Source organism: Rousettus aegyptiacus, unplaced genomic scaffold (assembly GCF_014176215.1).
Source record: "Rousettus aegyptiacus isolate mRouAeg1 unplaced genomic scaffold, mRouAeg1.p scaffold_m13_p_12, whole genome shotgun sequence".
NCBI lineage: Eukaryota > Metazoa > Chordata > Mammalia > Chiroptera > Pteropodidae > Rousettus > Rousettus aegyptiacus.
In genome coordinates, this window is record NW_023416287.1 from 39,448,684 (window position 1) to 39,592,862 (window position 144,179).

General features: G+C 41.9%; 1 protein-coding gene and 2 pseudogenes across 3 annotated transcripts; 2 read left to right on the forward strand and 1 right to left on the reverse strand.

Annotated features, from left to right (window-relative positions):
* Positions 1 to 7,053: 7,053 nt before the first annotated feature.
* Positions 7,054 to 82,668, reverse strand: ALDH1L1 (aldehyde dehydrogenase 1 family member L1). 3 transcript variants are annotated; one of them, XM_016160544.2, is made up of 23 exons: positions 82,457 to 82,668; positions 62,763 to 62,914; positions 60,649 to 60,883; positions 59,611 to 59,776; positions 57,058 to 57,159; positions 56,124 to 56,213; positions 55,096 to 55,233; positions 52,882 to 53,007; positions 51,150 to 51,241; positions 38,661 to 38,808; positions 37,243 to 37,362; positions 35,897 to 36,024; positions 31,908 to 32,058; positions 30,811 to 30,881; positions 26,856 to 26,961; positions 25,059 to 25,146; positions 19,681 to 19,774; positions 17,255 to 17,354; positions 15,779 to 15,877; positions 13,168 to 13,333; positions 10,455 to 10,560; positions 9,209 to 9,408; positions 7,054 to 7,351 (listed from the first exon to the last, which is right to left on the reverse strand). In XM_016160544.2, the coding sequence occupies exons 2-23, from the start codon at positions 62,887 to 62,889 to the stop codon at positions 7,296 to 7,298; spliced, it is 2,709 nt and encodes a 902-aa protein (XP_016016030.2). In that variant the 5' UTR covers positions 62,890 to 62,914; positions 82,457 to 82,668; the 3' UTR covers positions 7,054 to 7,295. The 3 variants fall into 3 exon arrangements, with proteins under 3 accessions (XP_016016030.2, XP_016016029.2, XP_016016032.2); XM_016160543.2 differs by lacking the exon at positions 82,457 to 82,668 and adding an exon at positions 76,990 to 77,361; XM_016160546.2 differs by lacking the exon at positions 82,457 to 82,668 and adding an exon at positions 76,436 to 76,940.
* Positions 82,669 to 99,689: 17,021 nt separating this feature from the next.
* LOC118609945 lies at positions 99,690 to 100,554 on the forward strand (annotated as a pseudogene).
* A 13,690-nt stretch (positions 100,555 to 114,244) lies between these two features.
* Positions 114,245 to 115,037, forward strand: LOC107518661 (annotated as a pseudogene).
* The last annotated feature ends 29,142 nt before the right edge of the window (positions 115,038 to 144,179 follow it).

Here is a 144,179-nt window from a genome sequence, read left to right on the forward strand (position 1 = left end):
ATTCCCACACACGTTTCAAAGTCTTCTTCCTTTTATTATGTGGAGCAAGCCTGTGATCATAGTTTGGTTCTAAAATCCTCAGCAGCTCTTTTTTAATACATTAGAAAATTTCTTCTGAATAAATGAAAGGCTTTCCTTGAAAAAACTTCTAGTTCCATTTCCTTGGATTCATCAAGTCAGATCAACAGAGCTACAGTTTGGACCATAGCAGTCTGTCCACCTGCACACTTCTACTTCTACTGTAGTTGGAATAGTATATACTCCAACTCTATTACAAGTACAGTTGCTTGTACTAGTTGTGGTTTAATGTGTGCTCAGCCAACTTTGGGGCAGGTCAGAAAAAACAGCTGTCTGCAACTTACTACCCTACTAAAAAAAAATGTATAAAACAGTAATCATCACATTATACTTTTTTTTTTTTAGGAGGACTCATAAGGTGAATTTCTCTACTCCAGAAAAAACTGGTTCATTTCTGTCCAAGGTTACCATGGATTAAACAAGCGTTCCTTGCATTTTAGTAGCTAGAAACTCTGAGCTAACTTGTGGTCCAACTTTAGAAGGGTATATTTCATAATACACAGCTTAAATATCAACCACACACATGGTTTTATCTTTCTACTGCATTCTTCTTTGTCCCAATTTGCTCATGCATACTTTTATTTTATTTATTATATTTCTACACTGCCTCAACTATTCTGTTAATATGGTGAGAAATCAATACATTTAAAAATTACAAAAACAGAAGAATAGAATTTTATGTTTTCCATGTAATAGTCTGCTGGCAAGTGGCCTTGGTTAACATGCGCCTCCATAATGTTGGGGTTTTAGACTTCTTCCATCATGTGCTGCTTCATCCTTCCCCCCACCTCAGGTGCTGCCATATCCACATGGTTGGAAAATGGTCACATCATGCACACTGGGTCTGCCTCTAGCCAGCTCAAGGAGAGGAAAAGAGAGAGAAAGTGACAACTAACCCTTCTCTTAGAGGGCATGTCTGGAAGTGGCACATATTATTTTCACTTGAATTCTGTTAATATAACTGGGTTTCATGACCATTGGCTAGGTGCAAAGGGGACTTGGAATTCTCTCTTTCTTTCAGGCAGGCTTGTGCTTAAACATTCACCGGTGTAAAATTTGTGGGTTCTATGACTTATGAAATGAGACAAAGAAAAGGAAATGGGAAATAACTATCAGTCTTACATCCTTACTGTGGGATAATAGAAAATATATATTAGTCTCTTCCCTTGGTTTCTGGCACACAGCTCCTAAAACCCTCGCAATTCCCTAAGTGATATGAGCACTAGGAGCATCTTTTGTTATAATGAAGTGATCCTGAATGGGCTCTCAGATGGCTCCTGGATGAAGGCTGATCACCAGAAAGACCAAGCCATGATTGGAAGCTTGGAATTTTCAGCTCTCAGATTCCCATTTCCTCAGAGAGGGGAGAGAGGCTGGAAATTTAGTTAATAATTGATTGTGCCTACATGAGAAAGCCTTCATAAAATCCCAACAATATGAGGTTAAGAGAAGAACAAATCTGCACCCAGAGGATGACACACCCCAATTCCACAGGGACAGAAATTCCCGTACTTTGGACCCTCCCAAATCTCACCCTATGTATTTCTTCATCTTGCTGTTCATTCGTGTCCTTTATCATATCCATTATTATATAATAAACTGGTAAATGTTAGTAAATATTTTCCTGAGTTCTGTGAGCTGCTCTAGCAAATTAATCGAACTTAAAGAAGGGGTTGTGGGAACCTCCCAATTTGTAGTTAAATTGAATAGAAGTTGGAGGTAACCTGGGGACCTACTACTTGTGATTAGTATTTGAAGTGGGGTAGCAGCAGTCTTGTGAGACTGAGCCTTTGACCAGTAGTAGGCTCTGACAATATCTCCAGGTAGACAATGTCAGAATTGAGTTAAATCGTAGGACACTCAGCTGTTGTTGCAAAGAATTGCTTTGTGTGGGGAAAAATCCACACTCTTTTGGTGACCAGAAGTGTCAGAAGTAAAGTATTCTATGTAAAACAATTTTTCAACCTGTGGATATTGCAACATCTTGGGTCAGTGGAGGGATGAAGTAGCACACACAGGTGAGAAATACATAGGAGGGGAAAACTAGGTGATTTTTCTTATATGTTTACCTTATAGTTTCAAGATAATTCTTGAAGTGGAGGAAGACTAGGAGCCCAGTCTCACAGATCTAAACCAGAGGTCTTAAGTAGAACTGTAGTGGGTGCCCTGCCAGCTCTAGGTGTGTTCGAAGAGAGGAGAAAGTGTTTCTTGGCTTAATTTGGGTTTGCATAATCTCAAGGCATAGCCTGCTCTTCTGCTGTGAAGGGCTGTTTACAGGGAAGCCAGAGCTGACCCCTTCCTGGAAGAACCTCAGCAACTTTTAAGACTGATAATGAAATAAATCATGTTAATCCAAAAAAAAAAAAAAGAAGAAGAAGAAGAAGAAGAAGAGGAAGAGGAAGAGGAAGAAGAGGAGGAAGAGGAGGAAGAGGAAGAGGAAGAGGAGGAAGAGGAAGAGGAAGAAGAAGAAGAAGAGACGACGACGACTTGAGGCCAGGCTCTTCGGGAGCATTCTACAGGTGGGGATGAGTTGGCCCTGCATGGGCTGATAGGTAAGAAATGGACAAAGAAGTGCCCTCAGTGGGGCCTGGCTGGGTTTTGGGCTATGAGTCACTTCATGCAGTAGGAGTTATTAATTTTTCCTGACCTTCTAAGAAGGTCTTGTAAGAAGTTGCAGTCTGGTGGCAGTGGTAATTGTGGTGTCAAGAGGAGGGTCCATTTCATATTTGGGGTGTAGTAGACATATGGGAAGTAAAGGCCCAAAGCTGGAACAGTGCCAACGAGGTAGATGCTCCCCCAGACCACTGTAGCTAAGGCCTGATAGAAAGGGAAGTCCCAAGTGGGCCTGGCCCCCAGCTCTGGAAAGATCTAGGGACTCAATACCGGGGGCTGAAGGAAGGACGAGTTACTCTGCAGGCAGAGGGGGCTTGAGAGTCCTCACCAGCAATTTCAATTAGCTGTGTGACCTTGGGCAATTGAACTTCTCTGCTTTAATTTTTTCGTATATAAATGGGGATAAAAGTAGTTGAGCCAATGGAAGGATTAAATGAGAAAAATATATAGAAAAAGTCTGGGACCCCACCAGGCAACTAGTTAGTACTCAATGAACTATCATTTGTCACTAGCTATTATTATCCCTCACAAAACCCTCTGTAAGACTATACCCTGAATGGAAGAGAAGAGATAGTGGAGTAATGGAGGAAGGCCAGACTTGGGACTGGGGAGGAGACAGGAGAGATTTCATGGGTCCCTGAAGAACAGAGTCTGCTAAGAGGACTGAAGAGGCTCCCAGACAAGGAAAGGTTGAGCCAGGACTCCCATCACAACCAGAGGACCCATGGAGAGAGAAGGAGGCTGTTGGGGGCTGTGGATACCAGAGGAGCAGAGGCAGGTAGGGGTGGGGTTGACATGTGAGGTAAACTGAGGCAATAGCAGGTAAGTGAGGTTATAGCATGTTGGACTTAGGGAAAAGAGTGCAGAGCGGAGGGTCAAGGCTCCTGCAGGGTGAGAGGGTAACATGGAAGAGAGGAGAAAGTACAGGGGGAAGGCCACTGGACCAAAGGAATTCATAGAGAGACACAGAAGATAACCAGATAGGGTAAAAAAGTGACTTTTTACTTCTTCATTCCCAATTTGAATGTCTTTTTGTTTTCTTTCTCTTGTCTGATTACTCTGGCTAAAACATACAGTATTTCGCTGAAAAACAGAAGTGAGAGGGAGCATCCTTATCTTGACCTTGATCTTAGAGGAAAAGCTTTCAGTTTTTTACCATGGCGTATGATATTAGCTGAGGGTTTGACATATATGGCCTCTATTATGTTGAGATACTTTCCTTCTATACTCATTTTATTGAGTGTTTTAATCATAAATGGATGTTGTATCTTGTCAGATGTTTTTTTCTGCATCTACTGATTTGATTTTTATTCTTTATTTTGTTAATGTAGTGTATCACATTGAGCAATTTGCACACGTTGAACCATCCTTATGCCCCTAGAGTAAACCCCACTTTATTCTTTATAAAGAAGATCTTAAAGACTTCACCAAAAAGTATTATAAATAATAAATACAATAAAGTTGTAGGATATGAAATCAATGTACAAAAATTCATTGCATTCCTATATACTAATAAGAAAATTTTAGAAAAAGAAATGGAAAAAATATTCCATTTGCAACTGCAACAAAAAGAATAAAATACCTAGGAATAAACTTAACAAAGTATGTGAAGGACTACTACACTGAAAACAAGAAATTATTAAAAGAAATTGAAGAAGACACAAAGAAATGTAAAGATAGTCCTTGTTCTTGGATTAAAAGAATCAACATAGCTTAAATGGTCATATTACCAAAGCAATATATGGATTTAACCCACTTCGCATTTGACCCGAGAATACTTGTTGGCAGCCCTTGCAGCTGCAGTGTTTATCCTGAAATAGCTCGCAGATTACAGTCCTAACCTCACCTCCAAAAGTTTGCCATGAAATAACCTCGCTTTTATTATTATTTTCGCACTGCTCTAGTATATAGCTAATCTTTGGAAATGAATGACACCATTTAATTTATAGCACTCTGTTTTTAGTAGTGGAATTTCCCTTTACAACATATAGTAATTCCGGATCGCTGAAAATGTAAAATCTTAGAAAAATGTAGCATTCTTACATGTGATGTTAACATCATTCTTGAACAATTGGTAGCCAGGTTAATTTGATGAATCCGATTTATGTATACATTTCTGTTACATTAGGATTAGAGACAAGTTCTGTCTAAAAATAACTCTAAGAACAGTTTTTATATTTTATTTTCACATTGAAAAGCAGTTAGATTTTCTTCAACCTCAAAAAGCGTGTTTATGTAAAATTAAATTAATGCTGGTAGTGAGCTGCACTTTTTTTTCTAAATGGGAAATGGGTTAATATAAGTCTCATCAAAATCCCATTGACATTTTTAAAAGAAATAGAACCAAAAAAAAAATCATCATATTTGTATGGAACCACAAAAGACCCCAAATAGCCAAAGCACTTTTGAGAAAAAAGAACAAAGCCAGAGATATCATACTCCTGACTTCAAATTATACTGTAAAGCATATATTGTAAAACAATAATTTTTTTAAAAGCATGGTATTGATAGAAAAACAGACACACAGACCAATGGAATAGAATTGAGAACTCATAAATAAACACATATATGTATATATATATATATGGGCAAATAATTTTGAAAGGAGCCAAAACATGCAACGGAGAAAAGAAAGCCTCTTCAATAATTGGTGCTGGGAAAAATGGAAAGCTACATGCAAAAGAATTAAACTAGACTGCTATTTGTCACCATACACCAAAATTAGTTCGAAATAGATCAAAGACACAAATATAAGACCAGAAAAACTAAAATACATAGAAGAAAACATAGGTACTAAACTTATGGACCTTGGCATTAGGGAGGATTTTATGAATTTAACCTTAAAGGCAAGGGAAGTAAAAGCAGAAATAAGTGAATGGGACTATATCAAATTAAAAAGCTTCTGCACAGAGAAAGAAACTATTGACAAAACAAAAAGGCAACCAATCAAATGGGAGAAGATATTTGCAAACAATACCTCTGATAAGGGGCTAATATCCACAATATATAAAGAACTCATACAATCCAACAACAACAAAAAACCAAACAATCCAATTAAAAAATGGACAGAGGACCTGAACACATACTCCTCCCAAGAAGACATACAAATGGCCAACAAACATATGAAATGTTGGTCATCATTGCTAGCTATTAGGGAAATGCAAATCAAAACCACAATGAGGTACCTACCATCTCACACCTGTTAGAATGGTTATGATTAACAAGAAATAACAAATGTTGGAGAGGTTGTAGAGAAAAAGGAACTCTTGTATACTGCTGTTGGGAATGTAAATTGGTATAGCCACTACAGAAAACAGTAGGGAGGTTCCTCAAAAAATTAAAAATAGAGTTACCATATGACCCAGCAATCCCTCTTCTGGGTATCTAACCACCAAATTAAAAAACATTTATCCATAAAGATATATATATACCCCTAAGTTCATTGCACTATTTTCAAGATAGCTAAGATGTGGAAACAACCAAAGTGTCCTTTGATAGATGACTGGATAAAGAAGATATGGTATATATATACAATGGAATACTACTAAGTCATAAGAACTGATGAAATACTGCCATTTGTGACAACATGGATAGATCTTGAGAATATCATGCTAAGTGAAATAAGTCAGACAAAAAGTCAAGAACAATGATTTCACTCATATGGGGAATACAAAACAGAAAGCAACAACTGAACAAAAACTTATAGACAAAGACAACAGTATGATGGTTACCAGAGGGAAAAGGGGATGGAGGGGAGAAGAAGCAGGTAAGGGGGTTTAAATATATGATGATGGAAGGAGACTTCAATATACAGGTGATATATTATTGAATTATACACTTAAAACTTATATAATCTTATTAACCAATGTCACCCCAATAAATTTAATAAAATTTAAAAAAAAGATAGGGTGAAAGATGAAGTACCACACAGGTCTGAAATGCTAGCCTGGGGCAATGACCCCTCAGTGGTTTAGTGATGGCGCTGCAGTATCTTCAGATCAGAGGTCTGCTGAGGCCTTTTTACCCTGGAAAAGCTCCCACAACAGGCTGTATCTGCTAAGGGAGCTGGGCTGTGTCACAGTTTGAACTTCCTTGGCCCTTCTTGTTTTCTCTCCTAGGTGTCTAGGGTGGGTGGGGAATTACCCCCACAAACTTCTTGAACATCTAACTCCACCTTATCACCTGCTTTCTGAGGCCAGAGCTGCCATGCATCCATTTTTCACTTCTATGCCTCTCTCCAGGGCTCCTGGCTCTTCTAGGCCCTGCAACCTTACGCATGTGCCAGGACTTGCAGGGCCACCCAGGGCCACCCAGGGCACATCCAGAAAGCAGAAAGAAGCACATACACAGGGTGCCAGCAGGTGCCAATCAGAACATTTATTTGCCCTTGGACCACTTTCTCATCCAGCCAAATGTCACTCTGATTGGATTGAATTTGGGGAGCGAGTCCCGGACAGGGATGGGGGTGCAGAAGGCTTTCACCAGGCAGTTCAGATGGAGGTGCTGTACATTGGGAGAGGGCAAGAAGGGCAACTGAATTGCTAGGGGATGTGGGTCATGTTGTGGAGGTTAGGATGAAGGCTTTCTTCTTGCAGGACCTTTCTTTAGTACTCGACAGTAATCGTTTTGACCCGCAGGTATTCATTCAGGGCCGCCTCTCCTATAAGACAGCACATGCCATTGGAACCATCATCATCATAGGGATTCAGCATGCATATTATGTCATGGATCCCTGCAGCAACCAAGTGGGGTCAACCCTGGATCAGCCCCAGTTAAAAATGAGAAACTCAGGCCCAGAAAAGGTCAGCTGACATTGAGTAGGGGACCAGGATTCCAACAGGCATTGGAATACAGAACCAATTTGAGGCCACCATTCCAGGGACTTTCCAGCTCTGACTACCTCCTCTCACGGGAGGGTAGCCCCATCAGCTTCAGGGCAGCCAAAAGTATCTCCTGTTGCCTTCCTATCACCCAGATGTGCCAGCTTCTCTCCCCTGCTGCCTCTCAGTTAATTCCGGGTCAAGTTGTGACTAGGAAAAGGGGTGCCTCACAAGGTCTCTGGGAACTCTGGAATTGGCTGTGCTATGTGGCTGGTACTTTTTGGTCTCACAACTAGCACAAGGGGCCTGTGGCTGCCTAACAACTCCCCCGCTCACTAAAGCTAGCTTCAGGAGCCATGATTTTCCAGCTGCTGCCAATGCTGTTCTTACCACCAGCTGGGGCCCACTGAAATCTCCGGGTCCATCCCAGATGGGTGATTTGGAGGACCTGGTTTGTGGGCACAGGACACAGGAGACAGGAGGGGCGGGGCTGGGGAAACTGGGGGGCAAAATCACAAGGAACAGAAATTATATTCTGGGGATTTGGCACATGTGGCTTCCCTGGATGACAATGGTCCTTGTGGATTTCTGTGGAGGACACCAGGAAGGTAGCCCAGGAGAGGCAAGAACAGAAGAGCAGGAGTTTCCAGCATGTGCATGTGTACATGTGCAAGAGTGTGTGTATGTGCGTGTGCATGCATGTGTGTGTGTGTGTGCGCGCACGCGCGCATAAGAGGCCTCGCTCTGCATGTATAACGTTTGTGCAGTATTATACTTTGGGGGGTGTTGTTGGGTTCCTTTCACAAGCAGTTTGGGTTCCTTGCAGTTTTCCACAGGGTTTGAAAGATGGAAGGAAGGAGAAATAAAACAGTGATTGCTCTTTGGCTCCAGCCTCAGCCTGAACCTCCCTGAGTACCCTGAGCTGGGCAGGGAGTGCCTAGAGAGGTGAAGGTGTCTAAGAGACAATGTACTGCTCTTTCAAACATTTTGGTCCTTGACAAGTTTGGCATCAGAGCTGTGATCCTCAACTGGAGCTAGTCTCCAATTCCTGGCTTCCAGAATGGCAGAATAAGGAAGAGTGGGACTTACCTTATGTCACACAGCAGCCCAGGAAAAGAGGAGTGCCAGGGCAGAACTCCATTTCTCCCAGAAGGTCAAGCTGGGCTTGCATTTAGCTCCCTGCCTAGGTGACCTTGTCTTTACACATGGACTCTATGGCTTTCCCTCTCCCTGAGGATGAATCTTGAGGACTGACTGTGTCTCCTGGGCCCCTTGATCTGACCCCTAACCACCTCTTGGATCTGCTCTCTTCTTGTCCTCCCCACCCTGGGCTGACACCAGTCTCTCTCTGAAGCGCCAGGTCCAAAGCTAGTTCTCTCAGGACCTGCCAGCCCCTCTGCTAGGAACACACACCCTCCTCCCACCACTGGGGTCTCAGGGCAGGTGCCATCTCAGATAGGCCCTCCCTGGTAGCTGGCTAAAGTTGCCCTCCCAGTCTCCTTGTCTAGAACACTTTGTCTTGTCTATTTCCCAGCACTCTTAACTTTCTAGAAGTATCTTGTCCACTGCTTTAATTATCACTTGTCTCCTTCCAGTAAGAAGTAAGCAAAAACAGCCACCTTGTCAATGCTACACCCTGGCTGCTGGGACAGGCTTGGCACCAAGTGGCTTTCAATAAATGTTTAGGATTACATTACCCAGGTCTTTGCCAAATCCAGACTGCTTGAACCCTCCAAAGGGAGCAGCCACGTCGGTCTTATTGTATGTGTTGATGAACACAGTGCCTGCCTCTAGCTTGTCACTGACGTACAGGGCTTTGCTGATGTCCCTGGTGAAGATGCCAGAGGCTAGACCAAATTCCGTGGCATTGGCCCGAGACAGCACGGTGTCCACGTCACTGTAGGGAAAATCCAGGAAGAACTTGGTAAAGGGGGGTTGCGGGACAGTCCTAGACATGGGATTCAGAGACCCCCCCTCTCCCAAAAAAGAGCCCGATCCCTTCCAAGCTCCTTACCACTCAGGACCTCCTGAGGAGAAATGTTTTAGACCTACAGCAAGAGTGGAGGGGACAGGGAAGCAAAGAGGACAGAGTTAAAGAAAGGAGGAAGAACATAGTTGGTTTATCCACAGTCAGCCACAGGAACCCTCTGGGTCATCAGGGGTGACCCTCACTTTACAGACAGAGAAACAGGAGCCCAAAGGGAGGCAAGTGGAGCCCCCACCACACTTGGACAAACACGTACATTGGGTATTCCCCAGGGAGCCACTTTGTGGGCATCCCCACTTCAGACATTATGGGCTTGAAGACTTAATATAATATTTGCTTGGTAGATGGCAGAAAGTATCTTATCAGCATGTGATAATAATTTTGATAATTCTTTGACAGTGGAAATATAATGTATTAGGATGAAGTGTCATTTTGTAATTTGTTCAAAGACTCTACTGTGAGAAATAATAGTCCATAAAAAAAAACTTGTGGTAGATCAAATATGGCCACAGAGTCCAATCCTTCTCTTTTTAAACCCAGGCTGGTTTTGGTGACTTGTTGAACCAATATAACATGATGAAAGTTAGGTTCTGGGCTTTCTGAGGCTTATCAGTGGACCTTGAGGAACCTTGAAGCTTCTACCCAGCCTCTGTGAGGGAGCCAGGTGCAGAGCAGAAGACTGAGGCTACCATGGGGGGAGAGAGCCTGCAAGGAGGCCCAGAGCCTACTTGAAGACAGCTACTCAGGTGCCCTAGTTGTGGCCCCGACATGGCACAGAGCAGAGGTAGGCTAGTGCTATCAAACCTTAACCAAATGGCAGGTTCATGAGTAAAATAAATAACTATTGCTATTCTAAGCCACTGAGCTTTGGGTGGTTTATTACACATTGCTAGATAATTAGGACAGAGCCCAACACGTCATGAGAGACATCCAGAGACATAAACAGGATTCCCTACCCATTGGCAAACCGAGAGATAATCATGATGGGCCCAAATGACTCCTCCTTGGCTATGAACATGTGGTCTTCCACATCCGTGAAAACAGTTGGCTCGAAAAAGAAACCTGTGGGGAGACAGAGGCCCATGGCATTCAGAAAGGCTCCAGTAGTCCAGCCTCTCTCTGTCTAGGCTGGGTCCTGACAGCCATGTTGCACACATCTCACTCCAGTAATGCAATTTGCAACACCTGTGTAGTGACTGCCACAATCTGTGGGTGGCTTTCCTACCCTGGGCATATAAACTCATGTGAGCCTCACAACCCTTTCAACCAAGTGTTGACATTTGGATCCAAGTCTGTCCAAGGCCAGTGCCAAAGCTCAAGATCATGACAAAGACATGGGTTTTTCTAGTGACATTTAGTTGGAAAATACATCTGGATTCTTTGGCTAGTGCAGCCTCCCAGATGGCTCTCCATCAGACCCTGTGGCATGGTGGTGGGGAGGGGCTTTGGACAGGCCCTCCCAGGACAGCCTCCTTTCTTGACATCACAGTGTGGACACAGATACCCCAGGTGCAGAGGTAAGTGCTCTTGGGCAGGACACAGCCTCCTACTCTCCTGTCAGCGTGGATCCACCAACTATTCCCACCCAAACTGCCGTCCCTACAGCTCCTGGTTGCCCAGACAGAATCATTTCTGATGGTAGAAATGCTTTCTTTGGCTATTTCTCCTTTGAGACCCTACTGGACTAAAATTCACTTTGGCCTGACTTAGGGAAGATCAAGAGACTTGAAATTTTCTCTCTCTGGTTTTTAGAGAAGCAAAAAAATAAAAATTATTTTTTTGCTTTAAAAGTAATTTAATTAATAAAATATTTCATATTTTATACATTTATATAAATATATTTTCACATTACTATTTTTAAAATGTGAGTTATATATGAATAAATGTTCATATATAACTGTGGCATATCCTGTATTCACTCAGGCTGCCCATAAAGTGCTGGGAACTAGAGGCTGGCCAGTCCCTGTTCCCCTCCCATCCCTTCTCCACCCTGGTCAGGGCATGTCCAAACTCCATTGTCCTCTGACTTCGAGTTGGGTTTGGCCACTAGGAGGAAGCCCCTGTCCCACAGCTGTGCCCCTCACTAGGTCCCAGGAATTCTCCTCCCTCCACTTGCTCCTCAGCTCAGGTGGTGTTGGTGGTGATGGTTCCTCATCATTCCTGGTTTCTGCTCTTTGGACAATGCCATAATTTCACACTCTCTCATCAGGCCTTGAACTTTGGCCTCATGGAACTCCAGTCAAGCGGGGGTGGGGAAAGGAGTAGGCAGACAGTGGCAGTATAGTGGTCATAAAACTCTGTTGAGGTATGAGGTGCCTAGGAGCATCTGTGACATAGCAATGGCCTGTGCCTAGCTGTCATTTGAGCTGGATGATGAATTCACCAGGTGGGGAAACCGGGGAGGTTTCACTAAGCAGAGGAGCAGCAAATGCACAGAGAGCAAGAAAACAAGAGTTGTGTTCAGAGGGAGAGTTAAGCATGGCCAAAGTATGGGTCAAGGGCAAGCAAGTTAGACACGGATCATGAAAGACCCTTGGTGAGAAGTGAAGGAGTTTGAGGTTGTTGCTACAGGAGGATAGGTCACTGTGGAAGTGTTCCAACACTGGGGGGAAACATCACCAGACCTCTGGCAATCGCATAAGTAAAAGATTAGCAGGGTTCAAGAGGTCCCACAGGAAGCCACCATGATAGTTCAGGCAAGGTGAGATTTGGAAAGTTTGCCTGATGATGGCATGGATACAGGAGAAATAAGAAAGATTTCTAGATTTAAGAGCATCAAGCAATTAAGTAAAAATAGGGGGTCAAGAAAAGAGAGGAGTCTAGAATTCATCCTTTCCTTCCCTCCTTCATTTCACCAAATTAATTCAGGCCCTTGGTGTGAGTCTTGGTGCTGGCATGAAGGACCTAATGATATAGAGGAGCTACACGGCTCCTGTCCCCTGGAGAAGGCAGTCTAATGGGGAAGCAGTCAAACAGTCAAAACCTGCAGCTCCTGCTCCTCTGGCTCTGCTGACTTGATCAAATGGAAGATTCTACAGAGGCAGGTATGTATATCTGGGGCTGGACTGAGTCTGGAGATACTGTGATGATGTAATGGATTTGGTACCCTTTGAGTTTGAAGGGCCTGAGGGACATGCAGGTGGAGGTGTCTAGGTGATCAGGAGTTTTGAGGGAGGAAGAGCCTGGAGACAGATATTTGGGAGGGTCTGAGCCATTGCATAGGGTTAGAGCCTCCAGGGAAAGTGTTTAACATGAGAAGTGCTCCAAACTCAGAACAGACTTGGGGATATACTTACATTTAAGGGACAGGTGGAGAGGGAGTTTCCAGCAGAGAGCAACTGCTAAGTAATGGTCAAAGAAAAGAAAACCATGGAATCTAGGGCCATGGAACCCATGAGAAGAAAGAATGTCATGGATGCAGTGATGTTAGTGGCAAGTCAACTTTGATACGGATTAACCTAACACTGACAACACTTTAGCACTAGTGCCTTCACCTTGCCAGTCCCACACCTGGTCTGGCAGGTGTCCAAAGAGTCTAATGTCCCAGGTGGGGCTTGAGGCCTGAGAGCCTGACTCTCCAGGTACCTGGCCTTCAGATACCTCCAGTTAGAGCTGGCCATGCTACTTGTTGCCTGTTTACCCAAATGAGTCAAGAGTGCTCTGACTGACCTGGCAGAGGGACTTGATTCCCACCACAGACCAGCGTGGCCCCTTCCTTCACACCACGCTGGCAATACTCTATCAGCTTCTGGAGGTGGGCTTGGTGATTCTGAGGCCCATGGTTGGTGTCCCGGTCTAGAGGGTTGCCAATCTTCATCTTGCTCACTTCTTCTACCTGTGGAAAGTCCTTCCAGTCAGGTTTCACTCAGGCACCACTGTTACTGACATTGCTCATCACCTGATCCCCCTCCCACATCTGCACTTTTGGTGACCAACTACTGGCCCTTGCCAATCCATATGCCAGTTTCTGGTACTCTGGGAGTTCCATGTCACGGTTCCCAACCTGCCTTTCAGGCTGCAACCCAAATGTATGCTACGTGCAAGGAGACCTGAGCCTAGTCTCAGATGGGCAGTTGTGAAGGGGTATGGGTGAGTGAAAAAAAGAGGCAAGTGTGTATGTGAGTGGAAGTGGTGGGGAGCGGAGCGTGGTGGAAAGAACAGGATGTATCTTTACATAAGTTCTGCACCCAGCTTCAAAGTCTAAGAAGTTGAAGGAAGTCTTGTCCAGGGACTCCAGGATATGGAATGGGGATAGGGTGGGGAAACACCAGTCCTGCTGCAATGCCTTATGACAGGGCGTGACAGACACTGAATGGAGTGGAGATGGGCCTTGAGTCCACTCACTCACCCTTGCCCCGACTTCTGCCTGTTTCAGAACCCAGCTTAAAGGCCCCCTCCTTCAGGAAGGCTTTCCCATTGCCGTGGCCAACATACAAAGTAGGTCTAGGTTTTGCTGCCTAGAGTTGACTTGGGTCTCTTCAAGGAATGTGCCAAATGTTATCTAACAATGCTGGGGCTGGGATGGAGAGAGTCAGAAAAGACCCAGGTATGGCATGCTGTGCTAGAATGAGGAACCAGTTAGGTGAACATAACCAGTATTGGGTGGATGCCAGATATTTAGAGCTCAAGGCTAGAGCCAGCCCCTCCCATTTTTGTCAACTCTCCCCTGGGCTCCTTCCTTGTTTTCCTAAGACCAAACAAAGCCATCTCTGCTCTCACCGTAGCTGCATCGAGGTCAGGACTGACTGGCCTCCTTCTCCTGTGCAGACTCCACATACCCAGCCAGGCCTAATAAGATGCAGGAGGGGCTCAAGCCTTGCCCCCCGGAACCACCCTCTGCCTTACCACCAAGGGCCCCTTAGGTCCTTTGACTGTCCCGAAGGTCCCAAAACTGGTAATTGAGCCTCTGCTTCACTCCCCTCTCTGCTTCTGCGTGGCCACCCAACTGCTCCCCCGTCTCCTTGGGACACCAAAAGCAACTTTTCTGAGTCTCCTGGATGCGCAGTTTACTCCCTGTATTTGGGATTTCGAGCCCTGCCTGTCCCTGGCAGAGTTGAGTGAGCTCCAATAGGCCTCTAAACTTCTATTCTCACTCTTCTGGACAAGCCATCCAGTGCAACCACCAAGTATCCCAGGTGACCTGGCAACTCACTGCAGACATGTGAGCAAGCTCAGGTGAATGTGGGCTGGTGCTCACATTGCCAACCCACAGGATTGTGGGCTGCGTGAACAGTTGTTATCCCAAGTCACTAGTTTTGGGAGTAGATTGTTACACGGCAAAAGCTTTTACATCCTTTTTAGAAAATCTGTTCCTTTCCTCACTGCCTTTCATATTTTTACACATCATTCAAGATCTTCTCCAGAAACTCCTTCCTAACAGCCACCCCACCCTATCCCCAGACCGACTCTCTCATGTTTCCTGGCTTTCTAAATATAGTTCGTTTAAACATGCTTGTGGAGGTTGTGTCCCCAGCATCCCTTCTCATATCCGCTGGGATTAGATTTTGTTTTCCATAACATGAGGAGGAGAGGGGTTCTTTTCTGAAGCTAAACCAACCAGAACTCCTCAAATCCTGCTTTCCCTGAATGGGTCAGGGATAGACAAGAGACCCGGTCACACCAACCCACAACCTTCCCTACAGCCATTTCCACCAGAGTTGGTGGAGAAAGAGTGATTCCCCTTTCTGGATCTGGTGTAAAAATGTGGGAAATGCTGTCAGCACCCTGCCCAATCCCCTTTACCTATCAGTACTGTGAGAGGTGGCTGCTGACGGGTCCCAGGAGCTGACAGAAGCCACGCTTCTCCAGCTGGTAGATAGGCCATAGTCAATAACAAATAACAGGAGACAAAAGCCTGGCTCCTTGACTCCAGGGCTGTACCTGAATGGTGTCATTCATGTTCCAGAGCTCCTGTCTGTGGATCAGGCCAAGGCTGGACATCACTAGAGATTATATCCTCAGTCGCTATTCTCTCCTGGTCCTTTACATCTTCCAGGCCTCACCTGAGAGCTTACCCTTAGTAAGCCACATGAATTCCTGGCTCAGGCTCCACTGCTCAGGACCTGATCTAAGATAAGCTGGTTTTTGTTATGTCAGTTTGAGTTGCAGCATTGCTATTTCTTGCTGAAATAATCAAAACCAGTAAAGACTTAATGCAGCTCCTCCTGAAGGTTCCCTGCCCCAGGCAAATAGTGCCCAACTTCACCTGGCCCAACTCCTCTGCAACCCAGGTGACAGTCCCTGTGCACCAGCAGCTCTGAGACCCCGTGGCAGAACTTACCACTTTCTGCAAAAACTGATCATGGATTGAGTCCTCTATGAAGAGCCGGCCTGCTGCAATGCAGTTCTCGCCTTTGTTGAAGAAGACAGAGCTCATTGCCTTTGGCAGATGGACAAGAATACTGGATTACAGCTACTCCCAGGGGCACTAGCGCCCCATTCCCACTGGGCCCTGGTACTCTCTTCTTATAGGAAAGAGGAGGAATGACCTCCTAAGGTGGTCAGGCCCAGCCAGTCCCGAGTACACATACTCCACTCATTCCTTAGTCACCTCAAGAGGAGAGGCAAAGGGTGCCTGCCCCGGGGGAACAAGAACTGTGTCCATCCATGTTGCAGAAAGTGAAGAAAGAGAGGGAGTGAAGCAGAGTGGAGACCCCATACACTGGGCGGGCTCCTTGTGGTGACCCAAGAGGGGTCAGAGACCACACCCTTGGAGCTGAGCCTAGAAAGTCTATTAGTGTGAAACAGGCAACAGAGGGTGGTCAGCTAGCGCCTGTCTTGGAAGGGATGGGGTTCCAGCCCAGGCCTGAGGAAACTGGCAAGAGTTCAGAGTAAACATGCTCAGAGGCCAAAAGGAGCCTGCTTTTTGGACCTGGGGAGCCCCATGTGGGGGCCAAGGGAGGAGAGAGAACCTGACTGCCGTGGGTCAAGCTTGGCTTTCTTGGAAGAAGAGACTGTATTGCCCAAACAGCATGGCCTGGGCCTCTGGCCCAGCAGTGTCAGGCTCAGCACCAAAACCAAGACCCTTGGGTTGACAGACTGACCTCTTTTGCTTTCCCCATCTAGTGAGACTGAACTCCCTTTCATGTCTATGCTGGGTATTCACATCATCCTCCAAGGCACAGCAGGACTTAGATGGGGAAGGGACATATCTGGGCACCTGGATGAAAAGGGCCTTACTGGTTTGGTCTCACAGGAGCGGATGGTGTACTGAAGCATAACAATAATACTAATGTAAGAACAACCGATACAGGGCACCTGCCACGTGCAGCCACCATTGTAAGTCCTTTATATATAGTAGCTGTGTAATCCCCATAACAACCACAGAAGTAGGTAACTTGAGCAAGATCAAATAACTTGCCCAAGACTGTCCAGTGAGTAGGTAGAAGATCTGGGCAAGTGTGGACATGGCCCAAGGTTGGGGAGATTCGCTGTCACCAGGGTCGTGCCCAAGTCTCTAGGGTTCTGCTTCACTTTTCTAGGATAGGAAAAGTTGCTGTGATGATTTTAGAATGTTTCTCAATCCATGAACCTGGTTCCAGTCATTCTTACAGTTATGAAACTTCTTGAGAAGTTGGTTTTGAAGGACATGTCATTCCTTGTCCCTAAGGCCCCTTCCTGCCACAATCTATGTTTGCAGTGACACTATAGTCTAGGTTAAATGTGTAAGTTTAACTGTAGGATAAGAGAAAGCTTCCAATCCCCCCACCCCAATTTACCTCCTCCTCCTACCCCCCTCCCCCCAGCTATCCCTCACCATCTGCACAGCCTTGCTGAGATCACAGTCAGCAAAGATGATGAGGGGTGACTTCCCGCCCAGCTCCAGGGACACCTTCTTCACATTACTCAGGGCACAGCTGGAAGGAAGAGTGTTGGTGAGGTTGGGTTCATGGGAGATGGGGACATAGGTCTCTAAGTAGAGGGGTCCAAGGGCTTGAAAGAGCAAGCAGAGGTTTGGAGGGAGACTAGGTCCCACACCTTCTCGCCACACTGCACTCACCAACTACTCCCTCCCTACTCTTTGCTCTCTGGATTCCCAAAGCGCCTTCCTCTTCTTTCAACAGCCAAACCTATGCCTACCTCAGGGACTTGCTCTCACTGTCCCCTTCTGGCTACTCCCTCTTCAGATATACCTACAGCTCATTCCTCACTTCCTCAGGCCTCTGCTCCCATACACCATGGTGCATTTGTTTGACCCCATCCACCAAAGCTGAAGCCCGACCAGGGTGATCAAGCATTTATCGGGTCATGAAGCCAGTGTTCGACAAATTTCAAACCAATAAATTGAGCACAGAACCATCCCCTAGTTGGAGCAGCTGCAGTGCCATAGGAGCTTTGTACCCCAGATTTTTAATGATGGGTGCAAACAGAGAGTAGCTGAGGGTCCTGCGCACACTGCATCAGTGGACACAAAATGGACTTACTGATACTGACCCCAGAGGGATACTTAGTGAACTGGGTCAACAAAATGAGGCACGATACAGGGTGGGGGGCTCTTTGCTCAGGACTGACTGCAGGAGGAGGACTCCCCTGTTTTAGGCACCAGCCACAGGGGCTTGGGAAAGATCCTGGGAAGATAGCTACAGAGCCATGGAATGCTGTCCACGCAAACCCTCCTTTCCTGGAGTTCTTAGAGTAGACATTTCCTGAGTCTTCCTTCTGGACTGTGTACACACACATTGGATGTGACTCTCACCTACACACCACAGAGAAGACTGATCGATCAGCTTTTGAATTAGAAGAGGTAAATAAGCTGCAGTGACTACTTGCAGTTGTCTCTCCTGCTCTGTCATCTGTTTATACATTCATCAGTTCATTGCTCTCTCCACTCTCCTTCTCTTCAGTACCAAGGCTTTCTCTACTGCATTCAAAATAAATCAGAGCAGCCCTGCCTGGTACACTTACAGGCTGTGACATAAGCCTCTATGATCCTAAAGACATACTCTATCAGCCACATTGGCTGTGGCTGCTGACCCAAAAGTGGGTATCAATGAAACTGCTGTAATTAGCACAAGCCTGGTGCCCATTTGGGAAGGGGGACACAGCTGGTTCACAGAGGGCATGTAAGGGGCTGAGGGGTATGAACCCTACCTTGTGTGCCACAGAAGTGTCCCAGGGAGAAAGAACATTGCTCTGTATTAGGAGCTACAATAAGGAAATAATGTTTTAATATGAGAAGCCTTTCTCCCTGTGGAATTATCATGCTGTAGCTGGACTCCCTACATACGTGACACTACAAGCAAAGACAGAAATGGGTGGTCATGTGTCCTTAGAGATCCTGCTAGGCAGTGGTTCTCAGAAGAACCTTTAGCTGCTCTCTATTTTCACCCATCACTCAAAGAGCAGATACCCAAAACCCACTCCAAAAATTCAGGTGGGGTTTAGGCATCCAGTGGTTGTTTTGAGGCAGTCCGAGCTGTGAGCTGCTGCTCTGGGATCAGACCCTGTCTACCTCCCTAAGCTTGTCAGCTATGCAGACCAGAATCACTAAACCTGGAAACTACCTTTGTTGAACTGGTGGGAAACTAAGGCCTAGAAATGTCAGTGGTTGGCCAAGGTCATATTGTGAATTAATGACAGAGCCTGGAACGTAACCTCTGTTGGTTTGAGGCCAAACTCCAAGAAACAAGAGATTAAAGGATGTCCTAGACCAGTGTCCTCACTAGAATAGAATGAAAGCGTTAATACTAGCTACATATGTAATGGCTGTTTTTTAGTAGGCACATTAAAAAAAAAAAAAAAACTAAAAAGAAACTGGTGAAATTAATTTTAATGTATTTAATTTAACCCAATTAATCAAAAAATATTATCATTTCAATTTGCAATCAATATAAAAATTATTAATGAAATGCTTTACTTTGTGTGCTAGGTTTGAAATTCTAGTGTGTATTTTACACTCACAGCATGTCTCAATAGAGAGCAGCTCTATTCCAAGAGATCAACAGCCACGTGTGGCTCCAGCACCTCACTGGTCCAAGTGAGCTCCACAGAGCAGCCACCTCTGGCCTTACCAAGGGCTTGGAATCAGAACCTGCATTAATCCGGCCTCCAGGAACTGCCGCACACAGAGGCTTGAGAAGAAGGATTGAGCTCACTCACAGCACTGTCTATGTCCAGACACTGTGATGAGAGCCACAGCTTCTTTGGCAATGGTGGCCTCTCTCATACACCTCAACCACCTACCTTTTCATGATGTGCTTTCCCACCTCTGTAGAGCCTGTGAACCCAATTTTCCGCACATCGGGATGGTCCGAGAGTCTCTGACCGATCAGTGAACCTGTGGATGGGAGCAGGTAGGAGAGTGAGGGTAGCCTCAGTGCTGGAGTGGGGAAGCATGAGCCCCGTTACCCCTCACATGTCCACCCTGAGGCTCTGGGCTGTGTCCTGCTTTCTTAGTATCCCCCTTAGCTCCTGGGGCTCACTGGGCCTTGCTCCTTGATAAGGACAGAATTGCATCCCCTCAAAATCCACATAGTACAGATGTAGATATAAACCAAACTCACTCTATTTCTGCATCCTCGATTTCATTTAATTTTTGTTTCAAGCTCTTTGTTTCATGATCTTTGACCAACCTCATTGTATTTAGTAAATATATCAAAGCTTGCTAGTTGGTGATTATCTGTGTTCCCTAAAATGTAGCCATAGATACTTTCGTTAGTAAGAGCTGAAGACAATGACAACCGAGATAAATATCAAACTGGTAATAATATCGATGATAAACAATCATCTATCACAAGCCCAACAAAAGGTATGGCCCCTGGTGTTACTGCATTCTTTGTCCCTTTCTCCTGTCAGTCATTAGTATATAAGTTATACCATAAAAAAAGAACTATAACAGGGGTCTGAGAGTGGAGAATTATATGCACAGAATTGCTAGGTTGTGTCTTCCACTCTGATCCAATCTTCCCATAAATAAATTACGCTATAATAAATTCTGTTATATTCTATGGAGTTGCCTTCTTCGTCTTCCAGTCTTAGGATACCTTCTCATTATGGTGGCCGTTACACCTTTGTTTCACTGTTGAACATATATGTTGAAGCCCTGACCTCCAGTACCTCATATATGACTGTATTTGGAGAGGTTTTTAAAGAGGTAATTAAGGTAAAATAAAAGCATTATCCAATCCAGTTAATGTCATTATTTCTAATCTAATCTGATTGTTGTCCTTATAAGATGAGCATATTAGACAGACAGATGTAGAGGAAATATTCTGTGAGGGCACAGAGAGAAGATGGCCATCTGCAAACAGGGAGAAAGGCATCAGAAGGAAACACATTTTGAGCGTGGACTTATGGCCTTCAGAACTGTGGAAAATAAATGTCTATTGTTTAAGTCCTCCACCCCCGACTCTGTGGTACTTTGTTATGATAGCTCAAGCAAACTAGTAAAGTCTGCATGTGACTTTCAGCCTATCAAGGCAGACACAAAGGATGCAGGCACTCAGACATCCAGCTTTTCCAGGGTCTCCAGCAGAGACCCAAGGACTTCCTGAACTGGCTATGGGGGTGGTGGTCGCCAAGCATCACAGACTCCAACAAGCCTTTCTTGGGGATGCAGCCTGAAGAGGAAGGCCCCAGTCATGAAGGGCCCAGGTGTGGAGGACCCAGTCATGCAGAGCGCAGGCATTCACTTCTTCACTTGTTTGGAATGCTTGTACCCAGCCCAACCTTTACTTCATGGCCTTCTCACTTCACTGCAAGTCCTGCACACATTCTGCCCCCTAGTGTGGCTAATTCTTTTTCACCCCTATGATCTCCTTTTCAATGAAGCTTCATGGTCACCTTTCCCAAAACTCAAAGTCATTTCTTACTGCTTAAGTGTCTTTCCCCTTTTGGCTTTGGACTCTCTATTCTTCTAATTTGCCTCTTTCTTCTCTGCTCCCTTCCCTTCTCCTTTGCTCTTCTTCTACCCAACCTTAAAATACCCAGTGCCTCTGGTTCCATCCTGAGACTTCTTCTGTTCTTCTTGATTCACACCATTTCAGCTGAGTCTTCTTGTACGCTTTTCAATTCACGCCCTGACTCACTTCTTCAAATGCCATCTCAGCCACATCATCGTCTCAATATGTATCTCCAAGCCAAGCTCCCCTGGGATACAGATCCATTTATCGCTCCTCTGCATGCTCAGCACCTGCATTTGGATGTCTCACACCCTCTCAAATTCAATATATTTGAAACAGAACTCTTAATCTTCCCCTAGACCTGCTCTTCCTCTGGGTTGTTTATTTCAGTAAATAACCTTTCCTTATAGCCAGTTATTTAAGCCAAGAACCTGAGAGTTGTTCTTGGCACATCCCTTCCTCAACCCATTAGTTGCCCAGTCCTGTGCTCCTTCATCTACCTGGTTCCTCCTTCTTCACTGCTCCCCTGCCTCTGAGCTTGTAAAACTGTGTGTGCTAAGATGCACCCATGAAGGTTCCAGTTTAGATGATTTGGAGTGAAATACTTGCATCCTCTCTTTACTTATATTTAAAGCTCTACAAGTAATTTTGATACTAATTCCATTCCACCAATCCTTGTTTAAAAAAATCTCTGTTTTGCGAAGAAAATATTTGAAAAGACACATCTGATAAAGGACTGGTATTCAAAATACAGAAAGAACCCTTAGAACTCAACAATAAGTCTACGGCCTGCCACCCTGAACAAGCCTGATCCCGTCTGATCAAGGTTGGGCCTGGTTACTACTTGGATGGGAGACCACCTAAGAAGACCAGGTGCTGTAGGTATAAAAAATAAAAAATAAGAGATTGTAAGCTGACAAGGTCCTTTCAATGTGTGAGGTCAACCAAGGGTTGCCTCACCTAAAAAGATTAAAACAAAAAAAAGAACTCAACAATAAGAAAACAACTTCTAGAAGAAAACATAGGCAGTAAACTCTCTGATATTGCTAACAGTAATTTCTTTTTGGACATATCTCCTTGGCAAGCGAAACAAAAGAAAAAATAAACAAATGGGACTACATCAAACTAAAAACGTTTTGTGCAGCAAAAGAAACCATCAACAAAACAAAAAGACAACTGACTGAATGGGAGAAGATATTCACTTATGATACATCTGATAATAGGTTAATATTCAAAATATATAAATAATTCATACAACTCAACAACAAAAACAAACAATCCAATTAGAAAATGGGCAGAAGTTCTGAACAGATATTTCTCCAAAGAGGAAGTACAGATGGCCAATAGACATATGAAAAGATGCTCAAGGTCACTAATCATCAGAGACATGCAAATTAAAACCACAATTAGCTATCTCACACCTGTCATCAATAAATCAAAGAACAAGTGTTGGCAGGGATATGGAGAAGAGGAAACTCATACGCTGTTGGTGGGTTCGCAAATTGGTACAGCCACTATGGAAAACAATCTGGAGGTTTCTCAAAAAATTAAAAATGGACATATCTTTTGACCCAACAATTGCACTTCTGGGTATTTATTCAAAGAAAACCAACACAATAATTCGTAAAGATCTATGCACTCCGATATTCATGGCAGCACAATTTACAGTAGCCAAGATATGAAAGCAACCTAAATGCCTATCAACAGACGACTGAATAAAGAAGTAATGGTTCATGTATACAATGGAGTATTGCTCAGCTATTAAAGAAAACAAAATCCTACCATTTGCAACAACATGGATAGACCTAGAGGTTATTATGCTGAGTGCAATAAGTCAGACAGAAAAAGATTAATACCATATGATTTTACTTACACGCAAAATCTAAGGCACAAAAAGAACAAAATGTTCAAAAGCAGACTCACAAATATAGGTGACAATCTGGGGATGGCCAGAAGGGAGGGAGGTTGAGGTGCTGGGAGAATGAGGTGAAGGGTCAAAGAAGTACAAATTAGTAGTTGATAGATGGTCATGGGGATGGGGAGCACGGCATAGGGAATGCAGTCAGCATTAATGTAATGGCTAGGTGGAGAGCCAGAGAAAAGAAAGAGCAATTAGGGGGATCATTTTATAAACTATATAAATGTCTAACCAATATACTTGAAACTAATAAAATAAAAATTAAAAAAAAAAAAGAATATATACGGTTGGCAAATAACCATATGAAAAGATGCTCCACACCATATGTCATCAAGGAAATGCAAATTAAAACAATTAGGTACCACTTACACAGGTATGAGAATGGCTAAAATCCAAAACACTGACGATAGTAAATACTAACAAGAGTGTGGAACAAAAAGAACTCTCATTTACTGTTGGTGAGAATGCAAAATAGAATAATCACTATGGAATAAAGTTTGGCAGTTTTTTACAAAACCAAGACACTCAACATACAGTTCAGCAACCATGCACCTTGGTATTTAACCAAATGATCTGAAAAGTTGTGTCTACATAAAACCCTGTATACAGATGTTTTTAGCAGTTTTATTTGTAATTGCCAAAACTTGGAAGCAACCAAGATGATCTTCAGTACGTGAATGGATAAACAAACTGTAATACATCCAGACAATGAAATATTATTCAGCACTAAAAAGAAATGAGCTATCAAGCCGAGAGAGAGAGAGAGAGAGAGAGAGAGAGAGAGAGAGAGAGAGAGAGAGAGAGAAACTTAAATGCTTATTACTAAGTGAAAGAGGCCAGTCTGAAAAGGCTACATATTGTATGATTCCAACTATATCATATTCTGGAAAAGGCAAAACTGGGAGACAGTGAGAAGATCAGTGGTTGCCAGGAGTTTGGGAAGGGGGAAGGGAGAAATGACTAAATGAAGCAGAGAGTTTTTAGGGCACTGAAACTATTCTGTATGATACGACACAGGAAAAAATGCCATGTAAAGATCAAGGTAAACATCAAGGTGATGCTTCTATAAGCTAGAAAAAGGCAAGGGAAGGATTCTTCTCCAGAGTGACACCTTAATCTCAGATTTCTAGTCTCTAGAACTATGAGACTGCATTTCTATTGTTAAGTCACTTAATTTGTGGTATTTTGTTATGGTAGCCCCAGCAAGTTAATACACAGGTGATATTATCTGATTATAACATAATAAAACCAGAAGTATATGAACTTGAGGATAGAGATAATGCAATCTAAAGAAGAGAGAGAAAAAAGAATGAAAATATAAATAAAGAGAGCCTCAGAGAAAAGGAGAATACCATTATACACAGCAACATATTTATAATGGGGGTATCAGAAGGAGAAGAGAAAGAAATGTAGCAGAAAAAAATATTAAAACAAATGATGGCTGAAAACTTCCCAAATTTGATTTAATCTATATATCCATGAAGTGTAATGAATTCTATGTAAAATAAATGTAGAGATATACATCCAGATAATCATAATAAAAATGTTGAAAGATAAGGAGAAAAATGTGATAGCAGCAAAATAAAAATGAATCATCATATATAAGATTAACTGTCAACTTCTCATCAGAAACCATAGAATGACCTTCTCTGCCACCATCAGGCTGCCATCCCACTGGCTCTGCATTGGCTTGCTCCACTTTCCAGGGCACGTCTTGCAGTAGGCCCTGTTCTGACCAAGTACACCTCTGGCTTGCAGCCCTGGCTTCCCCAGATGCCCATGTTCCTGTCCATAAACCTTACCAGATCCTGGAAGGATGTTAATCACACCCTTAGGAATGCCAGCCTTCAATGTCAGCTCTGCAAACTTCAAAGCTGTAAGTGGGGTCACCTAAGGAGGCAGGAAAGAAGACTGAGTTGGAAGGGATTGGGAAGTGGAGCTCTGTCATCTTCTCCCAGCAGCCTAGGTAGCAAGCAGGGAGAGGCAGCCAAGGCAGGAAGACCTCGGGGAAGCCATCTTCATGCCTCACTATAGAGGGTACCACCAAGCCAGCCAACTTCCCCCACAGCTCCAACTGGAAGCCAAGAATAAAAGGACATGCTAACCTCAGGTACCTTTCTAGCACCTTTTCCTGGCAGAGTTCCAACCCCTCAGCCAGGCCTGGGCCCCTTTCTGCACATTCATTCCTTCTTCGCTGTTTACACTGAGCCCTTGGGGAGTGCAGTCTGAGGACTGCCCCGTAGGGCCTCATACTCAGAAGGCTGCAAGGCACATTTATTCCCTGACCCCTCAGAGAAACTAGCCTCCTCCTCTGGTTGTGGTGCTGCCTTAGCTGTCCATCTATTAGACTCTGGCAGCATCTTAGCCCAGGGAGGGCCTAGTACTTTAGGTTCTAGCTGTGATGATAATGCCTCAGGATCCAGCCCCACTGCTAGAGGCCGTGCCCTGCCCTTGATCAGCTAGCAACTGGCCTCTTCTGGAGGAAGAGAGAATAAATTTCTGGCCCAGGTAACTTTCCTTGACAAGGAAGGTTGTGCCTCACCCACTGTCAGGCCTCAAGCTAAGGGGCCCAATCCATGGGACCCTGGCCCTGAGAGTAAGGTCTGGGTGTTCCTAAGGGCAATGGGCTAGTGGAGGGACAATTGCCTTGACCTGTCAGTAACTCCCCCATGAAAAAAGGGATGTTAGGATCACCTCAGGGCATCGTTGTGATGCTTAAATAAGCAAATATATGTAAATTACTATTAATTTGTTATGTATGTTAAAATGTTCAAGAAACTCCTGACTCTAGGCACTATAACTCTAGTCTATCATAATTGTTAGTTTTGTTTTTTTTTTTAATTACTGTGTTAATACCCTCAGGGTGAAATTGCCCCAAAGAAACTGGGGCGTGGGAAACCTCCTGGGCACACTGTCAGAGCCACGTGCTATAGCATCTCACCTTCAGTTCCTAACTTGCCTGGAGGCAGGCTAGGGAGGAGCTGTTATTGTCACTGCACAGAAGAAGTTCAGGAGAGGGGATGTGCTCACTCCTGGGGGACCCTCCCTGCTCACGATCTCCCGGCCTGGATGAGCAGGCCCGATGTCCCATCTCTATGCCTCCTCTGTGAGGGGCTGGGGTGGCAGATGCTCAGATCTCACTGCTCACTTCACTTCCCTTTAGGACTTTGATCTCTGAAGCCAAACAGGAGACCATGGCACCAGCTTTAAACAGACCATTGTAGGCTGTCTCAGAGCTCAGGCCTTGGGCTACAGGCACCAAGAAGAGTTTCCTTTCCCCGAAATCTGTCGGGAGTGTTGGCATCTGTGGAGAAATCCCTAACTCTGTTCACCAGGCAGCTAGAAACACAAATACAGTTATCCTAACTCAGCTAAGAAAGAACACAAAGTCTGCTTATGAGTGTCACTGGCCCTACTGCACGCTACCTCTGCCCGCTGTGAGCAGGCCCACAGCAGCCTATCCCTCATCAGCAGTACCTTTCCTCTCTTGAGGAGAAACCAGGACCCATGTGGGTGAAGGGGTCATGGGCCACCTGCCTCTTCCTTTACAGGGTGCTTCTCCATACCCTCTATAGCCCACAGGTCCTGCTCAAACCCACCTGGGCAGGCTTGATCACCACTGTGTTCCCAGCAGCCAGGCAGGCAGCTGTCTTCCAGGAGAGCATCATCAGAGGGTAGTTCCAGGGGATGATAATGCCACAGACCCTGCCATACAAAAGAAGCAGGCCCTCATCTCTCTACTCAGCCTGGGTACCCACAGGGGACCTACCAGCTTGTTTTCTCTCTCCCAAGCCTGCTATCCATTCCAGAGCCAGGCTTCCAGGTATGGCACCAAAGCTACTGCTTAAGGCAGCTCCTGCCTGCCTTTCTAGGCCCTGACAGGGCAGTGTATCCAGTTTAGCAGGAACCTCTCTTCCAGGAAGAGCATGATGGCATGGGACACTGGACAGTTTCTGATGGGAGCTATGAGACCAGTATAGGGACACAGTTTGGTAGGGTGTGGCATAAGACAATGGGGGAGGTGACAGCAGGAAGACATAGGTAAGAACCTGGCAGCTGGCATGGCCTAGGAGAAGGCCTGGGGTCACATAGCAGGCTGGGGAGACGTGGGGTAGGGATGAGTGGGCCAGGAAAGTGTGGGAGAGGGTCCTATGGGTGTGAGGACAGGGCTCAGACCTGTGAAGAGGAAAAGCAGGGAGTCAGCCTGGGAGGCCTGATAAGATTTGCCTGCTTTGCATTAAGAAATGGTATCCAGTGTTGTACCACCCCTCAGCTGAGAAGAAAGCTTCTGTCTAGGCAGTGTCTTCATGGAGGGGAGGCTGCCCCACAGTCCCAGGGGACCTAATGATGACACTTGTGGTCCCATGGTCATGTGGCCTTACCTTTCTCTGTCCACTGTAAAATGGAGTGATAACAGCACCTCTCAGATAATTAGAGGAGCTAATACATGCAAGAGCCCCACATTGACTACTTGACTGTTGTTTTCATTATCACCAATATCCTCTTCATGACCACCATCACAAACAGAGAATACTTCCTAAAAGGTAACTGCTTAGCCTGGGTAGTGGAAGAGTGTGTACAAAGGCTGAGAGGGAAGGACAAGTAGTGAGGAGCCACAGAAGCACAGGCAGGCAGAGTGGGAATGAGGTGGGGTCTGGGAGGGCACAGAAGCCAGCTTAGGGAACCCTCATGCCATCCTGGGTCATACTGAGGGGTCAGGAAAGTCACTTCCCCATTCCATGTACGCCCAGTAGACTCAAAGGGATAAGACAGTTAGAGGGACTAGAGTGAGTGGTCCCAGGGAAGTGGTGAGGTCACCAGGGAGAGAGAGGGCTGGGTTGTGGGGGGCTCCGAAGAAGAAAAGACTTCAGAGAAGTAAGTCCCATTGCCATAGGCTGATTTGTGCCCCCCAAATTCATATGCTAAAGTCCTAATTCCAGAACCTCAGATGTAATTTTATTTGGAAATAAAGTCATAGCAGATATAATTAGTTAAGATCAGGTCTTATTGAGGTAGGGTGGGTGCCTAACCTAATATGACTGCTCTGCTTATGAAGAGAATGCCATGTAAAGAAACAGACACAAACATATAGGGAGAACTCCATACGAACATGAAGACAGAGTCAGGCAACACCAAAGATTGCCAGAGAACCACCAGAAACTAGGGGAGAGGCCTGAAGCAGATTCTTCCTTATGGCCTTAGAAGATACCTTGATCTAGGACTTCTATCCCCAGAATGCTAAGACAACAAGTGTGTTATTTGAGCCTCCAAGTTTTTTGTTACTGCAGCCTGAGCAAACTCCTACACTTGCCAATATAGGGGAAAGGTAGTAGCTCCTGGGACTGGGGGTCTGTAGAGCAGGCCTGGCATGAGGTCAAAGCCAGCAGGGGCATGGGACACAGGTACAGAATGAGTACATCCCTGGCCAAGCTGCCATGAGAACGCTCTTTCATCAAACCCTGTGCCTAGTCTATTCCTGATGGTCTTTCTTATTGGAAACCTCATGGGTTTGGCTCCTCCACCAGCTACTGCCTTGTTGTGCTCCACTTTTCTGGGTTCTGCAATGAGGTGACTCCTGCCAGCCCAAAGCTTTTGTCAAGTGTGCCTGAATGATGGCACTTGCTAAAGAGGGCCCACTGGTCCTAGGGGAGGTTGGGCCAGTGTGCACCTGGGGGAGGGGTGAGGTGGCTCTGGCTTCACTCCAGCGGTCACTGGGGCACTGGTTAGGGGAGTTAGTTGGTGAACGTTGGTTGAAGCCACTCCCTTTTCCTTCTGCAGACATTTTTGGAATGTTCTGTGTATGCCCTGGGAGTACAGCACATCAGTTTAGATGGCATGCATCACACAGAGAATAACACGAGACTACAGACTAGAGAGTAGGCCAACTAGGTACACTGACGTTGAGGAGGAGGTAACAGCTGACACCTGGATGACCAGCAGCTGAGGGGTTGGAGACAAGGGAGGGGTCAGTGCGAATACTCAGAGAGTAGCATGTAGAGGGTCCAAGGTCCATGAGGAGGCCAGCATGGATAAAGGCAGTGAGGGGGTGGGGTCAGGGGCATCAGCACTCATCGAGCATTCAGCCAAAGTCAGGAGTTTAATTTCATTTCAGGTACACTGGAAGCCATTGGAGGATGCTGCACTTTGCTTTTTCTCAGTACCAGGTAGGCAATTCTCTTCTCCCCATAGCTTAAGCAGCCTGGCCTGGCCTGGCCTGGCCTGGCCTGTTCTGAAGTCTATGTCACCTCTGCTTAGCCTCACCCCACCTTGTGGCCTAAAGGAGAAATTTTCCTGTATCTACAACCCACTCTCCTCCACAGCCCACTCTCACAAGAGGAACCTCCCTTTCCAGCAGACCAGTCCTTCAGGACCATCTGTACTCATTTTTATTGACCCAAGTGACATTTCAGCACATTCTCTTTAAGAAACATTCCAATATTCCCAATGAAGCTGAGGGCCTTTGACTACCATCCACGGGGATGTGAGGTCTCTGCTGGTGGACCACAGAGTCCCCAATCTGTTGGGGGTATAGAGCAGGTAGAAATGACCAGAGTGCTGACCAAGGTGGGGCCTCTATCCCAGGTGACTCTCCTCCCTCCTGAAGTCACGCCTGGCCAGACCATTCCCTGTGTACCCACGCACATGCCTAGTGAAGACAGACCACAGGACAGGACAGTGTGGGGCGTTTTTGGACGCCATTCCTCAGCTTGTTTTCCTCATGTAACAACGGCTTCTCCAGGAGCTGTTTGTGTGTTGTGCCTATAGTGCCGCTGCACTTCCGACACAGCCACACAATGCCGGTCCCTATTGGGGGCAGCACAGAGCACAGCATTGGCTGTGCTGTCAGGTTCCCCGTACAGCTGCTGTTAGCACTCTTGGGCTGTCCTTGTGTGCCTGTGTCAGTGAGTCACCACAGTTGCGCTTTGGGGGGGTGAGGACATGTGGGTACTGAATGGTCACTGCCAAGTTGTCTTTCACAGAGGTGGACCCAGCCCCCGTCCCCCACCTGCCATCTTCTCATTCTGGGCCTCTGGGCCATCTGATAGAGAGGCAGAGGCCCTTGCTGCTGGGCTTAAATCATTTCCCCAGTTGCTAGTTTTGTCTATGCTGACTGGACACTCGTCTTCCTCCTTCCACTGAGCAATTGTTTCTCTGTCGGTTTTTCTTTTCCTTGAGACTGTAGGAGTCCTTAATTTTTATGCCCATTGGTTATTATACTCTTTTCAGATAAAAATTTTTAGTTCATACTCTGTTTCACACCATAACCTGGACTGATATAGGGTTATTGTGGGATTACATAAAATTATATTTATAAAGTCGTTAAAACAGTGCCTGGCACAGAAAAGGTACTGTGAAAGAGGAAGCTGTTTTATCTTCAGAATAGGAATTTTCATTGGTTTTGATCATTGTTGTATCTTCAAACCCTGAAATGTCTGACACACAGCAGTTGACAAATGAATAGTTATTCAATAAATACATAAAATGTGATGAAACAGCATGTTGTGTGAACAATGCCTAGTGTGTGGCCTCTCTCCACCCTGTGCTGTGACTCACCCAATTGGCTCCTTCCTGGTCAAGGTTAGGTTTCGGTTAGGTCTGGCCTGGTTGATGGGGATGGTGGAGCCCTGGAAGAAGCATGGGGAGTGTCAGTAGCAGAGGCTCCAGTTCTTTACCCCTTCCCTCTGGGCAGCCAGGCTGCCCCTGAGATTTAGGAAAGAGCTGGATCTTATCTGCATCCTGATGCCCCCACTACCCAGCTGGGTAGGAGACCCAAAGCTCCCAGATTATGTATAACAAGGACGTCTGAGTTCAGATACAGGTGGAATGGGCAGCTTTCCTCCCTCATTGCCTATAGCCCCATGGAGAGGACAGAAGGTTCAGAGCCCATGCACTGTGAGCCTCATAGCCATGGGTCTCTCTGGAGAAGGAGTGACCCATCACTGCCTATAGCAGGCAAACCTCTGATAATGGCCCCAAAGATGATGCCCTGATCCCTGGGACCTGGCATATGGCTAGCTGTCCCTCCTGCGATGATGAAGCATGGCATTGCTGACCTTAGGATGGTAATATATGAGGCCTAGCATAACCACAGGGCCCCATAAAAGCAAAGAGTTTTCTCCAGTTAGTGGCAGAAGAGAGTCAGAGGGGTGGGGGAATGGAAGGTGGAGGAGAGACCTCTCCAGAGAGATGTCTGCAGGAGCTGAGAGCAGTCCTGGCCAGCAGTCAGCAAGGACTGAGGCCCTCAGTCCTGCCACCACAAGAACTGAACTTGCCAAAACCTGAATGGGCTCAGAAGTAGTTTCTCTCCCAGAGCTTCCAGATAAGGTCCAGCTTGGCCACACCCTGATATTGAGCTTGTAAGGCCCTGGCATAGAACCCGGTGGAGCTCACCCAGACTTCTCGCCTACAGAACTGGGAGCTAATAAACGGTGTTGTCTTAGGCACTTAGTTGTGGCATCTCACCTCCTCATTGTCTTCACTCCTCTGCCTCATGGAGAGGAGATGAGGCATGGAGCCTAGACCTTATGGAGACACTGGACGCCTGCAACCATGTTACACAGCATTCAGAGTAATGTGCTGCCCTCGGTTTCCTGCAAGCCCTGGCCTGCCTGTTTGAGCTCTCATGAAGTAGGCAAGAGCCCAGGCCCCACCTGGATCTTGTCGCACCATCCAGCAAAGTAGCGGAAAGTCTGGATGGACATGCCCACATGGGTCTTCAGGGCCAGTGTGTAGGTGGCACCCGCATCCAGAGCCTCAATGGTGGCCAGCTCCTCCTGATGTTGTTCCATGAGATCTGCCAACCTGGCCAAGGCATGGGGGAAGAAAGGGAGATGGGCTCAGGCCTGGTACAGCCTGGCCTGCTTTTTTAAGGTCCTTCTTCAAGGAGTCGTGGGCCCTGTTCTGCACACTCAGATGTGCTGACCTCAGTTTCCTCTCCTGTGAGATGGAATAGTAACATTTACTTTAGTGTGGTGAGTGTGAGGATTGATGCCCTCTGTCCCTTTCTCCATCTCTCTCTCCATTTCTTTCTTCCATGAAATATGGGTGGATTGACTACTCTATAATAACCCTCATACATGATCCTGCAGAGGAGGCTGCCTGCCTCTGTAACGAGGCCACCATCACAGAGGCCACCCTCTCTGTGTCTAGACAGCCTCCACCATTTGGGAAACCTGTCCAGCTTTGAGCACCAGCCAGTCCAGTGGAAGATGCTTCTGGGGCTGACATCTCCAGGGATGGAGAGGGAAGGATGATGGGAGATATTCAAGGGAAGGCATCTCTACACAGAACCTCCTGGAGTCTGAGCACTCCATCAGCCTATTGTCCTCCCATGAGTCTGCTGTGGGCAGCCTGAAAGTTAGAACAGTACCCCCTCCATGATGTGAGGGTTTCATGCACCCAGGAGGCAGGGTGGACAGGGGAAGGCGGAGACCACTGATTGAAAGCAGCCTTCAGTCTTGTACATGGGGAAGCTTCAGCCCAGAGACAAACATGCTGATCTGTTCCCACTCTGCTCTTTTCTGCATATGACCACCAGCAAGGCCCTAATACTCCCAAGTCTGCTTCAGTCCTCCTGCATACACCTCTAGTTCCCTAGTGGCTGCCCACCACAATCAGGATGCCTGATCGACCAGATCCTGTGCCTGAATGGCCAGATCCAAGGCCCTGCTCATTTTCTCCTGGGGCCATGGTGCCTACTGCCTCCTCCTCCCTACATTGGCCTCCTTCAGGTGCTCAGGTAAGTCATACCTCCTGTCTGGGACGTGTGGGAGCCGCGTTGCATGCATGGGCTTGGAATGCTCTTCCTGTACTCCGGTTTCCTCTCTCAATCTTTTGCACTTCTTTCAGACCTTCTGGGAAGCCGACCATAATCCCACCCACTCCAAAGCAATCTCATCTCCCTGCAGTGTTCTGAACAACATCCTTGACTTTTTTCAAACCTCACCCAACTGTCACCGATATTCACATAGATGAGTATTTCAGTATTATTGCCTCTCATGTGAGGGCAGGGACAGTATATGGTCTCCTGTTCCCCAATGGACACATTGGCAGCATGACATGAAAGGTTGGTGAATGAAACTGTGAACTAAACAAGTATAACAAATCAGTGGCAGAGCCACATTGTCACCTCAGAAACAGTGGTGAAGTCATTCTCTAGGTAAAAAGAGCAAAGGTTTAAATCACTTTTTGAGAAAAATTATAGACAAATATTGAAAACACTATGTTGAGGCATTTCAAGGACTAGGGTTCTATCCACTACAAGAACAGATGGGCCAAAGATATAAATCTATATTACAAATTAGCCAAAGATAGCATCTGTGTATTGGCCTAGCATTTAGGTTATTTATGTCTTCACTGTAGGCTGAGACCTGTTAGCTTGAAAGCCCACTGGGGCCGATTTTTTGTATATCCAATTATTTTAAAAATGGCCCAAACCAGTATATTTTAGCCATTTATAGCCTGCCTACTTTGTATCCCTGCAGAACCTCACTGACTGCTGTTAACACTGCTGAGATGGGCTGTGCAGTTATAGCCCTGACTTCTGGAGCCCTCTGACCCAGACTCCCATTGTGTTACTGAGCGACATCACCTGGACATGGCAGCCTCTTCTCTGATCTTCCCTGTTCCTCCAGAGTTCCCTTGCTCCTCCCCATTCTGAGTAGTGACACACCCCCTGGAGGGTCTGGAGTCTCTGGAGGGTCTCCTGCTTTGGAGACTTCCCCACCCACAATCCCAATAAAGTTTGTTGTGAGTTTCTGCCTCTCATGGACATTACTTTTTACTGGATAATCCCCAAATCCCTCCAACCCCTAAAATTCCTAGATGATGTCATATGTGAAGTGAATGAGTCATAAATCCAATACTCAGTACACACTTACTAAAGGAACTGTCACCTGAGCACACTGGTTGGGAGATACGCAGGGTTGTTCTACTGTCAACTTGATGATGCTACACCTATGCCTCCCAGAGTCCCAACCTCTGACCAATAGCAGCCCAGGCTACCACCAGACCCTTGGCAGTGGACCTGAGCACAGGGTGGCAGCTTCCCATATATATTTTCACTGGGTCTTTGTGGTCCTACCCTGGCAACTAGGTATGGTTTATTGCCCAGATTCCCAAACAGGCTCTATCTTGTCCGCCAGGGGTTTGGAAGGGGTGGCTAATGACTTTCTCTAACTCTTCCTTCTGGATCTGTCTTCTCAGCTTCTCCCACAATTGCATGTGTCATTCCTGTAATGTATTCTATATTCCATAATGTCCATGGTGGTCCCGCTTGCCTGATTGAACCAGGGATGCTCTGTGGCCATTTCTCTAGGAAATTCTATCCTGCTCCCTCTTGGGGTAGCCATTGGCACGCTGCCTCTGTAGGTACTGGGAGGCTACTTGGGGCAGGGACCGCATCACTAGGAGTTCTCAGGCCTTGAGATGTCTGTCCACCCAGTCTGGGTCTCCACTTAGAGCTGTGCAGGGCACCACCCCTTACTATCTCTGTGGTTAGTAGGTTATTACATGTGCCACCAGATGGAAGGAAAGCACCTCGAAGGAAGGACAGTTTCTTCTGGGTCAGTGCTGTCTACCACAGGGGTCTCTATTTCAGGGCCAGTGGCTCACCACCATCAGCCTGGACATGTACATTTCACAGCTCTGACTGATCTTCAGAGGCTCTTGGTCAATGGCTTCCTAAAACTGCTGGGTTCTCCAAGGAGGCTTGAAACTAAAGATAGGGCAGGCTGGGCATACCCAACCTTTAAAACTCTTCCCTGTCTGAAACGTTGCCATCTCTATTCCATTTTGCAAACCATTCAGACTCTCTCTCTGCTTTCTTTCTGTGGGGGTTTCCCTGGTGTTTCTGACCTCTGCAATAGAAACTAAGGGCATTCTGACTGCATGGCCATGGTGGGAGCTCTTTTGCTGGATGACAAGCATGCTTGGACTGCATTATCACCAGGCTCTGAGCTTGAGAGCTTTCCTAGAACCTGGAGCATCAAAGCCAGGTTCCTGGAACTGCCTCACCAGGCTTTTGGCTACTGTTTGGTTCATCTGCTCAGCACCTTCCCTTTTGTTGGAAACATCATCTCATTTCTTTGGGAGTGGCTGCTCTGACCCCACTGGGACCACCTGATTCTGGAAGAGTAGCTTGCCTCTTCTGGGCCTCACTTCCACTCTCTGGTCATAAGCTGAAGTGATCCCAAGTCCTTCCCTAAGACTTGTGATTGGAGCTAAGAAGAGAGGGCCCCTTTTGCCCTGACTTAAAAAAAAAAGTGAAAAAAGGAAAATGTGAGAATGGAGAATGGGCCCCAACCCTTCTTTGGGCTTAGGTCAGTCCAGTTAAGCACCGTGCCTCTCTGGGTCTTCCAGGACCAGTTATTAGCTTTGCCAGTTTGTGGCTCTCCCTCACTTTTATACCTCCACATCTTTGTTTGCATTCCCTCTCCACCAGTATACCTTTCCTCTAAGGCCACCTGTGTCTGGTAAGATCCCTCCTGTCTCTCGAGTCACTTCCTCTGAGTAACCTTTTCTGAGCCTCAGGCCTCCGTGACCTCTCTAGGACCCCAACTCCTCTTGAAAAGACCTGGGCATCCAGCCCCATCCTGAGCTGAAGGTGGTTGTGGTTGACAGGTGGGTGTGGGGCTCTCACCTATATAGGAGTCGGCCCCGGTCCCGTGCGCTGATTTTCCCCCACAATCCATTCTCAAAGGCATCCTTAGCAGCAGCTACTGCCTTGTCAACGTCACTGATCTGGGCCAGGGACACCTGGCAGATGACCTGTGGTGGAGCAAAACTGTGAAGCCCTCCCTGTGCTTTGTGGACACAGACACACTGCCTGCCCACTCCCCTGGTCACCTGGATGGGCTCAGAGGGGATCGTCTTCCAATGGAAGAGCACTGGGAGGATGCAATGAGAAGAAAATGAGGCCTGGGAAAGGTCTATTTGTGTTTCTACATACCAAGGACCTTCTCTTTTCCTTCCCACTGAACTCACGTAAAGCAATTTACTCAAGATGAACCTACAAAGCTGAGGGTCAGCTTACCATTTTCAGGCCAAGAGCAGAGACCCATTAATTTAGTAAGTCCCTGGCAGAAGGTTTATTTCTTAAGTGGAATGGGCTAGACATTGGAGTGGACTAGATCTGTCCCCTCTCCTCGTTGCATGCCTTGAGGGTACCTATTTGCACTATAACACAGGCCTGAGTGCAGGTGGGAGAGGGAGATGAGAGGGGTGAGGACTACGGTTCTTTGCTGGTCATCACGAATAGCATCTGCTGGGTAGCCCTGACCACACAGCCTTTCTCCCAAGACTCGCAAAACTGGCTTCAAGGTGGTAACATCTGATGTTCCTGCCTGAGGGCACTGCACATTGTCTGCATCTCCACACTTTGTCTATCCTTTTGTGGAGCACTTTCCTTAAACTCCCATCAAATGAACCATTTTGAGTGTGTTATCTGTTTTCTGAGGGATTGGAGCAATGCGATAAGATGAGACAGGACAGAAAATGATCAATACATACCTGTAAGAGTAAGTTTTGTCCCAGGTATGTATATGTGTGAGAATGCACGTGTATATGGGTCATGATGCAAGAGGGTCACAGTCAAGAAAGTCTGACAAACAGGATTCAAGAAAGAATTTCCTGATATTGGGCTGTACAAATATTTGAGAAGGTGAGGCCAACACTGGGATCATTGTTGAAGTGTAGAGTGGGAGGAAATGATCTTTTCTTCCTTGAGTGATTTTAATTCTATTCCTAGACTCTGAAGCAGGCTCAAGAACTTTTAGATTTCTCTTGTCTCCCCTCTAATCCCTTCTCATCATGTCTCCCTCTATGCCTTCTTATAGGGAGGACTGGAGACTGATTGCAACCCTTTTGTGTCTAAGCACAGGCATCCTGGGCCAGAACCCTTAGAGGCCAGATGGAGGGAATTGGGGGAGTAGATAGGAGAACAGGCCATGGGTGGAGGAGAGAAGAGGGTGCTTGGCCTGCACTCACACTTCCATCTGTTGGGTTGATGGTCCCATAGGTTTTGGCATCCTCAGCATCCACAAACATTCCCCCAATGAAGAGCTGGTGGGGCATCTGGAGGATCAGCTTATTTATTGCCTTTTCCACCTGGGAAGGAAGGTATCACAGGCTTTAGACATAATGTGGACACTTCAAAAATGGGCATCGGTGACTGGTTCAAACTCACATAGAGACAAAGAAAACACAGATGGATAGACAACCACTGGCATGCACGCACACACACACACACACACACACACACACACACACACACACCCAAGGAGGCTATTATTTGTGCAGTCTGAGGAGCTGAGTGGTAAGAAGAAATGAAGAGCATAGACTCTGAGGTCAGACTACCTGGGTTGGAGTCCCAGTTCTGCCACTTATCCTCTATGTGACCTCAGGCTGGTTGCTTTGCTTCCATGTATGGGAAGTAGGTGGACAGGCCCTTGTAAGCTGTCATGTAGACATAACACAAGCCTCATCACTCACTTCCCTTGCAGACCTGCAACTCCGCACTGAATGCAAGAGCCTCTGAGATGCCACCCCCATCCTGAAACCCCATTCATCAGTCATTTGTCCACAAACACAAGGCCAACCTGAGATCTATCCTGATTATCTATATTTTCTTCACTTATTTCAAACTATCAGCCAATAAAACTACCCCAAAGCTAATTCCTTGGGAGTTGGTAGCCTACCAAGATAACCTGGGGATATTTTAAAAGAGTTTCTTTAAAAAACAGAGTTGTAATTACTTCATCACCCTTCCATAATTCAAGTTGAACGTATGGGAACATTTTTTTCCTTATTGGGAAAACATTCCAATTCCTTTTTCTCTTGCATTTCAACAAAAATAACTTAATGCAGATAATAGGTTACATAGGTGATGGAAGAGCTGAGAAGCCATGACTCAACCTAGAGATCAGCAACAGCAGGAAGCCACTGCCATCACTAAATTATAAGGACAAATGGAGGAGGTGTTGCTACTGTAACTAGGGTCTACGGCTACTCAAAGGAACCAAAGTCCCAGCAGGGTTATCTGGCAGGGGCTGGAGGCACAGGAGACATGCAGCCACTGCTGGAAAAATCCACCAAAGGAAAAAGAGGGAGAGAAGTGCTCTGAAAAAAATCCTCTTTCTAATACCCTGGTCTCACGTCTTGGGACTCAGAACCTGTCCCATGTATTGAGTCTTAGCAATTTTCTCTTTTGAATTTGCCCTACTGCCCTGGCACCCACAGGCTATCTAGAGTTGCCAGGAAAAGTTTGGGACACTAGAGGGTGGGCTCTTGGGCGTCCGGCCTTCCTGTACATCCATGTTTTGCTCTATGTGTTATGTTTGATCCATAGATGTGGAGGCATGAGGTGTGCGTAGGGCCATGCTCACATGGAGGGGCCCAGAACTCACATAGTCGATGATGCATTCGCTTTTTCTGTCATCCCCTCGCAGCTTTCTTACTAACAGTTGGATAAAGTCCATGAAGGTGGTTGCCATGTAAATGTCTTCATTTTCTAATTCCAGTCCATCACATAGCTCCTTCATTTCCTCCACCAGTCTGGAGGAAAAGAGATAGAAAAGTGAGAGCATGGGAAGAGGCTTGGCAGACCCCTACATTGTTCTACTGACAGAGGTGGTGGTGCCAAACACATTTATCCAGAAGAGATCTTCATCCTAGCACCCAAACTATGAATGTTAGTCTAGAATTGGGGTTAAGCTACCAATCCATGGACTCAGAGGGCCCTAGTTTCAAGTTCTGGTCCACCACTTAATAACTTGTGACCCTGGGCAAGTGACTAACTCCTCTGAGTCTTAGTTTCATCACGTGTAAAATGGGAATAATAATATCTTCACTACTATTTTGTGATAAGAAATGAGATAAACCAACTATTAATAATAATAGTTAATAGGAAATTAATAATAACCTTCAAAAGATACTGTTTAAAAATGAAAAGACATAGATTGGGAGAAATATTTCCAAATTATGAACCTGATAAAGAACTTTTGTTCAGATTCTATAAAGAATTCTCAAAAGTCAACACTAAGAAAAAAAAACAATCTGAGTAAAAATGATCAAAAGATGGAACAGATGTTTCACCAAAGAAGAAATATGGATGGCAAATGAGCATATGAAAAGATGCTCAACGACATCACTAGTCATTAGGGAAATGCAAATTAAAACCACAAGATATGGCTACATACTCATTAGAATATTTAAAATTAAAAAGCCTGACCATACCAATTACTGGTAAAGATGTAAAGTACTGAACACTCATACACTGCAGGTGGGATTGTAAAATGGTACTTTGGACACCACTTTGTAAAGTAGTTTGGCAGTTTCTTAAAAATTAAACATATACTTCCCATTTCACTCTTAGGTATTTAACCAAGAGAAACAGAAGCTTATTTATAGACAAGACGACAGAGTAGAAATCTCCAAAAATCCATCCCTCCACTGAAATAACTAATGAACTGGTAGGAACTGTAATTAAATGCTTTGGAACTCCAGAGTTAGTGGAACATTTGTAGTATCCAGGGGAGAGCATGATGAAGAGGCTGGTAAATGTCAGTACATTTCAGTGAATTTCAGCCTTTCAGTGAGGTATTGGCTGCCATCTCTTATCCCTCTTTCTGTGGCAGGAAGTAGTTGGAGGCAGCAGGCTACATTCTTGGTTGCAGCTTGCTGGAGCCAGGGTGGGCAATAATGACTTTGTCCTTTGTAAATCAGGACTATGTGTTCTAAGTGCTGATGCTGCTTTTGATCACCAAGGAGCTAGCACAAAGTCTGGCAGCCATTGTTTTAACCCTCACAGACTGAAGCAGTTTCTAGGAGATTTAAAGAAGCAGTACTTTTTTTCTCTTTTGGGAGTCAGACATTTAAGAAAATCCTTGTTAGGCCACTGGCTGACCACAGAGATAACAGAAGAGAAACGTCAAATACTACATACAACAAGAAATACGTATTTTGTAAAAAAAAAAAAAAAAGTTTATAAAAGTCACAAATAGATGGCTCTAGCCCTCAGAAAGCAATATTTTGCAAACTCTCAGGAGAGAGAATTAGATTTTCAGAAGTTCCATAATATAACATTCCAAATGTCCAGTTTTAAACAAAAAAAATTCAGGAAAGTATAGACCATTCATGGGGGAATTTGAAAAAAATCATCCCTGAGGAAGAACGGATATTGAAATTGTTGGTCAAAGATGTTAAATCAGCTGTCTTAAATATGTTCAATGAAATATGTTCAATAAGGTGGCAGAAAAAAGAACGAGTGAACTTAAAATTATCCAGTATGAGGAACCAAAAGAAAAAAGAATGAATAAAAATGAATAGAGCCTGAGGGACTTGCAGGAATACCATAAAACACATTGACTTATGCATTATTGAAAGCTCCAGAGGAGAAAAGAGATAGAGAGTGGCAGAAAAAAATATTTTAAGAAGTAATGGTTAAAAACTTCCCAAATCTGAGAAAACATATGAATATACATATTCAAGAAGCTCAATGACTTCCAAGCAGGATAAACTCAGAGAGAATCACACTGAAATACCTTATACATCAACTCAATGAAATGCAAAGAAAAAAATTGGGAAAACATCAAGAAAGAAGAGACTCATCACATACAATAATTCAATAAGATTAAAAGCTAATTTCTCCTCAAGTAACAGAAGGTAGTGGGATAGAAAGTCCTGAAAGAAAAAAAAATCCCTCAAGAATTAATGGAGACATTAAGACATTTCTAGATAAACAAAAAGAGAGGGAGTTCATTACTTGTGGATCTGCAGTACAAGAAATGTTAAGGAAAGTCTTTCAGGCTAAAATGAAGAACACTAAAGAGTAACTCAAAACCATAAGAAAAAATAAAGAATACTGGTCAAAGTAACTACGTAGGCAAATATGAAAGTTAGTAATATTATAATTTTGGTATAGTATATAAGTTCTCTCTTTTTCTTATGTGTTATAATAGGCAAATGCATAAAACAATAAGTTAATCTCTATATTAATGGGTATACAATGTGTAAAGATATAACCTGTGACAATAACAATATAAAGGGGCGGGGGGGAGAACAGAGATGTTTAGAATTTGTGTTTGTACATTATTGAAACTAAGTTGGTGTTATTGAAACTAGATTATTATAGGTTTAATATGTTAATTATAATCTCTAAGGTAATAATTAAGAAATAACTAAAAGGAAATAAGAAGGAAATCAAAGTTGTATACTATCAAAAGAAGAAGCAGTAATAGATAAATTGAAGGATAAAAAGTATGTAAGACACACAAGAACCAAATAGATAAGTGGCAGAAGTAAATCCTTCTTTATTAGTAATCTAGGTAAATGAAAGTAGATAAAACTTTCCTATTAAAAACATAGATTGAAAGAATGAATTAAAAATGGCATCGATCCATACACTACAAGAGATTTACTTTAAACATAATTACATTAAAAGGTTGAAAGTACAAAAATGGAAAAGCTATTCCATGAAAATAACAACCAAAAAAGAGTTGAGGTGGTTACATGAATGTCAGACAAAATAAACTTTAAATGAACATACGTGCACCTAAAAATACAGCCCCATAATAAATAAAGCAAAAATGGACAGAATTAAAGAGAGAAATATGCATTATACAATAATAGTTAGATATGTAAATACCCAACTTTCAATAATAAATAGGACCATAAAGAAGGTAAATAAGGAAATACAGGGCTTGAAAAGCACTACAAACCTATTGCATATATAGAGAGCACTCCACCCAAAAAGAGCAGAATTCACATTCTTCTGAAGTGCGCTTGAGACATTCTTCAGGGTAAACCATTTATTAGCTATACAATAAGTCTTAATGAGTTTTAAAACATTAAAATATTATATAGTATCTTTTGATCACAAAAGATTTCTGCTCTAGAAATCAAGAGCAGCAGGAAAATTGAAGAAAAAAATCACAAATATGTGCAAATTAAATAGCACATTCTTAAATAATCAGTGGGAGAAAGAAAAAATCACATGGAAACTAGAAAATACTATTAGTCAAAGGAAAACAAAAACACAACATAAGAAAACTTATGGATCACAATAAAAGTAGTGCGGAGAGAAAAATTTATAACTCTAAATGCATACATTACAAAAGAAGAAAGATTTCGAATCAATATCCTAACTGTATGCCATGTAATTAGAAAAAGAAAATAAGTTTAGCAACCTAAACCTAAAGCTAGCAGAAAGAAAAACATAAAGATTAGAGCAGAAATAAAATAGACCTGTAATTTTCTTTTTTTCCCTTTCTTTTCTTGTTTTCAAGTGTCTTTGGTTTTGGTATCAGAGTACGCTAGCTTTGTAGAATGAAGTTAGAAGTATTCCTTGTCTCTTCAATTTTTTGGTATTAATTCTTTAAATGTTAGACAGCATTCACCTATGAAGTTATCTGGTCCTGAACTTTTGTTTTTTGGGGAGTTTTGATTTTTATTACTGATTTAATTTCATTGCTAGTAATCAGTCTGTTTAGATTTTCTGTTTCTTCCTTGTTCAGTCTTGGAAAGTTGCATGTTTCTAGAAACTTATCCATTTCTTCTACTCTATCCAATTTGTTGGCATATAATTGTTCATAGTATTCTTTAATGACCCTTTGCATGTCTGTGGTGTTGGTTGTAATGTCTTCTCTTTAATTTTTGATTTTATTTATTTGGATCCTCTCTCTCTCTCTCTTTTTTCTTGATGAGTCTGGCTCATCAAGAAAATTCTCAACAAAATATTGACAAACTGAATTCAAAAATACATTAAAAAAATTATGCACCATTATTAAGTGGGCTTTATCCCAGAGGTGCAAGGATGGTTCAGTATCCACAGATCAATGTGATACACCACAACCATCAACAAAACCAAGGATAAAAATCATATTATCATCTCAGGAGATGCAGAAAAAGCATTTGACAAAATCCAATAGTTATTTGTGATAACAACTCTCAACAAAGTGGGTATGGGGGAACGTACCTTAACATAATAAAGGCTATATATGACAAACCCACAGCTAACATCATACTCAATGGTGAAAAGCTAAAAGCTTTTCCTCTAAAGTACGGAACAAGACAAGGATGCCTATCTTTCAAAACTATTATTCAGTATAGTATTGGAAGTCCTAGTCATGGTAATCAGATGAGAAAGAAAGAAAGAAAGAAAGAAAGAAAGAAAGAAAGATAGTGAGAGAGAGAGATGAGGAGAGAAGAGAGATAGAGAGAGAGAGAGAGAGAAAGAAAGAAAGAACGAAAGAAAGAAAGGAAGAAAAAGAGAAGAAAGAAAGCTAAGGAAGAACTAAAGACAGACAGCACAAGAAGAGGGAGGGCGGAAGGAGGGCGGAGGGAGGGAGGGAGGGAGGGAGGGAGGGAGGGAGGAAGGGCATCCAAATTGGAAAGAAGTAAAATTGTCACTATTTGCAGATGACATAATACTATATATAGAAAACCTTAAAAACTCCACAAAAAAAAAACTATTAGAACTGATAAATGAATTCAGTAAAGTTGCAGGATACAAAATTCACATACAGAAATCCATTGTTTCTATACACTAATAACAAATGATGAAAGGAAAAATTAACAAAACAATAACATTTACAATTGCATCAAAAAGAATAAAATATCTAGGAATGTATTTAACCAAGCAGGTGAAAGGCCTGTACTCTGAAAACTACAAGACACTGAAGAAAGAAATTGAAGAGGACACCAATAAATGGAAGCACAGATTGTGCTCATGGGATGGAAGGATTAATATCATTAAAATGTTCATATTGTCCAAAGAAATCTACAAATTCAATGTAATCCCTATCAAAATACCGATGCTATTCTTCTCAGAACTAGAACAAATAATCCTAAAATTTATATGGAACTTCAAATGACCCCAAATAGCCAAAGCAATCTTCAGCAAAAAGAACAAAGTTGAAGGTATCACACTCATTGATTTCAAACTATAATAATCAAAACAGTATGTATGGTATTGTCACAAAGACATACACATAGATCAATGGAACAGAAAAGAGAGTCCAGAAATAAATCCTCTCTTATATGGTCAATTAATCAAAGGAGGAAAGAATATACAATGGAGAAATGACAGTCTCTTCAATAACTGGTGTTGCGAAAACTGGATAGCCATATGTGAAAGAATAAAGCTAGGCCACTCTCTTACACCATATACAAACGAACAAACAAACAAGCAAACAATAACAACAACAAAAAAACCTTCGAAATGGAGTAAAACTTAAATGTCAGACCTGAAACCATAAAACTCCTAGGAGAAAACATAGGTAGTAAACCCTTTGACATAGGTCATAGCAATATCTTTTTGGATAAGTCTCCTTGAGTAAAGGGAAAAAATAAACAAATGGGACTACATCAAACTAAAAAACTTCTCCACAGTGAAGAAAACCATCAACAACAACAACAAAAAAGACAACGGAATGGGAGGAGATATTCTAAAATGATATACTGATAAGGGGTTAATATCCAAAAATGTAAGGAAATTATAAAAATCAACATAAAAAAATCTGGTTAAAAAATGAGCAGAAGACATGAAGAAACATTTCTCAAAAGAAGAGATACAGAAGACATGTGAAAAGATGTTCAGCATCACTAATCATCAGGGAAATGCAACTCAAAACTGCAATGAAATTCTACCTCACACCTGCCACAATGACTTATATAAAGTCAACAAATAAGAAGTGTTGGTGAGGATATAGAGAAAAAGAAACTCGTGCACTGTTGGTGGGATTATAAATTGACTCGGCCACTGTATAAAACAACATTAAAATCCCTCGAAAAATTAAAAATAGTACTACCATACAACCCAGTAATTCCACTCTTGGTATTTATCCAAAGAAAACAAAAACACTAACTCAAAAAGATATATGTACTTCTATGTTCATAGCAGCATTATTTATAATAGCCAAGATATGGAAGCCACTTAGGTGTCAATCAATAAATGAATAAAGAAAATTTGGTGTATATACACAATGGAATATTGCTTAGCAATAAAAAAGAATGAAATCTTGACATTTGTGATGACACAGATGGACCAAAAAGTGAATAAGTCAGACAGATAAAGACAGATAATGTATGATTCCATTAATATGTGGACTCTGGGGTGGGGTAGGGGGGAACAAGACAAATGAACAAACAAAACAAAAACAGACTCATAGAAACAAAACAAACCAAAGATTCCCAGAGGGAAGAGGGATGGGAGGATGGGTGAAAAAGGTGAGAGTGATTAATAGGTACAAAAATCCAGCTGTAAAATAAATAAGCCATGGCGATGTAGTGTATAGCTCAGGGAATATAGTCAATAATATTGTAATAATTTTGCACAGTGACAGTTATTATAGACTTAGTGTGATGATCACATGCAAGGTACATAAAGGTCAAATCACTATGTTGTGCACCTGAAACTAATATAATATTGTATGCCAACTATATTTTAATAAAAATTAAACTAATAAATGAAGTAGTGAATTACAAAATAATAGAGAAAATCTGTGAAACCAAAATTTGGTTTCATGAAAATATTAACGAAACTGACAAACCTTTAGCTGACTGACCAAGAAAAAAAAAAACCAGAAAACTTGTTACAATTATAAATGAAACAGGACAACAAATGTGATAACCTAGATGAAATAGACAAATTGCTAGAAATATACAATTTACAAAAACTGACTTATTGAGAAATAGGAAATCTGAACAAACCAGTTATCAGTAAAGAGGCAGAATCAGTAATCAAAAATCTCCCAGCAAATTAAAAACCAGGATCAGAGAGTTTTCTTGGTGAATTCAACCAAACATTTTAAAAAGAATTAATGCCAATTCTTCTCACACTCTTCCAAAAATTTGATAATGAGGAAATACCCCCCAAACTCATTTTGTGAGACTAGCATTACCCTAAAACCTAAGCCAAATAAGAACATCACAAGAAAACTATAGACCAATATCCCTGATGAATACAGATGCAAAAATTATTTAAAAAATGCTCGCAAACAAAATTCGAAAGCACATTACAAGGATCATGTACTATGGTCAAGTAGGAGTTATCCCTGTATGCAAGGATGGTTTAATATATGCAAATCAATAAATGATACACCAAATTAATGGAATTAATTATAAAAGTCACATAATCATCTCAATAGATGCAGAAAAAACTTTAGGCGAGATTCGACACCTTTCATAATAAGAACACTCAACAAATTAGAAATAGAAGAAAATTATGTTAACATTATAAAGGCTATATATGCCAAGCCCACAGCTAACATCATAGTGGTGAAAGACTTAAAGCTTTTCCTCTACAATCAGGAAAAAGACAAGGATGCCCACCCTAGCCAATTCTACTCAGCATAGTACTGAAAGTCCTACCCCATGCAATTAGCTAAGAGAAAGAAATAAAGGGCATCTAAACTGGAAAGGAAGAAGTGAAATGAGCTCTGTTCATAGATGATATGATCATAATCTTATATGTAGAAAACCATAAAAATTCCACCAAAATACTGTTAGAATTAGTAAACAAATTCAGTAAAGTCGCAGGAGACAAAATCAACATACGAAAATCAGTTGCATTTCTGTACACTAAAAATGTGCAATCCAAAATGGAAATGAGAGAAGACTCTCATTTACGATAGCATTGAAAAGAATAAAATGCTTGGTAATAAACTTAACCAAAGGGGTAAGAGACCTGTACACTGAAAAGTATAAAATATTGCTAAAAGAAATTAAAGAAGACATACTATGTTCATGGATTTGAAGAGTTAATATTGTTAAAATGGTCATATTACCCAAAGCAATCTACAGATTCAATGCAATTTTTAACAAAAGCCCAACCTCATTTTTACAGAAATAGAAAAAAGCAGTTCTAAAATTAATATAAAACCACCAAGGCCCCTGTTAGCCAAACCAGTCTTGAAAATAACAAAGCTGGAGGCCTCATACTTCCTGGTTTCAAAACATATTACAAAGCTATAGTAATCAAAGCAGTATGGTGTTGGCGTAAAGACAGACATATAAAACAACAGAATAGAGATCCCAGAAATAAACCCAACTAATCTTCAAGAATGTGCCAAGAATATATAATGAGAGAAAAATAATATCTTCAATAAATTGTGTTGGAAAACTAAATATCCATGTGCAAAAGACTAAAATTGGACCTTTATTTAAACCACATACAGACATTGTATAGATGGGGGTATGAACAAAACCATTTCCATCTTTGTGTCTTATCATGCTGTGACCTTTGACCAACCTCAGTAAGCAACTCAAAGCTTGCTAGTTGATGATTATCTGTGTTCCTTAAAATGTAGCCATAAATATTTTTGTTAGTTATAGCCAGAATGGCATTGCAACTGAAATAAATATCAAACTGGTAATAGTATCAGTAGTGGCCCCTGGTGCTACTGCATTCCTTTTGTCTTGTTAATCATTAGTACCCAAGTTATACTAACAGAAGTCTGATAGTGGAGAATAATTTGCACAAAACTTCTGGGCTGTCTGTCCACTCTGGCCCAATCTTCCCATAAGTAAATTACCCTATAATACATTGTTATATATATGGAGTTGCCTCCTTCGTCTTTCAGTCTGAAGATACTTTGTTGTTATAGTAGCCATTACATCTTTGTCAGACAGACATCAATTCAAGATGAATTAAAGACTTAAATGTAAACTCCTAGAAGAAAACATGGAGAAAAATCTTCTTCACATTGGTCTTGACAATGATTTCTTGGATATGATACCAAAATCAAGGGCAAAAGCCAAAATAGACAAGTGGGACGACATTAAACTAAAATATTTCTGCACTGCAAAGAAAATAACCAGCAGGGTGAGAAGGCAGCTTACGGGATGGGAGAAGATATTTGCAAACCATGTTATCCAAAATATAAGGAACTCCCACAACTTTACAGCAAAAATCTACAAATAACCCAATTTAAAAATGGGCAAAAGACTTGAATAGATATTTCTCTAAAGAAGACATACAAATGGACAACAGGTATATGAAAAGATGTTCAACATCATCAGGGAAATACAAGTTAAATCAGCAATGAGATATTCCCTCACACTTGTTAGGATGACCATTATCAAACAAAACAAAACAAACAAACAAAAACAGAAAAAAACAAGCACTGGTAATGAGGTGGGCAAACTGGAACCCTTGTGTACTGTTGGTGGGAATATAAAATGGTGCAGCCACTACAAAGAACAGTATGGGGGTTGTTCAAAACGTTAAACGGAGAACTACATATAATCCAGCAATCTCATTTCTGGGTATTTATCCAAAAGAATTGAAATCAGGACCTCAAAGAGATATCTGCACTCCCTTGTTCATTGTTCACTATAGCCAAAGGGTGGAAATAACCTAAATGTCCACCAACAAATAAATGGATAAAGAAAACATGGCATATACATACAATGGAATATTATTCAACTTTAAAAAATAAGAAAATCTAGTCATACACTACAACGTGGTAAACCTGGAGGACATTCTACTAAGTGAAATAAGATAGTCACAGAAGGACAAATACTGCATGATTCCACTTATATGAGACATCTAAAGTAATTGAACTAATTGAAGCAGAAAGTAGAATGGTAGTTGCCAGGAGCTGAGGAGGAGGGGGAAATGGGAAGTTGCTCTTCAGTGGGTATAAATTTCAGTCATGAAAGATGAAAAGTTCTAGAGATCTGCTCTGCACCATTGTGCTTATAGTTATTAAGACTGTAATGTAATGATCATATTATATTTTTTACCATAATAAAAATAAAAGGATATATGCTCTTAACAATTTACAAAACAAAAAATGAATCAGTTTTCTCTGCATTCTCCACCAACCTCAGCTCACGTCTGGCTTGGTCTCTGAACATCGTTCTCCCAGGTGTCTAAAATTCTTTTACCTAGCATTATTTTTTAACAAAGCATTTATCGTACACTTTATACTGACAACACAAATAAGTCAGATAAAGATATAACAGACCCACAGATTTCTAAGCACAGAAGCCTAATTCAGTCCTTTTGTATGTTTTGCAAAATGGGCCACAATGCTTCACTCCTTCTGTCATCCTACCCTTGGGATGTGACTGCCCTCAGGAAGTGAAGTCCATTTCCCCATGACCTGAAGCTGGACTGGCCATGTGCCTTGCTCTGGCCAACAGAATGCAGTGGATATGATGTATTCATTCTGCTCTCCCTTCTAGGACCCTGACACCACCACAAGAACAAGCTTGGGTGGTCTCGCTGAAGGGGCTAACCTAGACGAGTCAGCCCCCGGCTGGCCTGGCAGCTGACTGCAGACACTAAAGTGAGCCCAGGTGAAGTACAAGAAATCTCCCCACATGTGGCAGGCACCTTTGTTTCTGCCTTCTCAGCACCCACTTTCCCTGCTTCTGGGAACAATATTGACATTTTACTAAGGAACAACCTTCTCCCTCTTTCCAGAAATGTAGGTTGAATGTAGTTGACTCTGCCCTTGGCTCAGAGGTGGGCACATGTCCAAGCCTTGGCCATTCAGAGCATGCCTCCCCTGGCCAGTGACTGGTTCATGATGCCACCAGGGCCAGTAAAATACAAGTCAAGGACTTATGTGAAAACTGCTGGTGATGCACCTCCCTTTCAATGAGAATGTTAAAAAGACAAAAATTTAGACCAGAGCTACTATGCAGCCAACTTGTCATTATGAGGAGAAATCCTGCCCCAGATTGAAGCAACGGATGGTGACAATATTAATGACATAATTTGAGCCTTTGGAGTAGTCAGCTATGCCTAAAGTAAGCTATGGTGGACTTCTGGACTTTAATTTTTAGGTTTTTTTTTTTTTTTTTTTTTTTTTTTTTTTTTTTTTTTTTTTTGCTTAAACCAGATTGAATTATTACTATTGCTTATTAGCAAAGATGTTCTAATACATTCCACATCCTTTCCTTTATGCCCTGTTAAATGGCAAGCAGGACAATATATATGAAGTTGAAGAACAAGTAAAATAATCTGTGATGATAGATTGTCCATGGGGCATGGAGCCACTGACTAGAAAGGGCAGGAGGGAAACTCCTGGGGTGATGCTGGTGTCTATCTTGATTAAGATATAACCTGTATTACATATGACATAGATAACATAATCTATATATTATATATGATACAATTTGTGTGAGTTACACAAGTTAAATCAAAGCTTACCGAGCAGTTCTCTTAAGATCTATGCATTTCACTGTATATAGTTATACATCAATTTTCAAAATATTATAATCATGATTCCTTTACTCCCCAATACATGCCTGATGGGGCCACTAGTAAGGTTAGATTCATCTGCTCAGGCCTTATCTGCCTGTTACTTTTCACCCCACACATCTTGGCTTTCACTGGGGGTGTTGAGACTTATGGCAGTTTTAAAATAGAGCCATACACTAGTTGAGGGTGGGTCTCAGCTCCGCCAGCCCTGCCCTTGAATCTGGATAGGCTTGTGACTGTTGAGTCTAATCAAGTCAGTGACAGCAATGTGATGAGACTTTCTAGGCTGGATGATGAAAGGCGTTACCACACCTGCCTTGTTTGCTGGCATTCTCACTCTCAGCATCGTGAGCTGCTACAGAGAAAAGTCCAAGTCCCCAAGCCTCTGTATGCAGGTGCCTGGTCAGTAGTGCCAGCAAAGCAGCTGCCCGCCTTCTTGGCCCAGGCACCAGCCATGGTAGTAAGAAACCAGCTAGCAGTATTGGAACCCTATCCAGCTGTCCCAGCTCCCGCCAGTCCACTGACCTATAGCCACACTGCACTTGAGAACCCTTTCTGGATCCCTGATCTGAATAATCCATGAGCATAACAAATGGTGGTGATTTCCTGCCATTTAGTTTTGGTATGATGTGTGACACAGCCTCAGACACCTGTGATGGGACCCATACACTCCTGGCCTTACCTCACAACGTCCACTGATGCAGCCCCTGACTTGAAGAAATCAGTGGAGTCTTCCACCTCCAGGACATTGGGGAGGATTCGCTTCCAGGCTTTCTGAAAAATAGGGTTGTTGGGAGCAGCTGTCAGCCTAATGAGAGCGGCCCCTGACATGTGGATGGACAGCCTGGCATCAGGCTGGGCTCTTGGTCCACTCCGAGGTATAGCTGCTTAGAGGAGCCTAAAGGTCCTAGAGTGACCAGCTCCAGGAAAGGAGAAGATGCTACAGCCCAGGGTCACTTGTTTGCTATCCTTGCATCCACCTCATCTCAACCCCCAGCTTCCCTGGGGTCCCCGTGGCAGTCCACGGGTGGCAGAAAGACAAACATGCAGGAGCTGAGGTGTGGCTTGGGACTGAGACAGCAAGACCCAGCTCCTTCTGAGCCTCCCTCACTCCTGGCCTTATTGGTGTTATTGTCTAGGTTTGAATATCCTCAGTGTGACACTGATGTGTGGGTGTTGCAATTTGAACAGAAGAGCAAAATTGGGGGGTAGTTCTGTGGGTGAAAACAAAGTACACAGGTGAGGCTCAGGATGCCTGGGTCTTGTCCTTACTGAGTGGCTAGCTGGTTCTGTATCTTCCATCTCCAGACCTGTGGAGGGCAATGGTGCCTGCCGGCTGGCCTTGCGCATGAGCATGAAAAGGGTAATGCAACTGAGTGGGCAGCACCCAACCAATCTCCTAAGAAGGCTTTCTGGTAGTCAAAATGGAATGACTGTTCTCTGGGCAAGCTCCCAGACAGACCTGTCGGGACAGGAGCTGGGAAGGGCCTCAGGCTCCAGGCCATGGCCTGTTGCTGAATGTGGGGTTGGCAGGCCCAACTATGACCAGCCTCTCATGACCTCTAGCCCAGCCTTCACCTGGACCCCTCTTTTTTCTTAGAAAGGTGTCATGGATCTACCCTTTCCATTCTCAATCAGCAGACATAGTGAACCACTCCCTACCCTCACACGATTGCTGCCTGCCCTCCACACCTCTGCCCAGGCAACACTCTTCCCTGAATCCCCAGCTCACAATTAAATCCTGGGCATCCTTAAGGGGTAATTTCCATGTCGCCAGTGACCTCGTTCCTATCATCTTGTTATTTCGGACAATTCACCCGACATCATCCATTCAATAAGCCTAAGTATCATTATTACCATGCCTTCTAGGGAGAGGGCGATGGGTGGGGGAAGCAGTGAGGCCAGGAAGAATTTTGGGAAGTGACCACATACGGGACTCAGGTGGAAGAGACTGAGTCTGAGAGAGAGAAACACTGCCCAGCATCATTAAGGGGGAACTGGATTGGAGTCTGGGTCTTCCTGACTATGACACTTGTGCTGGTCATAATATAAGGTGCTCCTTCTTGGGAAGCCTTTCTGGAAGTGCACATGTTCTATCATGAGACCATGAGCTTGGCACCTGACTCAGTTATTCCAGGGGCTTCTGTTTCATTTGCCCATTCATTGTTGACGATGAATCCCTAGGAGAGTCAGACCCAGCTAGCCAACTCTCAGGGTCCCAGTGGTAGCAGGAGAAGGGGCAAGAGAACATATAAAGCCCCAAGACAGAATAGACCAACACTATGCCCGGCTAGGGCCAGCACATACATCAACAGAAAGTGTGCACAGCCTGACTCCAGTGAGTATGATTCACAAAACACATGTGCAGTGCAGGACCTGCTCAACCAGACAGTAGCCTTGAAGTGGTCTCTTACCCGCACAGCCTCCCTGGTGACCAGCTCTGCCTCTGTCAGCTCTAGGGTATCATTGTCTTCTCTCCCGAAGAACTTCGAGGCTGGGATCATCTTGCCATCCTCCAACTGGATGTTCTTTACCAGCAGCTGCACAAGGAAGGATTTTACAGTGCCTATGTTTGCCCTTATGGTAGGGAGGAGAGCAATTCCACAGAGAGCACTGTACTTCATCTTTAACTCTCATCGTAAGGAAGGCACAGGGAGTCTCAGATGAATGATGAGGAGAGGAGTTAAGACTGGGGAGGCTGCTGAGATCATGCTTACTTTTCCTATCACTCACCCCACCATGCTCTTGCTTTCTTTTTAAGTGTAATGACCTTATTATGTCTATAAAACTGTTGCTCACTCATTAGACAAAATAACTCAAGCACTACTTTAAAAGCCAACTGAGAAAACAACTAATCACCTAGTAGCCCAATTCCTGAAACCCCATGGGAACATCTAGTGAAGGTCACAGATGCACCTCTCAGGGGCAGGGATGGGAAGAGGAGCAGATGTATTCATGGATAGAGGAGAACAACTCTGTTTGATAAGAGGTCTATAAGAATGGCATATTCTATACATGTCCTAGCAGAACTGGAGCCAGGTTCCCTGCCTGACCCCCATACTGCTGCCTTTTGAAGATGGCCTAGAGTTTTCCGTGGGCTAAAACCCAGCCTGACTCAGCTGGGAGTTCCCAAAAAATGCTTCAGCTAAGGGTGTCCACCAAGGCTGCCTCTTTTGCTTTGCTGTTGCTGTGAATATCACAGAGGATGCAGTCAGTGTCCCCCACCAGGGCCCTTCCCAGCTGGAACCTCCATCCTCCAGCTGCTGCAAGGGTGAGCTCTTGTGGCCTACTTCTGCACCCCCACTCCAATGTTGGCAGATAAGCATGGCTGTGCACAGAGAGACCCAGGGGCTATGCCTCATTGTCCCCCTCCCTACTCTAGGGGAGCAGAAACTGAAGACTGAGTGACATAAGGAACCCTTATCTTCACTTAGCATTGTCCATTGTCCTAGCCTGCTTCTGAGTGGTATGTGAATTTCCAGAGTGCTCCCTTTATAAATCATGTGCACAAGATCTCCCATCTCAGGAGCTTCTCTTAGGGAATCTGACCCCAGACAGCTCTGGTCTTCCATTTGCATTTATCAGTCATAAATACCTAAAACACCCAATCGCTGTAAATCACAGACGTTTATGGTAGCCTCAGGGCCTCTGAAAATGGAGCACGGAAAAGTGGGCACCCAGAGCGAGCTCACAGCATTCCCAACCAAAGCCATGCCACACAATATTTGGCGTCTACACACTGATTCAGCCAAGGGTTCAACAACCACAGGGTTTGTTGAAATTTCCTAAAGTGCTTAGAGTCCCCTGCCTGTCCTCCCTCTTCTCTGCCCTTGGTATCTTAAGGCCTAGCTCTGCTCAATGACTGCACAGAATAAGTATTAATAGTGGAGTGCTATGGACAACTGGTGGGGCCCAGAGACAGAATTTTAGGGTTTGAAACCCAGATCTTTCACAAATGAGCTTGGGTGACCTTGAGTGAGTTATTTAAATCTCTGTGCTTCAGTTTTCTCCCCTGAAAAATGGGCATAATATTAATACATATCTCAAAGGGTTATTGGGAGAATTAAATTCAATACATATAAATAGTTTTCAAACTTCCTGGCACACAGAAAGTGCTCCATAAATATTAGCTGTTGTTCTGAGTTACAGAGTCTGCTAATATGAATCAGAGGACAGACAGGGGACTCCAAGCACTTTGGAAATTTCAACAAACCCTGTGCTATGTATCTGGCATGGCTCCAAGAGTTCTTAAAAGAGAAGGAAACTGAGGCACGGAGGTTAAATGACCACGCCCAGTGGTCCTTGGCCACTCTGCAGGACTAATATGAGGCCCCAAGTTCCAGGCTCCCTGGAGAGGGCTTCTTCCTGGTTCTGACACTTCCACAGGACACTCAGCCCTGGGTGGGGCACCTGGTCAGGAAGAGCAAGAGGCTAGCCTTCCTGGAACAGGGAAGTGGGCAGACCCAGTGGTTGGGGGCAAGTATAGACCTTTGGAGCCAGCCATTTTATTTTTTCCTGTTCTCTCCAGAGCAGCCAGGGGTCTAACTGTGGGGCCAGAACCCTTGGTCAGGAGTGTGTGTAACCTTGAGCCTACTGTATGGACATGTAACCCGCAGCAGCATCATTACCATTCTGTCATCATTCCCAAAGAGGATCAGTCCCTCTTTCGTGACTACTCCGGGCCGATGGGCTTCCGGGATGGGCAAAGCTTCTCCCTCAGGCACCAGGCCTGCAGTGTTCAATGTTGAGTTGAAAAATGTCAGCTTCTGTTTGGAAACAGGAAAGGAAAACCAGAAGGTAGTGGATGAGAAGAGGCCCCCTCTGCTGGCAGCCTAGGCAGGGCTGAGCAGGACTAGGAAGATTGAGGTAGGGGCCAGGGACAATGCAACATGAGAGCCACAGCTCTAAGGACTCTGCCTCCTGAAGGAGGCTTGAAGGCTTTGGGAGCCCTCAAGCCCTGTGTGCCCCTGTGGCCCATGGTCTCAGACCTCAGGTGGACAGACATTGAGAGAAAATCTGCTGAAGGTATCACAGAGTGAAGGCACCTGCCCTGAGGATGAGGGCAATCACCGGTCAATTTGCAAAGGCTCTTGTGGGTGCAAGGGCAGCAGAAGGACTCCTAGACACAGTTTTGGCAGTTGGAAAGTGGTCAGGGGTTTGGGCAGTCCAGAACTTTGTGGAGGACAAGACAACCCTTCATGGGGCACCTAAATCCCCGCTCAGGTCCTGTTATCCCCTGATACCTCAAGAGAATCTGTGAGCCTCAGAGCTCCCTGTTTTCAGCATCTGGGTTGCCTACTGCCCAGCCCCTGGCTGAGCATGCTGCCTCTACCCATTAGGGCCAAGTCAGAGCTGAATTGGGGTCTCTTTGAGCCCAGGGGTAAGAGTTAAAATATTTTACAACCAATACAGTTCAACTCCAGAGTTGCTGCAGGGCCTGGAGGCCTTGAGCTGTCCTGTACCTTTACCTTTTCGTTACCAGATGATAAGTAGGTCTCATGGTCTTGGGGAGAGGCTGAAGTGGTTGGGAGCACTTGGATGGGGCTGGGGGTAAGGGCAGTGGCTATTTGCCAACCAGTTCAAACATATTTTGAGATTTACAGTCAGTGGGGCACACCAGTACATCCAGCCCAATCCCAGCCACGCATAAACACACCTGCCCACAAGCCTCTGTCCAAGCGCCTGGCACCTTGTCGTTCCCACGGATCCAGTTATGAATTGCCTCTGCTGGCTGCTCCCAGTTGATCTGTAGGGTAGGACATATCTGTTCAGCCAGTCTATCTCCACTCCCTGATCATCTGGGTAACACCTCTGCTCTCCCCTCTGGCCCCGATGCCCCCGATAGTGGGTGAAGTTCAGAGGAGGAAGCTGGGAAGTCCAGTTTTATCTCAAACACTAGTTCAAGTCCTGGAGCTGGGTGGGGTCTCTCTCTGGCACCCATGCTCTAGGTGCTTTCTGACCCTCAGTTTTTCATGGATTGAATAAATATAAATTGATGGTTTGGGGAAGATAATGTTCTGTTGTTAAGATGGTCAAGACTTTACACAGAGCCCCCAGGACAAAGTGCAGGCCTGTCTCATAGTGCCCTGTCAACAGCTTTTCCCAGCTCACAGGATTCGCAAAGATCCCCATACAGCATCCCATAAGCAGAGATACAGCCCATAGGCTCCCAGACTCTCCAGCTTGTGACAGCTTTGAGGAACTGAATTATCTGTTGTTCCTCATCTTAGAGACTTCTGGAACTACCACTGATATTTTACACACACACACACACACACACACACACACGGGGGGGGATGGGGAGAGAGAGAAAGAGAGAGAATGTGAGAGATCTTTTCCCTAGGGGTCTGCCTGCCCATTCTTCCTGAAGAGCAACAGGGAAGAACTCGAAATGGACCCTCATCCCTACCTGTCTTGGAGCCTCATGCCTTCCCCCATCTACAGCTTTGTTTATGCTGTCCCTGCTTGAGCAGCCCTGTCTTCTAGCTTTAAACAATTAAAACCTGGCTGCCCATCCTAAACCCCAGCTTCCCCAGGATGCCCTCTGTACTCCAGCCTGTGCTCAGAGTGGGCAGAGCCCTGGCACTCACCTTAGCTGTTTCCTTCTTCTGAATGCCTTCATAGGTGGCTCCTTTCTCAGGCTGAGGGAGTCTGGGGGCTTTGCCTTCAGCAATCAGCCTTACAGCTTGCACCTGGGGAGGCCCAGGTCGTTAGCATCCCCAGACTTAGAATCCTCCCTTTACTCTTATCCCCTGGGTTCACACTGAGTCTGGACCCTGCCCCACACTAACCATACATGTCTGGCACACAACACCACCAAAGAAATATCTCCTGTATGAAGAGATGGAGCTAGTCTGAATCCAGTTCCAATTTGTACAATGGGCACAAAACCCCGCCCTCTCTATGACACAAAATTTTAAAAGATTAAAATCTTAGATTACACAAAATATAAAGTTCTAATAAGTGTAACACACACACAGGTTTCCATGTTTTTATCTCAACTCTCCCTGCCTGGTATGGAGAATGGACTGTGAGCCCCACGATGGATTTGGAAGTCTGAGATAAGTAGGAAGCAGTTTCTCTGTTACAAGAAAGAGGAAGGTTGTGGAAGTAGAAATCAAGGCAGAGGAAAAGGACAGCCAAGGAGTGTAGGCTCATTGTGAGGGAGAGCCTGGTGGGAGAGCCCTCAGATACCAAGATTGAAAAGTGATGGGAGTGTCAGAAACACCTAAAGCAGGACTGCCCAGTGGAATGTTCTCTGGCAATAGACATGTTCTACATCTGCACTCTCCAATACAGTGGTCATCAGCCATGTATAGTCCCTAGTGAGTCCCATGTAGCTAGTGAGACTGAGGAGCTCAATTTTTAATTAGAATTCATTTAAATTAATTTAATTGCTGTATGTGACTAGTGGCTGCCTTATTAGACAGTGCAGCCTTAAAGGATATTTTTAGTTGTTTCTGTGAGATGTACAAAGTAACCCCTTTCTCGGTCTCTCATATCAAATCTCCAGCAGAGTCTACTTTGAGTGGGAGAGAATACAAAGAGCCTTCTTGTTTAACACACCTGAAAAATAAAAGGTGGCAGCAGACCAGACTGGTTGAGGGCAAGGGGATAGATGACATCTAGGCAACAGTGAGCACTTTAATGTCATTGTTATGTTTATTGCTATTTGCAAACAGTAAATGATCTCTTCCCGGAGACCTCCTCCTGTCTGACTTCTGCCTGCTGATGGAATTGGTGAGAATCAGGAATGTGTATGCCTTTAGCCATCACTGGCTGGACTCCTCCTGGACCACCAACAGCCCTGCAAACACATCAACCCATTTAGGGTCAGGTCGTACCAGGCCTGCCTGCTGTGTCAAGCTTCATTGTCTCTAATATCAGCCATTCTTGTGTCTTCCTCTGATGACAGAAGCCTCTCTCCTATGGAGAATTCAGTCCCAAAGACTACAACTGGCCCAGCCTTGCTTCCCAAACTGACCACAGCAGGAAGCATGTGACTGAGGCTAGCCCACTGGCCATCATCCTGGCCAGTGATTGGCTCAGAGTGATCACATGACCCCAAAATTGGCTAATTGCAGTCTTTTCTGATTTTTCATTAACCCATTTTCTGTTTAGGAAAAAAAGGGCAGCTTATTGCTAGTATTAATTTAACTTTACATAACCATACTCTTTGAGGCTGAAGTAAATCGGACTGATTTTCAATATGAAAATAAAATATAAAAACTGTTCTTGGAGTTATTTCTAAACAGAATTTATCTCTAATCCTAATGTAACAGAAATGTATATGATGATCAGTATTTAATAATTTTTTTGTGTGATAAATTTCAAAGCACAGAACAACATCATGCATAGGAATACTACATTTTCTAGGATTTGACATTTTCAGTGATCCAGAATTACTATATTTTGTAAATGGAAATACCACTACTAAATACAGAATGTAATAAATAAGAATGATGTTATTTGTTTCCAAAAATTATCAATACACTAGAGCGATGCAAAAGTAATAATAAAAGCAAGATATTTCGTGACAAACTTTGGGGGCAAGGTTAGGACTATAATCCACGAGTTATCTTGGGTAAGCGCTGAAGCTGCAAGTGCCGCAGGCGAGTACTCTTGAGGGAAACGGGAAATGGGTTAATGGAGTCTAGGAGAAAGAGGGTTTCTCTTCTTTTGTAATCCAGAGGTACAGGACTTGAGCTACCAGTGACTATCTTTCCTCGCATTTGAAGGCAGGAACCTGAGAATGAAACTAAACAAACAGAAAAGTAGAATCACGAAGAAGAAGAGAGAAATTGAATCCTAATGATATGGTTTAAGCTTCTGGATTAAGCCATGCCTGACACCACCTTCGCCTTTAGTCTTCACTATTAAATGAGTCAAAAACGTCCTCTTTTTCACTAAAGCTTTTTGAGTTGAGTTTTCTCATTGTAAACAAGAGTTCTGCCTAATACATTCCATTACATGTCCTAACCCTGCCTCTTTAAAACCCTGAAATGAGAGTTCTCCCTCCAGAATCCTGGAATTATGGGAACAAATTTCCGGCCAGCTCCGGGCAGCAGGCTTGGCCTAGAGAGGGTGTCTGGGATGGAGAATCTCTGCAGGCACATGTGGTACGGCCAGCTCCTAATGCTTACCATTCCTTTGATGCCTTCGGGGAAGAGGAAGCGGTTGTACAGAGTGCTCACGGTGTCATCTGGAAGGATCTCACACTCCTTCTGGAGCAGAAGGTCCCCAGTGTCCAGGCCATCATCTGCCCAGAAGATAGTAAACCCCCCCTTTTTATCTCCATGGATGAGGGTCCTAGAGAGCAGAAAGTGAAACTCTGAGTCTAGTAGGAAGGACCACAGAGAAAGATGTCCTGAGGGCAGCCCACAAGGCCCCCACCATCCTCCAGTATACCCCTTTATCCCCCTCACCCCTTGGGAGGATTGATTCCCACCTGTCAAGAGTGGGATGGACAAGGAAAATGTTATTTATTGATTCCAACCATGTGCCAGGCATTGTGGTAAAATCCCTATGTGCCTCATGTAACTTAATCTTCCCAACTGGTGTAACAGGCGTTGCATGCCCCTTTTGATAAGGAAACTGAGGCCCAGAGAAGTGAAGAGATATGGCCAGAGATCTGGGATTCCAACCAGCCCAGTCTGACTGCAAACCATTTTTTCCTGGCTCAGATGTCTCCCCACCCTGACTATTCATCTAAACTGCCCCACCCACCAGACATAGCACTCCATTTATTGTCTTTTTAGTACTTCTCATAATCCATCATTATCTCTTTCCAAATAAGGTGCTACTAGGAGTATGGTTGTGGTTGGAGGTTACAGCAGGTTTCTGGGTACATCAGCTGAGTTGGTGGCACTGGTGGCCTCCTGGGTGAGGCCTCAGGTGAGCCCTTTAACCTACTCTGTCCCCAAGACCCCCACCGCAAGATGCGAACACCAACTGCTTACTTTGCAATTTACCGTGGGTCTGCAGAGTGCTTAGTGATGCCTATCCCCAGTTCTCTTGCACATTCTTGCTGACTAATAACACTTCACTAATCTGGTGTGTGTATGTCATCTGGCCACACAGCACAGGTACGTGCTTGATGCCTGTTTCACGGTTCCAGAGAAAAGATCCAGGCTAAGGGAGGACAATGATGCAGGCAGATGGGGGTGTTTTTGCCATCTTACCAGTTGATGGCTGAGGCCCCTCGGTGCCGGGGGAGCAGACTCGGATGGTAGATGATGGAGCCATGGTAGGGGGCACCGATGACCTCCATAGGGATAAACTGGCTACAGAAGGGCAGGACGTTGAGCTCAGCACCCAAAGCCCGGTATTTTGCCACCACATCAGGCAGAGCCTGCCCTCTTGCCCTCCAGCGGGTAAACTTGAACACTGGCACTCCATCCTTCTCAGCCTCCAGGCCTGTGGAACAAGGAGTAAGAACCAGCCTCTCCTTGCACCCACCCACATATGGCCACCTCTGCCTTCCCAGCCAAGTGACTCCTGTACCTTCTCTCCAGGACTGTCCTTTAAACCCTTCCTACTGCCTAGCCAGGCTCCATTGGGCAGCACAGGGGGGATAGCAGAAGCCAAGGGTGAAGTTTCAGGGACTGCTTTGCCTAGACTGACTTCTGCTGACCACAAGATGTCCAAGTGCCTTCCTCTCCCAGATTCCTGCCTGACTCCCAGTGGCTGACCTCTTGCCCTCTGCTGCTCCCATAGCCTCGCCATACCCATCACCAAGTTACTGTTTCTCCACCCCTCTCCTCTCTCTGGGGTGGGGTTTGAGACCCTGCAAACTGCATAAGCACTGTCAAGAAGGAGTGCTGGAGGGACACTAACAGGCTGGAGGGGGAGAAAGAAGAGAAGAGTGCAGAAGGGGCTTGCTTATTTCTGTGAGTTTCTGTTCTGTGAATATGCCCTAGCCTCACTACTTCACTCCAGAGCAGTAGTTGACTCAGTCTGCAGTCTTCCCAGTATCTGCAGAAATAGCCTCAGTGCACGCAACCCTTTCCACTGGTGTCTGCACTCCAAGGTCCAGGTTCCAGCCTTCATGTTCCTTCTCCTGCTCTGTTACCAGCACCCATGGCAAGCATGCTCTCCTCACAGGTCTGAATTACAGGCTTCCAAACTACAAAGTTTTAGAAGGTATAGCTTTCCCCCTCAACTTTCCCAGCCTTAGAGTTGGCAGCTGCCTCCTGCAGTCACTATCCTGGTTCCTTCAAGTTCTCTTTTGCTTGCCCCACTTTAGAACCTACCAGATACTTCCTTGTTCTTGGCTCTCTGTTAGCACACCCAGTGTCTGGCTCCTGACTGGCTCAACACACCCTCTAGCCCTCTCTGCCTTTGTACCTTGGTATCCGGGGGTGTTGAGGGAGAGTTGGATCAGTGTGAGCAGACTGGACTATGCTTGCAAAAGCTGTTCCCACTGTGACCAAGGGAATACTTCTGCAAAATGTCTGAGGTAAGGTCAAGTAGCAGCCCCAGCCAGGGTAGGTGTGGGTCTAGGCTTAGATGCCGGTACCAGTGGTCACTTGGTGGCTGAGGGCTGGGCTCAGTCTATGTCATTGGTCACACTGGAGTCAGATCTAGGAATGAGGCCTGGCTGACATCAGGGTGGTGCTAAAGCTGAGTCCAAGGTCAGCCTGCATTGATGTCTGGGGAGACTCACAACTCCTTATGAACCAAGGCCTTATGTCTGCCGTAAGGCCTCTTTTCTAAGCCTGGCCCCATAGTATGTGTCCATTAGGAGTGTCTCCACATCTACCGTGATGCTGAGGTTCTCAGCTCAGCCAATGATTCCCAAACTGTGCTTCTCCTAGAGCCAGAGGCATCAGCATCGCCTGGGAACTTGTTAGAAATACAAATTCTCAGACCCCATTCCATTACTCTGAACAGAAACTCCCAAGGTGGGGCCCAGCACTCTGTGTACCAGGTTCTCCCACTGGTGGAGACATAGTGAATACTGCTTGGCATCCCTTTCAGGGCCTAGGTGGGAGGATCAGAGAAACTTGGAGTTGTCGGATAATAGGGCCTTGGGTGTAGACTAAGCTTTTCCATGGCCCTTTTCCAGGAAGTAAACTCCACTCCATGATCAGGTGGGGAGGAGATCTCCACTTTGTTTCAGAAAAGTCAGGCAGCCAATTGGTACCTGAGCAGGATTCAGAGTGAACCATGTATGGTTGCCTTTGGTCAGGAATATCCACAACCTCGCAACTTGATCCTACAGACTTCTTCTCCCATCCATTGCTACCCACATTCCTAGACATGCCCTCTCCCTGTTCCTAGACTACCCACTCACCTAGGGGATCCGCCTTCCCATTCTTGTCTGGGACAGTGAACACCCCTACGATCTCATGACCCTCCTTCTTCAGGTGACAGTAAACTTCCTGGCCGAACAGGCCCTGACCAATCACTGCAATCTTCATGGCAGCAAGGCTGGGTCAGAAGGACCTGGGGAAGGAATAAGGTTGTAGCATTAGGCAGGGCTCGATGACCTCAAGGACACTGGCCTGGTCTAAGTTGGGCGGTTGCATAGTGCCTTGCCTGCCTGCCCCTGCCCGACCCCTCTCAGTCCCCTTCTGGGGCTCCCTAGTGGCAGGCAACTGCAGAGAGGCTGCCACCATGAAAGGACCAGAGGAAAAGGTTCCACAAAGGAGGGATTTTAGATACCATAGGAGGTGAGTCACATGGAGACTGCAGAATTAGGGATTTCTCCTTAAAACCCTCCAAATTGGCATGGAACGCCAGATGTCAAGTTCTGTAGGTGTATTTGAGTATATTTCTGTAACTAACCAGTCTATGACCTCGGTCAAGTCACATCAAGCCTCAGTTTCCTCATTTGTCAATGAGAAAGATTTCACTTGCCTCACATGGTTTTCAGCCTACAAGTGAGGTGTATTCCCCTAAGCCAGAAGGTAGCAAGGGGGCCTGGTCCAGAGTGCCTATCTACCTCAGCCTTATAGAAAAGGATGCCTGATGGACATGGCCTGAGGACTGAAGGTAGGAGTGGGAACTGGGAATGTGGGGACGGGGTGCCACTGGGCTGGCCGAGAAGAGAAAAGATATGTGGAATGATGTGTGGCTAGATCATGCAGGTTTCTCCAATGTTTTCTCATTCATCCACCGTGCTCACATCTGTAAAACCTATTTGCCTGATACATTTCTTTGAATTGCCCATTTACAAAAATATACATATTTTTTGTAAAATTTTGTTGAAGTTACATGCCTCAAACATACAGAAAAATGTACAAATCATAGGTATGTAGCTCAATAAATTTTTACCAACTGAACACATCTTTATAATCAGCATTCAGATAAAGAATTACTTCAGAAGTCCCCTTGAGCCTATTCCGGTAACTGTACTCCATTAAGAGTAACTGGACTTTTAATGTTTTGCCTGTTTTTAGAATATATATATTCTATTTACATAAATGCAATCATGCATTGTAACATTCTGTGGATATCCCCCCTCAACATTATCTATATTGTACTATGATCATTCTCCTTGCTGCATAGTATTTCGTTGTGTGAAAAAAAAAAAACACATTTATTTATCCACTCTATTGTTGATTGGCATTCGGGAAGTTTCCAGTTTGAGGCTATTACCAATATGGATCTTATAAAGAATCTGGGGCATGGTACTTACTGCATATAAGTACACTTTTCTGTAGGGTATGTACCTAGGAGTGGAATTCCTGGGTCACAGGTGTGAAAATGTTCAGCCTTAGCAGATTCTGCCAGTTTTCCAAAGTGATTGTACCAATTACCATTTCTACGTGTTCTGCATCATGGCCTTTTCATTTCAGCTATTTTGCTAACATAAAATATAGCTGCATCATCAAGGTTTTAATTTGTAATTCCCTGATGACTACTAAAGCTGAACACCTTTTTCTATGTATATTGGCCATTTGTATATCTTTTTGTGGATATTGACTCTTCGAGTCTTTTTTGTCTATTATTTTCGTTGGGTGGTCTTTTCCTTACAATTTGCAAGAAGTTATTTTTTAAAAAATAGTCTTGACTATAAGTCCTTTGTGTGTTGTGCTAGGCCAGGCCCCAGAGGACTGGGAGTCTTTCCCATCCCACCCCACCTGGTCTACCTCACCTCCCAGGAGCCAGAGGTCCCAGGACTGAGCCCTACCTGGGGTTCATGGACAGGAGTTCTGGTCCTCCTCCCAGCACACCCACTCTGAACTGGGCTGGGAGCTGGGCAGAGCTGGGATATCTGGGGTTGGGGAAGGGGCTGGCCCCAGGATCTCCCCAGGACCACTAAGACACAGGCTCCAGGAGGGGCCTATGCCTCACAATAAAGCACAGATGATGTTTACCTCGGTGGTGGTGGTGGTGGTGGGGAATATATATATATATATATACCTTCTCCAATTTTGTGCCCTGCTTTTTCACTCTCTTATGGTGTGTTTTGATGAATAGACATCCTAAACTTAACATAGTATATTTTCTAAAAAATTTCCTTAATGGTTAGTTATTTTTGTATCCTATTTAAGAAATTTTTGCTCACTCCAAGTTTATGAAAATGTTCTCTTTGTCTTCTAAAATCTTTTTTGTATGTCAAAGAAGCAAATTCTATACAAAGGAGCAAAGATAGTTTTTTTCAATAAGTGGTGTTGTAACAACTGAAGGTCTAAATGAAAAAAAATGAATCTAGACTTTATACTTTTCACAAACATTAACTCGAAACCCATCACAGATCTAAATGTAAAGCATTAAACTAGAAAACTAGAAGATAACACAGGAAAAAACCTAGATGACCTTGGGTATGCAGTGATTTTTAAGATACAAAAGGGATGATTCATAAAAGAGAAAATTGATGTTAGACATCATTGACATCAAAAACTTCTGTTCTGCAAGAAGCATGGTCAAGAGAATGAGAAGAAAAGCCACAAACTGGGAGAAAAGATTTGTAAAAGACATATCTGGTAAAGGACTGGTATCCAAAATATACAAAGAACTCTTAAAACTCAATAAGAAATAAACAACCTGGTTAAAAAATGGGCCAAAGACCTTAACGGGCACATTATCAAAAAAGATATATAGATGGCAAGTAAGCATATAAAAATACGCTCCACATCATATGTCATCAGGGAAATGCAAATTAAAACAACAATGGGATACCACTACCCATCTATTAGAATGGCCAAAATATGAAACACTGACAACATCAAATGCTGGTGAGGATGTGGAGCAATAGGAACTCTCAATCATTGCTGGTGGGAATGCAAAATGATACAGTCACTTTGAAAGACAGTCTAGCAGTTTCTTACAAAACTAAACATATTTGTAATATATAATCCAGTAATCGTGTTTCTTCAATTCCAAAGGAATTAAAAACTTACATTCACATAAAAACCTGCACGCAGATGTTTATAGCTGCTTTATTTATAATTACCAAAACTTGGAAGCAACCAAGATGTCATTCAGTAAGTGAACAGATAGATAAACTATGGTCCATCCAGGCAATGGAATACTGTTCAGCGATAAAAAGAAATGAGCTATCAGGCTACGAAAAGACATGGAGGAAACTTAAGTGCATATTATTAAGTGAAAGAAGCTGATCCAAAAAGGCTACTTACAGTAGGATTCTAATTATATGACATTTTGGAAAAGGCAACACAATAGAGACAATAAAAACATCAGTGATTATCAGGAATTGAAGGAGGAGAAGGGATGAATAGGCGGAGCACAGGATTTTTAAGGCACTGAAAATAAAATACTCTATGATATTATAAAAATGGATACATGTCATAACACATTTATCCAAACTCACACAATGTACAATATCTATTGTGTCAATGCGGGTTCATTAATTGCAACAAATATACCACTCTTGTGGGGGATGTTGATAATGGGAGAAGCAATGCATGTGTTGTGGGAGAGGATATATGGGAAGTCTCTGTACCTTCCCCTTAATTTTGCTTAAAATTGCTTAAAAATAAAGCCTAATTTAATTGTTTATTGAGGTAACATTGCTTTATATCACTATATGTTTAAGAGGTGCAACGTTGTAACTCAACATCTGCATATACTTCATTGTGCTCACCACCAAAAGTCTAGTTACCATCAATCACCATACAATTGACTTTCTTTACCATTTTTGTCTTCTTTCCACCACTCTTCTCCTCTCGTTTCCACTGATCTGTTGCCTGCCTCTGTGAGTTTTTGTTTTTGTTTGTTCATTTCTTTTGTTTATGTTCTTTATATTCCACTTAAGTGAAATCATACACTGTTTGTATTTTTTGTCTACTTATTCCACTTAGCATAATAACTTCAAGATGCAACTTTCCTATATATGTTGATTTTCATAGTGGCTGTACTAACTTGCATTCCCACCAACAGTGTACAAGGGTCCCCTTTTCTCCACATCCTTTCCAACACTTTTTGTTTCTTGTCTTTTTGATGATAGCCATGTTAACAGGAGTGAGATAATAGCTCACTGTGGTTTTGATATGACCTTGCCTAATAATTAATGATGCTGAATATCTTTTCATATGCCTGTCGTTGAGTTGTATGAGTTTGTAAATATTAACCCCTTATCGGAGGTATGATTCAAAAATATCTTTTCCCATTTGGTTGGCTGCTTTTCCATTTTGTTAATGGTTTCCTTTGCTGTGCAGAAGTTTTTCAGTTCAGTGTTGTCCCATTTGCTTTTGTTTTCCTTGCTATTGGAGTTGAATTCACAGAAATATTGCTAAGACCGATGTCAAGGAGCTTCTGCTTGTATTTTCTATTTTATGGTTTTAGGCCATACAGTCAAGTCTTTAATTCATTTAGAGTTCATTTTTGTGTATGGTGTAAAACAGTGGTCTAGTTTCATCCCTTTGCATGTGTCTGTCCAGTTTTCCTAAAACCATTTATTGAAGAGACTTTCCTTTCTCCCCTATTTTTGGCTCCTTTGTTGTAAATTAGTTGTTCATATATATGTGAGTTTGTTTCTGAGCTTTCAATTCTGTTCCATTTCTGTGTTTATTTATTCTGTCCCAGTTATCTGTCTATTTTTCTGCCAATACCATACTGTTTGGGTTAATATAGCTTTGTAATGTAGGTTGAAATCAGGAAATGTGATACCTTTGGTTTCGTTCTTTTTTCTCAGGATGGTTTTGGTTATTTGGGGGTCTTTCATAGTTCCATACAAATTTTAGAAGTTTTTATTCTATTTCTGTGAAAAATGTTATTGAGATTTTGATTGGGATTGCATTGTATCTGTATGTTGCTTTAATAAAATGTTATTGAGATTTTGATTGGGATTGCATTGTATCTGTATGTTGCTTTAATAAAATGTTATTGAGATTTTGATTGGGATTGCATTGTATCTGTATGTTGCTTTTAATAATATTAACAATGTTAATTCTTCCAAAGCATCAGCATAGACTATCTTTCCAATTCTTTGTGTCTTCTTTAATTTCTTTCAACAATTTCTTATAGTTTTCAGTATGCAGGTCTTCCACCTCCTTGGTTGAACTTCTTCCTAAGTATTTCATTTTTTTGATGTGATTGTAAATGGGATTCTTTTCTTAATTTCTCTTTATGATTTTTTCATTGTTAGTATATAGAAATGCAACAGATTTTTGTATGTTGATTTTATACCCTGCAACATAACTGTATTTATTTATTGTTTCTAATGGCTTTTTAGTGGAATCTTTAAAATTTTCCATATATAAAATCATAACATCCACAAAAAGTCTCATCTTTACTTTCTCCTTTCCAATTTGGATGCCTTTTATTTATTTATTTATTTTTATTGTCTGATTGCCCTAGCTAGGAATTTCAATACAACATTGACTGATAGTGGCAAGAGTAGACACCTTGTCTTGTTCCTGATCTTGGAGGAAAGGCTTTCTGTTGAGTATAATACTAGTTATGGGTTTGTCATATGTGGTCTTTATTTGTCGAGCAACTTTCGTTCTATGCCCATTTTATCGTGAGGTTTTTTTTAAAATCATAAATGCACGTTCAATTTTGTCAAATGCTTTTTGGCATCTATTAAGATGACCATCAATCATATGGTTTTTAGCTTTTATTTTATTAATGTAGTGGATTGCATTGATTGATTTGCAGATGTTGAGTGATCCTTGCATCCCCAGAATAAATCCCACGTGATCATGGTGTATGATCTTTTTAATGTATTGTATTCAGTTTGCAAATATTTTGTTGATAATTTTTTACATCTATGTTCACCAGGAATATTGATCTGTAATTTTCTTTTTTGTGTGTTGTCTTTGTCTGATTTTGGCACCAGGGTAATGTTGGCTTCATAAAATTAGTTTGGCAGTCTTCCCTCCCTCTCCAGTTTTTTGGAAGAGTTTGAGAGAACTTTTTATTAAATCTTCTTTGAATATTTGGTAGAATTAACCAGTGAAGCTGTCTGATCTTGGACTTTTGTTTTTTGGGAGTTTTTTGATTACTGCTTCTATATCCTTACTAGAGATCAGTCTCTTCAGATTTTCTATTTCTTTATGGTTCAGTCTGGGAAGGTTATATAATTCTAAGAATTTATCCATTTTCTCTAGCTTTTCTAATTCATTAGCATATTGTTTATAATAGTTTTTTAGGATGCTTTGTATTTCTGTGGTACCTGTTGTAACTTCCCTTTTGTTTCTGATTTTGGTTATTTGAGCCTTCTCTCTTTTTTCTTAATGAGTCTAGTTAAAGGTTTGTCAACTTTATTATCTTTTCAGAAATCCAACTCTTAGTTTCACTGATCTTTTCTGTTGTCTTTTAAATTTCTATTCCATTTATTTCTGCTCTGATTATTCATTATTTCCATCTTTCTATTGACTTTGGACTTTGTTGTTCTTCTTTATCTAGTTCCTTTGGATATAAAGTTAGATTGTTTATTTGAGATTTTTCTTTTTTCTTGAAGTAAGCCTGTGTTGCTATAAACTTCTCTCTTAGTATAACTTTTTTTCATCCGATAGATTTTGTTAGGTCATATTTTCATTTTCATGTGTCTGCATTTTTATATTTCTTCTTTAATTACTTCATTGACCCAATAGTTGTTCAGTAGCATGTTGTTTAATATTCACATATTTGTGATTTTTCCATTTTTTGTAGTCAATTTACAATTTCATACCATGTAGTTAGAAAAGATGCTAAGAGAGAAGAAATTGAATTATATAATATATTCAGTTAAAACCAGAGAAGTCAGAAAGTAAATAACAGACCAAAAAGAAAAAAGTAAAAAAAAACAAAAACAAAAACAAAAAACAATAGATAGAAAACAGTAATAAATATGTTTGATATTAACCCAACTATATTGATAATCACTTTGAACATCAATGGTCTAAATCCACCAATTAAAACACAAAGACTATCACAGCGGATAACAAATCAAAACTCAACTATATGTTGTCTATAAGAACACAGATATATTAAAAGTAAAGAGATGGAGAAAGATATGCCCTCATATCGCTCATTGAAAAAAAATATGTAACTATTAACTTCAGACAAAAAATACTTTAAAGCAAGGAAAGTTATTAGGGATCAAAAGAGATAATACATAACCATAAAGGGTTCGGTTCTCTGAGAAGATATAATAATGTGGATATGCCTAACAACAGAGAATCAAAATATGTGAAGCAAAAACTGATAGAATTGCAAGGTGATACAGACAAATCCACTAGCATAATTAGAGACTTAAATCCCTCTATCAATTCCTTCTGAGAGATCCAACAAGTAGGAAATCAGTCAGGACACAGGTGAACTGAACAGCACCCTCAGTAAGCTATGTGTAATTGACATTTACAGAATACTTCATCCAACCACAGCAGAATATACATTCATTTCAAGTTCATATGGAACAGTCACCAAGATAGATAATAAAACACACTCTAACAGATTTCAAAGAATGGAAATCTTATGAAGTATAATCTTAGACCACACTGGAATTACTAGAAATCAATAACAACAACATGTGGGTCAAAGAAGTCTCAAGAAAAATTTTTAAATAGTTGGAACAAGATGAAAATGAAAATATAACTTAACAAAATTTGTGGAATGCAGCAAAAGCAGTGTGTAGAGGGAATTTATAATATTAAATGCATATATTGATAAAGAAAAATATCTAAAATCAATAAAATAACCTTTTGCCTTAGGAAACTAGAAAAACAAGAGAAAATTAAATCAAAAGTAAACAGAGAAAAAGAAATAACAAAAACTAGAGCAAAAATCAAGAAATCAAAAACAGTAAATCAATAGAAAAAATAACAAAACAAAAAGAAGTTTCTCTTGAAACATGAATAAAATTGGCAAGCCTCTAGCCAGACTAAGAAAGAAAATAGAGAAGATACAAATTACTAACAGCAAAAATGAAAGAAGTGGCATTACTACTGATCCCTGGTCATTAAAATAATAATAAAAAATATTATAAATAACTATGTACCTATATATTTGACATTAGATGAAATGAAACAATTCCTTAAAAGATTCAACTTACCAAAATTCACACAAGAAGAAACACATAATCTGAATAGGCCTATATTTCTTAAAAATATTGAGTCAATAATGAATACCATCCTAAAAGAGAAAGCACCAGGAATCACTGATGAGTTACACCAAACATTTAAGGAAGGAATTATACCAATTCTTTTCCATCTGTTTCATAAAATAAAAGCAGAGAAAATATTTTCTAACTTTTTCTATCAGGAAAGCATTACCCAAATACAAAAACCAAAAACAGAACAAGAGAGGGAAAGTACAGACTAATATTTTTCATTAACATAGACATTAATATCCTCAACAATATATTAACAAATTGAATCCAACAATGTGTAAAAAGAGTTATACACCAAAAACAAATGGGATTTACTCCAGATATTGAACATTCAAAAATCAATTATTGTAATTAATTACATCAACAGATTAAAAAAGAAAAATCATATGAATACATAAATAGAAGTAAAAAAAAAGCATTTGAGAAAGTAAAATCTCATCTATGATAAAAATTCTAAGCAAGCTAGAAATAGAAAGGAATTTAACTTGATAAAGAACGTTTACAAAAAACCTCCAGCTAACTTCATACCTAATGGTGAAAAACTAGAAACTTTCCCACTAAGATCAGGAATAAGGCAAGCGTGTTCCCTCTCATTAATCTTATTCAACATCCTACTGGAAATTCAATAAGATAGAAAAGTAAATAAAATGTCTACAGATTGGGAAGGAAGAAATAATCTGTTTTTGTTCACAGATAACATGACTGTCTATGCAATAAATCTCAAAGAATCAACAAATATCCTGGAACTAATAAGCAGTTATAGCGAGTTTCCAGGATACAAGATTAATATACAAAAGTCAATTGGTTCTTACATGTCAGCAATAAAAAATTGGGATTTGAAATTTAAAACACAAGAACTTTTACATTAGCACAAAAAATAAAATTATTTCAGTATAAATCTAACAAAGTATATTCAAAATTTCTATGAGGAAAACCACATGACTCTGATGAAAGAATAAAATAAAACCTAAATAAATGAAGAGGTATCCCATGTCCATGAATAGGAAAACTCAACATTGTTAAGATACCAGTTCTGTCCAAATTGATCTATAGATTCAACACAATCCCAATCAAAATCCAAGCAAGTTATTTTATGGATATCAACAAACCGATTCTAAAGTTTATGTGGAAAGGCAAAAGACCTGGAATACCCAACACAATATTGAAGGAGAGGAGCAAAGTCAAAGAGCTGATACTACATGAGTTCAACACTTACTATGAAGCTGCAGTAATGAAGACGTTATGGTATTTGCAAAAGAATAAACAAGTAGATCAATAGATAGAACAGAGAACCCAGAAATAGACTGACACAAATAGTCAACTGATCATTGACAACACAGCAAAAGCAATACAATGGAGAAAAGATAGATCTTTCAACAAATAATTCTTGAACAATGGATATCTACATGAAAAAAAAATCACTCAAAATCATTCACAGACCAAAATATAAAATGTAGCAATGTAAAAGTCCTAGAAGATAATAAAGGAGAATATCTAGGTGACCTTGGGTTCAGCTTTTTAGGTACAACACCAAAAGCACAATTCATGAAAGAAAAATATAATAAATTGGGCTTCATTAAAATTTAAAACTTCTGGCAGTTACAAATAGTTGTAGGGATGTAAAATATAGCATCAGGAATATAGTCAATAATATTTAATAACTATATACGGTGTCAGATGAGTACTAGATTTATCAGGCTGATTACTTTGTAAGTTATATAAATGTCATTTAATCACTATGTTATACACCTGAAATTAATATAATATCGTATGCCAACTGTAATTGAAAAGATTTAAAAATACTTTAAAAAGGGAATACAAAGCCATATAAGTATACTCGCAAAACAAAGACTAAAAGAGAATGTTTTTTAAATAGTTGTGTTCAGTTATTAAAATTTGGAGATATATTTTCTTTAAAATAGGAACACATGATTTTGCAATCACAAGGGAAGAAAATAATAGCTGTAATGAAATGAATTTTAAAATTGCAAACCTCAGAAACATAATCAAGCTTTTAAAATGTCCTTTATAATTAGTACAAAGTTATTAATTAAACATAATAATAAAATTTCTATCAAATATATTCCATTGGAGAATGTTCAACTCAAGTTTTACATTTTTACCCTTTCTAAAAGAATCTTGCATTGATGATTACCCCAAATCAAAAAAAAGAAAAAGTGCACAATGTGAACTGCTTTATCTAAAAGAATCCAATATAAAATGAATATAAATACAAAATTAATCATTCTATCTCTGCAATTAAAAAATGTTTGCCTACATTATAGCACAACCATAAATCATATACTCTTCAGATAAGAATGATTATCATGGCAAAGCTTAAAGATGAGATAGAAAGATAGAGAAAGAGGGACAGATACACAGACATGCAGAATATATACTACAATTGTAAGTAACCATAAACAAATAATAAATTTTTAAAAAATTTAAAACTTCTGCTTGGTAGAAGACACTGTTAAGAGAATGAAAAGAAACCATAGATTGGGAAAAACTCTTTGCAAAACACATATCTGATAAAGCCACTGGTATTCAAAATATACAAAGAATCCTTAAAACTCAGCAAGAAGAAAACAAACTACCCAATTAAAAAATGGGGGAAAGACTTGAACAGACCTATCACCAAGAAGATATGCAGATGGCAAAAAAGCATATGAAAAGATGCTCAACATCGTACGTCATGGGGGATTGCAAATTAAAACAATGATGAATTACTTATTGAATGACTAAAATACAAAATATTGACATCACCAAGTACTGATAAGGATGTGGAGCAATTGAAACTCTTATTTATTGCTAGTGGGAATGCAAAATGGTAGAACAACTTTGGAAAATAACTTTGCAGTTTCTTATAAACCTAAACATACTCTTTCCATATAATCCAGCAATCACAGTCTTTGGTATTTACTTAATTGAGTTGAAAATTTATGTCTACACAAAAACCTGCACATGCAAATTTATGGCAGATTTGTTCATAGTTAGTAAAACTTGAAAGCAACCAAGATGTCCTTCAGTGTGTGAATGGATAAATAAACCATCCAGACAATGGTATGTTATTCAGTGCTGGAAAAAAAAAAAAAGATCAAGCCACAAAGAGACATAGAAAAGGCTTAAATGCATGTTGCTTAGTGAAAGAAGCTAATATTAAAAAGTTACCTACTGTATGATTCCAACTATATGACAGTCTCAAAATGGAAAAACCAAGGAGACAGTAAAAGATCTGTGGTTGCCAGGGTTTTTAGAGGAAAGGGAGGAATGAACGGGTGGAGCACAGAGATTTTTTTTTTTTTTACAGTAAATAAACCATTATCTACTGTAATGGCAGATGCAGATCATTGTACATTTATTAAAATCCAAGAGTGAATCCGAATGTGAATGGTGGATTTTAGATAATATAATGTATCAATATTGGCTTACCAAGTATAACAAATGTACCAGACTAACATTAATGCAAGATGTTAATAATGGGATGGGGGGCATGGTGGAGGGAGTGTATGATAACTTTCTGTACTCTCAGATCAGTTTCTCTATAAAATCAAAATTGTTCTAAAAATATCTAAGTTAATTAATTAGACAAATAATAAATAAATAAATAAATAAATAAATAAAATCTAGCTCTTTAGCTTATTCCTTACTGCAACAGTTTAACTGTGTTAAAAATAAATATTTAAAATATTAAATATAAGAAAACATTAAATATTAGAAAATACTGGTAAATATTGCACTATACACGCCGGATACGAAAAGAAAAATGTAAAAGTATGTAGTAAACTTTCATACATGAAGACTTTAGATGTCTCTGTAGTAATTTAACAAAAAAATGTTGCTAATAGACAAAAACAAATAATCAAAACAATGAAAAATAAAACAGAAAATTATTTTTCTCTTATAAAATTGGATAATATGTAAAGCAATATAAATATTCGATGTTGGCTAAGCTATGGGAAAATGGACAATCTTATGTACCACTGATGGTGGAATATGATAAATGGATAATTTGAGACATTGGTAAATTGGTGCAATAAACATAAAAATCTTAAAAACAGTGATTTTTTTCTGACTCAGCAATTTCACTTCTAAATTATGTTCAAACAAGCAAATAAAGACATGAATATTTTAACACAATGACACATTAACACTGTGTAAGCGATACAACAGTTAGAAATGACAACATAATCTGCTTCATGCCCAGGAATTTATAAACCAAAACACCCCAACAATAAACACACCACTCTAATTTTTTAAGGTACATATACAAGTGCCTATGTTCATGTACTTGCGGGGTAAAAGCCTGAAGGATTCACATAGAAATGTTAAAAGTCACTGGATAGAGTTTTGGGGGTCTGGGTTGTTTTTGCTTTGTTTTTGCTGACTGTCATCTTTTTTCTGTTTGTTTTTGTTTGTTTTTCCTACACTTGGCATGTATTCCACTTCGAAAAATAAAGGGGTACAAAACAGACTCCTTGGAAGCAGTAAGTTAGAGTCAGGTAGCCACCCAGTGGGGTTATAGTCACAACTGAGGAGTGATGGGTGGGGTCTCAGTCAAACTTGGCCCTTGGCCAAAGAAAGATCAGGTGCAGTGAAGGGGAGGAGCCAGGAAGAAGAGACTACAGAGACCCACGTGAGCGGCCTGGCAACCTCTCAGCCTATGCTTTTTGATTTGGCACTGCTCAGTGTCCTTGCCCCAGGCAGTGCCTGGGAAGCTGTGGGGCAGCCTTGGCAGCAGTCCGGCTGTACCTACTTCTCAGGCCTCCTAACCCCAACTCCCATCCAGGGCCAGCTCCCCAGGACCCAGCTATCAGACCCTGCCTGAGGGGGAGCTGTGAAGTGCAGGAGCGCAGCTCTGGGTGACTGGTCACTGGTTGTAGTCCTAGGACCCACCAAGGAATGTAGTTCTAGAAGGCTGCAGAGCTTCGTCAGCCCCAAAATGTCCCATTCCTCTAATTGTCCCTTGAAGGTCACAAAGCTGACTCCTTTCCTGCAATCAGCCTGTTCAGCTTGGTACCTGGCAGGCAGCATAGTTGCCGTTCCCATAGCTGGGGTCCCCTGGGAGCGTGCCTTTCTTAAGGTCCTGGGCACAGAGGACAGGCTGCAGTGCATGCTATCAAGGCCACCAGAGGCTATAGACCTAGGTTCATCCTTGGAGAATCACCTTCATCTCTGAGCTTCGTATCTCCCAACATTGTTGCAAAGGTCAATAATCAATCAGTTTTCACAGAGGACCTCCTAGGGCCAGACATGCTGCATAATCTCATGTAATTCTCAAGCAACCTTAGAAGATAGGTGCTATTATTTACCACCCCTGCCAATTTCAGCCAAAGAAACTTAAGATTCAGAGCTTAAGAAACTTGCCCAAGGTCACAGAGTAAGGGGAATGGGGAGGGACTCCAAGCTCCACAACTCTTAACCCCAAGTCTGAGAATACTCTGTCCTTACCTAAGGATGCTTACCTTTCTTAGGCAGATGGCAAATGAGGGTCCCCGACAGGTACGGGGTAGGAGGAGGCGCTTGGCTCTGAGTAGGGCAACCCCAAGAACCCCGTTGTGGGGTCCTGCTGGGGCTCCGGGATCTAAGCTTCTCTGCACAGGACCAGTGAAGCAGGGTGCAGGGGTGGGGTAGGTGGATGGAGCGTTTCCAGTCTCAAGAATGGGGTGAGAGACTTAGGAAAGGGGCGGATGTCTTAGGGGCACCCATATTACCTTGGGTTGGTCCCCTTTTCTCTCCAAGCCTCAATTTTCTCTTCTGTAAGCCAAGCTTGTAACACCTACTCCACAGGACGTGCCTGCGCCTTTAAGTGTCCTGCCCTCTCTGCCCAGCCACCTGTCGCTGTTCTTTAGCCTGAAGATCTCAGGCAAGACTAGAGGCTCGGCTGCCTCAAAGGTAACCCTGGATCCGGACCCCAAGACCCGCATTCCTGCAGTGAAGCTCATGGAGCCTCCGGAACCCCCATAGCAAGCTGGGACAGCCTACCCTCCTCAGGGGGTCTGGGTGCGCAGGGACTCACCAAGTGCGGAAGGAGTCGCAGGCGTCACGGGACAGAAGGGACCTCTGAGAGCTTTGTCCAGGAAACTGGCGCTGGCTCAGGCTGGCCATGGGCGGTGGAGAGGTGGGACCCGCCCCAGCCAGTCCCCGGCTCAGCTCCAGAGCCAAGGCCAGAACCGGAGAGGGGAGAGGCGCCAGGAGGAGGCGAGAAAGGCGGGGGCGCTGGGCAGATAGAAAGTCACTCTGAACGGGGTGTTGAAAGGGCTCTCACTAACTGTGAGACCGAGGCTGGATGCCTCACTCACTTTCTCTGGGCCTGCTTGCGTTTATAGAGAAAACTTGCTACAGACCCTTCCAGAATTCACAGGGCTTTAAAAAGGCCCAAGTGTCATGAGGTTATGGGTACTTGCAAGGCTGGGTTAGTAAGAGGAACCTCACCAAATTGGGTAATTTTCACTCACTTGCTCACTCACTCACTCACTCACTCAAAAATAAAGTGCCAAGTTCCTACCCTGTACTGTGGACATGGTGCAGAGCCAAACAAGAACCTTGCTCTCTGAACTTCCATGAACCTTCGAGAGGCAGTAACTTTGTGTCTGTATGTATCGGGGGTTTCTGCCTATCTAGTGATCATCTCGCCTTTCCAGGCAATTACCCTTCTCCTAGTGCTCCCTTCTGTCTAGTCTGGATACCACAGACCCCTCTCCTGGCTCTCAATCTGACCAATCCTGTCTCAGGCAGGGTTATCTGTTCCTCTCCCTGCCAAGGAAAGTCAGGGAACAAAAGAATACAGAGGAGAATAAAGCTGCCAGTTGTTCCCTGACTTCCAGCCTTTGTTCAGGCGGCTGCTTCCACCTGTAATGCCCTTTCTGTCATACCTGAAGCTGGACTTCTCTTTGTCTTCCTAGCCTTACTTCTTTTGACTCTGAGTTCCAGCTACCTGGACCTCTATTCAGTGCCTGAACACAACAAACTTACTCCAGCCTTAGGGCTTTTACACTGGCCTGTGATAGATACTGTGTAGTATCTATCAAATACTACAGAGGCACACCCTCTCTTGCCTTCACATTTCTGCTTTCATATCAAATATCTGATGCAACATCTTAAAGAAGCTGTTCTAGGTTACGCAGTCTAAAGGAGTCTGTCACCCACTATTGCATAACCCTGTTATATTTCCTTCACGACACTTACTGTGTGTCTGAGATTTTTTTGTTCATTATTTGTTTATTATCTGTTTCTACCACTATACTCTAAGCTCTTTGAGGGTAGGAAACTGGTGCAATGTATTCACTGTTGTATTCCTAATACACAGCGATGGCACATAGTAGATGCTAAACGTGTGTTGAACGTGTGTGTTATCCCACATGCCAGGATAAACACCCAAGATTGAGATATCTCTACTAAGCCCTCTAGCCTATTCCCAGGAACTCTCTTCTTGTTCTCTTTGTTCCAGTCTCCAGGTCTCCTGGCTATCCTTCATGTATATTAACTTTCTTGACTCATGAACTTTTCATGGGCTATTCATCTTAGTTCCCAAGGGAACCTCATTCACATTTCAGGAGATTCCTACTTAAATGTGACATCTTCAGGGAAGCTTTTCCTTTTCACTTGCTAGGGCAGATTCTTCATTATATGACCACAGAGGGGTTTTTAATTTTCTTTCATGCACCCCTCTTGATTATAATTTTATCACGGCTCCTGGGATTATTTGATGGACATGTCTTACCCACTAAAACATGAGGGCAAAGACTACCTTAGTCTCAGGAATTCCCTAACACTTAGTATAGTGCCTTGTGTTCAAAAGGTGCTCAATAAAATTTGTAGGATAAATTACTGAATGTCAAGAGCCTAGAATGGGAAAGTAGTGTGAGCAGAACGTTGAAGCTAGAATGGAGAAGGCAGGAATCATCAAAATAATGACTTGCAGATTGGGCACCCCATAAAGTTGTTAGAAAATCAGAAAGGCCCCATAGTCTTAGGGGGTATAATGAGCAGGAAAGGAGAGAAGTTTGAGCTGAAAGTTTAGCAACAGTGCCACCTGCAGTAACATGGAAAGTAGAAAAATATACCTAATGGACTAGGTAATCTGGCTAAGTAAATTTTCCGACAGAATGTTAAAGCTGCTTTTTTGGCTTCTTTTTGCTGGATATACTAAAATGTGAGAGACAAGAGATATGCCCTAAGAAGAACTGTTACTGGTTTTGAAAATTCTCAGGTTCTCTAGATGTCAAATGATGCTAAAATTAATAAACAACTTCCAGGTAGAGATTCATTCTGGGGCCGTGCCAGGAAAAGATGGTCTAAAGTTGAAGCTAAGGGTGTGGCTGTAAAATCCTTTGTTAAGTTCTTGAAAAAAATCAAAAGTGGCACCTTAAAATATTCAGTTAAACAGTAAGACTTCCAAGAAGCTAAGTTGTCATTCAGCCAAAGCCCAAAGTAGAGAAGGGCTTATCTCAAAGAGATGCCCATTGTCTAAATGAATGAACCTCAGTAAGATTCACAGAAGACACACAAAGTTTTTAAAAGAATTATATTGATAAAATAGTGCCAGCTTGAAGCTTAAACTGAAAGGATCAGAGATAGTATAAAATGAAGAGAGACTTCTGGAACCCCACCCTGCCCCAATTCTACTGCATGAAGCAGCCCAAGAAAGCCCACAGATGCAAACATGGGCTAGATTTCATGCAAACAAAAGACAACTTCAGAGCAGAATAGAGTCCAAGGGTTGAAACCAAGAGTATGGAGAGGCCAGAGTCGATATGAATTCCTATCAAGGAACTTATAACATCTGACCAGATGGACTTCAGAATCATCAAACTCAGTTCTCTAGCAACACCCATGTGCGTCCCATCCTTGTCCCTTTTGAACAATAATATCTGTTGTGGTCATACTATGCTTATCCCACTATTGTATGTTGGGGTGACAGAGAACAAGAATGCAGACAATTTGTCCCTGGAACTCACAGGTCTACAAATTGAGGGTGACTGTACCCAATGAGGTACACTGAAGGAAATCCACCCAAGGAGACTCTTTCACATCAGAACCTACTTTAGATGTAAAAATTCTGGACTTCGATTTCATTCTGTAATTGGATGGGACTTTTAGGGGAATAAGTGTTTGGAAGGGTATGCATATTTTGCATGTAAGAGGACTGTAAATAATTTGTGGCCATTGGGTGGACTGTGATAATTTAAGAACTCTTTGACACTCCCTCCTCCTTCAAGAGGAGTGCAACTTCTTGAGCCCATGAGGTGAGCTCGGTGACTTGCTTCTAACAACTGAAATAGGGCAGAAGTGACACTGCATGGCTTCTGAATCAACCATTTTATAGACCAGACCGAGAAATGGGGCCTGAGGGTAGAGAGTGGTAGAAATCAGTTCTTCTGTATTCAAGAACTTTATGATACTCTCTGAATGAGTCATGCTGAACCTGTCTCTGCCAGTTCAATTCATGGTGCCTGGAATGTCCCTTCACTCATCTACCCCAGCTTATGCTTCAGAGATTGGCTCGTATTTATCTCTTTTGGAAAGCCTTCCCCAGCTTTCCTTTCTTTGGAATTCCCTCATTTATAGCACAAATCACATTCTAATATAATTTTCCATGTGCTTATCTGTCTGTCTCTTTTTCAGTTGCAAGGCCCCCGAGGGCAAGGTCAGAGGCTACTTCATCTGTGGACCCCAGAGCCTGCGCAAGACCTGACTCAAAAAAGGCACCAGTGGCTGACTGTGGATGAAGGATGTGTCCAACAAGGAGAGCCTCTGCCTGTTGAATAGTGGGTGCTTGCACAGACCTGTATTGTAGGAAAGGAGATGGGGCTACTGCTCTAATCCAGGGGAAGTTTAGAGGATGAGTGTTCTCAGGACCACATGGGTGAATGACCAGGTAGAGAAAAGGATTAACTTTATGTTGTGTAAGGATGATTCAGCTTGTCGTTTGGGAACTCAGTAACTGGGTGCTGCTATGTGTACATTTCTTGCAAAGGAAACATTAACTTGTCAAGGTCTATGTGCAAAGAACATGACCTGAACTTTCTTTGCAAATTTGGAGCCTGTGTTCCCCTATGGTAAACTCCTGAGGCCTCCTGTTCAGATGCAAAATGAGATCACCCCATGCTTCTACTTTGCCTTGTGAATTACTCATGGTGTCTCCTGATTTCCTATATTTTAGAAACTCCCCCAATGAGAACCTAGAATTCAGTGTGGTTTTCCTTGCTATTCCCCATTAAAATGGCCAACATGTGATTTTACTTATTGTTTTATAGTTCATTTTGGTTGCCATAACGCAATACACACTGGGTGACTTATAAACAACCAAAATTTATTTCTTACAGTTCTGGAGACTAGAAGTCTGAGATCAGGGTACCAGCATGGTTGGTGAAGGCCCTCTTCGGAATCACAGACTTCTCATGTGTCATCACATGAGCTCTGTGGGGTCTCTTTTATAAGGGCACTAATCCCTTTCGTGAGACCTCCACTCTCATGATCTAATCACCGCTCAAAGGCCTCACAGCCTAATACTATCACATTTGGAGGATAAGTTTTCAACATATGGAGTTGCAATAAAGACGGCAGACCAGGAAAATGTTGTTCTTGCCTCCTCTCGTGATTACATCAAAATTACAACTAAACTATAGAACAACCATCATTGAGAACCACCTAAAGTCAAGCTGAACAGAAGTGCTATTGCTAGGGAAATAGAGAAGACCTGTCACAACTAGTAGGAGGGGCAGAGAGGCAGAAGAGCTGGTCCCACACCCTCATGTGGTGGTTAAAAATGGTGAGGGATATCTCAGCCATGAAGATCCCCTCCGAGGAGCAAGGGATCTCAGCCCTACACCAGGCTCCCAAGCCCAGAGCTCCAGTGCCAGGGAGAGAAGTCCCACAACTTCTGGTTGTGAAAACCAGTGGAGATTGTAGCTGAGTGACATAGAGGACTGCTGGAGCTCCAGGCATTCCTCTTAAAGGGCCACACATGGACTTATTCCCTGATGAAATTACTCGCTCTGAACTCCAGCTCTGGGCAGCAGCTAGAATGAATGGTGCCAGGGATGTATGGGGCTGAGGGGGGCTTGAATTGTCTGGCTTCAGGGCAAGGGTGGGAGGGGCAGCTTTCTGCAGATTGAGGTGATGGGAGAAGCCATTGCTTCTTTACTGAGCCCTCAAACTACCCAGACTGCAGAGGCAGGCAGGCACCATATCTGAGTTTCCGCCAACCTGGCTAACACCATTCACCCTGCCTTGTTAATTTCTTGAGACTGCGCCCTACCCAACTTGTGTTCCCACACAAGCAGCTCCCTGTGGCTTTTCCAGACAAAAGCCCTGTCTTGACTTGTTCTGCAAAATTTCCTAAAATTTCTAAAAGGTTCAAAAACCCCAGTAATTAAAGTCAGCATAAATAGCAATAAAAATAATTAAACATCAAAATAAATTTACATGGTTGTCAAATGTAAAAAATCATTCAAGTAACACCAGTAACAGAGAATACTTACACAAGATCAGAGCCTGGTTGTGTCCAGAACACTGAAAGGAGTGTCTAAAATGAAGATGGAAGATTAGAAGATGTGTTCTAAGAAAAAAAAAAAATTTAACTTCTTCTAAAAGTTTAATGAAGAGAAAGAAAAAGTCCACACAGAACTGTCTGGTTCCGCACAGATTCAGCTCTGTGCTTCTCCTAAGGACCCTTTGAAGCCAGGCCTGTCCTACATATGTGATTAGGCATGAGAACCTGAGGCACCTAAGAGCTTTGTACTTGAACCTGGCTTCCAGGTCATTCTAGAAATATGCTTGTCAAAGCAGGAAATAGAATACACATTGCTTAGCTGGCATTGGAATGTTTGCCTATTTGGATGTGGCTTCTGCCTTGCTTTGTTGACGCCTCTTGCCCAAGGCTTCCCAGATGCCCAGGTGAGAGGTCATCTGGCAATCCAAAAGTGAGGGATCGCCATATCTCCATGAGGCAGCCCCTACAGATAAGGGCTTCTCCTTCCCTGACAGAAGTTCTGAGACTCATATCTTAAATCTCAGAAGGTTTGGTAGGATCAAACAATCGGAGGCCAGTTTTGCTGGATGGGCTAGGCTGCTTTCTCTTCTTCCTGTCATCTCCCTGTCTCTCAGTCCTACTCCAGGGGCCTCATTCCCAATTCAGGGACTCACACATGAGTGTTTGTCCTGGATGAGGCAACAACCCACCTGCTCAGGTCACTTTGCCAACCTCAATTTATGTCCTTCTCAGTCCCTTGAATATTTCCCATGAACTTTGGGGGCTCTCTCCCGTCACCCTTTCCTTTTTCTACTAAACCCTCCCTCATCCTTTAGGTCACAGTGGCCCTCCTTGGCCTCTCCTTCTCATGGTGCCATGTCCCCGCCCTTTGCAGTCCTGATCTCAACGCACAGTCTCACTTAGCAGGACTATTTGCCACCACCGTTTGGGATGGGCAGAGCAGCTCACCTCAGGTCAGTCCAGTAAATTCTTACCTTACTCAGGTGCAGAGGGCTCCTCCCCACACACCTCCATCCATAGGGTTCTGGGATACTGAAAGGAACTGGTGAGTTTTCTGGGGTCAGGTGGAAGACCTGATTGCACACAAAGAAATTACTTAGCTAGAAGGTCTGTGGACAGCACGCTGTTTGCAGCCGGTGGATGGTCCCTGGAAGGTCCCAAAAGGACAGTCTCTCTGCTTGGATTCTTTCTCAGGGGCACCCAGGGGCTGGTGATTCAGGTGCTGTTTGCAGGGAGCCGTTGTCACCTTTGAAGACTTCTCCAGTGGGTATAATTTCACATCTCTTCTCACCCTCTGCCCCTCGCTGTGGAATACTTATTTTGTGGGAAAAGGTGATAGCTGAGACATTTGCTACCCCTCAAATATTTCTGTGCTGTCCACATTGTCATTTGCGATTCCCACCTCCTGTGTGCGCCCCACTCTTCTGGCCATTGACTGTGAGCAGAAATGTCAGGCTGAAGCATTTAAGAGCCTGCATGTAACTCTAGTTCCCTATCTCTCAAGAGGGGAATGATGGAATCACAAGATGGAGAAATGGGTCCCTGAGCCTTTCCTTGTAAGAGAGCTACCCTAGATAACTGTGGGCCTTGGGACATTTAAAGAAATAAATCTGTGCTTCATCAAGCCACTGAGATTAGAAGGTTAATATGCTATTGCAGCATAATGTATTCTTGAATTAAAAAGTCAAGAAACTGACAACTTTGCTGAATTCTATTTCTCTTTGGGGGCAAGAGAAAGTTGTGGGAGATCCAAAGGAACTAGAGGAGAAAGTCACTCAATAGCAGTTGTCCCTTTGCCCAATGACATGCATTTTTGAGCTAACTGAGTAACAATTCTCCCTCTTTGCTGTAGGGTCTAGAAATGAATGTCTATTGGCTCACCCTTGTATCTCCAGCACCCAGCACAGTATGCTTCAATAGGAAATACTCAGAAATGAAATGTAGTTGTAGAGTAAACTAATGAATAAATAAGTAACTTCATGATCTTAGAAATCCCTCTGGGACCCTAGGGATCTGTACTTTAGGGATCTCTCCTCTGTGTGGTTAGACTGCAGTCCCCACCCACACCTAAGCTGGCCCACCCTGCGGCAGGCCCTGAAAGCAGCTACATGCACTGGAAGTCTAGAAGGGCACTCATCAGCTGAAGAAAGGCCAGGTCAGGAGAGCCAGGAAAGTCACACTTCAAAGGCACTGCTGGCCCAGGAGAAGGGACATGGATTGAGGAAGGGGAAGAAGGAGACCCTGGAGTTGTGGGCCTTGGTTTCACTTCTAGGACCTGATGGCCTATAATGGCCTATGTTGGAGCAATTAGTGTTTCTCATGCAAAGCCCTACTGAGCACAAGAGTGTCAGTGTCATATCCCTGGACTCCCAAGTCCTCCAGCAAGCTGCTCTGTCAAGGCTAGGTCTGGTTAGTTTTCCACATGGCCATCTCTGTTTCTGGCATTGCTCCATCGAGTTTGATTACAGCGTTTGAATCCTTTCTCAGGGAAGGGCTGCCCCTGATTTCTGCTATTCTTAGGTCCCCATAGGAGGGATGTTGTAAACCTGTAAAATTTCTTTGATGATAAAATTGAGTAAGCCCGCATGAAGTCATCTTTTAATGAAATGCTTACTCATTGGGGAAAGAACTTTGCAATTGGTGCAGGGGACTGTCCCCACCAGTGTCTGCCTGGGGAGAACCTTTCTTGCAAAGGTTTTTCTGAAGCTTCATGAAACTATTGGAGTCTCTACACTGTGGTAGAGACAAATTCAACCAATGTGTAAGCAAGCACCCACTGTGTGTTGGCACTGACGAAAAAGGCAGGTTATTGTGTTCCAGAAGTTCAAAGTTAGGGAAGGGAGATAGATGCATCAAAATTTGTTCCCTCTTTGAGTAATATGTACTGAACATCTGCTATGTATCAGACTCTGTTCTGGACACTGGGGATACAGCAAAGAACACAGTTTTTAAAAACACACCAAACCATTGTGACTGGTGATTTGGGCTGGACAAGAAACAAAATAAACATGAGAGTTATAGGATATGCGAGATGAGAGAAATAAAGTGGAGAAGACAAAGAAAAGAGAGAAGAGTTTTGGAGGTTGTATATTAAACAGGATGGTAAAAGAATCTTCATAATAGAGTGATGGCTGAGCAGAGTCCTAAAAAGGTGAGGAAGCCATCTGCCCCCTGGAGAGCACACCTGGGAGAAGGGCACACTTACAGGAAAAGGCACACCTGAGAAAGAGTACATCTAGAGGAAAGATACACCTGGAGGAAAGGTTCACCTGGGGGAAAGGCACACCTGAGAAAATCACTTCTGGAAGAACGATACATTTGGGGGAAGAGTGTGCTAAGCATAGCCTCAGGGACAGAAGTGTGCCTGTCAAGCTCCGGGGGTGGGGGGAGGGGGGTGGGAATAGAGGGGGAGGGGAGGTTCATGAAGTAAATGAGAATTAGAGTGAATCCAGGGCCCAGTTGGGGAGAGCATGGCACACACATCATCAATTCCTTATTCATTTAGTCACTATTGGCTTTTACTGCCAACTCTGTCTGAGGTCCTTTGGTGGGCAGTAAAGAACTACATGGTGAGGAGAACCCAGTCTCTAGAGCGAGGCTCTAGGGCCCATACACTTGCCGCTTCTGCTTCTGGTGTCTCCTATTTGGCTGGCTCCTCCCTTTTATTTAGGTACTGACTGGAAGTGCTTCCCATTGTCCTCTTTTCTATTCCCCAATATAGTTCCTTCCAACTCTGAGCAGTCCCTAAAATTGTCGTATTTATTTACTTACTTATCTGCTCTTTTGAAAATCTGTAAGATCAGAAACCATGTCCTAGATGCTCAGTAAAGGCTTTTGGAAGGAATAATGTCCTACATTCTGACACTCATCTCCACGAACCTGCACCTGTGAGGATCATGTATCTATAAGGCTGACAGTGGAGCGGGCCCCACATGCTTCCTCTTGCTCTCTTCTCTTTAGTTCTGGAGGAGAAGTGTCCTTTACCTTTCTGGGGTTCTCCAGCTCCCGGGGTTCTAGATCCTGTCCTCTCAGATGCCGAGGGGAACTCTTCATGTTACCTACTCTCTTACCTCACCATCTTCCACTGATTGTTGCTTTAGCTCCATGCTAAAAATCCTTCCTTCGCCTTTGTCTCATCCACCTATCTCTTCCCTCCCCTTGTCATGCAAACTTCCAAAATATAGGCTTGGGGCTTGAGGACAAGATTCACAGAATCAGTAACCATTTGTATTACTATGCAGGAATTTGTCTGTACTGCTCACAGTTCGTGTTTTCCCTAGAGTGAGGATTCATAGCTTTAGAGTCTCACCTTTAAAGATTAAGAATCCTGGGATGTTTATTCCACGGTACTTATGAATGTGATGGTTTATTAAGAAATGTATTTCCAGGCTTAGTGAGAGGCACTTACCAAGCCTTATGTCAGGAACTATGTTCTGAGGTCCGCCTACCTCTTCCTGGGGGAGATATCAGCCTAGATCTGGACTGGGCACCAAGAGAGGGAGAGAGCTTATCAGGGTCAGTCATGCTCATGGTTAGGAGCATAGGTTCATGTGGGGGTGGGGAAATTGATAATGGTCATCTCTGTCTCAAGTTTTAAGCCCCATAACATGTTTCTATCATGCTCTTTCCCCTCTGTCATGAGGCCAGCATGCCACAGATGAAAACTACTGGGACTCCTTCAACTGATTCATTCAGGCATGCATTTTAAGCCAATAAACATTTGTTGAGTTCCCACTTTGTGTGTAAGCCTCTGACCTCATGATCCAAAGCTTTCTTCAGCTACACCCAGTCCAAGGCTTGGAAGAGGTGAGGGGGTCATTGCCTGTGCTTCTGAGGCAGATGGGCACAGAACTATAGAGGGATGAAAATTACTCTATAGCACTTATGTAGCACTTACTGTATGCCAAACACTGTCTTAAGCACTTCACACATCAACCAACATGCTTAATGTCAGAACTTGAGAGGCATACTCATTAAGTTCAGGAAATAAACAGGAGTATGAGCTATCATTTTTATTGTAAAATTTTGGAGCAGTGCAATAAAAAAATAGAATACATAATTATTAAAAGAAATAAAGTATTACTCTTTTCAGATATGTTGATTTCGATGCACAGAAAACCCAAGAGAGTAAACAGAAAAACTATTAGAATTAATAAGTGAAGTCCTACAAGTTATATGGCCTGCAAAGAGCCTTTTTTCTATCCCTTCCTTCTTCTGAGTTTGTGTAGAGCCTTCTGAAGTAAGGATTGTCACCTCATTTTGCAGATGAGAAAACTGAGGTTCTGAGAAGAAATTGACTGATCAATGTCACAGCAAGTGAATGATAGAGGGAAAATCATAGTCTAGGTCCTAGTCTGGGTTCTACAGTGTGTAAATAGTTTTCTCCAGACCCTGCATTATGTGCTCAAGAGCCAACAGCTTGCTAGGTTTCTAGGCAACCTAGAGAAGGCAGGTGTTTTTTCTCACCAGGTGAACTTTCTCTGCTGGTTCAGGCCTCCCCTACCTCCCCTTGCTCCCCAATTATCACAGGTTTCCCTTTCATTAATTTGAAAAACGAACAGCTGAAATCTCCATTTCATGCATTACAAAACTCTTCCTATCCTAACCCCACTCCCAACTCCCCCATAATTCCCACCAAGACTTGTGTGGGTTTCCAAAATGCTTGTGTTTTCCCAGGCTGTTTAAGATACCTGTTTTCTTGACAGTACCTGGCTCCTAACTGGGAATCTAGGTTCCAATGAGGCCCATATTTGTATCCCAAACCTCTCTTCTGAGCTGCACATTCCTACATACAGCCATAATATTGACTATTCCTTTTGATGGATGTCTTATAGATACCTCAATCCTTTTGGAAATAGGAGTCTTGATCTTTGTCCTAAATCTATTTTTCCTCTATCTTCCCTGTTGAGGGGGAGGAGGTTATTCCTCAGGTCTGCATGTTTCCACAGACCTGTTTACTGTTATATTCCCCATGAAGAATTCATTGCCTGGCACAAGGCAGGCATTCGTATTGGTCAGCCGAAGAAGCTGTTATGCCACAGTAACAAATGACCCCAAACCCTAGTGACTTAGAACAACAAAGGTTTATTTCTCACTCATATTTATGTCTTTGTTCCACGTCGCCTTCATCCAGAATCGAGGCTGAAGCAGCAGTCCCTGCCAGACATGCCAGTCTGATATGATGACACTTAAAGCTTCTTCTCACTGGTTAAGACTGAGTCAACAGGGTGTGAAAGCATAGCACTACATGAACTGCTGGAGAATAATAGTACAATCTACTGCAGGGCTTGATAAATACTTATTTAACATTGACATAATGAATATTACATCACGCAGCTTCAACCACGGGTCTAGGACCTGGATTTCACATGCGGTTTGAAAAACGGGCTTCATACTTGAGTCATAGGCACATGGTTGGGACATAGAGCTCATCTACTCACCCAGAGTATCAACTTCTCACATGGCCTGGGGTCCTGTCCTCTCATGTGGACAGGGATCTTGGCCTCACATGTGAGGTCCTGGCCTCACTATGAACCCAGGACAAACTTCTCAGTCTCAGGTTTAAGGCAAGGCACTATGTAGGGAGTGGACATTCAGCTTCCATGGTCATCACTAACCTGAGATCATGTGTCTTCCTTATTCCTGTCACTCCGTTCTTTTTGGCATAGTTCTCCTAACCTCATTCTATGCCCCATGGGATAAGCTCTTGGGCGAGCTCTTAGATTCTATAATGCTCTGCCTTGAGCTGTGGACATTACAGAGTCACTGAGATAGGCTGAGTGCCTACCCCTACTGATTCTTGGAACCTGCCCTGGGATTAAGACAGAAAGCCTACCTCCATTCTCAGATCTGGCCTGGGAGCCAGAAGTTATTTTAATCTCCCTCTACATCCTTGCTCAGGCTGGCTAGTGCTTGCTCTGCCTTACTCCTCTTTTGTGCTCAGAGAGGCTACAGGTGTATAGGCCCTGTGGACAGGTCCACCTCCTGAGTCTCCTTTAGTACACCTCTCTCTACACAGGACTGGGCCTCTGGCATACAGCCCAACTCCTACATCAGACCCCCGTCTCTGGGGTCTCAGAAGCAATGCTTGGCAATAAAGGGCTCACCATGTCCTGTGGACTTCACTGCCCAAGGGTCTCACTCATGGACCCTGAAGAGGTGAATGGGACTGGAAGAGCCACTCTGAGCCTTCTGTATCTTAGTCTTCTGGAACCAAAGGCTTAAACTGGGTGCCATCTAAGGGGCTGTCCCAGGAGGTGGATCAGGCCTTGTCAAATCTCTGAGCTGGTGTCTCCTGCAGGTAGAGACTAAGGGGGTAAGAAAATCAGGATGTCAGGACCACATGACGTGCAGCCCTAGCAACTCTCCTGGTAGCTGAGGCTGGTACACAGCCATTGTGGGCCTCAAGAGTCGGTGGGGAGTTAGGTTTGGGTGACAGAAACAGGGAAGATTTTTACACACACACCTGCATGAATGCAAAATAGCACACATACGAGCCAAGTGCCTATCTATAAGATCTTGGTTAAAAACGTACGGGAGAAGAGAGCAGCCGAACAGGCTCTCTACATACATGTAGCGAGAAATCTCTAAGACAGGTTGTTACATTAGAAAAAGGAAGTCACAGAACAAAGAGAAAGGCATGTGGACTATACATTCTATTGCTTGCATTTCCTATGAGCATAAACCGGTAACAGATACCTAGTGCCTACAGGGGCGCATAATTGCAGGATAGACTGGAATGGAAGAGCTAAGTTTTAGAAATAAACTTTAAAAAAAATTATTTTGATTTTTGAACATGTAAATGTATTACCTGCTCAAAAGTTTTAACAAATTAAAAAAATTGAGAGGACATACAGAGTCGCCTGTTGTCACAGACCTAGAATCTTTGAAGATACAAGCACCGACTTCTACCCCTGACCCCAGGTTTTCCCCTACACCTTGGGACCTAACAAAGCACCCCACTCCCAGTTTTCCAGTCTGAAGTCACACTTGAGTCTGAGATCATTATGCCTTAGAGCAGGACTTGGCAATGCAGACTTACTTAACTTGTATGGCAAGAATGTCCTGCTGTCCTGGCTGCAGTCCTGGCTGTGGCTGCCATCCCAGAGGGGAAGAGGATGATGAGCTTTGTCTTGCTGCAAATGGGAACATGGAGGCCTGGAAACTGGGATTGGCTCCAGGGAGGGTCTCAGCCAGTGCCCCCAGCTGTTGCCTTGGACTGCCTGCCATGGAGAGCCAGGGTTGGCCCCACAGAGGGGCCTAATGGACCCGTGCACTGCCATCCTTTTCCAGTCACAGCCTTGTCCACTTCTGAGCCCATGTCTTCCTCTCTGTGCTTCTCTCTTTTCTCTCTTTTTGTCTGCCTGAAGACAATGCAGCCTGGCTGTTCTAGAGATTCCTCCAGGACTGTAGCCAAAGGATTTTGTCCAGAATTCAAAGGGATGTCTCCCAGGATGTAGACCTTCCTGCCTGAGAGCTCCAGAGTCTAAAGGCGATGGGGGAATTTTCTTTGTGGTTCTTGGAAAAATTCCACTCCATCTCAGCACTCCACCAGCACTTGCATAATTAGAGGGTATGAAGAAAACAAGGACTCTTATCTTTGAAATACCATCTCCCCACCCTGATGGCTTCCCCAGGCCCAGACCTGTTTTTTTTCTTTTCTATGTTTTGATGTGTAATATTCATCTAGAAAAAGTACATTTCTTAAGTGTACAGCTTGATGAGTCTTACATGAAAATACCTAGTAACCATATCCTAAATTGAGAAATCAAACATTATAAGCACTCTTGGTCTCCCTCCCTCCTGCCACCAGTGAAAACTCTTTCCTGATTTCAGGCACCATAGGTTCATTCTGCCCACTTTGGAACTTTTATGTCCATGGACTCACACAGTAGATATTCTGGCTTCTTCTGTGCAACAGGATGTAAGAGTCATCCCTGTGGTTTATTCTCACTGTGGTACAGTATTCCATTGCATGGATAAACCATAGTTGATTTCTCCATTCTACCACTGATGAGCATGTGTCTGGAGCTGTGAGGAATAGCACTGCTGTGACATGCTTTTCGGTGGACATCTATACACATTTCTACTGAGTATATGCCTAGGCATGGAACTGCTGTTTCCCAACACTATGGGGAAAGTCTTGCTGTGACTTTGAAACTAGAGAAAGCAGATAGACTTTCCACAAATATGATCTCAGTCAGGTACAGAAGGGAAAGTTCATAGGACAACAGCAGCATAGAGGTGACAACCAAGCTCTTTGAGGTAATACTTTACTTTCTTCTGCCCTGAAGGGGTGGCCATTCCCTTCGTTGACCACAGATGTGGCTGCAAAGCCCAGTGGGTTAGGAGGGAAGTGAAACAGAGGGCTCTCAGCCCTTCCCCTCCCCGCCCAAGGCCCACGTGAATTTTTCCAATTCTTCCTTTTGGGAGGAGTTATTAATTTGGTGGATTTGAGTTTTACCCATTGATCAGACCTTGATTATTGCAGGCAGGACTCATGGGTTTTAGGAGGTAGATTCCATGATCTGCTACCTCTTACTACCTCTGTATTCACTTCCTGCTTCCCGCCTCCCAGAGCTAAGCAGGTCCAACAGAGCCTGGCAATGTGGCCTTGGTCTCCCTGCTCTAGTTTCCATTTCCTCTCCTCCAATAAAACAGATATACCTACTGTGGTGAGGATTAGACACTGGCTCAACTACGAATAAGGGAAATTGGGGTCCATTTGCTGCTCGTCCATTTGGGGGTTCCTTGAGGTCAAGGATAATGGATAAGAAAGCATTGTTAAATAAACAATATCAAAATACCACCAAACACTAAACAGAAAAAAAAGTCAATTCACCAGAAGACACCAATAAGAATGAAAAAATAACCCACAAAAGTTGCCTTTTATTCAAGACAGGGCTCGTGACCAGAAAATGTAAAGAACTTACATGAATCAATAAGAAAAAATATACAACTCAATTAAAAACTGGCAAAAGACTTGACTAGATATTTCACAAAAGAGAATATTCAGATGGTTAATCTATACATAAAAAGATACTTCATATCGACACTCACCAGGAAAATGCAAATTAATGTCATAGTGAGATATCATATCATGAATTGCTAAAATAACAATGTCAAGTGTTTTCAAAAGTGAGGAGCAACTGGAACTCTCATACACTGCTGATGAGAGCATAATTGGTAGAACTACTTTGTAAACCACGTGAAAGCATCTAATAGAGGTAAACCAAGACCTACCATGGGAACCAACAACTCTACTCATGACAGATAATCAACAGAAATGAGTGCTTATGTCTCGTAAAATTATGGCCAAGAATATGCACAGCAACTTTATTTATTTATTTTATTATCCCCGATGGTAAACAACACGAATGTCTTTAAATGGTAGGAAGATTAAGTAAATGGTGGTATTCAAAAAACATAATGGAATACTACACAGCCATAAAAACCAAACTACTCATCCTTACAGCAACATGAATGACCCTCATAGGCACAATATTGAATTTTCATTCATAAAAAAGAGCAAAAAATGAAGTAAAACTGATATGCAGTGATGGAAGTCAGGATATAGGTTTAAGGCAATTGACTGGGAGCAAGTACCAGGATGTCTTCTGGGGAGCTATGAGTATTGCATTTCTTGATCTAGGTGCTGAATACACTTGGATGTCCATATGTAAAACTTTGTCATATTATACACACAAGATTTGTGCATTCTACTATAGTAAGTTGTCTTTCAGTAAAAAGAAAAGAAAAAGATCCCAAACTTGATGTTCACCTTTCTCCTCAAAACAATCAGGTGTCAGAGTTGTGGTAGAAACTCCTGGGGCTGACCATAGCTAGTTCATGACCTTTTTGTAGTTAACTGAGGCCATATGACCAGTTCTGGCCCATGGTTTGTGAACAGAAATGGTGAACATCAATTCCAAGCTAAAGCTCTTTATTGCCAGTGCTGGACCCTCCGTTCCCTCTACTGCAGAATCCCAATGAAGTCTCAAGATCAGTGTAGCCTAGACAGCTGAGTCCCTGCATCAAGAATGTTGTCTGGACATCCAGTGGACTTTGGGTAGAGAATAAAGTTTTGTTGTTAAGCCAATGCTATTTCAGGGTTGTTTGGTTATCACAGTGTAACCTAGCCTATACTGACTAATACAAGGATATGTAGGAGACTGAGAGAGAAAAAATAGTCTTTCAGGTCTCCTAAGCTTGCTCTTGATTCTCAGCTAGGTATCATGTCTAGCATCAGACCACAAAAAGCCCTATGTGTATATTTGATGGAACCCATTGTGGTAGGCCCTGAGGTGACATTACAGCTGAGATGAAGCACTGGCCTCCAATCTTCTCAAAGCAAGCCTCCTCAGAATGTTGTTCCCTCTCCAGTTGCTCTGAGTTATTAACATTTTCAGTAGGTGTTTGTCCACTGCCCATGGTAGAGAGCCTCCATTGGTCATAGTCAGGACAACTAAGTTCTTTTCCTGGGGCTGCTTCCTTTACTACTTTGGACTCTTGTTTTGCAGCAGAATCTGACCAACATTTTGGGTTACCAAAAAACAGCAGGTGGCAAAATGCACCAATAATTTCGAACTCATCCTTATGTTGGAATGTATGTTGGGACACAGTGTTGTAGGGGAAGAGTAAAGAGCTTAGGGCCGGGAGTCAGACAGGCCAAGTTCCTACCCCAATCCCCTTGTTGGCTAACAATGAGAACTTGCTAAATTACTTAGCTTGTCAGTGCTCCAGTTTCCTCATTTGTACAATTGGCATGATAATGGTACCAAATCAGAGAAAGGATTATTAAAGAGTGTTAAATAAGTTATTATGTATAAGATGCATACGTTTTTAAAAAATAAGCTATAGAAAGACCTCAAAGTGTGTCCCCAAACTTCATTTGAGGTTTCTAAATTGGGTAGGTTATTTCTTTTCATTGTCTAGAAAAGTAAGCATTGTGTCAGAGCCCCAGCACCTGCATTCTTCTGAAGTAAGATAGATCCATCTCACCAACAACACTACTTGGTAGCATTCATTTCAAGTGCCAGATCTAGTAGGTCACCGTAATCAAGAGATAATTAAAAATGAACAAACTCTCAAATTCAAAAGCAGGCGAATACCTTACATTTTAGATGGTTGGGGAAGACTTTGAAACAGAAACTTGTGTGATTCAGTGATGGAGTCATAAAAAAGCGACACAGGCATGCTGTTATATAAGGGAATTTAAAGAAAAAAAAATGGTAATGAATCTAAAAATGCAATACAGAAATAGCTCCAAAGGCAAGATGCAAGCCATAAGAGTTGAGATTATCTGGAGAAAGACTGGAGGTCAGTTTTCAGAACGAGAGCTTGGTAAAAAGGTAGCCTATCTCAAAATCTACCCCAATTTTTACCACTCATCAATAAAGGCTCTGCTTGGCTTCCAGAGAACCTGTTTTTCTAAACTACTTCTGCCAGGCCTTCTTTATGCCAACTACCTCTCCTGTTTGTTGGACATCAGAAACTTCCTGGAGATGCTGCTATATAAAGGTAAGATTCCTTTTATAGGACCCTTGTGGCTTCACCGATGGCAAGGGAGATTACATCGTGGTGTTATTTCTTCTAACTTGAAATCTGAGTAGAAAAACTACAAACCCTGTTCCAGAGACTCCCCATCTCACATCCAATAAGATGATGAAAAAACAATGCAACCACAAAGTGTTAATTTTCTTTCCCTGGTTCTACAGTTCCATTGAATAGCATATTTAAGGATGCAACTTTATATAAACTAATATAATAACAAGTAAAGAGATTGAATCAGTAGTAAAAAAATCTCCCAATAAGAAAAAGTCCAAGACCAAGTGTCTTCACAGGTGAATTCTACCAACATTTAAGTAAATTAACAACAATTCTTTTCAAACTCTTCCAAAAAATTGAAGAGGAGGGAACATTTTGAAGCTCATTCTACATGCACAGCATTACTCTGATATCAAAGGCACATATTGACATCATAATGAAAGAAAGTTACAGAACAATATCCTTTATGGATATATGTGCAAAATTGTTTAAAATAATACTAACAAAATCCTAACAAACCAAATCCAACAACATAATAAAAGGATTATGCATCATGACCAAGTGATATTTATGCTGAATTTTGGTTCAAAAAAGAAAATCAATCAATGAAATATATAACACTAATAGAATGAAGGACAAAAAAATCTCACATGAACATCTCAATCAATGCAGAAAAGGTATTTGAAAAAAGTGAACACCCTTTCATGATAAAAATAGTAAGAGAACTAGAAATGAAAGAAAACTTCCTTAATACAATAAACTGAATTTATGAAAACACAGCTAACATTATATTCAATGGTAAAAGACCATTAGTTTTCCCCTAAGATCAGAAACAAGACAGAGATGCCTACAGTGATAGTTAATTGCGTGTGTCAACTTGAATAGGCCACAGGATACCCAAATTAAAAATATTTTCTAGATGTGTCTTTGAGGGTGTTTCCAGATGAGATTAGCATTTGAATCAGTGAACTCAGTAAAGTAAATTGCCCTCTCCAATGCCAGTGAGCACCATCTAACCCATTGAAGGATTGAAATGAACAAAAGTGGAAGAGGGAAGGATTCAGTCCTGTTTTGCTGCCTGCTTGAGCTAAGCCATGAGTCTCCTCCTGCCCCTGAACTGGGATTTATATCATCAGCTTCCCTAGTTCTCAGGCCTTTGGACTCAGACTAGAAGTACACCACCAATTTTCATATCTATTGGGTCCTTTTCACTAGATGAACCTGAAAGTCTTACCACTGCTATTCAACATTGTACTAGAAGTTGTAGTAAGAGTAATTATGCAAGAAAAAGAAATCAAAGTTTTCCATATAGAAAAGGAAGAGGTCAAACTGTTTCTGTTTACAAGTGGCATACTCTTGCATATAGAAAATCCCAAGGAATACACACACACACACATACACACACACACACACACACGTTACTAAAGTTGATAAATTCAGCAAGGTATACAAGATCGACACACAAAATTCAGTTGTGTTTCAATATACCAGCAATGAATTATCTGAAAAGAAAATTAAGAAAACAATTTAATTTAACATAATAGTCAAAGGAATAAAAAATCTAGGAATAAATTTAACCAAGGAGATGAAAGAAACAGATTTCAAAATGGGCAAAAGATCTGAACAGATACACTACCAAAAAAGAAATGCAGATGGAAAATGAGTATATGAAAATATGCTCAACATTATATATCATTAGGGATTGCAAATTAAAAGAAGAATCAGATACCACTATACACCTATTACCGTGGCCAATATTCAGAACAGTAACAACACAAAATGCTATTGAGGGTGTAGAGCAACAGGAGCTGGTGAAAATGTGAACTAATATGAGAGTCTTAAAACCAAAGATTCAATTAATTTGAATAGCTATCAATAGCTTCAAAATTAGCCATATCATAAAGGAACCTTGTCGAATGTCATAGAATAGGCTTTCTTTCTCATCTCACTAACCCTCACCCACAAAGGAACACCAGGAAAATTTCAGTTCAGCACTTCCAGGCTTGTCCTCAGGAAAGTCAGAGACTATGCAGTATAGAATTACTGTCTGGCTCATACATGGCACTCAGTAAATTTGTCAAATGAGTATTTTCCCACTTTTTACACAGGACATTTGAAAATACTCTAGCCTTGCATAGAAGAATAAACCAGCCTGAGGAAAAAATAGTTAGATGATTTCCTAATCACAAAGATGTGGAACCCTTTTCTATGCATTAATACAAAGACAAAATCAATACATAATTCATATTTGACATTTAAAATTAATATTTATGTTTTAAAGTGTATAAACTAAATTAAAAGCAAACTACCAAAATATGGATACCACATTAGCAATGTAACTGTTAGAAAAAGACACATGTACGGAATTTTTATACATATACAGTGTAAGCCAATAAATAAAAGATAAAACACTAATACAGAAATTATCGAAGGCCATTTACAAAAGATATAATGGTAAAAAATGCAGGTAGTAAAAGAAAATAAAAACAACTATACGATATAATTTTTCACTTAAACTGGCAAAAAATTTTAAAAATTCTAATAGTCACTGGTGATTCAGGAAGTGAACACTATTCAATGCCATTGATTTCAATATGTAATGTTTGGCTGATTACCATGAAGCTAAAAATGTGCACATCCGTAGACCTAGCAAGTCTAATTCTAGGAATTTATTCTAAAGACATAGTAATAGATGTTGCTAGGACTTATCTGTTGCATTATTTTCATCAGTAAGATACTATAAGAGCAGGAAATATATGTTGTTTATTATTGTAGCCCCAGACGCTCACACAGGTCCTGATGCCCAACAGATATTTAATAAATTTACCTATGAATTAATGTAATGTCCAGAACTTGGGAATTGTGTATACTTACTCTAGTACAGTCCCATGATGAAATATTTTTAAACATTAAAATAGATGTATTAAAGGAGTAGTTAGTCCCAGGGAAACAGAAGGCTCAGTGTATCCATTTCGCTTTTCCACTCCTTTCCTGTACCTTGGCATTGACAACTTTTCCCCTGCCAGCCTCAACTACTATGAGGCCACTACCTCAATATTGGGACAGTCATATGGACAGTCACATGAGCATAAACTACTTCCATGGAATTGGAAAGGCAACCACAAGATAAACTAAAAGAGTTTAGGAGAAATCCAGTTAATAAAGATAAAAACAGAAGTTGATTAATTACAAAGCAGCAATAGAATAGAATCAAGGATTGTTTCTTTTACAACGATCAGTGAAATAGATAATTTCTGGCAAGTCCAACAAGACAGAAAGAATACAAATATACAATATTCGAAATGTAAAAAAAAAAATCACAGATATCAAATAGAACTAACAATTAAGAATAATTTGTCTGCAGGCAAAAGATTTTTTCTTAGAGTGTCCATCTCTCTGCTTACACGACCTGGTAATTCTTGCATATTGTCCACTTTTTCAATTAGACCCCTGAGCATATTGATCACAGTTATTTTAAATTCCCAGTCTAATAATTCTAACATTTCTGTCTTATTTGAGTCTGGTTCTGATGCTTTTTCATCTCTTCTAATTGTGTTTTTGTCTTTTAGTATATCTTGCAATTTTTTGTTGAAATCTGGACATGATGTATGGAGTAAAAAGAACTGTGGTAGGCAGGCCTTTAGTGTGAAATTTTATGTTCATCTAGCTAGGATAGGGGTTAGGCTGTGTTCACTGTTTGCTGAGGTTAAAACTTCCTCCAGCATCCTTGTTTTTGTCTTTCCTGTTGCACAAGAACCCTACTGATATGCTGGTGAAGTGTAGGATGGGGAAGTGTTCTATAGGCCTATCATTAGGTCTCAGGTTTTTAGTGATCCTGCACCCCTTCTCAGTTGTTTTTTTCTCTCCCTTAGTTGAGAGGAAAGCTAGAAGGAGATGGAATTGGGTATATCCCTTTCCCCAAAGCAGTTAAGCTCTGGCAATTTCCCTTAAGGGCAGGCCTTAATAAGAAGAACTGAGAGTTCTGGTGCTTTTCCCCTCCCCCTGCCAGAAATAGGAGGAGATTTTTCCCCCCATCTTCACTATGAGAACCTGGTAAAGTTTCTGGAATTGAAATTTACAAAGGTATGCACACTCCCACTAAGACCAGCCCCCAGAGCTCCAACAAGTCATCAATTACAGTTCAGGTTTTCCTCTCTAGGCACTGGTTCTCACGAGGTTTCTGCTTGGAAGGTTTTATTCTTATAATTTGTGATTCTCTGTATGTACCTCTCTGTTTCTCCAACTTGGGGGGCAATGGTTTGCCTTATGATCTCAATTCCCTGACGGGTCTAAGAATTGTTGAATTTCAGTTTGTTTAGCTTTTTATTTGTGAAGATAGAGTGACAGCCTCCAATTTTCTTACATGCCAGACCAGAAACCATAGGTCCCCAAATGTTTTAATTCTAATATAATCGAATCTTTTCACAGAATACAGAAATGGCCAAGAAGTGATCCACAGGCCTTGGGGGGCGAAGTCTGTGGGGAAGGGCCAGGCCTCTGGACTACCCGAGGGCCCACCACCCAACCCAAGGCAGACAGAGGACTACAAGTCCAAGTTAATTTAAACATTCCAGTGACAACATGCTAGCCATTTTCAGATCATCTCAGGAGGCATGACCCGCTCTCTCCAGAGTTTCATTATAATGTGTTGGCCTTGGTATGAAGATTGAAAGACAATGATTTCCAGTGATATAATTTGAGGGATCTTCTTCACCTTTCAAATTTATATAGGTTTCCTTATTATTTACATTGTATATGTACATCTTCCTAATTCTCCCATATAAAAAACCTGTAGATGTGATTCTTGCGCCCTTAACTTTAGCTAATGCCCTGACACTCATATTCAGAGGGGTTCCAAATATAATGTCATCCTTTGGAACTAGGCCTGAGATGGGTGATATTGGATATAAAACAGTGCTTTATATTCAGAGAGTCACTCAAAATATTTCTCCATACACAGCCTCCTTCCAGAGTACATTTCCTGTGCTACCTATTACTCCAAGTAATTGTAAATGAGCCTGGCTCAAAAACAAAATCTGTACATTTATTAAATCCTCTTTACTTTTCTTCTGGATCATCAACATGGTCATCTTTATTGTGGTCATCTTAAAAACTGCCCAACAGAAATGCCACCGATCTAGAGTTGGGTTTTATAGTCTGTACTATAAAATCAGTACATGTAATCACTGGCTTACCATAACATTTCTAAGCACAATATTCATTCAAGATTTGTCATTTCTCTCCTTTATAACATGAAAAAGTATCTATGTGGTGAATATTCTTTTTAGACACCACAGAACAGCTCAGCATGTTTGAAATACCATCTGCTCTTTACAATGCTTTCATGAAGACAAAGCTACCCACATTATTCTCATACTGGTGAGCTGCTTTGTTTTCTTTTGCCGGATCAACACTTTTCTCACCGTTTATTTAAATTTTGCAAATCAGAAAAATTGGCAGCTGGAGAACTTTGGTAACTTTATTTTATCATGCTACCTGACCATTTTTACTTTCTTACTGATTAAAAATGAAAATAAAATTTCCAGAACAAATTTAGCAAAATAAAATTCAGAATTTTTTCTTCTTAAAAAAAATTAAATGATCATATGAATACTCCTTATTATTCTTCTTCAGCACAAGAGTCATTTGTATTCATACAAAGTAGCATGTTTATCAATGGCTTGAGTGATATTTTTATTCCCTATTGTACCAAGTTAATTTAAAGAACTATTTATTGTTAATATATGAAACATTTTAGATATTAAATATAAGATTTAGATTACAATGCTATGTATATAGGGTTTAAAACATTAAAAAACAATAACACATGTAATGTAGAATGTTTTGTAGCATAAGAAATATTATTGAATCATAAAATCATAGAAATTGATAAAGTGCCAAAAGAAATTGATAAAGTGGTTACTTTTGTGTGTAAGCTAACACTAACCCTAAGTTAGATGATAAAACATGTATTTATTAAATTTTACTTTATACTTTTGTATGTCAGAAATATTTTATATTTAGTTTTTAAAACAAAAATTCTTTACATTTGCATATCAATTCAAAAAAGTAGTAGACAACATAAATAGTTCAATAAATATGGATGGCATGAAAACACTTTTAACTTAATTGAAAAGTTAATTTAACTTAATTTAAACTTTAATTTAAAAGAATCTGTTACAAGCCAACAGCTGAAATCAAGTTTAATTAGTAAACCATAGACATAACTTTACTCAAGACAGACAACGTACCCATGCTCAATGAGCTAAAGGTGCAGAAACTCTTCACTGAAATTCTTGGGACAAGCTAAATATCACGATCAGATTTTCTCAGATTTTTCAAGGCAATATTGTGTATTTACTATATTTTAGGTACAACCCCAGTCAAGGATCAGGCAGCACTTTATAATCAAGCACGTTATTATTTCAGCTGCCAAATGCACTTGCCCCAACTTGTGCACATAATGAGTATGAATAGCCTACATTAGTTCAGGTCAGGTTTCGTTTTCCAACGAGTGTCACAATCCTGTGAAAGGACTTTTAGATTTTAGAGCTTTTGGCACTTAGAAACTTCAGATATAGTATTTAAGATCTATGTTGTCAATCAACATTGTCCACAAAATTCTAGACGATGCATTAAGACAAAGAAATAAGGCAAAAATGTTACAAAGAGACAAAATGTCATTATATAAATTGTCCCTTTCAAAACAATAATACAGTAAGACAGCTGGATTTTAGAGATGTCATTTTTAAAATTCAGTGTTTGTTCATATATCTGACCATAACATATGTGTGTAAACATGGGTATAAGTCTGTACATGTATGTAAGAATGAGTGACATCCTTCCTATTCTCCCAGACAGAGACCGAGGACAGTTACAGTCCTTGGCCAATAATTTAATCTAGTCTTTTCTGGACTGTTCATTTCTAAGGCTCTCATTGTGTTGCTAAGGGAGCAGCCTTTGAAGGAAGGAGATCTGTGGCTACTTTCTTACCCAGTTAAGCCTAAAAGGAAGCAGGAAAGGAACACAAGACTAAATACTACCCTGGATAATAGTGTGATTTACTGATTCAATGGAAGGGAGGATGTTCTTTGCTAATTAAGAGGCAGTCGGAGACATTTTCTTCCTCAGTGTGGCAAGAACTGTTTGTCTTTAAAGAGTATATGTTTGTATTAAGTCAAGAGATACTTTTGCACAAAATTTTAAACATACAAACATCAATAAAATATTTCAATAAGATATAGAGTAATAATTCTAAAAACTTGGAGGAGAAAATCTTTTGTTTCTCAGAAGTTAGAAAGGTAAAACAAGACTGATTTAACCATGTAAAAATATGGAATTTGTTTATGCTGAAAAGCATGACAAATATTAAAAGAAAAAGAAGTCACTAGTAAAATATTTACAACTGAAATGATTATCAGAGAGTGTTATGGGTTGAATCGTGTACCACTCCCCACAAAAAAGGGGTTGAAGTCCTAACACCCAGGCCTTATTTGGAAACAGATTCTTTACAGAGGTAGTCAAGTTAAAATAAAGTCATTTGGGTAGGCTCCAATCCAATACATCTGGCATCCTTATAAAAAATAAATTTGGGCACGCAGACAGACACACAGAGGGAAGAAGGCCACAAGAAAAGGGGGACTGGAGTGATTCATCTTTAAGCCATGTAATGCCAAAAATTGCCAGCAAACCACCAGAAGCTAGGAAGAGGCAAGGAAGAATTCTCTTATAGTTTTCAGAGGGGGAATGGCCCTGCCAGCACCTTGATTTCAGACTTCCAGCTTCCACAATTGTGAGACAATAGATTTCTGTTGTTCTAAGCTGCCCAGTTTGTGGGATAGTGTTACCCAGGAAACTAATACAGAAACTTAATAGGATTTAGGTATAAAAAAGTTCTTACATATTAGTAATTAAAAAGATAAAACCCAATAGAAAAAAAGGTTGCAAGACATAAAGAAGATAACAAAAACATCAAATAAGATAGAAATCACCACTAATAAATATAACAAGTGCCAACTAAGGGAAGGGCAGTGGGGGGTGCCTATCCTCAGCTCAGGCAACAGTGAGTGCCTTGTCTGGGGAGCATTTAGAAAACCAACTAAAAGACAGTTGGTTTTTTACTATCAAATGCACTGGCAATTCCCAATATTAATAACATAATTGTCCTCAAAAAAAGTCTTCTCTTGATCTAAGACTTATTTGATGCATTTATTTGTTTTAAAAAATAAAATTTCTCTTTTAGAACAGTTGAGATTTACAGAAAGATTGGAAATATTTTACAGAGAGTTCCCATATACTCCCTCATCCAATTCTCCCCAAAGTTAACATCTGACATTTGTATGGTACGTTTGTTACAATTAATGAACAGTATCGAGACATGATTATTAGCTAAAGTCCATAGTTTGTCCTGGTTTCCTTATTTTTGTTTAACATCTTTTTCTGTCCCAGGAGAGTACATAATATTTATCTGTTGTGTCTCCTTAAGCTCAACTGTGATCATTTCCCAGATTTCCCTTTTTCGTACATTGATCACCTTAACAGTTTGAGGATTAAGCATTTTCTAAGATATCCCTTTATTGAAATGTATCTGATTTTTTTTCTCCTAATTAGACTTGGGCTTATGAGAAAACTACAGAACAGAATGCATTTTCATCACATCAAACTGAAGTTACATTTGCTATCAACCTGATTGATCAGTATTGATACTGACCTTTTTGTCAAAGATCGGTTGACTCTACTTATGTGGACCTATTTCTGGGGTCACTGTTCTGTTCCATTGATCTTTTTGTGTATTATCTAGGTGGAACCAGTCTTGACTACTGTAACTTTATATTAAGCCTTGAAGTTGAGTGGCATTAGTCCTCTGACTTTCTTCTTCTTTAATATCATATTAACCATTCTGGGCCTTCGCTTATCTGTATAAACTTTAAGTCAGTTTATTGATATCCACACAGTAACTTACTGGGATTTGGAAAGTTAGGAAAGACTGACATCTTAACAGTATTGAGTCTTCCTGTACATGAAAGTGGAATATCTTTCTACTTATTTAGAGCTTCTTTGATTTTTTTAATTCACAGTTTTGTAGTTATCCTCTACAAAATTTTAGATTCTTGTTCTGGATTCTAGATCCTTGTTCTGGGGCTCTTGTTCATATTCTGTTTGATTTATATTTAAGTACTTCATGGCTTTTGGTGCTGTTTCTAATTTAAAAATCCATTGATTCTTGCCAGCATATAGGAGAGCATTTGACTTTTTATATCAACCTGTATCCCACATCTTTGTTATAACCACTTATTAGTTTTAGGAGTTTCATTTGATTCATTGGAATTTTCTGCATAGATGATTATATTATCTGTTAACAAATATAGTTTTATTTCTTCCTTCTAAATCTGTACTTTTTACTTCCCTTTCTTATCTTATTACATTACTTAGGACTTGTAGTATGATGTTGAATTGGAGTAGTGAGAGGGTACATTTTTTCCTTTTATCTGATATTATAGAGAAATTGTCTAGTTTCTCATCATTAAATATGATGTTAGCTGTGGGGTTTTTGTAGATGCTCTTTGTCAAGTTGAGAAAATTTCCCTGTATTCCTAATTTTCTGAGGGGATTTTTTTAATGTTTGTTTTGTTTTATTATGAATTGGTATTGTATTTTGTCATGTGCTTTTTTCCCCATCTATTGATATGATTATATGATTTTAGCCTGTTTATGTGATGGATTACATTAAATGACTTTCTAATGTCGAACCAGTCTTGCATACCTGGGTTAAATCCCATTTGTTCATGGTGTATAATTCTTTTTATACATTGTTGGATTTAATTTTCTAATATTCTGTTGAGGATTGGTGTATCTGTGTTCATGAGAGATATTTGTGTATAGTTTTACTTTCCTGTAATGTCTTTGTCTGGTTTGGTATTAGGTTGATGTTGACCTCAGAAAATTTGTAGAAAATAGGACATTTTGAGTATTATAATATGGTGGTCTAGAAACCAAATTCTCCCCTATCCCCATTGTAGCTGCTTCTTATAGTTGTTGTTTATATGCTTAGTTGACTTTTCTGAATTAATTTTGTGGTTTGTATTCTTTGTCTTGTGTGACTGTGGAAGTCATGTTCAGTGGTAAACAAAGACTTCCTTAATGCCTGGGGAAAGAACTTCTCCATCTTTGCAAATGGGCTCTGCTTGTGTGTTTGGGCATGACTTTAACATTCAGCAAGCAGTTTATAAGTCTTCCTTAGCCTTTACTTCTGGCTCATACAAAGGCTGAAGGTCAGCCAAAGGTCTTCTTTAAGCAGGTACTCAGCCCTGGGCAGGCACACGGCCTTCTAGGTTCCCAGGAATATGTGACAACTTTTTAAAGCCTTTATTTTCCAAAGTATCTCATTCTTCAGACTTTCTTCTCAAACTTATTGGTTAGTCTGTTGTCTACTCCAATTGCTGTCCTAGCCCTACATAGCAGTGAATTTGACATTTGCCTTTAAATGTTTTTGACAGAATACTGAAAGCTGTGGTAGAACTCTTATTATTAAGAAAATAAAGGTGAGTTCTTTGATCCATTCCTTCAGGGAGCTAGCCACCAGACATGGCAAAAAAAAAAAAAAAAAAAAAGACAATTCTTTTAGAATAAGGTCTGTTCTTCTCCATCCAGTACTAGGTACCTGTACTGTGAATTCAGGCTACTGTCTCAGGGCTTTCACCCAGTGGAGAAGGGGACTAGGATAAATTAAAATGCCACAAAAGTCTTATACTGAGATTCAGCTGGTTTTTCTTGATTAAGCATTCCCTTGTTGCTATAAGGTTTTGATTAATTTGTAGCACTTCTAAACAATTGATTCTGGTGGTTTTTGCTAGTTAATTCATCACTTTTGTGGTCAGACAGATTTGGGAGTTCCTTGATGTGCCATTTTCTCTTTTACACACCTTTATTTTTAACCTACATATCTCTTTACGTTTAAGTGGATTTCTTGTAGTCAACATATATTTGGATCTTGTTTTTTAAAGTCCATTCTGATGATTTCTTTTAATTTGTGTATTTAGACCATTTGCATTTAAAGATGTTGGATTAATAACTACCATGTTTGTAATTGTTTTCTATTCTTTGCACTTTTTCTGTGGTTTTTATTTTCACTCACTCTTTGTTTTCTGTGGTTTTAATTTAGCATTTTATAAGATTCCGTTTTCTCTACTCTCTTAGCATAATAATTAATGGTTGCTTTAGAATTTGCAATATACATTAACAACTAATTTATGTCTACTTTCTAATAACAGTACATTTTTTTCATGAGTAGTATAGCTACCTTATACCAGAGTATCCCAATGCCTCCTTTCCACCCCTTATAAAATTACTCCTTTCACTTATCCATATGCTTTAATTACCCAACAGATGGTTACTAATGTTACTTTGAGCAAGCATTTGTTTATTAGATCAAGGAAGAATAAGGTAAATAAAAAGTTTTATTTTATCTTCATTTAATGCACTCCAATGCAATTCCTTTTTTATATAGATTAGTGTTTTTTAACATATCATTTTCCTCTCCTTAAAGAACTTCTTTTAACATTTTCTGCAGGACGAGTTTGATGGCAATAAATTCTCTAGATTTTGTTTGTCCTAAAAAGGGTTTATTTTTCTTTAACTTTTGAAAAATAATTTTGTTTGATATAAAATTCTACATCAGTGTGTTTTTTTCTTTCAACCCTTTAAATATTTTATTCTACTCTCTTTTGCTTCTTTGGTTTCTAATAAGAAGTCTACTGTAATTCTCCTTGCTTCTTTTTAGATAAGATATTCCCTTTCCTCTGGAATCTTTCAAGAACCTCTCTTGGTATTTACTTCTGAACAGTTTAAATATGATAAGCCTAGACATAGATTCTTTAACATTTATCCTGTTTATTGTTCTCTTAACTTCCTGGATCTGTGCTTTACTTCCTGTCATAAATTTTGGAATGTTTAAACCATATTATTTTAAATATATCTTCTATTCTGTTCCTTTTATATTCTCCTTCTGGTATTTCCATCACACATATGTTACACCTGTTGTAATTGTCTCACAGTTCTTGAATATTTTGTTGTTGTTGTTGTTGTTGCTCTTTTTTTTTCTCTTTTCATTTCAGTTTGAGATTTTTCTATTGGCCTACCTTTAAGATCACTGATTCTTTCGTTGGCTATGTCCTGCCTATTGATGACTTCATCAAAGGCATTCTTCGTTTTTATTGCAGTGTTTAGCATCTTCTTTTTTATTCTTTTTCAAGATTCCCTGCTTACATTATCTCTGTTAACATTATCCATCTTTTCTTGTATGATGTCTACTTTTCCCATTGAAGTCCTTCACATAGTAATCAGAGTTACTTTTGATTCTCTGTCTAATAATCTCAACATCTGTGTAATATTTGAGTCTGGTTCTGATGTCTCTTTGTCTCTTAATACTGTACTTTTTCCTTTTAGCGTGTTTTGTAATTTTTTGTTAAAAGCTGGACACGATGTATTGGGTAATAATAGCCAAGGTCAGTTGATCTGTAGTGTGAGGTTTGATGTTAATACGACTAGGAGTTGGACTATGTTTAATGTTTGCTGTAACTGTAGGGGCCTGAGGCTTCAAATTCCTCTAGTATCCTTGTTTTAACTCCCCCACTGTCTTCAGATTTCCCTCAGAACTCCTTCCTTAAAAGATTCTGAGCCTTGTAGGTTTTTCAGCTGCAATCTATTAACATTATATTGAAGTTCTGTTGATGCGATGATGGTAAGGAGTGAGAAAGAATGCATTCTATAATCTGATTAAATCTTAGTCTTTCAATGGATCTGTGTCCCTGGGTTGTGACCTTCACAAATGTTTCTAAAAGTTTCGTTCTCTCCTCAGCATAGGTGACACAGGGAACCTAGAAAAGTCTAGAATCAGATCATTGTCCTTTAGTTTATGTTAAATAAGGTTATGACAAGGTCCTTTCCACCGGAGAGTTGGCCTCTGTTATGGAGGATATACTAGGTATATTTCTAAGTGATTATTTTTGCCCTCCTCCTTCACCAGAAGAATTTGGTGAATTTCCTGGAGGTAAGACCCACAAAAGTGTAGGAATTTCCCCAAGACTATGCCCCATCCCCAGTAACTTCCCATTCTCGTCCTAGTTCACACTTAATCCCCAGAGAGTCATCAAAATACCATTTAAGTATTCATACTTGTCCATGGTTCCAGTGTTCTCTGCTGTAAAGAATCTGATCTATGCTGTATTTCTCTGTGTATAAGTTTTCTAGGGCTGTCATAACAAAGTGCCACAAACTGAGTACCTTAAAATTTTATTCTCTCACTTATGGAGGACAGAAGTCCTAAATCAAGGTGCCAGCGGGGGCATACACCCTCAGAAACATGTAGGGAAGAATGATTTTTTGTCTCTTCACAGCTTCTGGTGGTGGCTGTCAATTCTTGATGTTTCTGGGCTTGTAGCTACAGCACTTTGATCTCTGCCTCCACAGCCATGTGGCATTTTCTTCCTGTGTGTCTGTGTCTCTGAATTTCTGCTTTTTAAAAAAGGACTTCAGTTATACTGGATTAAGGGCCCACCCCACTTCCATATGACCTCTTTTTAACTTAACTAATTTTATCTTTAACAACTTCATTTCCAAATAAAGTCACATTCAGAGGTACTGGGGGCTAGGAATTTAGCATATCTTTTGGGGGACACAATTAAATCCACAACAGCCTGTGTTTACCTGTCCTTCCAACATTTGAAGTGGTGGTTTACCCTCCAACATCAATTCCCTGAGGGCTCAACAATAACTCAATGATTTTTAGTTTGTTCCGTTTTTGTTTGTTTCTTTGTAATGGTGAAAGGAGTGATGACTTCTAGGCCTCTTACATATTGTTTAAACTAGAAGTCAGTTACTGATTTTTAAAACAATTTGCTTCAAAATATTACATTTTTATCACGTAGTCTATAATAAACATTGAATTCTACATGGATGTTAATTTGGAAATTTTCCTGTTGTATAGTGAATACCCACAACACTCAAAATCAGCTATACACATTGGTTTTGGCACAAATTCTTTTCACAAGTAAGTTTGTAATAGTTTGGAATTGTTCCAACTTCATTAGCATGTAGTTCTTATCTCCAATTTCTATGGCACTTTATATTCTTGCAGTTAAACAGTGCAATCCAAATAAACCATAGAAGCATGGTGATTATAAACTCAAGTTACTTCAACTGTCATTTAACATGACCAATTAGAATTGTTATTTGTGCTTAAAATTTAAAATAATGAAACAGAGTGCAAACTTCAAGATACAGTAATTTGCTAGGTAAATCTATTTTCAGTTTATACATGGAACATTTTCCTAGATTTGAAAAAATATTTTTTAAACTGAGATTTCATCTTTTAAATTGCTTTTTACATTAAAGAAAAATCACAAAAATAATGATTATTGCCTAAAATAATTTTCTCATTGAGTATGAGGGAAAAGAAGATCTCTTTAGAGTGATTTTATTATTACACCAGTGATTTGGATCTTGCCTGACTTTTGAGAATGAGATTGTGAGTGAAAGCAGTTAAGGAAAGAGAAAGGAAGTGGAAAGGGAAGGCATCAGGTAATAAATAATAGAGGGAAACAGATTACTGTTACCTAAAGAACAGTCTGCATTCACAGATTAGAATGGTTTATCAAATTACAGATTAAACTGATGGCATGTCCTGGAAAGATTCTTGAACTCCAAGAATTAAAAAAATATATTAATAAGCTTTCAAGAGGTTAGAATGCATTTTTTACCAAAGAAAAGAAATAAAAATCTCTCCTGACTTCTCATTTGCAACATTGGAAGCTAGAAGATGGGTTACTAAGAAAAAGAAATATACACAAGAATTCAGAAAGAATATCAGAATATTATGTATCTGAAGTAATACTTAAGAATAGTCTCCTGCATGCAATGAATTAACCAAAACAGAGATCTCAAGGCAACACCATTTACAATAGTCAAATGGTAGAAATAGCCCAAATGCCCAACAATGAATGAATGAATTGTGTTATATTCACACGATGGATTCTTAGCCATAAAAAGAAATGAAGTACTGATATATATTATAATGGGATGAACTTTGAATACATTATGCTGAGTGAAAAAAGCCAGATAGGAGAAGATTTTTCTAACTGTGATATCAACTTAGAACACAAAAATTAAAATATTAATAGATTTCACTATATTTAAGAGTTAAATAATCCCAGGAATACAAGGGTGATTCAACATAAGAAAATTAATCAATGTAACACACCACATTCATCAAATGAAGGGATATAACCACATGGTCATCTCAATAGATGCAGGAAAAGAATTTAACAAAATTCAGCACTCTTTCATGATAAAAAGCACTCAGAAAACTAGAACTATAAAGAAACTTCCTCAATATGAAACTATAGCCAACATCATACTTGATGGTGAAAGACTGAAAGCTTTCCCACTAAGACAAAAAAAAAAAAAAAACACTTTCTCCCTAAGAACAAGACAAAGATGCATGCTTTCACCATTGCACTAGGAGTTCTAGCCAGAATGATAAAGCATGAAAAAGAAATAAAAGTTATCCAAATTGAAAAAGAGTGAAAATACTTCAATTCACGATGACGTGATCATATGTATGGACAATCTCAAAGAATTCACACACACACGCACACACACTACATGAGCTAATAAACAAATTGAGCAAAGTTGGAGGATATTCAAGATGCTTAAATAAAAATAAATTGTGAGATACAGAAAAAATGGCATAGATGATAGAGGCTCTGTTCATCCCTCTGGTGACCAAATCAAAGTTGTGACAGAAACAAGGAGCAAACAGCAAAGAAAATTGCCTGGGATGTGGATGAACAAGCCATACAACTAGGGAGAAATCTAAGAAATCACCCTGCAACAGCAGAAGGTAGGAAGGGCTGAAGACACGAGGCTGCCTGGTCCAGAGCGGCTGAGGGAAACAGAAGCATCCACTAAGAATATAACTAAATTATACATATATTTTTTTAAATGACAAAGAATAAATATGATACATTAGAAAATATTCATCTAATTCAAAAGAAGGCAGTAATGGATGTTAGAAGAACAGAAAAAACCATAAGACATAAACAATGAATGGCAAAATGGCAGATATAAATCCTAATCAGTAATTACATCAAATAAAAATAGATAGGTTGAGAGACAGGAAAAAATGGTGTAGATAGAAGCTCTGTTCATACCTCTTGTGACCACATCAGAGTGGTGACAGAAAAACAGAGCAAACAGCAAGAAAAGTCACCAGGGATCTATACAAACAGAAGCACTACAACTAGGGAGAGAAATAGTTAATCATCCTGCAATGGTAAAAGGTAGGAGGGGGCGGAAACATGAGTCTGCCGGTCCCAAGTGGCTGAGTTGGACAAAGACTGCAGTGGCAGCAGCCAGCAGCTGCAGATACCTCTTAAAAAGGCTATGTCTATGAGTGGTCTTTCACTATGATGGACCTGCTCGGTCTGAGCACCAGGCTGGGTTGGCTGCACAGGTGGCAACAGGGACTTACAGGGGTACACTGAATTGTTGGAGTAAGGGCCAGAAGGGAGACTCTTTCCTAGGTACAAGTGCCTACGGTATCCATTGTTCCTCTGTTGAGCCCTCTCACTCCTAGTGTATGGACTCATCGCCACCATAGTGAGGCATCATCAAACTGGATAACAGAGGTACTCTGCCCAGAAGATTTCCTGAAACTCTGCCTCCCCCAACTCATTGCTCCACTTAAGTCACATCCAGTTGTGTCCTTGCTTAGTCAGGTGCCTCTTGCTGAGAAGCTCTAAGAATTGCATTGGTGGCAGCTGACCTTGGTGTCTGGTGTGGCCTTTTGAGGCAACTATAAGCACAACATTTGTGGATTGCTTGCTGAATCTTAAAAGGTGGCCCTGAAAGGGCATAGGCTGGGGCTAAATTTGGCCTGCAACTGAACCCTTCTCAGAACTGTGTCACTGGACACCTATCACACAAAAGCCACTCTAATAAGACTGAGAGACTTAAGAGTTATGCTTAGTACATAGAAACAGACAGAGAAAGGCAGCCAAAACAGGATGTCAAGGAAGCAGAAATCATATGAGAGAACAGAACAGAGATCCAGAAATAATGGAGTCAAGCAATCTAATAGATGCAGAGTTCAAAACACTGGTTCTAAAGATGCTCAATGAATTTATGGGAAGTGTAGATGAATTCACTGAGAACTTCAACAAAGAGATAAAAAAATAACAAAAATGGAAAAAGAAATTATAAAAGGGAACCAGTCAGAAATGAAGAACACATATGAGATGAGAAGTATGTTAAAAAGAATAAACAAAGTAAATAAAGAAAAGGATCAAATGACTTATATAGAGGATGGAAAAGCCAAGGACACACAGAATGGCAAGAAAAAAGAAGCTAAGACTATAATAATAATTTAGGGAGCCTATGGGACGCTATTAAAGGTAAAAATATTCGAGTCATAGGGGTACCTGAAGGAAAACAAGAGGTCAAAGAACTATTTGAAGAAATAATAATGAAAAACTTCCCTTATGTGGTGAAGGAAATAGACATAAAACCCCAGGAAGCTCAGAGAGTCTCAGACACCAAGAACCCAAAGAGGCTTACACCAAGATACATCATAATTAAAATGCCAAAGTTTAAATACAAAGAATTTTAAAAGCAGCAAGAGAAAAGGAATTAGTTACCTGCAAAGGAGAACCCACAAGACTAGCAGCTGATTTCTAAAAACAAAACAAAACAAACAAAAAAAACTATGCAGGACAGAAGGGCTTGGCACAAAATATTCAACGTGTTGAAAAAACAGGATCTACAATCAAGAATACTTTAGCCAGCAAAGCTATTATTTAGAGTCAGAGGACATATAAAGAGCTTCCCAGACAAAAATAAGCTAAAGGAATTTATTATCACCAAACCAAGATTACAGGAACTGTTGAAGGGACTTCTTTAAGAAGAAAAACCACATATCAAAAACAGGAATAAAGAATGGTAATAATTACATTCCTATCAACAAGTGCCTTAACTGGAAAAGAATTAAGTGCTTCAACCAAAAGATAGAGTGGCTGAATGATAGTAGAACAGACCCTTATAAATGCTGCCTACAAGAGACTCACTTCAGGTTAAAAGGCACACAGAGACTAAAATAAAGAGGATGGAAAAAGATACTGCCTTCATGAAACTAGAGGATATATTGCACTGAATGCAATAGGTTGGGTAGAGGAAGACAAATATTGCATGATTTCTCATACACGTGGAATCTAAAGAACAAAATCAACAACAACAACAACAACAAAAGCAGAAATAAACTCACAGATACAGAGAATATTTAGAGGGATACTAGATGGAAGGGCATGGGGGACAAAAAAAAAGGCTAAGGAATTAAGAGGTACAAATGGATAGTTGCGGAATAGACATGGAGCTGTAGAGTGTGGCATGGGAAAGATCGTTAATAATGTTGTAAAAAATATGTAAGGGGGAAGAGGGGGACTAGACTTGGTGGGGTGATCACTTTTGAGTTATGCGGATCTCTGATCAATATGCTATACAACTGAAACTGGTATACTATTGAAATTGGTATATTATTCAACTATAATTGAAAAAAACTCATTGAATTGTACAATGTAAATATAAGGAACTAATTGTCTATTATATTTCAATAAAGATGAATGGCAAGACCACATTAGGCCACATAACAAGTCTTAATAAATTTAAGGAGACTGAAAGCATATCAAGTTTCTTCTCCGAACCAATAGTATGAAACTAGAAATCAATTACAAAAAAAAATAAAATAAAAATTACACAACTACATGGTGGTTAAACAACATGCTAATAAACAATAAATGGGTTAACTGTAAGATCAAGGAAGAAATCAAAAGATACCTTGAAACAAATGATAATAAAACAAAATGAACCAAAATCTGTGGGACACAAAGAAAGCATTCCTAAGAGAAAAACTCATAGTGATACAGGCCTACCTCAAGAAACAAAAAATATTCCAAATAAACAATCTAACTTTACACTTAAAGAAATTAGAAAAAGAATAGCAAACAAAGCCAAAAGGGAGTAGAAGAAAGGAAATAATAAAGATCAGAGAGGAAATAAACAAAATAGAGTCTAAGAAAACAATACAAAAGATCAAGGAAACCAAAAGCTGGTTCTTTTAAAAGATAAACAAAATCGAAAAACTTTAACCAGACTCATAAAGAAAAAAAGAGTGCTGCCCAAGATGGTTGACTTCAAGGATTGAGTGTTGCATAAGGAAAAGGTACACAGAGCTGCTAAATTCATCACTCATGCAACCCCCCACCCCGCCAGGAGAATTTAATAAAGTGTTCAATGATGTTTGGCTACTACTTAATAATGACAATTTCTTCAGGGAAGGGCCAGCACATGTATTTGCCCAGTCCATGCCAATGGATCAGTTCATGTCCATGAAGATAGAAAGATATGAAGATCAGATTTTAATAACAGAACACAGTGACATGGGTAAATAGCAGATTTTTAGATCCAAAAAAAACAAAATTTCCTTTAGTTTTCATCACTTATGGAAAGAAGCAAGTGACGTCCAGCCAAAAAAAATAGATGGAGGTCTGACATCTTGGAGAGAATTCTGTGACAGTGCTTTAAGAGCCAATGTGAAAGATCATTAATCCCAAAGCCTCTGTACTGTTTATGCTAAAACTATGGATGAACAAAAGATCATTGCTGCATGTACTGAAAGACACCCATTTCAGCCTAAAAACCTCTGGAATGGTCATTGGAGACCAGAATAGAGGTTCACCAACACACCACCTACAACCCAGGTAGTTGGAGTATTTAAGATTCGGGTTCACTATTATGAAGATGGCAATGTTCATTTGGTTAGTCATAAAGACGTACAGGATTCTGTAACTGTTTTGAATGAATTTCAAACTTCCAAGGAGATTTTTGAAATTGTAGTGCATGTAGAAAATAAGTATCAGATAGCAATTAGTGAAAACTATCAAACAATGTCAGACACCACATTTAAGACCTTGTGATAAATATGATAAATAAGTGATTTACAAACAAGAGTGATACTTTGCTAGGACTTTTAAAGTTAACAGGTTTTCTAGCTTCACGGAATACTGTTGAATCTATAGTATTGTCTTAATACTTTTTTTTTTTCTGTCTTATAATTTTCCATTTTCACTATATCTACTTGTAATTTTTTCTTTTAATTTTGCCACATTTAATAAAGAAGAGAAGATTTATCCTGGGGTCATTTTACTGTTTAGAAAATTTTCCTAGCTATGAAGCCCTGTTACTAATATAGACAGGTAATATGTTCAGTGTTTTTCTACATCTGTCCTTCAAAACACCTGATACTTCTGTGGTTTATACTGATCCACCAACAGCTAAACACTATGCTACCATCTGTAGCTGAATGAAAGACACATTCATCCTTCTCCCTCTGACTGCTTCGATCATTTGTAGCTTTATATAACTGCACTTTCCAAATTTTTAGATTGGGACTTTCAGGTCCTTTTGGGGAGCAAAGGAAGTTCTCTGGAAATTCCATTATAGTCACTTTCTCTGGTGAAGTTGTTTTTAAGTCCAAAGACTTGAACCATAGTTCCTGCACATGAACATAGTTTTTTTCTTCCTTCATTGTCTTCTCCCAATCTAGTACTATTATAATTATTATAGACATCTTCGTTTTTAGCAGTTTTACTCATTTATTATTATTTTTTTAATATTTGAGAACTGCTGACATATGAGAAATGCAGCAGAGTATTAAACTGGAAAAATACAGATGTTGAAGAAATAATAGATATCTGTGCTTTACTACATTGTGGAAGGATTATACTATAAGCAAATGAATCAAACAACTATGTAAATCACAAATAAAACCTAAAAATGAACCAAAGTAAAAAGGATAATATCCAGGTAGTATCTTTCTATTGTTACCTGTTATTTAAGGAAATACTAGTGATTTGTTCTAAATAGGATGTAAAACTTGTTCCAATTTACTTTTCCTCAGTCCTGCCTGGCAAAACTCAAATACAACTGTGATATAACAACCCTTCTCAGGTATATTGACAGGTATGTGTGTGATCTCAGAATATACAGGTAACATAGATATTTGACAACTGAAATGGTGGATTCATTTACATTGTTTACGCTTCTTTGACCAGGACTTAAGGGAAGGACAGTTTTACAAAAAACCAAGTAATATCTTTCTACCTATCTCCATATACAGTTCAAAAAAAGATTATTTTTGCTTTAGCTTTGTCTTCTTCTCAGTAATACAGTCAAGAAAGAGTTTATTTCCAAATGGCCCATTAAGCTGTGTAAGAACTTTTGTTTATTTCAAATAAAATATATTTGTATTATTTGTCATTTCTACTATCCATCCACGCCACACTATTCTTTGTATCAGGAAGTCCAATAGAAATATACCTGTTTTATGCTTTAAAAAAAGAAAGAAAAGAAAAAGAGAGAGGACCCTAATAAATAAAATTAGAAAAGAAAGAGAAATGACAACTGATTCCACAGAAATAAAAAGGATTATAAGAAAATACTATGAGCAATTGTATGCCAACAAATTGGACGATCTGGAAGAAATGGATAAATTACTAGAAACATATTATCTTCCAAGACTGAGTCAAAAAGAAACAGAAAATCTGAACTGACCAATTACTACTGATGACATATAATCAGGAATCGAAAAACTCCCAACAAATAAAAGTCTTGGGTGACTTCAAAAGTGAATTTTACCAAACATTCAAAAAAGAATTAACACTTACCTTTTCAAACTACTCCAAAAAATTCAAGAGGATGGAAATCTCTCAAGCTGACAAAGGAGCCAAGAATATACATTGGAGTAAAGATAGTCTACTAAATAAATAGTGTTGAAAAAAACTGATGAAATTGGACTAGCGTCTTACACCATATACAACAGTAAATTCAAAATGGATTAAAGACTTAAACGTAAGACCCCAAACCATAAAACTTCTAAAAGAAAACACAGGCAATAAACTCTCTAACACTGCTCTTAGTAATATTTTTTCTAATATATTTTCTCAGGCAAGGGAACAAAAGAAAAATAAGCAAATAGGACTACACCAAACTAAAAAGGTTTTGTACAACAAAACAAACTATCAACAAAATGAAAAGACAACCTACTGAATGGGAGAAGATATTTGCCTATGACACATTCAATAAGGGGTTAATATCCAAAATTTATAAAGAACTCATACAACTCGATACCAAAAAAACAAACAATCCAATTAAAAAATAAGCAGAGGACCTGAATAGACATTTTCCCAAAGAGAACATACAGATGGACAATAGACATATGAAAAGATGTCCGATGCCACTAATTATGAGAGAAATGCAGCAGAATGGCTATCATCCATAAATTGAAAACAACAAGTGTTGATGAGGATGTGGAGAAAAGAGAAGGGAACCCTCGTGCACTGTTGGTGGGATTGAAAATTGGCACAGCCACTATGGGAAACAGTATAGAGTTTCCTCAAAAAAGTAAAAATAGAACTAACTTATGACCCAGCAATTGCATTTCCAGATATTTATCCAAAGAATACCAAAATACTAATTCAATAAAATATATGCACCCCTATGTGTATTGCAGTTTTTTACTATAGCCAAGATCTGGAAGCAACCTAAGTGCCGATCAATAGAAGAATAGATAAAAATGATATGATACATATATAAAATGGAATATTCCTCAGCCATTAAAAAAAATGAAATCTTAACATTTGCAATGACATAGATGAACCTGGAAGATATTGTGCTAAGCAAAATAAGTCAGAGAGAAAAAGACAAATACCATATGATCTCATTTATATGTGAAATCTAAAGAACAAAATAAACAGGTAAACAAAATGAAAACAAACTATCGATAAGAATAGCACAATGGAATTGCCAGATGGAATGGGAGTTGTGGGGCTGGGCGGAAAAGGCAAAGGGAGTAAGAGGTACAAATTGGCACATACAAAATAAGTACAGCATATGGAACATAGTCAATAACATTATAATAAGGCAGGTACTAGACTAATCAGGGGGATCACTTTGTAAATTATATAAATGTCTAACCATTATGCTATATACCTGAAACTAATATAAAATAATATTGAATATCAACTATAACTTAAAAATAAAAAACTTTTAAAGTAAGCATAGAATATATATATGAATATATAAACATATATAATTAGACTACATGACCGGCAATTCTACTTCTAGTTACAGACCCAAAGAACTGAAAACAGATACTTAAATAAAAACATGTTCATAGTTCATGTTAACAATAGCCAAAAATTGTAAGCAGTCCAAATGTATATCAAAGGATGGGTGGATAAACAAATTGTGATATAAATACAATAGAATGTTAGCCATTAATCTGGTAAAAACTGAACTGGGTGTACTGCCACTCAGTTCTGACACTAAGCACCTGGAGTTAGTATCATACTCCACAGGCTAAAGGTATTGTCCACAGGACTGCCCTCACTTCACATAGAAGCTGTAAATCTCAAGGGGTTGCAAGGCCACTCACATTTCCGATTGGCTGGCTATAAATTCAGGCAATCCTGTGATCACATCAATTTCCATAATTCACTAGAATAATTCACAGAACTCAAGAAAGCACTATACTTATGATTATTGTTTCATTATATAGATCAGAATGACCAGCCCAATGAAGAGAGACACAGGAGAGTCTGGGAGATAAGACATAACTTCCACATCCTCTTCTCACAAAATGAGACTGTGTCACCCTCCTGCTGCATCCATGCGTTCACCAAGCAGAAGCCCCATTGAGCCTTAGTGCCCAGCATTTTTATGGGGCTTCATTATGTAGGTGTAGTTGATTGAATCAATGACCACATAATTGACTCAATTTCCAGCCCCTCTCTCATCTAGGGCTGAAAGTCTCAAATCTCTGATCATGTGGGTGGCTTTCTGGTGAACAGCCTGGTCTTGAAGTTGTCTAAGAGTATGAGTCATTGCCTTCAAATAACAAAGACACTCTTATCACTCAGGAAATCCCACTGGTTTTAGAGGCTCATCCCCTGGGACAAAGGTCAAATTGTTTCTTATACCATGGCCATAGCAAAGGAACAAAATACTGACACATGCTAAAACAAGATCGTGGGGAAAAAAGGGGCCACAGACTAAACCTGACAAGCACAGGGAAAGGCGGCATGTTGGGTCCTACAAACCAGACACTGAAAGTAACTACATAGTGTAATGGCTGAAAAATGACTGCTAGAAATTTATTATTTGCAGGAAAATTACTGCTTGGCTGTGTCCATGAGAACATGGCTATGTCCATGGGAACATAGGCTGTCACCCATAGGAACATAACATTCTAAACAAGCTTTCTGCTTCTGTAACCCGCTTACGCACCTGACCTGTGAGTTGACAGGTAGTGAATAGAAGAAAGATAGCCCTTTGTGTTTAGACAGAATGAAGAATGGGATTTTGGGCTTAAAAACCCTGTACCTCTACATTTCGGGGCTGTTTAATTTGGGGTCTGCGTACCCCTGGCAGACCCGACTAGCTGAATAAAGAATGTTTCCTATAACTCACTGAGTTCTGGTAGTCCATGCGTCTTTCGGGGGCTGGTGGCTACAGCAATAGGATGGTCTGAACATAAAAATTTCTAAATAAAAGCAGGTCAGGAAGGGTAATAACATCCTGGGCCTATAGCTCTCTGTAAAGGTCATTGGTTACCTTAATTGAGCCCGTCTATTGTCTTTTTGCATCTAAGATAACATATCCTTGGAATATCAGAGTAATCCCTTTTTCCAGACCCCTCAGGGCACAACCCAACACAGCAGAACAGAGACCACAGAACCCTTCATTGTAAAGGTTAATTATTAATGCTCCATCCACCAATGTGAAAGAAGTGTACGTCTCTCTCCATTTTACTTTTTATCCAATCCTAGAGATTTCCCCACTTTGCTTTCTCCCCTCTCCCTTATCTATGTCTCCTCTTTTGATTTTAATGTATAAAATAAGCTGCAAAACTGCCATCCTTGGAGCATTTTCTCAATCCATTGAGATTTTGCTTCTTAGCAATTGTCAGTTTGGCTCAAATAAACGCATTAACATTCTCTACAGATTTGAATGTTTCTTATGTCAACAGGTTGACCCTCAAAAACTTTATGCTAAGTGAAGGAAACCAGACACAAAAGGTCACGTATTGTAGGTTTCCTTTTATATAAAATATCAACAATAGATAAACCCATAGAGACAGAGCACAGACTGGTGGTTGCTAGGGCCTGGGGGAGAGGGAAATGTGGAGAAACCACTCAGTGAGAACAGGGTTGAGCTGTCGAGCCAGCCTAGAAGCCCTAGCTCTCAACTTCTTATCAAGTAAGACAATAAATGTTCTCTCTGTTTACAGGTATTTCCTTAGCTGTTTCCTTACTTGCAACTGAAGGCTCCTAAGAGATATATGGCAAGGTGGCCAAGGCAAGACCAAGTTCATGGATGTCCCTTCAAGCTTGTTACTTAGGGGAAGTGGGGAGGAGCCCCAGTGCCGGCATGCAGGACTAACACTTCTTTACTCTAGTCTCCCCTCCTAGGGCCTCACAGTGCAGAGGTGAAAAGCCACAGGGCATAGCACTGAGAAAGGGGTTCCCACCCCTCTATGACTAGTAGTAAAAAAATGAGCACTTTGGAAAGAGATTTCAGGGGTTTGTGTTCTAGTTATTCACTTTATCCTCCCTGTGCTGTCCATATTTCTGTATCCTGCTTCCTGCCCCCAGACAGCTAAACACAGATTTCATCACGTAGGTGTAGCTGCCAGTCCCTGATAGACACACGGACCACCAGAACTCAGTGAGTTATAGGAAACACACTCTTTATTCAGCCAGCTGGGTCTGCCAGGGGTATGCAGACTCCAAATTAAGTGGCCCCAAAATGCAGAGGTACAGGGTTTTTAAGCCCTAAACCCCATTCTTCATTCTGTCTGAACACAAAAGTCTATTTTTCTTCTATTTTCTGTCAACCCACAGGTTGGTTGTACAAGTAGAGGTACAGAAGCAGAAAGCTTATTGTTAGAACACCATGTTCCCATGGGTGATAGCCAAGCAGTAATTTTCAGCTAGTGCATAGGTTCCTCATTCTCTGGCTTCCAATAGGGTTAGTGGGAGCAGGCATCTGGAGAGCAGGAAGATAGAGGTCAAGGTGATTAGTCCCTCCATTTTCTCTTCACTTTGCTGCATTTCTGACGGTGGCTACTTTCTCTACAATTAGTGTTCCTTCTGAAAAATCCCCTGTGTGTGGCTTGTGAGGGAAAAAGGGAAGCTGTAATAAATCTAATCAAAAGTAACCCCACAGAGTGAACTGATTATAAATTCCTAACTGAGCAGGTCATGATGGGTAGTCATGCCTCAAGTACAGACCTTTATGAAAGGTTGTCTTTGCCTTAAGCAAGCCCTATCCCTTTTTCCTGTGCAGTTAGGTTAACACAATTTTTGAAAGAAGCAAAACCACCCTTGAGAGAGCACATAATCTTGTTAATTATTGTGTAATCCAATCCTCGGCTTGCTTTCTCCCAACTCCTCATGTAATCTTCCTTACCTCCTCCTCTTAATTTCAAATGCATAAAAGAAACTGCAAGATAATCAGTCTCTGGAGCATTTGAGATCTTGCTTCCCAGCAATTGTAATCAGTTTGGCTCAAATAAACTCTTGTAAAAATTCTACAGATCTGGACGTGTCTTACATTGACAGGGTCCAGCAACCCCAAGCCCTCTGGGCTCCCGCAGAACAAGGGCTAACAGCTCTCTGGGGAACCATCATAAGATGGCCCCTGACCTTTCACAGTCCCTCCAAATAACATCTTTAATGTAGGGAGGAGGCAAGATAATTAAAATATTAATCAAGAGACTGCAATATGCTGATCAGCCCTGCAGCCAGGCCAAGAGGACACCTTTAGAACAAGAAAAGATTTCTGCTAAGATTGCTAACAACCCATTCCCCACACCTGTGAAGGGAAACAGGAACCAACAGAGTCATTCCCTACGGCCAAAACCATGGGGAACCTACGGATTAACAGCAGAGAACTGCCAGCCGCAGTTTCATACTACATATTCCTACCTTTTCAAGTTACATAATACTTTCCCCCTTCTTCACTATATGTCCATATGAAAGGAAATGGGAACTAAAGAATAACATGTAAACTGAATTCCCTGAACACTCAGGGTCTCTCCCAGTACCTATACTCTGTCTCTCTCTCGCTGTCCCTCTCACTGCCCCTCTCACTCTCTGCCTCTGAGAGAAGACCACACCCTGTGGAGTGTTACCCCTCTTATAATAAACTTTTCTTTTGACTCTAACTTTGGTGTGTGTGTTGAATTCTTTCCACGCTTTCTGCCAAAGGACCTTCTTCTTCTCTTGGTACAAGGCTTGATCTCCACCCGCCACACACATACACACTCAGAGAAATTTGTCCTGTCATGCATCACCTTTATTTAATTTTCTTCCATTAAACTCTATAACCATGCCACTTGTATCCTGATGAGTCTTGGACTGATATATCACCTTTGTAATTCCTTGGATGCAAGAGGAAAAATGAAAAAGTGTGTCTTTATCACTCTGTAACAGTGTAAAAGTGCATTTCAATAACATCTTCCTTGTTCACATCTCCCCTCCTTATCCCGGCCGTGACTACTTTGGAAAATATGTAAGTCAGTAAGTCAGCCCCAAGGACAGGGCAGAGAGTGATATCTCCAAGTGTCAGCTGCCTAGGAGAAAATAGCTCCCAAGGCTCCTAAGAAGAAAAATAAAACAATATTGCCACCAGAGTATAGATAACAAAACTGCTTCTGTAATCTGCTTGCTTGCATAATCAAACCCCACCAAGACATAGTTTTAGGCTTTACAAACTGCCTACTCCGGAGGCTCAGGGCTGATTCTCTAGTGGGGAGAATCAGTCGCTGGCTGGCTAATAAAGGCTCGTAATTAATCTCAATTGACTCTGTGGGTCTTAGATTTGAATGCGCCACGACATTTGGAGGCCCCAGTGAGATATCCCCAGTGGAGAGGAGAGCTCCTAAGACCCGCAACCCCAGTCACCTTGGGTGAGGATCTGCCCCGTCCAGGGGACAGCTGCTGAGAGACGTTCCTCAGCCCTGGACGCCAGGTGGACTCGCCCAGGAGGGCAGGTGGACAAAAGGTTCAATTCTGTAACGATTGGGCACGAGCCATCCGGAGCAGCTTCACCGGTGAGTCAGACTGCACTACAGGTCTTCAGGTTTCTGGTTATCTGTTTGGTTGGTTGGGCCCTGGGAACTAGTGGAAGGCTGGACGCGGCATAACTTCCCTAGTCTAGTCAGGACTGAGATGTCAGATCCTGACCCTGGTTGGTTGGTTTTGTCCTGTTTGTGCCGGCGCCTGTCTCGTGTTGGTCCGTCATCTCTGTCTCTTTGGTGTCTGTTTGTGAAATTGTGGTCTCTCTGAATGTCAAACGTTTTTATCCTTCTTAATCTCGTAGGCCTATTAATCTTTCTTTCCTTTTTCAGCTTAGCTGCTGCTGCCCCGCGGAACCGGTCCCCGGGGGAACGCATGGCTCTGGCTCTATCTTTTCTTTCACCGTTATTCCGACTGCCATGGGTCAAGCTTCTTCCAGGCCCACTCCTCTGCAGTGTCTCCTCAGTAATTTCAAAGACTTTAGGCGGCAGGCCCAAGGTTATGGGTCCCGCGTCACCCCCTTCGACCTCCAGAGGTTCTGCCAGTTAGATTGTTGAAGCCGCCAGCCCCCGAAAGACACATGGACCACTGGAACTCAGTGAGCTATAGGAAACACTCTTTATTCAGCCAGCTGGGTCTGCCAGGGGTACGCAGACCTCAAATTAAGAAGCCCAGAAATGTAGAGGTACAGGGTTTTTAAGCCCCAAATCCCATTCTTCATCGTGTCTAAACACAAAGATCCATTTTTCTTCTATTCACTACCTGTCGACCCACAGGTTGGTTGTGCAAGCGGGGGTAAAGAAGCAGAAAGCTTATTGTTAGAATGTTATGTTCCTGTGGGTGATAGCCTATATTTCCATGGACATAGCCAAACAGTAATTTTCCAGCCAACACATTCCCCACTGGCCTTAGCAGAAAATCAAATCCCCGATTCTTTATGCGGAATTTGTTCATAGCCTCTATTCTGTAATACTAAAAGTCTAATAGAACTAATTCTCTTCTTTATATATGCAAACAAGAAATTGAGAAAACATGGGCCAAAAGTTAACAAGAGGAGTAGGAGGAAGATAAAGGTCCAGCTACAGCAGATAGAAGGGTTGTTAGCCATGGTGGTGAACTGAACATCCTATGAAACCAGTTATTTGATTCTAGTCTCTGTTTTTCCCTGGCATTTAAATTTCTCTGTACTAGAAGTAAACTTTTTCTAATTATTCCAGAGTTATTGGCATAGAAGCAACCTGTTTCACTTAGAGCCATATATATAATCCATCTTGTTCTAAAAATAATAAATCTAAACCTCTTCTATTTTGGAGGACTACTTCTGCTAGTGAATAAACTTGAAGTTCTAGCCTGCTGAGCTCAGTTAAATTTAGGGGAGTTCCTACCCCGACATAATAAGGGGTTTTTGGGTTTAGACACAACCAGCAATCTTGTCCTATGTCTGGGGTCGTCTTATTTAAGACCTTGTGTATTGTCATTAGCAAAATTATTAATGTTCCTCCTGGTTCTGGTTGTGGCTGGTCGAATGCCAGGGCTAAAGAGGAAAAAAGAAACAGGATTATACTTGTGTACGCTTGAGTCTTAGTCTTAAGGGCCTGTCTTCCTGAGCTGTCCACTCTCATGCTGCCTTCACATGGGAGTGATGAATCCATGATGGGATGCCATCTACTTTAACTGCAGTGGGCATCATCAAGTAGACAGTGAAGGGTCTTTTCCATTTAGGCTCTAGTCCCTTGGAAGTGAACTTCCAGATCTACACAGAGTCCCCAGGCTGAAACTGGTGGGGAAGTCCATCCCCCTGGGGCTGAGTGGGCAACATGAACCTAGGACCAAATCTCTTTCTGTACACTTTGAAGGGCCTGTAAAGACTTAAGTAAGACAAGGTTCTGCAGTTCTGCCTTTTTCTCATCTTCTATTCTAGGTACTAAAGGTAGGGGTTTTCTAAAGAAAGTTTCAAATGGGGTGAATCTATTAATATAGGGAGTACACCTGGTTCAGAGAAGAGCAAAGGGGAGAAGTTCTACCCAGGTCTCACCAGTTTCTAATCCTAACTTGACTAATGTCTCTTTTAGGGTCCAATTCAGTTGCTCTACTTGGCCCGAACTTTGGGGCCGGTAGGCGCAGTGGAGTTTCCATCGCAAATTTAGGTAGCTAGCCAATTGCTGTGATACCTTTGCTATGAAGGCTGGCCCGTCATCCGATCCTAAAGTTCCAGGGAGACCAAACTGAGGGAGGATTTCTTGTAGTAGTTTCTTAGTAACTACTAACGCAGTCTCTTTCCTGGTAGGGAAGGCCTCTACCTATCCTGAAAAGATATAAAAACAAGTAAATATTTGTAGCCCCCCATATTGGGGTTACCTCAGTGAAATCGACTTTCCAGTGGTCTCCCGGATAAATTCTTTTTTCCCTATGCCTAGGTTCTTTTATCTTCCCCTTCTTTGGATTAACTTGGGCATAAGCCGGGCATCGTGAGGCCATCTCCTCTGCAGTTCTTCTCCCTTTAACAAGTGAAAGTAGGGGTCTAAAGCTTGGAGCATCTTAGTCCACCCTAGGTGTGTGGTCTGGTGTAGTTGATGGAGGAGAGTCCTTTCAAGGGCCTGTGAGAGCTACATTTTTCCATCTCAGGTTGTCCACCACCCCTGTTGGTTCCCAGTGGCTCCCTTGTCTTGAAAATATATGTTCTCTTTCACCGTATAGGAGGCAGTTCTGGGTAAGGGACAACAGTCAGTAGATGTGGTGGGGGCCCCACTGGCCTTGTGGCCACTGTTACTGCTTCTGTAACAGCTCCTCGGTTTCCCTCACCCTCAGGACTATTCCTTGTAGATGGCTCCGTGTACATGTGCAAAGGCATATCGGCTGTCAGTGTATATTGTGACTGCCTTATCCTTTCCCCTTCTTAGTGCCTCAGTGAAGGTGACGAGTTCTGCCTTTTGAGCAGAAGTCAGTCCTATGGGGAAGAGCTTGTGACCAGATGGTGCCAGTTAGAGTTACGACTCCTGCCCCAGCAAAGCTCCTTCCTTCCTGCGTGAAGTTGCTCCTGTCCGTGAACAGAACTTCATCAGCCTCAGGCAGAGGGGAGTCTTTGAGGTCTGGGCACTAGGAACACACAGTGTCAGTGAAATCTGTGCAGTCATGAACTGGGGTCTTGGGTATGAGTCTGGCAACAGATTGGCTGGGTTGATGACAGTAGCTTTGGATTTCAGCCATATGTTTTGGGTCATCCGGTGCTTCCCTGTTGTTGAACACCTTCTGGGCTATCTCAACAAGTTGGGACAGGTTCATCCCTGCAAAACCTTCTAATTTTTGCAATTTACACTGGATATCAGGGGCTGCCTGAGTAGTAAAGGCTATATTAATTGCCCACTGGTTTTCAGGGGCTTCGGGATCAATGGGGTTGTATATCTGGTACGCCTCATTCAAGAAACGCTCCAGGGGATTCCTAAGGTCCCTCCCTGTATAACTTCAGTTACCTCAGAAAGGTTAGTTGGCTAGCGAGCAGCCATCCTAATTCCCCCAATTAGAATCTGGTGGTACCGATCTAATGCCGTTCTCCCTGCCTGAGAATTGTGGCTCCAGTCTGGGCGGGTGGAGGGAGATTCCTCCTCAATCTGTTCCCCTGCTTCCTTAACTCTCCTCCCTCTCACAGCCATCTTTTGTGTTTCAGTCCGAATACATCCACACATCCACGTTCTTCTGAGGGGTCAAGGGGGGTAATTAAAAGCTGTTGGCAATCGTCCCACGTGGGGCAATGAGTCTGAAAGACACTTTCTAAGAGTCCTATTAATGCCTGGCATTTCTAAGGGAAAGCTGTATTCTGTGCCTTCCAGTTGTACAGGGCACTAGTTGAGAAAGGCATGTCTGTATGTTTTGGGGTGCCCACACCTAAAACCTGCTCCCCCAGAGAAAGGGCACACCGGCAGAGCCAAAGAGGGGGGTTCTGAACAAAGTTTAACCATTGATCAATGCAGGGAAACTAATCAGGATGTCCCATGTCTCCTGTGACAACCTTCTAAACATTTCTCACCAAACTCTTATCAAAAGAGCCCTCCAGAGGCCAGTTTACATCAAAAGACAGCCACTAACTTCATACAATGTTCTTAGTCTGCCTGGAAAAAACTTTATGCTATAGTCAGCTCCCTCTACGAACCCTTCTTTGAAATGTCGCAGGAGACACTCCAAGGGTGTCTTCTGTGAACTTGAGCTTCCCCCCATCACTTGTGCAGAAAACACAAAACACAAAACAGACACTCAGACGAGAACAATTACTGAGGTTAAGGTTGACCTAGAGAAGTCCGCCACCTACAACCTAGACAGGACTAGAGACAATAAACAGAACCTGACAACAGGGCACAGGGGTCGGCATCCCACAGCCTGGCCACGGTCCGGGAGATATGACTGCATCCAGTCTCTCCATGGACCTCCAATGACCGGTCAACAGAACCAGGAAGGTACCTTTTATCCAGACACCGAAGCCTCGGAGATTCCAGATTCCCGTCGGGACTAGGAACAAAGAGTGTGTCCAGAAAGTTGCGTCCTTGACAATTGCATTAACCCCATCACAACATTCAAGGGCCCTGGAACGTCTCATGTTGGCCACCCCTTCGAATCCGTAACAGAGACAGCAACCGCATCGGAGGCCGGTCTGGTCTTAGACCTCAGGGCCATTCCCCGAGATCTCGCTGGGGCCTCCAAATGTTGAAGCCGCCAGCCCCCAAAAGACACATGGACCATCGGAACTCAGTGAGTTATAGGAAACACTCTTTATTCAGCCAGCTGGGTCTGCCAGGGGTACGCAGACCCCAAATTAAGCAGCCCTGAAATGTAGAGGTACAGAGTTTTTAAGCCCCAAATCCCATTCTTCATTCTGCTAAACACAAAGGTCTATTTTTCTTCTATTCATTACCTGTCGACCCACAGGTCAGTTGTGCCAGTGGGGGTACAGAAGCAGAAAGCTTATTGTTACAATGTTATGTTCCTATGGGTGACAGCCTATGTTCCCATGGACATAGCCAAACACTAATTTTTCAGCCAGCACAAGATTAGCCCACATTTGGAATAGGGTAGCCATCAGAGGGGTCACTCAATCTGCAAACAGCCTTTCAGATGAAGAAAGGTACAGGAAGTTTAAATAATTTACCCAGTGATAGAAGTGAGTTTGTTTTTAATATTGAAAATACAAGAGTTAAAAAAGCTAACAGGGGCCTATTAGGCTAATCCTTTATATTTTAGATCAGAGCAGGAAAGAGCAGTAGGAAAATAGTTGTGTAAGTAGAGATTGGAAATGGGGCTGTCGTTGAGGGATAGTGGAGAGATAGATGTGCATTTGTGTTGGAAGTTTGAGTCTGGAGAGTAACTGACCGTGAATTTGATTAGAAGGTTCACAGAGTGTAGAGTCTCCTTTCTAACTAGTTCTTCGGTTTGGGTTGGAGTTTATTTTTATGGGAAGGTGGATTTGTAAAAGAGCTCTGCTTTAGTTGGTTTAGAAAGAAATAAGCACTTATTGATAAATTAAGTCTTCCTAAAATTGTACTATGAAAAAATATATGCCTTTAAAAATTATTAAATTAGTATATTCATAAATTTGCTAATCTATCGGATGCTGATACATACAACACAGTTTACAATTGCCTACTTCATTGTTTTCTCTAAAAATTAAGGCTACCAAGAATTATGAATTCTAGTATATATAAACGAATTGCTGGGAATAATACACATGAAGGAATATTCTGTATGCAAAGTATGCAAGGAAAATAAAATGTGTTTTGAGATATAAAGGATGTGTTTTTAAGAAAAAGGAGATTAATTTTATCTTAAAATAGTTTCAGGTTATTTAAAGGTCATTTGAGGCACAAAAGAAGGTATAAAGTATAGAGATTTATTTTGAAGGGAATTAAAGGAAAGATGTTTGTCTTAAAGTTAGTTATTTCTGAGTGAGTCAGAAAAGGCAAACTGAAGGAATGAGAAAAGTAGTAGAAGGTTTGTGAAGAGAAATCCTGAGAGGAAAATAAAGGACAAGAACATAAGTGAACATATGAAGTTGTAAAGGAAAAGAGAAAGAGAAAATCTTGTTTTATACAGTCAAGTTGGCTAAAATTAAATGTATTTATCATAAGGTTTTAAAATGAACTTTAATATCAATAGTGAATTGACACAAAACTGGAGTTTGGATTATTGGTCTGTTCCTAATAAGAGATTGTGAAAGATTTTTCTTTACCTGTAAACAATACACTTCAGAAACAAAGATTCTATATCTTATCAAAATAATTTATTGTGCTTTATAGTCTTTATTTGAAAAACTGAGTCTTCTTAACATTAAGAGTGCTGTTTTTTATATAGTCATATTTACCTTTGAAATCTTTTATTATCACTTTGGTTAAATAGATAACTACCTGTGATCCTATTTAATCGAGTGATCAAAACTTGTAACATTATAACAAATTCAAAATAACTTTAAGACTTCCCAGAGAGCACCTGGAAAATCTCGAAGGTTTAGTTTTGTCACTTTGTAAAAGAGAAATGTTAAGCTAATTCAGTCTATTTGATATATTAAATTATATAAGAAGCATTGTCAAGTAATAAATGATGCTTAACCTTTTTTAGGTTACATATTTATGAATACATGTAACTAATACAAGTGTTTTGGAAATTGTATAAAGTTCCTAGACATTTGTCAATATCTTTACTATTCATATGTCCTTGTATAACAGTATCAGTCATAATTTCAGTTATTATAAAGTATTGTGTGTCATGAATATCAAGAATGGACCTGACTATTCAGAAACAAAGGGCTTATAAAGAAGCAAAGGACATGGCTCTGATTTAGGCCATGACAATAAAACTATTACAATCATTAGATAACTATGATTTGAGTAAATACGTGGTCTTGATATTGAAATTGGAATTTCAGATAACAGGAAAGATCTGTATAACTAGAAACATAAAAACCCTTCTTAGAAAAAACACAGGGACTAATCTCTCCTTTAGAGACTATTTTCTTCACTCATCAGCCCACCAGGATGACTGCCAGCAGCTCTTGCAGGTTTTATTCACTTCAGAAGAAAGGGAGCAGATCCTGCGGGAGAGCGCCAAGGCTGTGTTAGAGCCAAATGGACAGCCCACTACAGACTCAGCTCGTATTGAACAACCAAAGTGACTCCATCTTAGGTATAAGACTCCATCTTAAGCACAGGCCAGTTCCCGGAAAAGCTGCAGATAGCAAGATGATCACCCCACCCTAGACTCAGCCAATCAGAGAAACTATGGAAAGTAACTATCCAAATTCCCCACCTTGTTCCTTGGCACCATCGCCCAGCCAATCCTGCTAAGAGACAAGCTCGTTGTACCAATCCTGTAATGCCAAGACGTCGCTCCCCATGCTTACAATTTTTCTCTTCAAATACCCCTGAAGCCACATGTTCGGGACCACCTCCTACTCACTGCTGCGTCGGTGTGCGGACTGCGGTCTGGACTTGAGTCTGACATAAACTCCCTCTTGCTCTTGCATCGTTGTCGGCTTCTTGGTGGTTTGTGGAGATACGAGTCGGGGCATAACAGTATTCAACATGTCCTCCCGTACACCCGTCCGCCTTGGGACCCCAACACCGAACAAGGTAAGGAGGCTCTTGATCAGTATCGCAGGCTCTTGATCAGTATCGCCAGCTTCTGATAAAACCTTGCTTTTGTCAGTCAGCTGGCCCCAGATATTAGGAAAAAAGTAACAAAAGATAGGAAGGTTTAAAGACAAGAATTTAACTGAGCTAATTTAGGTAGCCCTGCACATCTTCAACAACTGAGATGAAGTTAATATCACCCAGATTAAGAAAATGACTGAAGTCCTACTTAACAACAATAAGCCCTACAATCAGTTTCTGAAAACTGCTGCTCTTAACCCGGCTACCCTGCTACCAGATGGCTCCAAGTAGCCCATACACAACTGCGTTGAGGTCCTAGAGAACATCATCTGCCTCAGACCAGACCTGACTGATGTCGCATGACCACAAACGAATGACCAATGGGAGCAGCTTCATTTCAGAGGGAGTCAGGTATGCAAGAGCGGCAGTGGTTACCAGAGGGACTGTCATCTGGGCACTTCAGCTCAGCAGGCTGAATAGCAGTGACTCAAGCTCTGCGGTGAGGTGAAAACAAGACTATGAACACTTATACAGACAGCAAAGGAGGCTGCCAGAAAACCAGTGGGGCCCTACTGCCCAGGGTGCTAACAGACACCCCTACCTATACTCCAGGGGAAGTTAAACTATGCAAATGCTGAGAGGAAAAGAGGAATCTGCTGGGTGGGTTAGGCTCCCGGACGGCCACATTGTAGTACCTGAGGTCTTGAGCCGAGACTTTATAACCCAGGTTCACCAGAGAACTCACTTGAGAAGAACCAAGTTAATTAAACTGTTAAAGAGAGACTATTACATTCCGGGGCTGCAACGAGTGGCCAAGCAGGTATCGGCCCAGTGCCACATCTGCACACAAGTGAAACCAAGGCCTTCCAAGGGAGTACAACAAGGGTCGAGACTTCGTGGACAAGCCCCAGGAGAACATTGAGAATTAGATTTTACAGAAGTACACCCTGGAATTTTAGATTTAAGTATTTACTTGTGTTCATTGACACCTCATCAAGATAGACTGAAGCCTTCCCCACCAAGCAGGAGACAGCTCAGGTAGTAACAAAAAAATTAGTCTCAAACATAGTGCCTCAATTTGGCCTGCCCTTAACACTGGGGTCCACAATAACCCGGCGTTCATAGACTAGACCAGCCAATCTTTGTCCAAGGTTCTAAAAATTAATTAAAAGTTACATTGCATTTACAGGACTCAGAGTTCAAGACAGATAGAGAGGATAAATAAGACCCTGAAAGAAACTTTAACCAAGTTCGAAGTAGAAACTGGCGAAAACTGGGTAAGCCTCCTTCCCTCCCCACTGTTAAGGGCACGATGCACTCCCTACTGTAAAGAGATCACACCTTATGAAATCATGTTTGAAAGCCCTCTTGTTTGTTTTGATATATTCAGAATCTGTAAAATGAACTAAAAATCTTGTATATTAATTCATACATGTAAGACTAATGTGTTCATAAAGCATAAATCTCGCTTTAATTGTATAGCTTTAGGTAAAACCTGCTGTTCTTATGCTAATCATTCAGACATTATTAGAGGCTTTAGTCAGACAACGGCTCAGCGACCTAGAAGAACAATGCAGGAGGACAGGATCTTGGTATGAGAGTGTGTTTACCTGGTCCCCGTAGTTGACTACTTTGCTTTCCTCCATTGCAGGATCCCTAATATAAGCATTTCTAGGGTTATTATTTGGACTTTGTGTAATTAATTAGATAACTGCCTATGTCAAAAGGCGAATACAGGCATTAAAACTTGTGGTCCTCAGAGCAAACTGTCAGCCACTCAAGGTTGAGGATTCAATGATTTGAATTCCCTTAGAAAACCAGTGAGGAATGTAACAGTGTAAAAATGCATTTCAATAACGTCTTCCTTGTTCACATCTCCCCTCTTTATTCTGGCTGTGACCACTTTGGAAAATATGTTGTTAATGGTTATTGGTATCAATTCCTCAGTAAGTCAGCCCCAAGGACAGGGCAGAGAGTGATATCTCTAAGCGCCAGCTGCCTAGGAGAAGAAGATAGCTCCCAAGGTTCCCAAGAAGAACAATAAAACAATATGGCTACTGGAGTACAGATAACACAATGAACCGCAAACATCTGCTTCTGTAAACCTGCTTGCTTGCTGGAGGGGGTTTGGGGGCTTTTTAAGCTATCCCCTCTAGAAGCTCGGGGCTGATTCTCTAGTGGGGAGAATCAGTCGCCGGCCGGCTAATAAAGGCTCATAATTAATCTAAATTGGCTCTGTGAGTCTTAGATTTGAATGCTCCACAACAACTTGTTGTTATCATCTCTGGAGTTATCACAAGGACCCTAGAGAATCACAGCTGCTGAAGGGAGTGTGTGCCGGGTGGAGTGGGGAGTGTCTCTGCATTGGTAATTAGGTTAAGAAGCAAGTGACACTGAAGTATATAATAGGAACTTGTTGTATTTAAATATTTAGATAGATTATAGATGATAGATAATAGAGACAGGGAGAAGAAAATATGTTTTATAGAAAGAGATTTTGAAAGATTTATCTGAATATTGATGATAATTATCTTCGATATCTTTTAATGGTATCAGTTATCTATTGCTATATGACAAACTTCCCAAACCTTAATGTTAATGGTGGAAAATTTTCCAGTAAGCCAGCATTAAGGATTTACTCTGCTTCTGTAATCTGCTCAAAGATATGCTAATGGCCAACTTCTAATTCTGTAATCTGTTTACTTGTTTGATGTTAACCAGGGTGTGGTAATCTTATTTGTTCAATGTAAACCAGGGTGTGATTCTAGGTGTTATAAGGTGCCTCTTTGGGGAGCTCGGGGTTGATCTCCTCTAACCCTATGTGGTAGAGAGTCTGTCGCCGGCTGGCTAATAAAGGCTCACAGTTCATCTCAATTGGCTTTGTGATTTGATTGAACCACAACACTTAACAGTTTAATATTGCTCGCAGATGGTTTGACCTGGCTTGCCTGGACAGTTTTAGCCTCATCTTTTGTGCATCTGTGTTCAGCAGTAGGTCCCCAGCGGCTCTGCTTCTGTGGTTTGGTTGATCATCAGCTGAAGAAATAGGGGAGAAGGTGACCAGATCATGTTTCTCTCATTGCCCTGCAGGCCAGGCAGGCATGTTTACATGATGGTCTCAAATTTCCAAGAAGAACACCAATATATCAGCACTTTCCAAGCCTCTGTTTGCCTCACATTTGCTGCCATTGCATGGCCAGGTATAGTCAGCAAAGGAGGGGCAGAGCAATGACGGAGCCACCTCAGGGGCAAAGAAATTGGAGCCCTCATTGCAACTGTCTACCAAAGGCAGCTTGTAAGGTGCAGAGAGCATGGAATGTGGAGGTTAGCACCTCAATCCTAGGTTAGCCCTAGCCCTCAGCAGATTTCAATGCTACATCAGCAGAATGGCGCCGTGGGCAAGGATAGTGACAGCAACACTTTGCTCAGGTCTAAGGTCTAATGTCCACAGTGCTTATCATGTTGAGAGATGGCAAGCTTGCAGCTTATGGCTCAGAGAGGCCTACCAGACTCCCATTGTCCTGTGACCACATTCGGCAGGGGCTGAACTGTGGCTGTCTCTGTAGATGTTACACATCACCATACCTGGCCTTGTGTCCCTGACATGGTAGCCAGGGCTCCATCATCACTACCATCATTCTGACATGGATATTTTTTGTTATGCTTATGCTTTGCTTATTTACGTGGCCTTCGTGGTTCTGTTATGCCCTGACTCGTATCTCCACGAACCACCAAGAAGCTGACACCGATGCAAGAACAAGAGGGAGTTTATGTCAGACTCGAGTCCGGACCACAGTGCGCACACCGACGCAGCAGTGAGTAGGAGGTGGTCCCGAACATGGGGTTTCAGGGGTATTTGAAGGGAAAAATCGTAAGCACGGGGAGCGATGTCTTGGCGTTACTGGATTGGTACAACGAGCTTGTCTCTCAGCAGGATTGGCTGGGTGATGGTGCCAAGGAACAAGGTGGGGAATTTGGAGAGTTACTTTCCATAGTTGCTCTGATTGGCTGAATCTAGGGTGGGGTGATCATCTTGCTATCTGCAGCTTTTCCGGGAACTGGCCTGTGCTTAAGATGAAGTCTTATACCTAAGATGGAGTCACTTTGGTTGTTCAGTTCCGGTAAGTTTTTGACTTTGTAATGCTTGTGGCCTGAGTAGACAGCAGAGACAGTGGTGATGCCCCAGCTATGCAGGGACCGAAAGGGCACAGCAGAGAGAGTGGGGAAGACCTGGACCAGAGGAGAGGGAGTAGGTAATGAGGTCCAGAGCACAGAGGGTCTGGTTGTTTTCTAGGTCCAGACCGATCATTTTAAGTCTTGTCTCCCTCCTGGTGGGAAACTTGCTGATAAAAGAGACAGATTTTGTGAGGCATTTAATAGGTCTCTATGAAGCTGCCTTCTCTGATATGTCCCACTTTCATAATCTCCTCATTCAGCCTCTCCACCTGTCTACACGGACAGGGAGGGAACAAAGAGAGGACTTGAAGGACTGAGTCGCCACATGGTTAGTGGGGAAGCTAGACCTGAATTCATAAACTCTGGACCCATCACTCTGTGACCCTCACTGCATGGTATTGGGGTTGGTAGAGAAGATTCATGATGTAATGAATGCCACATCTTGTGGTGGGTGCATGTCAGATGTCCTTCATGGACACAGCCTTGCCACAGTCCCATGCACTTGGCATCATTGGCCTCACTTCATATGCAGAGACTGAGACCCAGACTGGGGCTCAGTGCTCCTTGTCCCACATAGTTGGTGGCATTATTTGAACCCAGGTCTGACATAAATCTGTGTTCTGCACCCGACACTGGGCTGATGTCTCCTGAGCCTCTCTCAACAGGGGTTTTGTAATGGAAATCATATTTGTATTCACAATCAGTCTAACAGATCTAAAGAGTGCAGTAGTTCATAGAAAAGCTGAAAGCTTCCTTGCATTACTACTATCGCCCCCAGAGGACACCACACCCACATCTGCATTATAAGCCAGCTCCGTCTCTGCTGACAAATCTCATCTCATTTCTTATTTTTACTCTTACAAAGAATGTCTTGGTGGTCATTTTGGAGTATGTGTCAACGTCCTCAATCAAGTCCTTCTGTATGGCAGATTCATAGACATGTGATTGCTCAGAACAGAGCACATGATATCTAATTATCTCTTTTCCTATGCTCTTAACAACTCTGGTTCTTCATAGACTTTCTCATTTTTGCCAGTCTGGTGAGTGATAAATAATATAATATGGCAATTTACATTTTTAGCCCCTTGATTACTAGGGAAGTAGAGAGTATTCATGTGTTCACGGTACTTCCATAACTGGAAAAATCTACAAAGATATCTTCATTTTGAAATACAAAGGAATCAAAAACAAAAAGAGGCTTGGAGCCCTCCTGCCCCTAGTTATTCCACCCCAGCCTCTACACAGGAGAAAAGTCCTCATTAGTGCATCTTTTCTTGGAGGGCTGGAAGGTTTTTCATTTATTCTGAATCTTAGCTTCCAAAATGATGTCAGAGTTGGAGGAGCATAACAACCTCCCTGCCCGAGAGCTCCATTTTATGGAAGGAGAAACTGAAGGCCTGGGAGGAATGCCTTCTAGCTGAGGTCTCACGGTGTATGATAATGTAGAGACCAGGTCCCAGATCTTTTGACTTTCATGAAGGAGAAAGACAGAAAGAGGCCAAAGAAAAGAGGGGTGAGCTGTGCCCTTTGCTGGTACTGCTCAGGCTAAAGGCTTTCCCAAGGTTGTCGGGGCCCTTCCCACCTCACCAGGAGGCCAGGGAAGTATGTGTCCTCTTCCTATGTAATGTAGGTGAGTGTCTGCATCCCATGAAGAATCTCATAGAAATTACAACAGATGGTTCTGTATGTGACATATCCAGCACCATCTCCTAAGGGGTAAAGAGCTTTTCTCCAAGACAGATCAAAGGCCCACTCCCAAGGCATTCCTGGGACAGGGATATTGATGCCTCCTGTCTCCTAGTGCCTTTAACCACAGACCAATGCTCAGTGTAGATAGTCTCAAAGTCTGACCAGAGGAGGGCAGCGGAATGCAGCAGATCAATGTGGACTTCTTGTTCTGTTGGAAATCTCCTGAGATGGCGGTGCCCCCAGCGGCACGTTCTGGGATCAGGGCAGAGCTAAATGCAAGACTGGTCTAAAGTTCCACAGGAAACATCTTAAAAGTCACCACACATGAGAGCACCCAGCCTGGCTAAGTCAACACAGTTGGATGTCCTTCTGATGCTGAATCAGATTGCTGTTTATGTAGCTCAGCTGTGGATTGGGGGACCTTGTATGAGCCATACCTATTTTTACACATTGATGTCAGCCTCCAGGAGGGGTGCCAAGGTCCAGCTACAGAGGCCTACTACAGGAGTAGAAAGTGCCAGGTTTCCATGCTGGTTGTGCTACAAGGCTGTTAATAAGAGCTGAGTACTTAGTAGGTGCTTCAGCACTTAGTAGGTACCCTCACCTACTGTTGTCCCTGGGCTCACAGGGCATGCATCACCTGCTCAGGGAGAACTGACTTTGCTATCTCTCCCTCTCCATTCCAAGTGTGTATAATTGATTGACCTGGTCCTATGTGTGGATGATGCAAAGCCCCCCGTGTGTGCCTTCTTTCCCTGGTGGCCCTTTTATCCAGTTGCACAATGGAGAGTGGGGTTACATCAGCCCAGAGGCCTGAGCCAGCACACAACTCAGCACATTCAGGACTTTCTGCTACCTCTTGAATAACTAGTCTTTGATGGGGCAGGTGAAGGGATCTGTGGAGACCCTTCCCACTAAGATCAGGGTCCTAAAATGTCTGAGCCTTCCCTTCAGCTTCTATTGAGCATGTGGCTACCTCCTCCTTCTTCCTCATTCCCATCTGGCTCTGTGTGGGGTCCTCCATGCCAGAATCTCAGAGCAGAGGCTCCAAGCATGGCCCTGAAATGGCTTGTGAAGACCAAAGCCCTATGGTCCCTCTAGGGCAGTGCAGACTCTCTGCCCCTCCCCCAAGCTGAACTCCCCCAAATCCAGGACCCCCTGCTTTATCAGAGCAGGCTCAGGATAACACAGGGGTAGGTTGGGGGCTAGCACTGAAGTCTACTCAGGCCTAAATTAGAAGAGAAACATGAAAGTAAACCAAAATAAAAGAAATAAAAGGAGCTAAAATATGATCAAATTTTAAATTTAGAGATTTTCTTTAAAAAGGAAACACTTAAACTGCATGCAGTCAGGATTAATTATAGGCCATAAAGCTGCAGAGATCATTTTAAACGGAATTCATGGATCAAATTAATCGCGCTCCCCTTCCCATTTTAACTTAAACAAAATCCCGGTCGGTTTACTGACTTCCACCCCTTTTCTGGGTCTATGTCCATCTCTGTGCATCTAGATGGAGTTGGCATGAGCCCAGACATTCATCCTGGTCAAGGAGAGCTGGAGCCCAGATGCTTATGAGGGTGACTCTGTGTTCACACCATCTACCCAGCATCTTTGAGGAAAGGAGAGGAGTAGAGCCATCTCATGGGACATGGGAGGGAAGGAAACCCACAAATAACTGGGGATGAAGGATATGTCATACTTCACAGGTGAGTCCTCTTTCAAACGGGGCCATCATCCTAGGGTGTGAGGATCCAGTCTTCAAGTGTTGAGAAGAAAAGACATACCCCACTCCCTGAAAAGCAGGATCCCAGGATAGGGTCTTCAGTGGCAGCATAGCATGGGGACATAGCAGACCCATTCAGCAGCCTCACCATGTCGGTGGGCACAAACATCTTGGTGCGCTTTGTTGTCCTTATTACAAGAAATAAAGAGTGGCAAAAAGGAATAGGAGTGTCGGGAGCCATTTTGAGACATGATGGGAGTCACTATGAGGCACTAAAGAAGTCACGTAGCTGATAGCCATGAAGCAGCTGCTGAGACTGCTTAAACAATGGTTCTAGGAAGTAGGGTGTGGAGTTAAACGTTACTGACCCTGGAGGGGAGGTTTGCCTCCTAAATAAACCCTTTTAAGATAGTGGAATGTTTTACAGCCCAGAAAAGGATGTTTGTACCCTGAGGGAAGGATGTATAGGAACTTATGTAAATGCAAGCATTCCTATGGTATTGTACTCTGTGCTTTGCTATTGTGTTCAAAAAGGTATATAAAGGCTATGCTAAATAAACTCGAGGCTGCAGCAGTGACTGTATGCCCTCCCTAAGGCTTTCCTGTCTTCTTCTTTTTTCTTAGGCTTCACCCCCCTCTTTTAGGTGCTATTCAATCTCTGCCGGAGGGCTCCGGCATAGGAGCTCAGATACAGGTGCTGAGAAGAGTAGCTTCCTGAACCAAATGCAATGAGCCAAGATGGAAATGGCTTGAGGAACTGAAGGAAGAATGTTAGGAGTCACTCACTTGGGCTCTGGACCTCAACCCACACCTGGGCGTCCACTTACAAAAGCAAAGGATGGCACAGAAATGCAAGTCAGAAATGCTGGAATGTGTCATCAAAGGTCATATCTAAAAACAAGGAAGTAACCTAGAGATTCTGTCCTGTTTTAACTCTGAGAATAGACTCCTAACTTCCACCTCCATACGGACACAATATTGAAGTCTATTGGGCAGTTTGCAACAGCGCAGCGCCTTCTTCAGAGGACGTGATGAATAAAATTGGACAGTTGCTTCACTTAGCTTCACTTGAGGTCAGCATCTGAGATGTTTCAAGGTACATGCATTTATGAAGAACCCAAGGTTTGTGCACCTCTTGATTCCAATTGACCTTTCTCCCAAAACTTGCATACCCTACCTACCTCACATTTAAAACACACGTATATTCAGAGTTCCAAATTAGGGGATTTAATCCAGTCCCTCCAGCCACACTAGGGTTGTTCCTTCTGGGGATTGGGATGGTCCCCTAGAGGTGGCAGGTGGGACCCTGCCACAAACTCTGTGGGCTGAACACAAAAGTCCACTGGGATGGGTCAAACAGCACCCCAAGATGAGTTACAGGCCAGTGGGAAGCAGAGGCAAAGGTGGGAGCAGAGGAAGGACTGACATCAGATTTTCCCATTTTTCCAAAAAGGCAGAAATCTAGATTTTTATGGAAATCAGAAGTTTCAAAATAATAACAATGCCAAAGTGTATATTTGAACTGGAAGTTTGCATGGGACTGGGGAGAGGTACGGTGGTATCCTGATTGGCTGGTGTTTCTGTCGTGTTGGCATGTCACTGATACTCAGCAAGTAATTCCTGAATGGATGGATGGATGGATGGATGGATGGATGGATGGATGTATAGATGGATGGATGGATGGATGTATAGATGGATGGATGGACGGATGGACAGATGGAAGAACAAATGAATGCATGAAAGGTTTGGCAGGATGCCTGGTTCCCAGGAGGTTAGAGGCTTGTTTATCCCATATCTCGTGGGAGAAAACAATGTCCAGCAGAAGCATGCCCATGAAGGTGCTGGAGCTGGCATGGACATGAGGGTTGGCTGGCAGCCAAAGCAGCAAGGAGTTGTGGCAGAGTCAACCTTAGGGGCCTTTATTGGCACTCCAGTTCTCCAGGCAACAGCTTCTACCCCGTAAGCCCTCATGTCCTGGTTTAACACAAATACAAAGGCACAAACACAAAGCCTTGAGTCAGCACAAGCCCCTTAGAAAGGAGTGTCCTATACCCCCAGCAACCCTTGCGCAGCTCTTCCCTGGAGGCCTCAGTTCAAAGAGATCAGGCCAGCAGGTCCAGAGCTAGGGACTGGCCAACTCAGGGAGCAAGGGGTAGCCTTCTGTGCCCAAGACTTCAGAGCCCTCTGCCTTCAGCCTGTCCACTAAGAAAAATGAGGCTGTTCACTTGGGTCCTCCTTTTCAGTATGTGTGGTCTGTGTGTGCACCCTATGCTCTAGACATCTGTGCCCCACTGATGTGTATGCAGGACCTGCTGTGTTTGTGTGTACACCACTGCAATGTATATGTGCATGGGTAGAGCACACAGCAAGAATCTCGTGTGTGAGTGCATGTCTCTGTGTGTGCTAACAACCCTATTATGTATTTCTTTGTGAAGAACACAGTGTGGATGTGTGCATGCCATTATGCGTGTCTCATCTGCAGTGTCTCCATGCATGTGCACACAGGCTATATGTACACCTCAGTGTGGGGGTGCACCCTGCTCTGTGTGTGTATGTGTGGGCATCGCTTGGGCTAAGGTGTGCCTTTGTCAATATTCTATCCTGGTGGATAAGTGAGTGTGCCCTGGCCTTTCTCAGCTGCCCTCCTGGCCTGCACTCTGACTCTCCAGCTGCACAAGGCAGGCTGGGTGGCTCTGAGTGCCGGGCACATTGGGTGCTGCAGTTTATCTGCTGATGGCTCTGGGCGGAGCGTGCAGCCCGGCCCTCCACCCGCTTCCCGCGGAGGTCGATGCAGCCGCATTCCTGGGCTCGCACACAGGCTGGAATTCGTACATTCCATTCATAACTTTCCCGCCAGCGGGGGGAGGAAGGACAAAGCTGGAGAGTTAGTGATTAAAAGCGAAGAATAAAGAGGCTTCTTGCAACTCCAGCCTGTGAGCTTCCTGCGCCTGGCGCTGGCTGGCCCCCGCTGCTGAGACACTAGGAGCACGTGATCTGTTTACCCAGCAGCCTGGTGAGGCTGCCTGTATTGACCCTCTGCGGAAGCCTGAGGTGGGGCTGGAGCCTCCGGGACGCTCCCTCTCACAGGTCGCCTTTATGGTCGTGGCTGGAAAAAGGCACCGTGGTGTACGAGGTCCAGAGGGGCGGTGAGGATCAGAGGCGGTCAGGATGCCTTTGGGCAACAGAAGGATGTGAAGTCTTCCCCTCGCTCCAACATACACAGGTCCCCTATGAGATAGGTTTTGTTATCACTCCCGTTTTACAGATGGAGAAACTGAGGGTCAAAGAGATGAAATAACTTAATACATTCACTCTCTGTGCCTGGTACTTCACTTTTATCCACATCTTCCTTAGCTGAGTTCTATCTTCTTTCAACCCCCCTTGCTGCCCCCTGCCCTTGCTCTTGGCCCTGCATTTGCTGTCGCATTTGCGCTTGGAGGATCTGGACTCCCCAGCTGCACTGTACCTTCCCATAGAGGACAGGGCCTGTGTACCACCTGTGCTGGGCCAGTAGGAAGTGGAAATTGAGGGCAGGGTTGGGGTCTAGCTGGTAAGACATTCTGATCTGTGAGACAATGAATCATGGCCCCACTTGGTGCAGGAAAGAAGGAGCAGAATCTGACTTGGCTTCTGGTGGGCCAGGAAGCAGGTGGGATAGAGAAAGGAAGTAGGTATGGTTGAAAGGGCTAACCAATATGGCTGAGACAAGTGTTGCCTAGATGCTGTCAGGACAGCTGTGGCTGTGTCCCAGAGCTGAGCAGGGACAACATTGGAGAAGATGACTTAATTCCAAGTCCTGCTGGCCCTGGCCAGAGCTCGAGCCAGAGAGAGTACAGGTTTTGCTGCATGTCTCTGAGGACACTATGAGGAGCAGGGAAGAACTGAAGAATTGAGGAAGGAGCTGGCAGGGCAACTCTGGCAGAAGTAGCAGCATAAAAATGGGCTGGGGGTTTGGAGAGAATGCATAAGCCTTAGAGTCACCCAGCCAGCAGATAGGGGAAAACTGGGTGGTAGATTACAAAGCCCCTTCTTCAAAACCAGAGAAAAGAGTGACATCTCCACCTGTCTACTACAGAACTTTATTCAGTCTAGGGTTCGATATCTATTCAATTATCAGTTCATATCTGCCCCGAGATTAGCTTCAATAGCTCAGAGTAGGTGCTTAGAGGTTTGATGTTTGGTGGAAGAAGGTGCTAGAATAGGCTGGGTCCTATGGTTCCTGCTCAGGCAACCAAGCATCAGGCCAAAGCATCAAGCAAGGGCCTCTCCTGGGGCTAGTAAGCCTGAGAAGGTAATTGAAAGTCATTCCAGCAGGTCACTCTGGTCAGTCTTTCTGTTCTTGAATCCACTCACTCACTGCGTGACCTCAGACAAACCACTTTATTTCATTCAGCCTCAGTAGACCAATGGTGGTCATGGTGTTTTCATTATGGGGTTGCCGGAGATGCTGATGGGAGCTACTCAGCAAAGATGTGTTAGTTCCTCTGGTCCCCATCACTGTCTCTTCATCTTCCTCCCTATTTTCTTATCATAATTAGTTCATCTAGACCCATTCTTCCAGGGCAGAAACTAAGTCACCTGGATTTGTGTTCACAAAGGCCCAGCTCTCAGTAGCGTCATGGTTCTCAAAATGTGGTCCAGAGAGTCCTGGGGCACCAAGAGAGTTAAAACCATGCTCGTGATAATATGAAGATGTTGTTTCCCTCTGTTGTTCTCCCATGAGGGTTTAGACCCTTCTTCAGGAGTGATGTATGACAACATTGTAGCTCTGATAACCCATGAGATGAGTACTGTGTATTTTTGTGTGTTTTAAAGTTTCTCAGTTCTAATTTCAAATATGTTAAATAATCACAGGTATAACTCACCTTTTATTAAAAGCACATCAAAGTCCTCAATAATTTTTAATTAATTAATAAGAGTATAAAGGGATTCTGAAATTTGCCGGTTTAAACTGGGCTCAAGTCCAGATTCTTTTCCTGGATGTGTATAGGTCTAGAGAAAAATTACTTTAAATATATAGAGCCCCAGTTCCTCTTAAAAAGGTAAAAGTGGCACCTTCGTCTTGGTGTCCAGATGGATAGGAGATGCTGGAAACGAAACATAGTGGTGCACTCAGTCAGTAAACCCAGGAGTCTCTGTACTGTAGAGGCCTGTCCTGGCGGGGTAGGGGAAGGCTGCCAGCTCCCTGGCCTGCACTCTGAGGACCCAGTGCCCTGTGGGATTTGGAGAGACTCTTAGCAGCTATTCAGAGTCAGGCAAACAAGAATAAGCCAAGCCCCTGCCCTGGAGCATTCATCCAACCTGGCACCTTCCCCAGGCAGGCACCCAGCCAGCTCCCTGAGCACACATTTTCCTACATGTCCAAGGTGTGAGAAAAGTAACGCATTTGTTGTTGATCTTGTTGGAAAAGGCCAGGTTTTAAAAAGCAGGTTATTTTGAATTTGTTGCGAAGTACATTCTGTAATTCCTGACAAAAATACCAACTGACGTAAAAGAAACTCCTTCATGGGAAAAATATTTTGCTTGGAGATGGACCCCTGGATGCTCCTGAGGGTAAAGTGCTTCTTCCCCAAGCTGGAGGGGAGGGCCAACCATCCCCCATAGCCTCCGAGTCAGCCTTGATTTCCTGGGCTACTGCCTCAGAAGAGAGCAGAGGCAAACCGTCCAAAGGAAGCCTCAGGGGAAAAAAGCTCTTCCAACTGAAAAGAGAATTCAGTTCAGTGGCCAGTTACAAAATAAATATACAAAACCTTGTGGTTT

Bases quoted from the DNA above. Each gene is read 5' to 3' on its own strand.
- ALDH1L1 (XM_016160544.2), bottom strand. From the start codon at position 62,889: ATGAAGATTGCAGTGATTGGTCAGGGCCTGTTCGGCCAGGAAGTTTAC. The intron at 15,878-17,254 runs GTGAGGGATAGC...CATCTGCCAAAG, and splicing joins TCAGCAAGGCTGTGCAGATG to GCAATGAGCTCTGTCTTCTT. The intron at 13,334-15,778 runs GTAAGTTCTGCC...GACTTTCCACAG, and splicing joins ATCAGTTTTTGCAGAAAGTG to GTAGAAGAAGTGAGCAAGAT.